This window comes from Anolis sagrei, chromosome 5 (genome assembly GCF_037176765.1).
Source record: "Anolis sagrei isolate rAnoSag1 chromosome 5, rAnoSag1.mat, whole genome shotgun sequence".
Lineage (NCBI taxonomy): Eukaryota > Metazoa > Chordata > Lepidosauria > Squamata > Dactyloidae > Anolis > Anolis sagrei.
The window spans coordinates 178,465,398-178,573,639 of NC_090025.1; the positions used below are offsets into that span (position 1 = coordinate 178,465,398).

Genomic DNA, 108,242 nt, shown 5'->3' on the forward strand with positions numbered 1-108,242 from the left:
TCTTGTCCTTTGCTGAACGAAGCATTTGTTGGATTTTCTTGGTGGGTCTGTAGATAGTTTGTATGTTGTGTTTCCTCATCAGCTTCCCTATGCGGTCAGTGGTTCCCTTGATGTATGGCAAGAACAATTTTTCTCTGGGTGGATCTTTGTCTTTAGTCTTGTGACTTGTTCTCGGTCTTGCAGCTCTTCCGATGTCTGTGGTAGAGTATCCATTGGCCTGCAGAGTCCAGTTTAGGTGGTTCAGTTCATCTTGAAGGAGGTGGGATACACAGATACTTTTTGTACCGTCTCCCAGGGCTTTAATGGTGCTTCTTTGTTCTCCCACCCTGAATATTCCACAAATCCAATTTTCCTAGTTTCCAACAGATCTCACAACCTCTGAGGATGCCTGCCATAGATGCAGGCAAAACATCAGGAGAGAATGCTTCTGGAACATGGACATACAGCCCGAAATACTTACAGCAACCCCCCAAGGCCCCTTCCACGCAGCTGAAAAAAATTCTCACATTATCTGCTTTGAACTGAAATATATGTCAGTGTGGACTCAGATATTCAAAGCAGATATTTTGGAATTTTCGGCCTTGATATTCTGGGTTATATGGCTGTGTGGAAGGGTCCCTAGGGCCCTTCCACACAGCCCTATATTCCAGAATGTTGTTTTTGTTTATTTGTTCAGTCACTTCCGACTCTTCATGACCTCATGGACCAGCCCACGCCAGAGCTCCCTGTCAGCCATGGCCACCCCCAGCTCCTTCAAGGTCAAGCCAGTCACTTCAAGGATACCATCCATCTTGCCCTTGGTCGGCCCCTCTTCCTTTTTCCTTCCATTTTCCCAAGCATCATTGTCTTCTCTAAGCTTTCCTGTCTTCTTATTATGTGGCCAAAGTACTTCATCTTTACCTCTACTATCCTTCCCTCCAATGAGCAGTCGGGCTTTATTTCCTGGAGTATGGACTGGTTGGATCTTCTCGCAGTCCAAGGCACTCTCAGAACTTTCCTCCAACACCACAGCTCAAAAGCATCGATCTTCCTTCGCTCAGCCTTCCCTAAGGTCCAGCTCTCACATCCGTAGGTTACTACAGGGAATACCATGGCTTTGACTAGGCGGATCTTTGTTGCCAGTCTGATGTCTCTACTCTTTACTATTTTATCGAGACTGGACATTGCTCTCCTCCCAAGAAGTAAGCGTCTTCTGATTTCCTGGCCACAGTCTGCATCTGCAGTAATTTTTGCACCTAGAAATACAAAGTCTGTCACGGCCTCCACATTTTCTCCCTCTATTTCCCAGCTGTCAATCATTCTTGTTGCCATAATCTTGGTTTTTTTGACGTTTAGCTGCAACCCGGCTTTTGCGCTTTCTTCTTTCACCTTGATTAGAAGGCTCCTCAGCTCCTCCTCGCTTTCGGCCATCAGAGTGGTGTCATCTGCATATCTGAGGTTGTTAATGTTTCTTCCAGCAATTTTCACCCCAGCTTTGCATTCATCCAGCCCCGCACATCGCATGATGTGTTCTGCATACAAGTTAAAAAGGTTGGGTGAGAGGATGCAGCCTTGCCGTACGCCTTTCCCAATCTTGAACCAGTCTGTTGTTCCGTGGTCAGTTCTGACTGTTGCCACTTGGTCCTTGTACAGATTCCTCAGGAGAGAGACAAGGTGGCTTGGGATGCCCATCCCACCAAGAACTTGCCACAGTTATTATTATTATTATTATTATTATTATTATTATTATTATTATTATTATTATTATTATTATATTATCTCTACCAGGGAAACTACACTTCCCACGGGCCTCTTTCATTATAGCGCCTTTAAGTCCTTGCCGCCCTCGCAATGCACCACGGGACTCGTAGTGTGCACTTCCCTTGCGGCGCCTTCAACTCGGGTGTGTTTTGGACTCCATTTCCCACAACGCACTGCGAAGGGGTGGTATCGACGCAGGCGCGAGAGAGGAAAAAAAGAGGGGGCGTGGCCTTCGAAGCTGCCTCTCTCTCTCTTTGGCTGGCTGTCTGGCTGACTGGAATCGAGTGTGCGTACGCGCGCGCGTGCGTGCGTTCCTGCGTGTGTGTGCGCGCGCGAGCGAGAGGAAGGGGAGTGTTGGTTTCGAGCACACACAAGAGTCGCCATTTAGCGCGGCGCGTTCTCTCGCCTGGGCTGAGGCGGCAGGAAGAGAGAGATTGAGAGAGAGAGACTGAGAGAAAGAGAGGCCCGTCGGCCTGCCTCAGGAGGAAGAAAAGCCGAGCTTCGTCGTCAAGGCGGAGAGCGGCCTCCTTTTTCTCCTTTCCCCTCAGAGTTGGAAAGAGGAGGCGTCGTCGTCGAGAGAGAGAGAAAGAGAGTCCCAGCATCGCTTGGGTTAACGACGGAAGGAAGGAAGCTGAGGGAAAAACGAGAGAGTGTGTGTTTCCCCTCAGAGAGGGAGAGGCCTGCTCACCCTGAGGAGGCGTCGAAGAGAGGCCGGTTTAGTCTCAGCATCGCTTGGGTTAACGACGGAGGAAGGAAGGAGGCAACGGAAGGAAGGAAGCTGAGGGGAAAACGAGAGAGAGTGTTTCTCCTCAGGGAGGAAGAGGCCTGCTCACCCTGGGAAGGAGGCAACGGAAGGAAGGAAGCTGAGGAGGGGAAAACGAGAGAGTGTGTGCTCCCCTCAGGGAGGGAGAGGCCTGCTCACCCTGAGGAGGCGTCGAAGAGAGCCCGGTTTACTGACTCTGAAGGACTTGGCTGAGGGAAAGAGAGAGAGTGGGCCTTTCTCTCAATCTGAGGGGACTTGGCAGGCCTCTTTCCCCCTTCCCTTGCCCGCCAGTCATTCTCAGGACTCGGCCTCCTTCGTGAGTGGTGTGAACGTTGTCGTCTTTCCTCAGCGGCGGGAAACCACTCGCTCAGTGACTGGCTCTGAGGGAACGTGAGGGACTTAGCTGAGGGAAAGAGAGAGAGTGGGCCTTTCTCTCAATCTGAGGGGACTTGGCAGGCCTTTCCCCCTTCCTTTGGCCGCCAGTCATTCTCAGGACTCGGCCTCCTTCGTCAGTTGTGTGAACGTTGTTGTCGTCTTTCCTCAGCGAGGGGAAACCACTCACTCAGTGACTGGCTCTGAGGGAACGCGAGGGAAGAAGGAAGGAGAAGCCCTGCCTGCCTGCCTGCCCACCTCCCCTCTCTCTTCCTCTCTTGCTCCATGTCGGCCTCTCTTCCCGGCTCTTCTCTGCAGCAGGATGATGGATGCGGGCGCTGACCCCCGCGGAGCCCCTTCTCTCCTCCTTCCTCATCTCCTCCTTCCCCTCTTTCTCCTCCAGCAGCAGCCGCCGCCTTTGCTGCTGCTGCCCTTCCTCTCCGCCTTGAGAGGGAAGCCTCCTTTAGAGCCGCCCGCCGAGGCAGCCCATTGAGGCCCCTTCCTTTCCTTTCCCCCTCCTTCCTTCCTCGCTGGTATCATCATGTCGGAGAATGGTTTCTTGGCGCCCCCTCCTCCTCCTCCGCCCAAGAACGGCTCCAGCTCGGACAGCTCCGTTGGGGAGAAGCTCGGGACTGCGGCTGCCACCACTATCACCATCACCATGGCTGTGTCCTCCTCTTCTACAACTACTTCCACCGGGGATCCCGACAGCCCCGAAGGCCGCAGCGAGGAGTACCGCCGCCGTCGCCACACCATGGACAAAGACAGCCGTGGAGCTGCCGCCACCGAGCACCGCTTTTTCCGCCGGAGTGTCATTTGCGACTCCAACGCCACCGCTTTGGAGCTGCCCAGGCTGCAGCCCGCGGCGCCTCCCGTGGCCGCCATCGCCGCCACTTCTGCCTCCTCCTGCTCTTCTTCATCTTCCCGAAGCAGCATCCCTCCAGTGCTGGGCTCTCCCCCAGAGTCTGTCGCCCAGGCCAAGGCTGTTGCCCAGGCCCCCACCGCCCAGCCTCCCGCGCCTCCTCCTTTGCCTCCACCTGGCCAGGAGGAGGAGGAGGCCGTAGTGGCCAAGGAAGTAGTAGCCCCGCTTCTGGCCGCCAAAGAGGAGGGTGCAGAGGAGGCCGCCCCGCTGCCTGCCACCAGCACAGCCGGGAGCCTGACCTCCTCGGCTCGGGACCAGCAGGACGAGAGGAACAAGGAGCAGGAAGACACCGAGGAGCTAGAGACCAAAGCCGTCGCCGTCTCCCCCGACGGGCGCTTCCTCAAGTTCGATATTGAGATTGGCAGGGGCTCCTTCAAGACTGTCTACAAAGGATTGGATACAGAGACCACTGTGGAGGTGGCTTGGTGTGAGCTGCAGGTAATAGCAAAGAGGTCTTTGCAGGCAACCAATTCTATCTGCTGCCTCCAAAGTGCCGAATACTGTTCCCATGTATTGTCCCAAGGCTTTAGTGGCTGGAATCACTGGGTTGCTGTGGTTGCATCGTGGTCAGCGGAGGACGTACTGCTCTTGGTCCCACTCTGTCACAAGGGTGGTTGGTGGGAACGAGGGGGGAGGGCTTCTCCATGATCGCTCCCCATTTCCCCAATCCATCTGCTGCCACCTAAGCACTGAATAATGTTCCCATGTATTGTCCCAAGGCTTTCATGGCTGGAATTATTGTGGTTGCACTGCTCTTGGTCCCACCCTGTCACAAGGGTGGTTGGTGGGAACGAGGGGGGAGGGCTTCTCCATGATCGCTCCCCATCTCCCCAGTCCATCTGCTGCCTCCTAAGCACTGAATACTGTTCCCATGTATTGTCCCAAGGCTTTCATGGCTGGAATTACTGTGGTTGCACTGTGGTCAGCGGAGGACGCACAGCTCTTGGTCCCACCCTGTCACAAGGGCGGTTGGTGGGAACGAGAAGGGGGGGGGCTTCTCCATTATCGCTCCCCTTCTCCCCAATTTGTTTTTTAAAAAAGGAAAAATGAAGGTGGTTAAGAGACAACTAAAACAATTTAAACTTTAAGCATCATTAAAGTCTACAAACTAGCTATCTGAGTATGCCTACAATATTAAGGAATCCCTCCCCAAAGAAATAAAAATGCCCTCGCCCCTTTTCTCTTTCAAAAAACTCTTTTTAAGACACACCTTTGCACTTTGTCATATGGAGAGGAGGAGGACTAGGACACTCTAGATCAGTGGTTCTCAACCTATGGGTCCCCAGGTGTTTTGACCTACAACTCCCAGAACCCCCAGCCAGTTTACCAGCTGTTAGGATTTCTGGGAATTGAAGGCCAAAACATCTGGGAACCCACAGGTTAAGAACCACTGGTTTTACATCAGTGTGTTTAAGGATTTCATGGCCAGAATCACTGGGTTACTGTGAGTTTTCTGGGCTGTATGGCCATGTTCCAGAAGCATTCCCTCCTGACGCTTTGCCCACATTTATGGCAGGCATCCTCAGAGGTTGTGAGGTCTGTTGGAAACAATTTTATTTATTTATTTACTGTATGCCGCCTTTCTCGGCCCACAGGCGACTCAAGGCAAGTGAGGTTTATATATATCTGGAATGTCCAGGATGTGAGAAAAAAACTCTTGTCTGTTTGAGGCAAATGTGAATGCTGCAATTGATTAGCATTGAATAGTCTTGCAGCTTTAAGGCTTGGCTGCTTCCTGCCTGGGAGAATCCTTTGTTGGGAGGCGTTAGCTGGCCCTGATTGTTTCTTGTCTGGAATTCCCCTGTATTTTTAGTATTGGTCTTGATGTCCTGATTTTAAAGTAATTAAATCCTGGTAGCCAGATTTTGTTCATTGTCATTGTTTCCTCCTTTCTGTTGAAGTTGTGGATTTCAGTGGCTTATCTGTGTAGTCTGACCTGGTGGTTGTTGAAGTACAGTTGCCAACTCCTGCTTAGATCTCCAGGAGATTGACAGTAGATTAACTGGAATTCCTGATCCTCAGTGATGTAACAATAGCAACAACTTTTCCACCTTGGATTAATATGACGGAAAAAATATTAGGAATAAAACAGAAACAGACCTCACAACAAAAGATTCCCCCAGGCAGGAAGCAGCCAAGCCTTAAAGCTGCAAAGCTATTCAATGCTAATTAAGGTGGCCAATGGCAACATTCACTCGAGCCTCAAGCAGACAAGTGTGAATGTTGCAATTGGCCACTTTGAATGTCTCACGCCTTGACGATATATAAATCCCACTTGTCTAGTTTCCAACAGACCTCAGAACCTCTGAGGATACTTGCCATAGATGTGGGTGAAACGTCAAGAGAGAATGCTTCTGGAACATGGGCATACAGCCCGGAAAGCTCACAGTAATCCAGTTCCCATGTACCCTGGCTGGTTTTGAGTATCTTTGAAATAACAGCCATTTTATGTTTGTGATAGTTATTCTAGGAATGCTCACTTATATGAGTTCTTAGGGTAGAATCCTTCTCTTCATTGGCAGAATATTTAGAGCATATAGGCCCCATCTAAACTGACTATTCAATGAAGTGTCAAGCTAGTATTGAAGAAAGTGGTTTTGCTGTGCAGATAATTACATAGGGACTCCTGGAACCAGTTTAATGGTGATTACACAACCTATGGCACTGGTGTGCATTAAGGTTTTTCTTTGGCACATTTTGGTGGGAGTTTGTTGTTTGGTTGCAGCAGTTTGAAACTAGCTCTGAACTGCATCAAATGGTCAATGTAGATGGGAACACAGAAAGGTGATTTTTAGCAGCTTGCTCCCCTCCCAGCCTCCCACTTCAGAATCTGTTGGGGTGGGCATGTGTCTCCCAGTCTGGTGGAGAAGATTGAAGGGTGGAATAGAGGATTGTAGTAACAAGGGGATTTCAGAAAATTGGTCACTCTTTGTGTTGCTGAAAGCTTTTGTTAGCCTATGTCATGTAAAGTAATCCCTACTAGAGTAGACCCATTGAGCCTCTTTTTGAATAGCAAGTCAGCATAAAGGTAAATGGTATTGTTTAAGTGACTTTACTAGGTACCAAGTAGGATTCAAGCCTATTGCAAGTTAGATGGAAGTTCCCAAACAGGGTGTAGTGTTGGGACTACTTAACTATACCTGGTCTTAATATTACAAGCTTAATTTCATTTACCTTTTCAAGTAAATATGTATGCCTTTCAGTAAATATGTATGGGAGTTTTTGCTGTTCCCTCATATTATAGCAGTAGTTCCACTGATTTGCTGCAATAAAAGATAATGTATGCAGCATAGATGTATATCGGTAAAATAGGTGATGGCCTTGAACTGTAGGACTCTTGCACATTAGAGAAGCAAACCCATCATATACTATTTACCATGGCAGATACTGAGGTCTAAATCTGATAATAGTTTTACCCAGACCAAATCCAATAAATTCAGTGGGATTTAAGTTACCAATAAGTCTATTTCAGCCTCATTTAATTTTACTGTAGGCAAAACTAAAATTTGAATTAACCAAGGGTGCCTTGTTTGTCTTGTGTGGTGTGAAGTTTCTACAGTAATTTTTTCATTTTAAATTGAATATAGGGTTAGAGTTTCAAGTGCATACATTCAAAGGGATTATGTGAGCCAGATCAGGGTTACATTGTGTCCACTTGTTGGCTGTCTTTTGGCAAATATGTGTAAGATGGTGAATTAGTTACATGATCTTTGTAATTGGGAATATATATATTTTCTTTATTAGGAAGCTAGTATACTGTACCTAGTTTATTGTTTGCCTTCAAGTTGTTTTTGACTTATGGCGACCCTTAGGCAAACATACCACAGGGTTCTCTTGGGAATATTTGTTTGGGGCGGGGTGCCTTTACTTTCCTGAGGCTGATAGAAACCAATTGCTGTATTAGATTTGAAACAGTGAATTTGATACTAAATAATATAAAGTAAAGGAAGTCTTCCACTAGGAGAAACAAAGGAGTGGGGGAATAATTGTCAGGATTTTTAAGACTTTGATAGACAGTTATGTTGCCTGCACCGTTCGTTACTGAAGTAGCACCATATTCTGGACATTTTAGGTATACTAATACAAATAATAAAAGCTTCTTTCAGAGTTCATCTTGTTAAACATGGCGAAGTAAGTAGGGAATTTCTCAATTTGGGTTAGTTTGTTTCCAAGTCAGTGTTTGAGATATTCATAATCCTGATCAGTTTGACTCTCTTACAGCCATCAGAGTGGCCTTCCTGGTAGCCTTGTAGTTTCTCTTCTTATTCTGAAATTTTGACTACAGTTGTGATGATTTCTTGATCTTGTTTCAAGCCACCTTAGACAAATATACCAATTCAGCAGTTACCAGTGACAAGCATGCAGTGTAGATAGCCAGAACACCCGATCTTTTTTTATATAGCAAAGTGTTTGAAATGGAATACAGTTGGCTCTTTCCATGGATTCCACCATCTATGGTTTGAAAATATCTCCCCCCCCCCCCAAAAAAAGAAATATCTAAAGACAAATCTTGATTTTCTCATGTTATATAAGGGACAACATTTTACTATATTGTATTTAATGGGACTTAACAGTTTTTGGTATCCACAGGGATCCTGGAATCATATCCTAGGTCAGTGGTTCTCAACCTGTGGGTCCCAAGGTGTTTTGACCTACAACTCCCAGAAATCCCAGCCAGTTTACCAGCTGTTGGGATTTCTGGGAGTTGAAGGCCAAAACATCTGGAGATCCACAGGTTGAGAACCACTGCCCTAGGAGATATTTCATATTTGAATTTATGCATTCTAAGAAAAAATGGCTATATGCTAAGCTAAACTGTATGATGTTAGGGTTCATCTAACTTGCCTAATGTTATATTTCTGGTTTGGACATAATCAGTGTTGAAGCTTTTTTTAGATTGATGAAAAATGCCCTTTGAAGCAGGAAGCAAGTGTACAGACCAACAGCTGCACTGGAGTAGTAGTTACGTTCATTGATCACAGTACAACTCTGTGGGCTGGCTTGGGGCTCAGAACAGATTGTGAGGATTGGATGTGCAAGGAGTCCTCTGATTTCTGCCAGGATTTGTATGTTCAGGAGGACTGAGTAACTAATAGTAGATCTAGTTCAGCTGAAAAATAGTGATATAGCACTATAATGGCTAGCTAGTTTTTATTCTGGCAGTTATTTTGTGTATCCTGTCCACTTTTAGACAGAATTTGACTGCAATGTTCTAGATTAATTGAATTTTCAAGAGAGATTAATTGTTTTTCAGTTTTCTTTCTAAGAGTGCTCTCAATTTGACTCTGCTACTTCATTTAAATTGGCTGATAGACATTAACCTGCAATTAGAAGTATTGTCTTGCCCCGGAAAGAAATTTAAAGGAAGTGGAAAGAGAAGCCATTGTTTCATTGTTGTTACCCATTAACAACATGAAGTCAATTTAAAATCATGTAACCCTTGATTTATGTCAATTTACGTAGACCTTTGCCTGTTGCGATGAGATGCACCTGGCTTTTCACTGAGAGCTTTAATGAAAGTAGAGCACATGATAAATGATCGTAATGAAATTTCCATCCTATGATTGCTACAAGACTGTGAATGGGCCACACTATGCTGTTCAATGGCCCCTGCTTGGCATCTGTTATTGAGAGAGTGTGCCCAAATAAATGTTAGTTATCTGTAGGTTGTTTAGCATGACCTATTAACTCCAGTTACTTGTTATGAGTAGTGAATTTTCAAATGCAAACCATTTGTTTCTATCACAAGTGGGAGCAACTAAACAAATCATGGCTTTCCATGCATCAATGGTTTGTTTGCTGTGATGTGCAAACCAGCAACTCTGGTTTAGCTCTACTCCAATCAACTTGTTCTTGATTTGCAGGAGAAAAGGCTTCAACTGTTTTTAACAGTTCCCTCTTTCTGGTTCCCTCTTTCTACAAACACTCATTTATGAGGTACAAACTGGACTGCTTTGCTTCAGAATGCCTCGTTTTCAGTGTGTGGTGAATCTTCCTCTTTTTTGGAGCATTCTGGTGGTTGCCAAAAACTAATCAAAAGAGTCATTCATTCATATGATAAATCATAAAATCATGATTATTAGGGTAAGATCAGTGGTGTGATTATTCTGTCAGTTTTTTTTTTAATATGGGAAATGAACTTTTGAAATATTTGGTAGAATGGTGTACTGTATTTTTTTCCTGTGATTTGATAGTTGGATTATTATAATGGCTTGGATTCTTGAGGGTCTTCCTAGCTCACTATTATAATTAATAGGCAAAACTCTGTTTATCTTCTAGTACAGTGGTTCTCAACCTGTGGATCCCCAGGTGTTTTGGCCTACAACTTCCAGAAATCCCAGCCATTTTACCAGCTGTTAGGATTTTTGGGAGTTGAAGGTCAAAACATCTGGGGACCCACAGGTTGAGAACCACTGTTTTAGTACTAGAACTTCTAGTACTTGTAGGTCAGATGAAGTTAAGCATTCAATTGATAAATCATTCATGTAACTTAAAGTGTTGGGTGTTGCTGAGGAACTCCAGGTAAGTTCCTCCACTTCACTGAGTCAGGGTTGGGTGGGAATATAGAATAGCCTTAAAAGTTATATAGTCTGATCCAGTATTTCTTTATTCTTGGGATGGATAAATTACAACAATTTTAATCATTGGCTGTTCCAGCTAGGATTGATGGGAGTACATCTGAAGCATTGTACTTTGCCCTTCCCTGGTTTATATCATAAATAGGAAGTGCCATGGGTATGATTTGTGGCTTTCTATTGAAATGTTTTGCAAACCTTAACTGATCTAAGGCATGTTTGGAAGCTCCTGGACAGAAGTAATACCTCAGTTTGTTTAGTACTGGTATGTAAAATAATTTAAATTTCTTTTTGTTGCAGTCACCCAAGCTCCCAGCTGCTTATCTGAAAAATGCTGTCTGTGAGTCTCTTTCTGATAGCAAAACAGCAGGAGCTTCCGGTGGCGCAGAGTTGTTAAACCCTTGTGCTGGCAGGACTGAAGACCCACAGGTCAAAGTTTCAAATCCGGGGAGAGTGGGTTGAGCTTCCTCTGTCAGCTCCAGCTCCCTGTGTGGGGGACATGAGAGAAGCCTCCCACAAGGGACAAAACATCAAAACATCCAGGCATGCTCTTGGCAACATTCTTGCAGATGGCCAATTCTCTCACACCAGAAGCGTCTTGCAGCTTCTCAAGTAGCTCCTGACACAGAAAAAAAAATCAACAGCAGCCTGAGGATCTGTGGTCCAAGTTTCTTTATGAAATTAAGACAGATCAGTAGCTTTTGGATGATGGTAAAAACCAATAGGTTATCAAAACATACATCCTACTTATACATATCCAGTAAATGAAGGATCTTATTAAGCTTGTCATAGATTACTGTGATTTCTTTGGGAACCACTGAAGGCTGTGTTGCCCCCTTGACCTCATTTTCTTTGCTGTAAAGACAAGAGTCTACATATTTCCTGAAACTACCAGTGCTTTACTTCTTAGTCCAGAACTTGTGTAATATGATTGCTATGATTATGGTTAGCATTCAGGACATCATGTTATTGTAATTTTGACACCAAGTATATAAGGTAGGCCAGGTCTCCCTAGATTTCACCCAGGGATTTCCTGTTTTGTAGACTAGCGACTGTTACACTGGCTTGCAGGATTGTTGTCACAATCTTGTTCCTAGTCAGCTGCCAAGGCTCACTTTGGTTGTGATATAAGACAGATGTGAATTCCATGATGAGAGTACAGAAGTATGTTTGCCCTACTTCATTGTAAGAATAAGCAAAAAATAAAGTTATGTCTGTATTCAGCATGGGTATTCCATTTGTTCCAGCTACATTGTAAACAGTTATCTATTTTTAAATGTATTCCTGTGCCAGACTCCTGTGTAGCTCTAAAGCACATTTACCTGACAAATTCAAAACTTTTCTACTGAAAAGTATTAATATTCTTGTTAGCAAATAATATGTTCTTAATATTAAGTTCACTTATGTTTTAAAAGTATTTGCAAAAGTATGCTATGTTAAAAGCAATGCAACAATTAGCATGGACTTTCCAGTTACTTCTTGCTTCCAGAAGATTGGTGTGAGCTAGCAACTATTTATGAATGCTAATGTTCTTTACCTTTCTCAGAGCTTCTGTGATGAAATCTGTATTATGGAAGTAGTGCAGATTGATTTTTCTAGCTGTACTACTCAAGAGATGATGATACTATAAAGGAGGTTACCCTATTTATGCAGTCTTCAGAATATATTTAAAGAAGATGTCTTTTCCAGGAAGTGTGTGATGGTACATATGTTACTATTATTATTATTATTAATTTATTTTTATTTATACCCCACTTTTCTCCCCATGGGGACCCAAGTCCACACCTTAGTCATAGTTTAAAAGGCACAACACACATTTTTTAAAAAAATGAAAAAATAATAAAATAGCTTTTAAAACTCAAAATAATTCTACCCCTTGAATCTCACCCACACTTCTACAGCAGCATGCCTCCTATTCTTCCTCAAATGCTGGTCTTCAGTAAGCAGACTTCACACATGGCTGTCGGTTATGTGATCATAGCCTCCCTGGCTTGTACAACTCCTCCTGTGATCCAGCTTGAATGTAAAGGGATACTCAGAAACGTTTGCTTTTCAATCTTCAGACTCAATGAATTTGATAGTTCATTGAGTCTGAAGATTGACAAACTGCAGTTAATCTTAACTTTTGTATGTATTAGTAGTGAATCAATTGGAATTTGGGGAATACAGAATACACTCCTTTACTTAATCCATCTGTCATGAAGTCTGGCACTTTCCTTACTGCCTACCACTTTCCCCAGCATTATTGTCTTTTCTGATGAGCTGAATGTCATGATATGACTAAAGTATGATAGCCGGAGTCTAGTTATTTTGGCATCTACTGATAGTTCAGACTTGATTTGTTCTAGGACTCAATTATTTGCCTTTTTGGCTGTCCATGGTATTTCTCTCTTGCACCACATTTCAAATGAGATACTGTGGATGGTTAAAAAAAACTGTCATTTTTAAAAGACAGTGCATCATTAAGTGGCAGATTGCAGTGTCTTCTTTTTTGTCATTTGGAGTTGGGTACTGGAAGAAATAATATTGCATGTGGTGGACCATAGTCCGATCTTGAGAGGCAGTTTCATTTTTACTTTCAGCGTTATAGTTTAAAATGCCTCTCGGTCCTATTTTGAGTTTTTCAGTGCTCATTTTGAACAATTTAGGAAACCTCTGTGTATGAAAGTATTTTAAGGGTTCATTTTTAGGTTTGTAGGTTTAATGTGTAGGATAGTTCATCTTTACAAATGAAACAATCAGCAGTCTTTTCAGTTATAACAATTTTGTTTAAACTCAGGTTTGATACAACTAATTGTTTTGGCGATTGGGAGTCAATTCTGTCTGGGAAAACCATCAAGGCATACCCTGAATCCTTTCAGTTGCAGTGTGAGAGAAATAGCATATAATGAATGCAAAAAATGTAATTGCAATGAAAGTAAGCTTGGTAATGTAACTTGTGTCAGAAGCCGGAATAAATGCAGAATGTTCTTGATAACACTTTTTGTTTTGGGCAACTTTGTCATATTGGAATTGCTCTGATCTGACTTCGTAGTGATGGAAAGTGCTTATCATGGAGCAAAATAGGCAGTTATTTGATAAGCTGTAGGCTTACCAAATTGTAGGGTAGTAAAGCTAATGGATATCAAGCCATATTGACTCATTTCATTACACCATCGTAACTCCTGAAACAGTTTTTCTAATAATTAGACCAGGGATTACTTTGCCTGTTTCTTTCTAGGTCCTTGAATTGTTTGTGGAATTAGATTGTAGCTCTGTTGTGTGTTAGTCTTTCTTTGAAGAAATACATTTTTCATACTAAGATTTTTAGGTGGTGTTTTTAAAAAAAGATTGGAACACTACTTCAAATATCCTAGCAAGTCTTTTTCCATTTAGAAGCATTTCACATAATTTTTACAGTAAGTGAAAATCAAGAGGCGAGTTCCAGGAGAATGGAGTTAATTAATGTGAGAAGACATTAATCCATCATAATTTGCACACAATCAAATTGACCTAATTATTATGCATATCTACATATAGACTAGTTACCTGCAAATTAATCCTGTTGTCCACAAGTCTCTCTAGATACCACTTCTATAGGAAAGTATCCAGGACTTGTAATTAACTTAAATTCATGTTGGGGCATGTTCACTTTGATGAAAACAATATTATGTGAGGCATTGCTGATTTTTCAGTCACTGTTAAACATGGCTGATCTAACTGGATAAGACTTGGTTCTTGAGCATGTTAAAATACATGTAAACCCTTAGGCTAGTTAATGTTGGCTTTTATTCCGTGTGATTCTTTGGATGAATTTCCTTTGCCTGTCCAGGTGTCATATGTGTCATTTCCTCTGCATTCTGTTAGGGGTAACAGTATATTTCCAGTATTACCATTTCGCTTCATTAAACTACCCTTTTAACAACAATAAAATGCTAGTTATTTACCTTTGCAAAACTGATGGCCCACAAATTATAACCCATAAATATTCCTTCTAAAAGTTGAAGCCAAGTTTGATTATTTCAAGAATTAAAACATTCACATGTACTTACATAATGTGCATCTGTTAATAGCAGCTTGTGTGTGTGTGTGTGTGGTTTGGAAGTGATTAGATTAAACTGAACTCAACATTGAAAAATTACAACATGAAAAAATCAACCCCCTTGTGTTTTTATTTATAATTTAGACAATACTGCATTTTTCAGCTTCACTAAGCTTCCAAGCTTAACTTTGGAGTTGATGTTGAAGTACTGTACCAGCATACATATTGGTTCTACAGCCCTGCAAATATACATAAAATTAAATTACTGGTTTAAAAGTGTATTGTTATAAGGATCTTTGTTTTGCTTGTCTTGCATCTTTATATTGGTAAAGAGCCTTGAAAAACTTCTGAAAATGTAGAGGCTCAGAAAGAATTTGGTACTTCTTGAAGCTTATTGTGTGCACTCTGACAATGAAAAGATAGCTTTGACAGAATTAATTCAGCAAATTTTGTATATGCCAGTATCTTGAAACTTCCATATTTATTTCTTAACAGCGCTTTTGTGGTTCTTGATTAGCAAAGTGCTGTGGATTGTATAGCTGTCCTTTGAGGGTGAAGAACTGTTACCCTGTTCATGTATTCTGGCTTAGAGTTTGTATTGTAACTGAAAGCATGCACCAAATTGTTTATTCTTTGGAAGCTGCTGATAATGCATTAAACATTTCTATCTCTGGCACTTCTTATTTGCATGTTGTGTGAATTGACAGTTATTCTGCTGCAAGAAGCGCTATATTTTGACTGCTGTGCAGTTTTTCTTCCTTCCAAGTTAACTGGTGTGACTGCTTTTGACTGTTGTTGTGTACCTTCAAGCAGCCCCTAAGGCAAACCTATCACATTTCTTGGCCAGATTTTTTCAGAGGAGTTTGCCATTGCTTTTCTCTGAGGCTGAGAGAATATGTCATACCTCAAGGTCATCTAATACTACCTTTGAAAAGCAAGCAAGTTTCTTTACTTTGGTACTTGTGAAGTAGCTGATAAGAGTAAATACAAGTTGAAAATCTGTGAACAAATAGTATTTGAAAGTATTACCTTTCATCTTAGACCCGTCGCAAACTAGGCTCCTGCGGGAGCCAACTGAGAGAGTACGCTGGCAATGCTGCCCTAGCAAAGGAAAAACCACTCTGGCACAGAGAAAGAGGCTGAGAAAGGGGCGGGGCGAGAGGCGCAGCCTCATGACGTCAGGGACGTGCTGGCAAGGTTTGCTCCCGCAGGAGCCTAGTTTGCGGCGGCTCTTAGAGTAGCAACAAAAAGGGAGTTGCTCACACCATTTGCTATTAAACCAGAACCCCTTAAGTAGCTGATAAAGAATTTTGCATGAGCCTCAGGTTCTGTTAACACACTGTGGTCATCTGAACTTTTCAGTGCCAAAATTAGGTGTCTGAAAACATGTGGAGTACCTAGCTGCCTCAGTTAACAGCTGCAACTAGGAAATATTGTAGTTTTGTTTCAGCTGTGACTGTTCAAATGGTATAAGTTCCATAGGTGGGTTTTTAAAAATGTTCTCAAAATGGAATTGTCATATCTCAACTTGCTTGCTGATTATGTGCACTTGAATAAATGTGACATTAGAAGCAATGTCTCTTTGACATTGTGATGAATTAGGAATTAGACTAGGGCAAAAGGTATAATATTATACAAGAGTGGCATTTATTTGCCTCTAGGAGAATTTTAAAATGTGTACTTTTGAGCATAGGTACACAAACTATATGTATTAATGGTCACACCTCAAATTTTGCAGGAGTGTTATGGGCACTCTTGCAGAATAGTTGTTACGATGGGTGTGGCCAGTTATAAAATACATATCTACTTTCATGAAGGCAAAAGAGGGTGCTAAAAGAAGTAACTTATAGTGGTCAGAAGTTTAGAACATAAAATAATTTTCAACATACAGTTCTTTTTCTACAATACCATTTTCACAGAACACTCACTGCTGGGGCTTAGGGAATAAAGCTTCACCAAGAAACTGAATAGAAGACAAAGATAATGTGTGATTCTTAAATCAGCCCCACCCACCCCCTCCTGTAAAACAGACAAAATTGTATGGAAGTGATAAAGCTTACCAAAACTTAGACATGAGACATCAGATAAAATATACAGCACAGGCATAATACCTCTCCCTGAATTCCTTGTATATCTTTTTTTGTCCTGGATAGTTATGCACTTATAATTAAAACACTAGATTTTGGTTACTGAATATTTTTTTTCTTCTAAAGAGTGCCTCTTTGGCATACATGAGGTCCAAATGCATTCTTGAAAAGAAGAATATTGAAGGGCAGCACTTTGCTATGCAGTATGCCAGTCTCTTCATTAAAAATAAATGTTATAAAGGAAGCTTAGCATGTAGTCAGGACCTGTCTGTAGGTACCATAATGGAGACTCCCCCTCTAGAATCTTTAAGGTAACACACTATGGTTATTTATATAGCAGTATGCATATAAGCATGTGCTTACAACCTAATATGTAGTTCAGAGGTAGGAAACAAAGGGGAGGGAAATAAAGTAGATCAAATGGATGAAGAGATCTTAGTTATATCACTTGCTTGATATATATGAGTTATACTTGATAATGATCAAGGTCTTCTTTCCATGTTCTACTACAGCTAGAGGAAAGTGCCAAACACTTCTCAGGAAAGGGAAGTTCTATGGAATTAGAAGGAAGCAAGGTAGGTGGGGATCACTGTAAAGCCCTGGAAAAAAACAGGCTGACAGGCACATTTCTTTTTCCAGATGTTCATGCTTTTACTCTTGGGAGGCAAGTCCGAGCATATGTAGCTGCAAGAGAGAAAGTTGTGAGTCAGCTAACTGAATAGGAGTCCTAAGGGTAGTAGTGGTGGAACAAAGATAGGAACTAATTAGTTGAAGCCAAGTAAGTTATTAATTACATTGGAAATTGTCAAATGAAAGGAGCCTCGCAATTGCATTTATTTGAAACTTAATCAATTGACTTAAATGGGAATTGCAGCATTAATAGAATTCCAGAATTAACTTACTGAGTTATAATTAATTAAATAATGAAAATGCTAAAGACGCAACAAATATTGGATTTACCACGTGGTTCTTAACTCAAACTCTGGGTACTTTTTAATGGTTTAGGATTGGGAACCTATAGTGTTTAGACCACAAGATCAAAACTACTTTTTTTAGTTCATAGTTATGATAATTTATTTAGTTCCAGCATTAAATTTTCAGTGCTGGTTAGTATTTGGATGGGAACTTATTTATTTACAGTTTTTTTTAGCTACTCTATGGTGACATTCTTTGGGCACCTTAGAATAAATGTATAAAAGTTTAAATAGAAAATAAAATATAGGCATAACACTAAAAGCATCTGAAAATAGCATAGGAATGGCATGAAGTGATACTCTGGAAATACTGTTGTATAACTTTTATTGTATATTATGAGTTTAATTTGTAATTTCTATGGATTCTTAATAGCTCAGGGTTTTGCTGTCCAGACACAGCTACAAACCACTTTTCCATGTGGAATTGTGTGTCACTTGCTGATTGCTTGGGTTCATTCATAGGTCATTATATGTAGCTAGAGAATTTTCCACTCAATTCATTTGGTATTTAATTGACATTTTATAGGTTTTTCAGAAGCAAATTATTGCTAATCTCCATCCCATCACTCACTGCACTAAAACTTCATACTTATAGGTATAAAATATATATTTGATGCAGTCACATTCTGATTTAATGTTCAAAGAAAGAATAAAAACTGGGAATAAATAGTTATTAGGTATATGTGTATTGTGCTATGACACGGAAACAGATATCACATAGAGTCTGAGAAAAATTTGGTCTCTTCCAAAAATGTTTGTAAACCATTCTTTCTTGTAGTGGCTTATGTTAGACATTCTTGAACCCAAATATAGATATTCAGAATGTTCTCAAACTTTGAATTTTGCATCATTGCTGCCATGGTAAGCAATTCTCTTTGCCGTTCCTTCAAATACAAGAAGTTATAGCCCAATAAAACATACGTATTTGATTGTCAGTAATTTTTCAATTGTCATGTCAGTTATCTTTTTTAAAAAGTTACTAACTTGGCATGACCATAAGAGATGTGACAGAGCTGCCTTCTATGTCCAGCACTGACCTCCAAAGCTAAATCCAAAAGTTGAAAGTAGATCACTATCTAGCTAGCATATTCAAAATACAATATTTACTGTATAAGCTTTATTGGGATATACAGTGTCAATAATTCAATTGTAGAACAATATTCCAATTTAGAGGTTTTAGCTTGAGTCTCAGTATAACATTCCATCTCTCCCTCACAAAATCCAAATTAGAAATACCTGATTCTCATATAATCAGTATTTTATGTTTAATCTGTAATTTATACTTGAATGTCTTAAAAAGTTGGTGCCCACAGCATGTAGTCTTTATAAACAATTCGTAATAGCGAGAATTATATTAAGCTAGTTAAAACCTGCTAAGTGTTTGATTGAGTGAACAGTAGAATGCATTCCAATTCTGTAGACATTAATGACAAATTGTTGTAGTTCTGCATCCAAGGAACTTCTAAATATAAACCTGTCAATCATGATTTTTGAAACCTTTTACTAGTGAAGCATTTGATCATCACCTCTGAGGATGCTTCCCATAGATGCAGGCGAAACGTCAGGAGAAATGCCTCTAGAACATGGCCATATAGCCCGAAAAAACCCACAAGAACCATTTGATCATCCTTATCACTCCACTTTCACTTGAGAGATTGTGCTAGGAATGTGAAAAAACGTGTCCAAGTGTTTGGTAATGGACAAAAATGAGCTTTTACTTTTGTTAAATGTCCAGAGTTTTAGTATTAACCTTTTGCTTTAAAGCAAACATAGCTTCTCAGAATGGATGAAATAGCCGAACAACATTTATATGAATAAAGATTAGGTGAGAAAATTTGAGGCAAAGATTGAAGACGCCTTTGAATTTATGGGTACAGCCTAATGAGGAACATGTTTTAGGGACAGTTACGATGTGCATGAATATTACTTAAATTGTCATCCCTTGATTACTCAATACATGATGGCATGGAGCAAAGTATGCACATCAAGTGATGTGGAAGTGCTGTCTGTTGTGGATTATTTGTGATGACTCAAGTACAAAATCCATGTGAAGTCATGAAGTAATTGAATGTGCATATGTGAATTCTTTGGTCAATGTTTGCTAGATCCTAATATATATTTTTCCCAATGAATACTAAGAGGACAGTTCAATTTCTTTTCTATTTACCTTCTGCTTATTCATCTAGTGCTCCACATTAACTGAGGTTTTGGGTCCAGGCCCACTGTGAAAGTGAAAAACTATAGCAATCATACAATTCTACAGTGTAGATGCACCTCTAGAGAGAATGCATCTATTAAAATCTGTGAATAATGCAATCCACAAATATCAAAATTGTACATGTGGAGGGATGACTGTGCTTTGCCATTCCTAACAGAACCAGTAATTTTATTACCTGTGTCTGGTGGTTTCTTTTGGAAATTAAGTGGCAGCTATCTTATTAAAAATTTAAAAAATAAGGATTGGAGATGAGCTCAGATGCTATGATAGTTACTTTGATACAGATTAGTAAGCTCTGTTAAATTGTTTTTGTTGTTTGCACTTACTACTAATAGCGGTAAAATACTATGGAATATTTTCCATACTTCCAGCCTTTTGTTTATCACTCAGTGATCAAAAGCATGTTTTACATATCTTGGATGAGGAGCAGTTGTTCCTAGGACAAAGTATACAGATTGCAGCTAGGTTTGAGTTCCTTCACCTATAATTTTATTAAATTGCCAGGCTATACAACTGAAAGTCACAATTAATTTATAAATCTTTGAAAAAGTGGTACTCCTTCTCATTTCATGTTAAGAAGGTGGCCTACTAACTTCTACATGCAAATGAACCTATGTTCAGTCATGTACACTTGTTGAAAAGGATGGATTGCTAGAATTTACTGTTGGTTATGCTAATTCATTTTGTTGCATGCACTGTTGAGCATGATGTGAAATTAAAAGTCCCATAAAATGTTAAGTGCCAGGTAACTCTACTGAAAACAGCCTTTAATGGGAGAACAAGCATGGTCATAAATCTGATTGAACTGTTCCTAGAGGCAATTGCACGTTATGTGGTAAATTGGGATTTTTGCTAGTGGATACAGTACTGAAGTGTTAAAAAAAACCCCTTAACACTACAGCTAGGATACTTAAAAAACTTAACACTTACACCTAGGGAGAAATGGCTTTCTTCTGTTTGTTTTTGAAAACATAGAATTTTTCTTTTACTACTAAAATTGAAAAAAAATGAACTGAAGTTCATCTGGAATATTTTCTTTTTATTTACTTTTTTCATGTCAAAAGCATTGTGTAAATAAATTAGTATAAAACTGATAAAATAGAGGGAACACAAGCGGCTAAATGATTTTAGACCAAAAACGGGCAACAGCGACCACATTATCTGTAGCTTTAAACAGTTCTTCCTTCATGTGTGAGGCAAGACATTATGGGCAGATGCTTAGTTGTTTGTTCTGTTCTTCTAGGTAGTTCCAGTTAGCCAGGTTGCCTTTTCATCTGTCAACTTCACTTCTTAGTCTGTTCAGGGACTTCCAAGCATTGCTTTACAACAGTTTAAACACATTTTCTTCTTAGAAACAAATGAATTCAATTACAAGACAAGGGTTTTCTCCTAACTATGTAACATGAACATTTTAGTCTAAAACAGTTTACATATTTAGAGTGAGAATATCCTTACACGATACATTTCAGCTTTTTCACTATTACAGATTTTGTATCTAGACAAAATCTGTGCCGATTTGAAATAAACGTTCTAAATAAACATTCGTTTGAAAAATATGGTTCATTTTTTATTTTATCAGACAATGACTATGAAGTGTGTGCTTATGAGTATGTTTGTACAAGATGAATGTTGTGCAAGGTGATTTCTTTAGCACTAGCTATATTTTTAGTTCTGCTTGTGCAAAACTAAAGGCTCTTCCGGACAGGCCCTATATCCCAAGATCTGATCCCAGATTTTTGGCTTTAAACTGGATTATATGAATCCCCACTGCCAGATAATCTGGGATAAACAGAAAACCTGGAATCAGATCCTGGGATATAGAGCCTGTCTGGAAGGGCCCTAAGGTTGCAATTCTATGTATTTTCATATGGGAAAAAGTCCCACAATATACTCAGAACTTTCCTTTGCATATACTGTACATATATTTGGTTGCATTTTAAGACATTTAAATTTACTTGCAATATTGTAATCTAAGATGCACCTATGTAGGCGACTATAAGGGGTGATAACAAGAAACCTATGCTTGTAACTTTGCAAATGAAGTTTTAATTCTAGTTATGAAATTTTGATTCATTTGTCTAAAATGCATAGGCTATACTTTTCAGTCTACGTTTTGCCTCTTGAATATCATTGTCATGTAATGCTTGAATATGTTCTGTAAGAAGCTGGAGGATCTGAACATGCAGGCAGTGCTGTAGGAATCGACTTGGTAGCAGTTTGACCTTCATATATGAGTCTATTGATACATTTCCTGTATTGAGGAAGATTGGATTTGATGACCTATGGGGCTCTTCCAGCACTATGATTCTGTGATTTTCATGCAGAAGGCTTAGGCTCTTCAGTCTGCTGAACTCTGGAATCTTTCCTCCTTGGGAGTGATATATATTTAATTTAAAATGTATGTTCATATCAATAATATACAACATTCTTCTACAAAAAAGGAAAATAGTTTCTTCTTTGTGGTCTATGTGAGTTATTTATTTATTTATTTATTTACAATATTTATATTCCACCCTTCTCACCCCTAAGGAGACTCAGGGCAGATCACAATGTATACATACATGGTAAACATTCAATACCATTTTAGACAAACAAGACAGACAGATAGAGGTATTTCTGCATTTTGAAACTTTGACACCTGGAGGTTATGCTCAGTTCCGCTCACGGGGGTGCTATCGCTCCATCCATGATTGCAATATTCTGGCCTAAATCCAATTGTTTGTTCCGTCGGAAGTAGACATTGGGATTTACATATCTGTTGATCTACACATCTGTCCATAGGCTATATTCTAGCTGAGACTAGTCATTGGTCTTAACTTGGGAGCTTAGATTTTTTTCTTGATTCTTAGGAGGTCCTGAAAACAAGTCGTTAATTGCAAGCATTTTCATAAATCTTTTATTTATTTATTTACTATATTTCTATCTCACCCTCACCCTGAAGGGGACTCAGAATTGCTTACAAATTATGGCAAACATTTGATGCTGCACCATACACACAACAATAAACATACAATATCAAGTTATAAAACAGTTAAAACATATAAACAGGTAAAACATATAAATACAATAAAACAGATTAAATCTTCCAGTAGTGGAAGCATACACTAACATATACTTCTTTATTCCTTATTGTTGGCTGTGACATATTGATTATACTCTAAGTGTGGATCTTGGAGGGGAAGGTATTGGATAAGGATAGTGGCTCAATTACAAAGGGCCCTTGGACCATGACAACCTACAGAACTGTAGTTTTGAATTCTGAGCAATAGCCTCCAAACTGTTCCTATTAGAGTTACTAAAAAATAAAATGGCGCAAAATCAGAGACAACGTGTCCCATAAAATACAAACTAATGAGAAACATATTTTCTATCAGCTATGGTATGAATAGCAATCATAGGTACCTTGCTCTTTTAAACGTTTAACTTACCTTGCCCATCTTTCCTATTCTACTTTTCCTGATGATTCTTGTTTAATCCAGAGCTAGCATGTTTCTAGAGTAACCAATCTCTTGTGATGATTTTTATAAATCTTTCCTTTCAGATTCTTTTTCACCCTTTCTTCTGGTTCAGAATACATAGCATATGTCATAGCATTTGTACATAAGTCAATATCATATATAGATGAAGGGCAGGTTTTGAGGCAAAAAATATGAATTTTGCTTTCACTTGTGTATAAGTTGAGGGTAAAAGTTTGGGCATGTGATGAAAAACTTTTCCTCTTCTGTTAAAAATACATATAGGAAGCATACTTACAAACAGCTAAATAGAAGGAGATCTGGGAATCTGAGGGGTTACAATTGCATTGCTAATCTTAAAATATTTACAGTTATCCGAGTGCGGTTAGGGAGATCAAGGAACACAACCTACCACTATTAGGGACATAGCACGAAGGCAGTGACAAATGCTCCTACCATATTACTACTCCTTTTCCCAAACCAGGGAAAGGCAACACCCCCCCCCCTTCCTCACCTCCTTCTTCAGCCTAAGCAAGTTCAACAGCAATGTAGGGCAGCTATTTTGAGTGCTTGAGGTTGAGCGGAGTGGTGGCAGCTATGTATGAGAAGGGCATTTTTTTGGCATAAGCTTTTCTGCAGAGAGACTGTGATGACCAAGCTCCACCTCAAGCATCCAAAATGGCCTTACCACGTTGCTGTTGAATTGTGCTTAGCCTGAAAAAGAAGGGAGGGAAGGAGGGCTGCCTTTCTTACTGAGCATGGGCAATGGATGGGCAATGAGGTGAGAGCTTCTTGCTCAGAAGTCATTTCTGATCTATGGCAAATCCTGAAGCAAACCTATCATAGCATTTTTTCTTGACAGAATTTGTTCATGAGTGGTTTGCCCTTGTTTCCTCTAAAGCCGAGAGAGTGTGACTTGTTTAAGGTGATATGTTTCCATGCCTGAATGGAGATTTGAAATTTGGTCTCTCACTGTCCTAGTCTGCCATTGTCCTAGTCTCCCACTCAAACCACTATTCCAGACTGGCTTTCACTATAACTAAAGCTTTTAGAGTTACACAGATTCAAAACCTATTGTATAGGTTCAAAAGAACGAACACTTCTTTGTTAACACCAAATATCCTTTTTCTTTAATTTCCAGATTTAAAGATAAAGCTATTAAAATGCAATTATTATTATTATTATTATTATTATTATTATTATTATTTAGGAATACATAAGAAAATAGTTTTAGTTGTCAGAATTCAAAGCATACTATATCTTTCTGACATGTAATGCGTATTGTAAGTGAAAGATGGCTTGACAAAATATGTTTAGCTGCTTTCAGAGGTTTAGTAAGAAAATTCCAGCTATGTCAGTGCTACAGTGAAAGCTATACTCTGAACACCTGTAAATTCACCAAGAAAAGACTTCAAAATAGGGTCTCTTCGTGTTTTGTTTTCCCTAAAGTGGGGTGGGTGTCCGCGCGCAGTATTGGAAGGAAAAGATTATTGCTTATTTAAATCACTCTGTGCAGTTTGTGCTGTTCACTTGGCATGGTATATAAAGTGCACCCCCACCTCATGTTTTGGTATAAAAAGAGCTTTTGGCATGACCTGAGTCATGATTAGAGAAAAACAGACAGAAAACTGAGATAGGATTATAAGATTGTTATGAAACTGTGAAGTTGAGAATTTTATCAGTGCCTTGTCACTTTACAATGTTGTATCTCTTGGTTAGTACTTGGATGGGAGGTCGCCAATAAATACCAGAGAAAGCGAATGGCAAACCATCTCTGAATATCTCTTGCCTAAGAAAACCCTATCAAATTCAAGGGAATTGACGGGTGACTTTTGCACCTTACGCTGTAAATTAGTTGTGACTTGAAATCATAATGTCTGCTATGTCGGTGATGGATTGCGAATGAGATTAATTGAATATGAACAATAGTGCTTTGGATCTTGATCTTGATTAAGTTCAGGGTTTACATTTGACCTTTAACTTGTCAGAATGTAATCAAGGCTTACAACTAATAGCAAATGCAAGATTAATTGAGGCACTGTTAAATTAGCCAGTAAAATTTATATATTTTAATATAAAAGAAAAAATGTTGATTTGAAATATTTATAGTGCAATTTTAGGAATATATTCTTGTTAGTCATGGAATAGAGAACTAAGTAGGGAAACTTCTGGTGGTTATAAATATTACCCAAGTCTTTTTCTGAAGATGGTATTTTCCTGGGGCAGCAGTTCGCTTTGTAAAGGGGAAATGGAATAGGAACAGAAACTAAATAATGACCTTCTGAAACATCTGATAGGAACAGCATTACACAGTATATTTTAGTCGCATTCTGATTTTAAAAATGCAAAAGTGGGTTGTGATATTTCCCAAAAGCATCATATTTTTTTTCTCACAGATTGAAAGCTTTACTACATCCATTATTTCTGTAATCAAAGAGAAGGTGTATGGAACTGCCCTCCTCAGGCTCTAATCAGTTCATTATGTTTTTAAAACACCATTTTACATGTTGATGTTAGAATTTCCTCTTAGACAACTGTTCTGTACCTGGCAACTTTGTTTGTATATGAACAGTATATTTTAGGTATTAGAAATACAACATTATTTGCCTCTTTACCACCTGTATTGCATTCATTAGTTGATGGCATTGGACATTATTTTTCTTATAGAGAAACTGACTGTTTTGATTATACTGTTATCATCTTGGAATGAAACTCAACAGAATAACTTGTTCCTTTTAATTAGATATCTGGTACAAATAATGCTGGACTTTATAGATGTGGAACACTTCTTAAAATGCTTGTCATTCCTTTTATAACTATTACTTTGGTGTAAACAATAAGCAAGTTCACATAGCTTCGTTTGTTATGTTTTCTTAAATTCCTGAAATTTTTTGAAATGCCTATCCTTTATAAAATATCACCACACTTACCTTGCAGAACTGTAAACTGAGACTCTTACTGCATAATGCATGTGTGTTTGCTCTAAAAAAACTCATACATTTAAAATTTATAAGATCTCAAATGCAGTTTAACACACTTCTGTGAATTAAGATCAACTGGAGAAACTCTGTTTTGTTTCCCATTTTTTTGTATTAGTAATTGGGTTTTTGATGGAATGGCATCTTAATAGAATGCCATCTGCCTCCGAGACAAGGGGTACATCTCTGCTGTAGAATTGACGCAGTTTGACACCACTTTAATGACTCAACTGACCTAGCACAGTGCTATGGAATTCTGAGAGTTGTAGTATTGTCAAGTACCAGCAATCTTTGTCAAAGACCTCAAAAATTACAACTCCCATGATTTCATAGGTGAGTTAAAGTGGTGCCAAACTGCATTAATTCTACAGTGTAGATACACCAACGAAGTACTGCAGTCAGAAGTGATGATGAAGAGCAGTAGAGCTGCTGTTCTGGAGCTGAAGGTATTGCTCTACAGCTTGCTGCTTGACAGGTGCCAAATGGATATTAATGTCTAATTCTTGATCCTGAAAAAAGAATGTATTGAATGCCAAAATGGGTTCTGAGAGACAATCATAGTGATTTATGCATATTGGATCTTGCTAGGAGAACTTCTGGTATATTTCAAGATCCCTCTTCTTTTTTGGGAGGAAACATGTGTGAATGTATTGACAACATGTGACAGTTGGCAGCAGGGAATGGGTGGGAAGAGGGTCTCTACAGGAGGTGTTTCCTTCTCACCCACTTCTTTTTATAGCAAATGTGAATTAAGGATTTTATCTGCATTAATTCTACAGTACACAAACTTAAGAGAGCCAGTAAATTATACTAAAGACTAGAGTTCGAATCCCTTCGTGGCTATGGAAATTCATTGTGACATTGGGCAAGTCATATACTCTCAGCCTAAAGATGAAGGTGGCGCCAGTGGGTAAAGTGCTGAGCTGCTGAACTTGCTGATTGAAAGATCGGTGGTTCAAACCCAGGGAGTGGGGTGAGCTCCCATTGTTAGCCCCAACTTCTGCCAACTTAGCAGTTTGAAAACATGCAAATGTGAATCGGTCAATAGGTACCGCTTTGATGGGAAGGTAACAGTGCTACATTTACTCATGCTGGCCAAATGACCTAGGAGGTGTCTGCGGAGAATGCCGGTTCTTCGGCTTAGAAATGGAGATAAGCACCAACCCACCCCAGAGTCGGACACGACTAGACTTAATGTCAAGGGGAAACCTTTACCTTTATTAAAGACGAAGGAAATGGCAAACCTTATCTGAATAAATATTGCCAAGGAAACTCTGTGATTGGTTCACCTTAGGGTTACAATAAGTAGGAAATGATTGCAAGGTAAGTAGCAGCAAACAGAAACTTAACAGATGTTTTGTTGGTCTCTGCTTGTGAATTAATCAAATAGTGACCACAGTGAGAGCCTTGGAAAATGACTGTTTGCCTTTTTATGAAATGTATAAGGTTGTACTTTCTTTGGTTTGTAGCTGAATGGATGTTACAAGTGAGAGTCCTGCATATACAGAAGTAATATTGACAAAAAAATTAAATTTCATAAAGGCTAACTAATATTTCTACCTCATAAAAAGTGGTAATATGTATTATAAGGAAGGTCGTATCAAAGATAAAGCAATGCTGGATGTATTGGCTCGAGAGCAGTACGTGTGAAAAAGATCTTGGAGTCTTCGTGGACAACAAGTTAAACATGAGCCAACAATGTGATGTGGCAGCAAAAAAAGCCAATGGGATTTTGGCCTGCATCAATAGGAGCATAGTGTCTAGATCTAGGGAAGTAATGCTATTCCTCTATTCCGCTTTGGTTAGACCACACCTGGAATATTGTGTCCAGTTCTGGGCACCACAACTCAAGAGAGATATTGACAAGCTGGAATGTGTCCAGAGGAGGGCGACTAAAATGATCAAGGGTCTGGAGAACAAGCCCTATGAGGAGCGGCTTAAGGAGCTGGGCATGTTTAGCCTGAAGAAGAGAAGGCTGAGAGGAGATATGATAGCCATGTATAAATATGTGAAAGGAAGCCACAGGGAGGAGGGAGCAAGCTTGTTTTCTGCTTCCTTGGAGACTAGGACGCGGAACAGTGGCTTCAAACTACAAGAGAGGAGATTCCATCTGAACACGAGGAACAACTTCCTGACTGTGAGAGCCGTTCAGCAGTGGAACTCTCTGCCCCGGAGTGTGGTGGAGGCTCCTTCTTTGGAAGCTTTTAAACAGAGGCTGGATGGCCATCTGTCAGGGGTGATTTGAATGCAATATTCCTGCTTCTTAGCAGGGAGTTGGACTGGATGGCCCATGAGGTCTCTTACAACTCTTTGATTCTATGATTCTATGATTTAGGTACAAGTTTGTCACTTTTAAAACAATTAGGAGTAATGACAGTCCTGAGGCACATTACATGCAAATGTATTATACCACGAACTTCTGTGGGTTATAGCACGACAAAATTATGTATTATTACTCTTGCTTTAAATTAAAACATGAGTCTGTTCTCCCTCTCTGTAATGTTGCTTGTTCTTTGTGTATATAGTTACACACCATGGAGCTTCTCTAATAGTGAGTGCTCTTTCCATTGTTACAAACCTATAAAATAAAATATGCCAGGAAAGGCCAGTCCTGGTTTGAAGGGCTCTTTTCTTTGCTATCCACATTTGGTGCCCTAGTTCAAGTCTCACGCTGGGTAGTGTTGCATTTCTGTTGAAACAATGTCAAAACAATTTAATGTGGGTGGAAAGGAATGAAGGAAGCTAACATAGTAGGCTTCATTCATCTGCTTCAATTCAGTAAGGAGACAGCACTGTGAGACAGAATATGGTTGGAATTTGCCTCCAAAGCAGCATAGCATTGATCTATATTTTAGACTACTCTTTGGGATTTTAGTTCTGGAAAAACTGTTGAATTATCTGTTTGCAACTTCCCTTAAAATGAAGTCTATATATACACTTTGATCCACTATTACACACTACATAGCAAAAAAAATAATCAAATTTGATAAGCCTTGGTGCATGGTTGAAAACCTATATGCTGCCATTACTCTCTTTTAAATAGCAAATTTTGAAAAACACCTTTTGGAGATCATGACTTTTTAAAGAAATGCATAACCTTTCAGAGAAGAACCAAAAATCCTTTAGAGTAGAATCTTCTCTTGTGGCAATGGTTTCAGTTGTTAGACTGAATAACCTGTTATCTCTGATCTTTTAGGAAAACAGAGATTTTGCCAGTGCATAAAAATACAGCAGAATACTAACATTTGTCTGCCTGTCTTCCCAAGAAATTTGCAGGATTTTTAGAGGCAACACTGATAGAATCGTTCCAGTAGTTGAGTGTGATATCTGTAGACAGTCCACGTTTCGCAGGCGTATAACTGGGTCGGGGTGACAATAGCTTTATTTATCTGGATGGGCAGAAACAGTTCTGGGATTCTGGGAGGATGTCTTCTGAGAAAGGTAGAAACCTGTTTATAAGTATTTTTGCGAGGGAGCTATCTCGATATCTCGGATATTAGAAGAGAGATACCTCGATAGTTTCCACAGTCTCTTTCAGGTATTCTGCCTCACTTTTCCAGTGGTTCCTGGCTGCAGGTAGAAGTCTTGTCCAACTCTTGAATTAAAATCACCCAGAAGGATGATTTTGCCCTCCTTAGGTATCTTTGACAGGTTGGTGTCCAACTGACATTAAAACTTTTCCTTGAGATCTTCATCAGCATCTAGTGTTGTTGTGTAGGAATTTATGATAGTTGCCTGTTGGTTTTTGGCAAGGTTGATTTGGACGGTTGAGAGTTGTTTGTTAATGGCGATGGGTGCTTTGGACAAATGCTTCACCAGGTTGTTTCTGATAGCAAAGCCGACTCCATGTATTCTTTGTTCTTCTTCAGGTAGTCCCTTCCAGAAGAAGGTGTAGCCTCCTTTTTATTCCTTCAGTTGTCTCTTTCCTGCTCCCTGGGTCTTTTGAAGTGCTACTATGTCGATGTTAAAACTGTGCCAGCTCCCTTGTAATAATAGCAGTCCTGTGTTCAGGGCATTCACTGTCTGTGTTGTCCAACAGTGTACAGACATATGGGTTCGATAACAGTCCATGTGAAGAATATCTTGGAGTCTTAGTGAACAAGTTGAACATAGGCCAACAGTGTGATGCAGCACCTAAAAAACCAATGGGATATTGGGCTGCATCAAAAGGAGTATAGTGTCTAGATCGAGTGAAGTCATGGTCCTCTTTATTCTGCTTTGGTTAGACCTCACCTGGAGTACTGTATCTAATTCTGGACACCACAATTTAAGAGAGATATTGACAAGCTGGAAGGTATCCAGAGCAGAGTGACTAAAATGATCAAAGATCTGGAGACCATATCCTATGAGGAGTGGTTTAAAGACCTGGGTATGTTTAGCCTGCAGAAGAGAAGGTTGAAAGGAGACATGATTGCTATGTTTAAATATTTGAAACGCTGTCTTAAGTAAGAGGAAGCAGGCTTGTTTTTTTGCTGCCCTGGAGACTAGAACTTGGAGTAATGGGTTCAAATTACAGGAATAGAGATTCCACCTGAACATTAGGAAGAACGTCCCTACCGTACAAGTTGTTTAACAGTGGAACTCCTGCTTTGGAGGCTTCTAAATGGGCTGTATGAATGGGCATCTGTCAGGAGTTCTTTGATTGTTCTTTTCTTGCATTGCAGGGGGTTGGGCTAGTTGGCCCATATGGTTTCTTCCACCTCTATTATTCTAGTATTGTATTCCAATTTCTCATTGAAAGGCTTTAGAACAGATTTAGCATCAGTCACACCCTGCTGAGAACAGGAAAAGCATGTTAAGTCAAAAATTCCAGGTTAAAATCCAAAAGAAAAAAAAATACTTCCAGTAAGAAACAGATGTTAACTGAGTTTGCTGTCTTCAGTAGTGCAGATTTTAAAGTATAAATGTGTTTTGGTTGCTCATTTTTACCTTTTATCAGGCAGGTCTCAATGAGAAATCTATAGCTTGCACACTAAAAATAAATGATCCATATGCCAACATAGTGTGTGGGTGCAAAATCAGTTTGGGAGTCAGAGAACGTATGTTGACATGAGATAGAATGTGTGTTATGAGAAGCTGTTAACCCCCCCCCCCCCATTCACACACACATATACACATTTGCAAAAACTGTAAGCGACACAAATTCAGTAGATTTGTGTTGAGAAAAATTTGGTCCCAGATTATTTTAGTCTCAACTCCCCCTCCCCAGCAAAAATATTATTATATTTATATTTTTCCTTACTCTTTGGAAATCTAAGTTTGGGCTTATTTTATCTTCCTTGTGGAAGCAGGGATGTGATAAAACTGGGAACTAGGTGAAACTGGCCAGTCATTTCCAGGAGCATGCTCCTGTCCTACCCTGTAGGCAGCTGTTTGTGCTTCCAGGATGTGGGCATTATTGTTTTTTGGGTTTTTAAGGAAAAGATAAGATGATTAAAACATCTTCTATATAATCTTGAGGATTCTATTAGTCTGCATCTATAATTAAAGTTAAGGTATGGTGTGGGTGATGGATTTTCAAAACAGCTCAAACTTCCAGGGAGCCTTTTGACTCCCACTGAGGATGGATTTGGACCACACTTGGCACACATACCCAAAATACTGAAAGGGTTTGAGGAGTATTGACCCTAGTATGTGGGACTTATAGTTCACTCACATCTAGAGAGTATTCTGAACCCAACCAAATGATTGATCTGGATCTGGACCAGACCTGGCATGCATGCTAACATTTCCATTTTTAATATTGGTGGGGTTTGGGGGGCATAGACCTTAGAGGCTAGAAGTTGTAGTTCACATACATCCAGCAAGCACTGAGAGCCTAAATGACAATGAAACTGGACCAAACTTGGCACCATCCTAAAATACCCAAATTTGAATACTGACGGGTTTTAGAGGGAATTTACCTTGAGTTTAAAGAGTTTATACTTCACCTGCATCCAGAGAGCACTGTGAACCCAACCATCAATGAATCTGGACCAAACTTGGCACACTCACCCAACATGCCCAACTTTGAATATTTGTGTGGTTGGAACAATGACAGATGATAATGGTAGATGTAGTTACCCACATTCTTGCACATTTTCTAATGGGTACATTCTTAAAACTGAAAACCCAATCATGAATGCTTTTTATGTTTATTGTTGCAAAACACCTAACCCCGGCATTGCTATGTACCTAAGCTAGTCTAATAGATAAATTAATATTTTAGGAGTTCACATTTTGGGCTCACTTTTGATAAGCAATTTATCATATGATATGGAATTGTGTGGTAAAAGGTTGCTTGCAATCTTATGCAGGGATAGGCTTCTACCTTTTTTGGTTTCAAGTTTGGAACTGGGTTGCTATTCCTGTAATTGATTCTTCATCCCTACCTCTCATCTTCTGCTGGGGAGGTGGTAGGGTAGCATCATTCCTACAATTGCACTGGCTTTGAAGACATTCATAGAGTCTTGGGTTCTAGTACAATATTGTAAACCAGGGGTCCTCAAACTAAGGCCCAGGGGCCGGATGCGTCCCTCGAAGGTCATTTACCCGGCCCTCGCTCAGGGTCTGCCTAAGTCTGAAACGACTTGAAAGCACACAACAACAATCCTATCTCATCAGCAAAAAGGAAGCCAACACTTCCCATTGAAATACTATTAAGTTTATATATGTTAAAATTGTTCCTCATTTTAATTATTGTATTGTTTTTAAGTGTTATTTGCACTACAAATAAGATATGTGCAGTGTGCATTCATTCATGTTTTTTTCAAATTATAATCCGGCCCTCCAACAGTTTGAGGGACTGTGACCTGGCCCTCTGTTTAAGAAGTTTGAGGGCCTCTGTTGTAAACTGTCTTTGTTATCATTGTTATAACCCACTCTATATTAAAACATCGCGAAGTGGCTTCAAAACAAGCTAAACAGTATAAAATATTAAAATAATTAAAATGAACTCAATTATATTAGACTCCATAATGACTTAAACCAGATTTAAAAGATTTAAACTTTATGTCCCAGCATAGGGCATTGATCTCACTGGTGGGAGATAAAGGAGGGTCTATATGGTAGGCCTTATTCCTGGGGCACAGACATATGGGACAAGGCACTCCCTAAAGTATTGAAATGTTAGGGCTTTAAATGTCATTGTCAATCATCATGAATTCAGACTGGAAACATATTGGCAGCCAGTGCAATTCTTTCAAGGCTAGCATTATATCTTGTCTATATAGTTTTCCAGTCAGCAAATGCTGCATATTGCCATAGTTGCAGCTTTTGAGTTTCATTCAAGGACATCTCCTATTTTAGAATGAAGTCATGTAATACCGTATTCCTCACCATTATTCTGTTGTCTTTGGATGACTGTACCTTGGAACTGTGTGGCTATCATTCCTTCTCTAGCCCATTGCCAGCTCATCATTTCCAAGCAAACATTTGCAAATTAAGAAATTACACTTACTTTTGCTTCCTGCTGTGTGCACATATATGTACAAGCTATCAAGAATTATTTTATATAGAAAAAATATTCATTCGTGAAATAAGGTTGGCTTGCTTTCTACTTTTATTATTCACAACACTATGTCCTTGCATCCAGTTGCTGTGTGTATTTATTACGCAGTAGCTGAACTAATCGGTAACTTGAGCTACTTTCCCACTCATCTTATCTCTGTTATCTCATAGATTCCAGGTAGAGGTGGGGAATAAGCCACATGGAAGTCAGTGAGATTAACTGCTGAATAAACAAATATAGGGTCACACTTTTATCTTAGTTAACTGAATGTTTAAGTGGCATTTAAACAAAGACGAATTAAAATGTACATTTTATCCTCATATCCTTTGTTGTGAACACGTGGAAATCTGGTAAAGTTTACAACCATTTTCCTATACTGAATTAGATTTTGAGTAGATATGAAGCATATTCTAAAACTTTCAAGACTCCTTAATCAGTGTCTTAAAGGGACAACTGAGAGTTTAAATGCTTGTGATGAATTATTTGGTATATGATGTTTAATCTCTGCAAGTATTAACCATGTTTACTTGAGGCTGGGACCCTCTTTTTTCAGTGGTGAGAAGTGTGCATTGGATTGTAGCCTGCAATAAATCTAGAAGTAGGTCAATACAATATTTAATTATACCATCAAAACACAATATAGCCATTGTATAAAAGGTAAACAATATAAAAGTATCGATTCAGCAATTATTATTTTTTAAATTAAAACATGATTTTTGTAAGGAATTTCCTAGAAGCAACTATCCATCCAGCAGAAGGAATAGCATTGAATTGAGCTGTAGGTAAGACTGTATAGCATTTAAGGATGGCCAGATTTTCAAGATAATTTCAATCCCTATTTGGTACTAAATGATAGTTTTGGATAAATCGAGGAACAGGTAGTATGTGTGGCAAATAGAGAATATTGCATATCTTTATATTTTATCTGTTGACCAAGAATTCTTTTTGCCTTAGAAAAATCGTACCTAGAAAGGGAGTCGACAGTGAAATCTATCGTTTGCCATTTGTTTCCCATACATGTTGACTATTGGCTAATGTAGTTATCTTCCTGTAAAAGATGCATATAATTTCTTTTCTTGCTTAAGTCTTTGTTGTAAGTTTACTGTTGTTTCTGTGCATTATCTTGTTTTATTTTGAAATTTTTGTATTCATTTGAGGCATTGAATGTTTGCCTTTTGTTTTGTGTCTGTGAATCACCCAGAGTCCCTTTGGGGAGAGAGGGCAGTCTAGAAATAAAGTATTATTATTATTATTATTATTATTATTATCATCATCATCATCATTTTTTAGGAAGGAGGAACCTCAAACCACATGAAGTCATTGGTTGAATGTGTGCTTGGACATACTTGGTTCCGGAGGGCAGAAATTGTTCAACATGGATGACTCTTGGAGTTAAATTACCTATTGTTAGGGGAGACATTTCCTGTCAAAGAGTGATCATGTATTGCATGTTGACATGGAGGTGGAAGGGAGAGCATCAATAACAGCAGCTTTGTCTCTGGTAACTTCTAAGCCTGTGTCAAGTATTTCAAGTTTGTAGGCTAGCCAAAGAGATTTTGCTGCTCAAGTTGATAGATGTAGCAGAAAGAGTCTCTTCCCTGTCAATAAGACCTTTGTAGCAGATTTAAAAACCAGCCTGGGTTGTGATAGGTTTGTGTATCCCCTATGGCTGAACACTTTCAGTCACTTTGCAGCACACTTCAGGAAAATGAAGAAAATGTCAATCATCCATTGTGACAGTGGCTCAGGGAGGGAGATGATGGGAATATCTTTATGAGACTGTGATAACAGTGCCTGTTGACAAAAGAAGAGAGGAAGGGATGTTGCATGAACTGAGCTCAGAGCCTCATGTAGGGGAAGTTCCATGATGAAGTATATATATAAAAAAGAGAGAAATAAAATGTTAAAATGTGGCAAATACTAACCCTAATCTGCTTCAGAAATAAGGTGGTAGTTGTGTGACCGAGGGTTTAGCTCTAACATGCTTTTTAGGAAACTGCCTCCCCAAAGGGTCACCCTGTATGTTTGTATATTCATGCCTGAACTTTCTCTTGGAAGTCCTTGATGCAGGCTTTTTTGCTCTTTGTTTTTAGGATCGGAAGTTGTCGAAATCAGAACGGCAGCGGTTTAAAGAGGAAGCAGAAATGCTGAAAGGACTTCAGCATCCTAACATTGTTCGGTTCTATGATTCCTGGGAATCTACAGTAAAGGGAAAGAAGTGTATTGTTCTGGTTACAGAACTTATGACATCTGGCACACTGAAGACGTGAGTATTGCTTGCTATGCATTAATGAGTCTTACATTAATGATGAACACGGAGTTTAAAGTTAGTGAAAACAGAAGTGAAATATGTTATTAATCCAGCTAAGGCAAACATATGTTACATACTATCTTCAGCTTATTGTTTTTTGAAAAAGAGGTGTAGCATGATAGCTTCTGAAAGTGCTGGGACTATTGTCAATGCAAAGAAGAAATGAAAGAGCTCTTAAGGTCTGAGTTTGGCAAGCTGTATCACGTCTCCCTTACAGCAAATGCCTGGAATTCCAGACAAAATAAGTACCAAGGGAGTCCTCTAGTGGTCATGAAAACATCAACATATTTCCTTGTATTTTGTATGAAGTTCAATGATAGACTGTCATTATGGAATTCTAGTTCCAAATATGTAAACTGTATTTGGGACTAGAGTTCCTTAAGTGGAGTTGTATCTGTCAGCTTTGGGATAATATTAAATGAAGTGTTAAGTTATGCAAAAGGTCTTCTAAAGGTTAGTGGAAATTAGGTATTTTATGGGAAGTTTAACAAATAAATATTGGGAAGAGCCAGTGAAACATAACTTTGACTGTGAAAATTAATATCTTGAAACAGAGACTTCAATTTTCTTTTGCATTTTAAACTTGAGGGGAGAGCACAATTTCCCTCTGAGTCATATAGGTATCCTTGCAAACGTCAGTGATGGTGTTCAGGGCAAGCCAGGAGCCCTTTAAAACTCTATGTCTGCTGCGATGGTGGCAACAAGACCACCAAGGTAGGTGCCACCCCCTTATCCCCACGGTGCAGAGACTGGGGAAAGGGGGATGGTTGTGTGAACAGTGGAGTCAGTTCTGAATTAGAACCAGCCCAACTGTTTACATTACCCCAAAGAGCAGGGCTGCTCTGGAATTTTAGGAAAGTCCCAGCCTTTTCCTGACTTTGTCTAACATGGGGCAATACTGTGTTTTGAGCATGAAGGGCCTGTGTATAATGACCACCAGGCCAGTTCTCAACCACTCCAGGTGAAACTGCCTGTGTATTGTCGAAGGCTTTCACTGCCGAAATCCTGGGGTGACCCTCTGAAGATGCCAGGCAAAACATTGTAGGCAAAATATTAGGAGAAAATGCTGCTAGAACACAGCTAGACAGCCTGGAAACCACACAACATCCCAAAATTTTAAAGGTCTTTGCTTAGCAGTGTAAAGAAGTGAAACACAATCTTTTTAGTATATTACTTTTCCTTGTCTGTCTATGAAAAGCACAAGGATCCAGAGAAGTGTTCTGAGAAAGATCTTAGTGTATAGGCAGATATTTACAGGAAAAAGCTGTCTTTCATGAAAGGAGAATATTTCATGTGCTTGGATAGAGATAATGTATTGCCAAATTGAAAATATATTTGGATAAAATCTTTTCATTTTAAGTCGGTTTTATTTTAAATTGTTTCCCAATTTCAGCAGTAATTATAAAGAAATTAAACAGCCAAAGCTGTGTTACTTAAGTGTCTGTGTTAACAAGCCCAATTCAATTATATTTTTAAACTTTTGTTTTACATAGTACCGCTAGCTCAGTATAGACAGCTGTTGCTTTGCTTACTTCTAGGTTGTGGGTTATTGTTTCTACTAGCTTCAGTAAGATAATTTTGTCTTGTATAATATTGCAGAGAGAATATAAAAGTGGTTTAACTATACCTGTATAGAGTAAATTGCTAAAAATGTAATGTGCTTCATCCGTAAGTAATATATATATATATTCTACTTTTGTCACTTGGCCAAGACGAATAGTCCTCCTAAAGTGGTTCATAGAATAACATTTTTTTCGCAATAAACCAACAAAATACCATTAAGTCATATTAAAGTGAACAGTGTTTAAACCCCCACAACTAAAAGTAAGAAGAGACACACCAAACAACCAGCATATTATAAATTGTTTTAAGAGTAGTCTATTGTTAGTTAGTATTGTTAGTTAGTAACGGCGCTCCATGCAGTCATGCTGGCCACATGACCATGGAGGTGTCTATGGACAACGCTGGCTCTTTGGCTTAGAAATGGAGATGAGCACCACATCCCAGAGTCAGACATGACTGGACTTAATGTCAGGGGACTACCTTTACCTATTGTTAGTAAAAAAAACAAATCAGATAACTGCAATTATCTATCCTAAAGTGATTTGAAATAAAGGAAGTATTTTGAATGCAGGGCCTAAAATATCAGATCCTGTCAGAGCCTCAAAGCTAAACAAGGTTAGCCCTTGAATGAGAGACCGCAAATGAATACAAGATGCTGTAGTTATATTTCAGCAGAAAGAACTATCAAAACCATCTCTTGAGTACTCCTTACCTAAGAAAACCCTATGAAATTCATGTCTGGAAAACGTACACATAAGTCACGAAGGCGTATAAACATACATGATGCCTATAAAAGAACTTCTCAACTATGGTTCTCTAATTGTGGGACATCTTTCCCTTTGAGACTTAATAGATATTAGTATTGATCTTATTTTGGCTCCAAGTTAAAACTCAGCCTTTGGGAACTCAGAGCTCATATCTTAGGTCTGTTGGTGTGTAGATTTTATTTTCTCTTATTTGTTTGCGTTGCTTTTAATATTCTGAATTGTTTCAAAGATTTTTATGTAAGCCCTGAGATTTCCAGATACAAAGTGTTACAGAGATATTTTAATGCAATGATACAAAAAATATAAGAGAGAAGGAGTCAAGCTTATCTCTTAAAAAAGGGAATTCCAGGAAAGTGGAGGAACTGTGCAATGTCAAAGTCTGAATGAAAATACATTTTGGTTTTTTGGAAAAGGAACACAATCATCACTGTAACAACTACTTAGCCACAGTAACTTCAGTCAGAGGAACCCAGCCAGGGCTTATTCAAGTTTTGAATTTGTTTTTGCTTAGATAGATCCAGCAATTAAGATTCCTTGAAGATCTTAATGTTCTTCCGGGATGCTTGCTGATGGCATTGTTTGCATACTAATGATAAGATGGTTAAACCTTCTTTTTAGGGTGGTGAGTTTTGTATGCAGTTCTGTCTCATTATCTCTAGTATGTGAATGTAGTCTCAGTCAGTTCTATCAGAGGTTTCTGAACATTTGGCTTCTGGTTGGAAATCTGGAAGGACGAAAATGCTCTGTCTCTGAATAAACTCATTGTCCACTTACTCTCTAGAGCAGGGGTTCTCAAACTTTTAAAGTCACAGAGCCCTTTTTGAATTGAAAAGATGCTTGTGGAGCCCGAAGAAATTTTGGACACAGGGTCTGCATTGCATTTTAAAATTTGACAGATGGACCAGGCCAGTGGCAGATGGACGGAGACTGTTTGTGTGAACTAACTGAAAAAAGGAACAAATTCCTATGCACACTGAACATATCTTGTTTTTAGTGCAAAAGAAAGAAAAAACAATACAATATTTAAAATGAAGAACAATTTTAACCAACATAAACTTAACAGTATTTCAGTAGAGGACATCAGCAGCCATACAGTCCAACCTCCATCTGTGTTGCAGGGAAAACACAGTCAAAGCACGTCCAACAGATGACCATCCAGCCTTTGCAATAATAATAATTTCCCCACGTGGTCACCGTGATTTGCACATATGGTATTATTCCTGTGCGCAAGCAGCCGTGAGGAACCCTTGTAGGCTGTGTGGTGGCAAAGAGGCCTCATAGGTTGCGGCAGCAGAGAGACCCCGTAGACGGTGCCAGCGGGGCTCCATAAGCCACATGCTTCCTAGACAGTGGGGAGTCCCACAGGGGCCCTGACTTTGCTTCGTGGAGCGCTAAGGGCTCTGCTGAGCATAGTTGAGAACTGCTTCTCTAGACATATCCCCAGTATTTCCCAGCTCCAAGAAAGCATTCTAATTTCTTGATGAAACTCTTTTAGCCTGAAAATACGTCCTATACCAAAATTGCCTCCCCAGACTTGGAACAATGACAGGCCTGGTTGCTTCACAGATTTTTCATATAAAGTTCAAAATATGTCTCCCCTGTCACGATCAGGTGCTTGGAATTCTGCAACTAGTGAATATGAATTTACAATAGATTATTATCATGGTTATTCCACAGCAGTCGCATGCATGTTACTTATCCACTTCATTGTAAGAGCATGTTCTGATAGAATCATTTGGACAGCTGCCAGTTTGGGATGATTGATGCTAATCCCCATTACTCCAATTTCTACAGTTCAAAGGAGGGATTTTGAAATCACATTACAAACATTAATCCTGCTGTGAAAACTGCCTTGTAAAAAACATTTGTTAGATAGTTTCAGAGGGAAATTGGAGCTCAGCTTGGAATAAAAACGAAGAGGGAGAATTGTAGAAAGCCATCATGAATGTGAAGGATGGGGGAGTGTATATGGCACTATTGTTGTGTATATGGCACTATTTGCTTTCTCAATGACTTCAGATACCTCTTGCACATTTGGTGATGATGTCACTGCGTAGTTTTCCATGACAATTCCATAACATGCATCTTACAGAGATAATTTGGCCCAGCTTTGACTTCTTTGCTTATATTCTTAGTACTTAAAAGGTACTCATCAGTAACCACTTTCCTTCAATTAACTGTTTTAGGCAGCACTGTAGTCCTGCCAAGGCTGCTGGTTCCTCAAAAATTATGCTAAACTAGCATCATGTCTGAAGTGTTTTATAAACATAGCATGCAAAAGGAACATAATAGATAAGTTTTAAGCAAAATTATTTGATTTAAATGGCTTAAAGGCCAAAATAGTAGATGATTTTCAAATGGTGTGCTTTAGTATACTACTAGATAATAGAGTCAAATAGCTATGTTTTGGAAAAAAAATGTCTACAAATTGTTTAAAAATTGTTTTCAGCTTTTAAATAAAAGGTTGACTGGAAAAGGTCAATAAATATTGCACCCCATACTGCATTTGTGTACTGTCAAGTTGTTTGTGACCCTAAGGTGAACCTATTAATAGGTCTTCTGGGGCTGAGAGTGTGTGACTTGCACATGTAAACTGAGTGGATATTCATGGTCAGAAGGGAATCAGACCCTTGTCTCTAGAGTTGTAGTCAAAAGCTCAAAACATTACACCATTCTGCCTCTAGTGCCAAATCCAGTTGTTAGCCTCAAATCCGGAATTTTGCTTTTCTTTCCTAGATATTTAAAAAGATTTAAAGTGATGAAAATTAAAGTACTTCGAAGCTGGTGTCGGCAAATACTGAAGGGTTTGCAGTTTTTGCATACACGTACTCCTCCCATTATCCATCGTGACTTGAAATGTGACAACATCTTTATCACGGGCCCCACGGGATCAGTCAAAATAGGAGACTTGGGTTTGGCAACCTTGAAACGAGCTTCTTTTGCCAAGAGTGTGATAGGTAAGTTCTACTTCTCTTCTGGCAACTATGAGTTAAAAACCTTGGTAATTTAGTACAATTCAGATGCTTGCTTCATTGCTGTTTTGATTATTCCCTTATAAAAACCATTGGAGCCATAGACCTTCTTAAATATGGTTTCCTGGTATTTGTATATTGTCTCTAGAACTATCGGTGCACAGACTTATAGGTAGCAGAATGCTGTTGATAAAACAAAGAAACTTGCATTTTAACAAAAAATAATTATTGCAGAATGGTATTAAGGAAAAGCATAGAAATTCAAATTAAAATTATTTTAAATATACCAAAGAAAACGTTGGATTTCACCTAAAGTTTTGGGGGTACTGCAAGTTTTTTGCTGTAGATCTGTTAGCTAGTCTAAGACTATTAACAGATAATCTGTTTTATCAGCTCTGTTCTACTACTGTGTGTATAAAGTATGTGGGCTAAAAGTAGAGAGCTTGCTCCTTCTTAGTCTGCATCTTCCTGTGTGTGTATATTATAAATGCAATCAATCGCCATTTTTGAAGACCCATTTTGCATCTTTTAATACTTGCTTTCAGGGGGTACAGATCCACATTTGCAAATATCTTGGTATTTGTCATAATGAAACATTTCCTGCTTTCCAGCCAGTCTACAAATATTAATCTGTTGGTGGAAAAGGAAGAACACTCAGAGGGAAATGATTAACTTCCTCAACCCAAAATCTCCTTTCCATGTGTTGTGTTTGGCTTTCAATTGGAAAACGGCCATATTCTGATTTTTTAAACAATTGCATTAGTGTGTTTATTTTAAATTGTGGTTTGTACATTATTAAACCACGGGAGAGATTGGAAAACTTACTTGCACCAGATCTAGTCTGCCTGCAGGAAACAATCCTTTCCTTAATATAAATATGCAATATCTGGCTCTAAGTGTCTCTGAATATAGAGTGTAGCTTCTCAACACATGGCAAGGTGCTATGGCTTTTTATATTTGAGGGATAATGCATTTTCTGAGAGTCGTTTCTTAATCAGCGTTTGTTGAATCCCACGCTCCGTGTCTATAACTGAATTTCTCTATATTTCTGAGTATTTTTGCCTGTAGGATGTCCCTCACTATTTCCTGTATCTGCAGTAGACCTATAAAATGTACTGCAGGTGAAATGGTAAGTATGTGAAAAGGGCTCTGGTGAGTGGCCTTTGCAGAAAATTTCTTAAAAATTAATTTTTAAGGAGCCCTTATTCATAGACATCGAGTTTTCCATTGCAAGGCTTTGTTTAAAGTGACACAATTGAAAAGTCAATGGAGTGTTACAAGTCAGACACTAGCTGTGGACTCTTACCAGTACTAATTCTTTACAGCAGATGGCAGGCAGGTATGCTGAAAGGATTGTTGTACCTCCTTGTTCTCAGGGAGGAAAGGTAAGTGTGGCTAACATGTATCTGGTTTGCAACATAGCTAGTCTCTCACTTTTATTTTACTCCATTTCTATGTCACCTGAGGTTTAGCTTTAGTTTGTTCATTACAACTGAAGCCTTCTGTTTTGTTCCTGATTCTTTTCCATTATAATGTACAGTAGTATTCATAAACAGTGAACATATAAATCTTTAAACCAGTTCCTCACTTCTTGCAAAGGCCTTGCAATAGAAAATCCATTGGATATGTTGGTGAAAAAGAATGACTGAGGGTGTCCTCCCTCTTCTTTTTGCCTCCACTTCTTTTCTCACAGGTCTACCCATCTGCACCCTTCAGCGGTGAGTAACGCCAGCAACCTCTGCTCGCTTTGAGACATTTAGAGTCTGAATCGTTCTTTTAATTTAAGGTACCCCAGAGTTCATGGCACCTGAGATGTATGAGGAGAAATACGATGAATCCGTTGATGTGTATGCTTTTGGGATGTGTATGCTTGAGATGGCTACGTCTGAATATCCTTATTCTGAATGTCAAAATGCTGCGCAGATCTACCGTCGAGTGACCAGTGTAAGTCTCCTATGCTCCCTTTAGATTATTTGTAGAGCTCCTGCCACAAATAAAAGATTGCCTCCTTCAGTGATAAAAACGCCTGGCTTCAAATAGTCCAAGAGAGGAACTAAAACAAAGGCACATGGAGGTCTTCTTCTGTAGCACTAGAGGGGATTAAGGATTGAAGTCTGCTTAAAGGAGAAGACACCAGCTAAAATTAACTCACATCGAAACCAGATATTTTAATTCCAGTGTTTACTGGCATGCATTCAGGTGTGGTTGCAAGAAAAAAGGAATGATAACAGACTAAAATATGATACTTGTCAAAATTTGGGATCCTTTTCTGTGTGTGCATACTAATTCAAAAATTGGTTCACATATTGCTACTTACTTTGAACAAATGCTTTGGAGAATGAAATACTTCCTGGTCACTTTGTTTAACCAGAACATGCTTGGTTATACAGGTTTTGTAAGTAACCATGTAATACACCTTGTTCTCTACCATATTTTCTAATGTGAGTATTTACATAATTAATTAGATTACCAGCAGCTGATATTTGGTGGAGGAACAAATCAGTTGACACATTTGCCCATTCTCTTTCTTGATTAGAAAAAACTAATGATTGGAGCGGTCATTCCCAAACTAGGAGCACTGGAAAGTGCCTTCTATCAATTTGTACTGAGGTTTCCTATAAATGAATCTTGTCAACACTGGCTAGTAGAAGCTAGCACTGCTTTTCAAGCAGAATTCTTTATGTATACCTGTTTGAAGTGCCAGAGATTAAATCCAGAACCTTCTGGATCCAAGACATATCTGGATTCAAGGTATATACAGTGGGGGGGAAAAGTATTTAGTCAGATACCAATTATACAAGTTCTCCCACTTAAAAATATGAGAGAGGCCTGTAATTGACATCATGAGAAAACACATCTAGAAATCACACTCTGATTTTTAACAAATTTATTTGCAAATTATGGTGGAAAATAAGTATTTGGTCCATAACAAAAGTTCATCTTATAACCTTTATTCGCATTGACAGAGGTCAAACTTTTCTGTAAGTCCTCATAAGGTTGGCACACATGGTTGCTGGTAGAATCATAGAATCAAAGAGTTGGAAGAGACCTCATGGGCCATCCAGTCCAACCCCCTGCCAAGAAGCAGGAATATTGCTTCTTTTAATTTATGTTGGCCCATTCCTCCATGCAGAACTCCTCAAGAGCAGTGATGTTTTGGGGCTGTCGCTGGGCAACACGGACTTTCAACTCGCTCCAAAGGTTATCTATAGGGTTGAGATCTGGAGACTGGTTAGGCCACTCCGGGACCTTGAAATGCTTCTTACGAAGCCACTCTTTTGTTGCCCTGGCAGTGTGCTTGGGATCATTGTCATGCTGAAAGACCCAGCCACGTTTCATCCTCAGTGCCCTTGCTGATGGAAGGATGTTTGCACTCAAATTCTCACCATACATGGCCCCATTCATTCTTTCATGTATACAGATCAGTCGCCCTGGTCCCTTTGAAGAGAAACAGCCCAAAGCATGATGTTGCCACCCCCGTGCTTCACAGTAGGTATGGTGTTCTTTGAATGCAACTCAGCATTCTTTCTCCTCCAAACATGACCAAGAGTTGTGTTTCTGCCAAACAGTTCTACTTTGGTTTCTTCTGACCATATGACATTCTCCCAATACTCTTCTGGATCATCCAAATGCTCTCTAGCAAACTTCAGTGGCCCTCGGTCATGTACTGGCTTGAGCAGGGGGACACGTCTGGACTGCAGGATCTGAGTCCCTGGCAGCGTAGTGTGTTATTGACGGTAGCCTTTGTTACATTGGTCCCAGCTCTCTGTAGGTCATTCACTAGGTTCCCCAGTGTGGTTCTGGGATTTTTGCTCACCGTTCTTGTGATCATTTTGACCCCACGGGGTGAGATCTTGCATGGAGCCCCAGATTGAGGGAAATTATCAGTGGTCTTGTATCTCTTTCATTTTCTAATTATTGCTCCCATAGTTGATTTCTTCACTCCAAGCTGCTTGCCTATTGCAGATTCAGTCTTCCCAGTTTGGTGCAGGGTGACAATTTTGTTTCTGGTGTCCTTCGACAGCTCTTTGGCCTTCACCATAGTGGAGTTTGAAGTGTGACTGCTTGAGGTTGTGGACTGGTGGCTTTTATACCGATAACAAGTTCATTACTACAGATAATGAGTGGAGGGCAGAGGAGCCTGTCTGTGATCCCCAGAAATCTTGCTTGTTTGTAGGTGACCAAATACTTATTTTCCACCATAATTTGCAAATAAATTCGTTAAAAATCAGACAATGTGATTTTCTGGATGCATTTTCTTATATTGTCTCTCATAGTTGAGGTCTACCTATGATGTCAATAACAGGTCTCTCTCATCTTTTAAAGTGGGAGAACTTGTACAATTGGTATCTGACTAAATACCCTTTCCCCCCTCTGTATCTACAATTATCACCCAAATGTATCAACAGGGAACAAAACAAAATATGTATGTGTTATCTGGTTGCATCTCCTAGGGGTGGTAATGCTGCACCTTGTGTTTTATGTGTGATTTGATAATTGTTTACTTTCTGTAAAGAAATAATGGAACACTCTTTGTGTTACGTAGAAGACGAGTTGTGTATCTGCTTGGATGGCTTCTTTGGGCTTACTTCCATTCTGTATTCTCAGTACTGAGAGTCATTGAGAAAAATAGATGAGGTTCTCTTACTGAAGGCAAGTAATCACCATGCACTTTTGCATGTATGTCTTACCAGATTCAAGTGAGAAGTTCCCCTCTTATTGTTATAGAGGGGGAAATTATTCAAAAGAATATTTGGTGGATCTTGTATGTATAATGGAGACATGGTTGGATGAATCTGGAGGAGTTAATCTCACCCAGTTTTGTCCTCCAGGCTACTCCGTGCAGCATCAGCCGAGATCTGGGGGGTGGGGAGGCAGAGTTGCAGTAGTCTATAAAGATTCCATCTCCCTGATCAGGTGCCCCATCCCGCAGTCAACTCTATTCAAATGTGTCCACCTGAAATTAGGAGACCGGGACAGATTAGGGATTCTGTTAGTGTACCGACCACCCCGCTGCACTACAGTCTCCCTACCTGAGCTAGCAGGGGTGGTTTTGGACCTGGCATTGGAGACCCAGCGGCTTTTAGTGCTGGGGGGACTTCAATGTCCACGCGGAGTCCACCCTTTCAGGAGCGGCTCAGGACTTTATGGCCACCATGGCAACTATGGGGCTGTCCCAACTAGTATCTGGCCCTACCCACTGTGCTAGACACACATTGGACTTGGTTTTCTGCCAGGGATGGGAGAATGATGGTGGTGTGGAGGAGCTTTCGATCGCTCCATTGCCATGGACCGACCACAACCTGATCAGGTTTAGGCTTTCTGCACCTCCTTACCTCCGCTGAGGTGGTTTTTTTGCTGTCAGCCGATCTGAGTCCCTCTACGGAGGTAGAGAAGATCAGGATATAAAAGTTTTAAATAATAAATAAATAAATCTTAATGCCCTGCAAGAATAATTCTGTTTATTTAATATTGGAATAGATGCTAACAGTTTTGAAATTAAAATGCCATTTCTTTCTGTGATCATGTTTCCCCCCATTTTTTGTTATGATCATTAGGTTTTTTGATAGTGTAGACACAAGTAGGCAAGCAGCCCCATTTCTCTTTCCAAACTTGTTTTTTAATGCTTTTGTATCCATTGACAAGGTTATCTTCCATCCGTGCACACATTTTCACATTATTTTTACTTGTTATTTGCTGTTGCTTTTCCCCATAGTCTTTTAAAAATAAATCCTCACATGTTACCCCGTAAAAGCACTATGCACATTGATTTCATTTAAAACATTCCATCAGAGAACAAATACAGAAACAATTGCCTTTTGACTATTGTCTTCTTTCCTTTCACTGGTGCCTATTAGTATGGTAGTTTTCATAGAAAAAGCTACTGTTGGCACCTTGCAATAAAGTTGTCCATGAACTCCCACCAAAAGCAAGTGAACCATGTGTCCATACATTTTGGCAGGTCTTTGTCTTCAATTCAGTTTGTGGTACAAGGAAGCCCATCTCGTTCTTTCTGTGTAATCTTGTGAAAATTTGTTTGGAACCAACACAAAGAGTTACTTGTGCCAAGGGAATATGATTAAATATAAGCCTTTTCTGCTAGCTGATGGACTGACAGAGAAATCTGTTGGCAAAATTGCTCTCTTGGCTAAGATCTGTCAGAAGAGGAGTAAGAGGTGGAGCTTAGGAAGGAGTTAGATGTCTCCAGGGTCACAGCCATGAGTCTGGTTTTACGTTAAGCCTGGGTGAAGGGAGTCCTAAGTAGTTTCTTAGGATTCCGTGCACATTCAGTTAATCCACAGTCTGCTCAGGTAGCCCTTGGCCACCTTCTTCAGTTAAAATTGTTTTATAAATCCAATTTTATTCTAATTGCCTGCTTCCATGTGAGTGCATTTATCTGTGCAGTTTTATTGGTGGGCCACAAGGCCTAAAATAAGGCCTGTGGCCAGGGGTGTGTCCCACCATTGGAGGAGAGAGGAGGAGAGGGAGAGAAGGAAGGAGGCCAACGCCCTTGCCCTTACTCTCTTGCGGCTTCCCTGGCGCCATTGGAGGAGAGTGAGAGAGAGGAGAGTCTCCCGTAGTAGTAGTAGTGGTAGTAGTAGTTGTTGTTACTAGCTCCCATTGCTACACATCAGTTATAATGGGAAAGCAGCCCTTTGTAAGACCCTATTTAGTCCCCCAAAGTTGTTGTTGTTGTTGTTTTTGCTGTTATTATTAGTTCTCATTGTCAAACGCAAGAGTTGTAATGGGAAAGCAGCCCTTTGTAAGACCCTGTTTAGTCCCCCAAAGTAATGATTAGTATTATTTAAGCCGTTAGGGACAATTTCTTGGATTTTGTGCCCCGCTTTTTGTATTTGTTTTCAACCTTTGCCCCCTTCCCTTCTCTTTTTTTAACACGAACGTTAACAACATCCACGGATAATAATACATTAAACACATTTTTTTCTTGGTATCTTTGTCTTTTTCTGGGGTTATTTGGGGTGCTGATTCAGAAAACTGCCTTGGATAGATGACATCAGTTCTAGATTATTAAATATGATTTTCTGTGGGCGAGCAGATGACAACTACTGAATGGCGTATGTTCTGTATCAGAAACTAGAGCTGATGTGGTCCATCCAATGCAGTTTTCTGAATCAGCACCCCAAATAACCAAACCAAATTTAAAGTTGACCAAAAACTGAATCATAACCCTTTTGGTACTAATGTTGGAGAGTGGTCCTGATCAAAAAAAGGTTGGAAACTACTGCTATGGAAATGCCATTTTAACCAAGAACACAAAAAACATAGTTAATTTGATTTCACTCATACAAAATTCCACTATTTAAAGAAATGAGGATTTTGGAACTTGATCCTGAAATTAGAAGAGATGATTTAGCACATCCAAAAAGGAGGTGAAGGTAAACAACTTTTTAAAAAAACCAACAGGAAGTATTTAAGATAAATCAGCTTTGCTATGGGCAAGTGCTGATTATTTTAAGAAGAAAGAGCAAGAGAAGTAGCATTAGCAATTTAGTTGCACAAGTAGAGTGGTGGCGGGGACTCAATACATCATGTGGAGGTGAAATAAACTAAAGATCTAGAAAGAAAAACAAAAAATCAGACCTAGAATGAGTAAAACAATTGCCAAACTATTCCATAAGTATGCAAAAACCCCGGGGCTAAAACTCAGGTATGTGGACGTCCTGTATTTCCATACAAATGTATGCAAAGCATCATGAGTTTATTGCTAACCTCCTGGGGGTACATTGGGTTTGTAACTATGAATCCAGTTCAGCTCTTATTAAAGGACAATCTGTCCTTGAGTATTTTGCTTTATATTTTCTCCCCTTTAAAACTCGCTAGCACAACTTGTCAGTAGTAAGGGACCAAAATTAGATAGGCAAAGCCTCTTGGGGCTACAAAGGTTTTTAGTGCCTCCCTTTTAAATAAAATATAATGATTACTTAGGATTGTTGTTGTTGTATGCCTTCAAGTTGTCTTAGATTTAGGGTGACTCTAAGACATCCCTATCACAGAGATTTCAAGATTTATTCAAATGGGGATCTGCCTATTTTCTTCTGTGACCGAGAAAGTGTGACTTGCCTAACATCACCCAGTGGGTTCAGAGCATAGTCTGAGGTTCAAACCACTACTCCACGCTTTCTGAATTCCTTCCCCCTCTGTTTCCTACCTACCATTATTTCTTCCTTTTCTCCCTCTGTTTCTCTATTTCCCTTCCTTCCTTTTCCCCCCTTCCCTTTTCTCCCTCCCTCCTTCCCTCCCTCCCTCCCTTCCCAAGGATGAATTGTGGTGGCGGGCACAAGCCACAGTAGCTTTTTTTGGGGGGGGGCAGCAGAAGGGGGGACAAACAGCCTGGGGGGGGTGCTTGGTGGGCCACACCAACAGTTTTTGTGGGCCATATGTAGCCCAGGGCCCACATACTGTACAGGTCCATGATAGAAAACCTGTTAACAGGCAAGTAACATTTTTAGATTCAGTTAAATATCACTTGCCTCAGCAGTGATTCTTTTGGTTATCCAGATGATTTGGACTTCATCTCTCAAAAGTATGGGCAGCACACAGTATCTAGGGAAGTCTCAAACGTCTGAAGTACTAAGGGTTGTGAATCACTGCTTTAGACTATACAGTACCTCAGGTTTAGGCCCTGCAGTATGTTTGTTTTCATTTGAGTCGGCCCACTGAATCAATTGATCATACCTGCATGTTGGCTTAAATTGATTCTGGGAGCCATAGACTTCATGGGACAATTCATAGAATCATAGAGCTGAAAGAGACCTGGTGGACCATCTAGTCCAACCCCCTGCCAAGAAGCAGGACAGTTGTGTTCAACAAATGGCCATCCAGCCTCTGGTTAAAAGCCTCCAAAGAAGGAGCCTCCATCACAAGTAATTTGATTGTGTCTCTAATAAATAAATAAATAAATAAATAAGCATAATTAAGAATACTTTTATTACATATATATGAATGTTATAACAAGATTTTATTAGTATATTGATCCAGTAGGATTTCAAATCGATGAGTTATCTCCCCACACCCCTTTTGCTATATAAAGGTTAAGTTTAACAGGGAAGTTGTGGACCAGGAAGGAGGATGTCAAGCATGCAGGCCTCCTGGAATAAATTAATTACCTTGCAAAGTACTGCCTCAAGGTTTGTGGGAGGGTTAACTTTTTTTTCCATTAAAATCATGGGTTCCTCTTAAAATTCCTCTAATAGTAACAGCCTGCATCTAGTTCAGACTAGTACCAAAATTGCCTAGCAGAAAGTAATAGACTTTTCAAAGTACCTTGTTTGTGAAACTGAAGGCTAAAGTTCATTCGCTAACATAATAAATGACAGGCTAAAAATAAATTAAAGTGATTAGAGTAAAATTCCTTTCAGGCTCTATACCTTAAATGTCCTGTTTTGGGGGAAATCCTAAGGACCATATTAACTCTCATTTTTCTAATATTTACATGTAGGAAATACGAATACAGACTATGTGCAAATTTCACAGCTCAATCTAAAATATTCTTGGTATCTTGGTTTTTAGGCCTCCTCCTCTGATTATTTGGGGCACAGATTTCAGAAAATTGTATTGGATAAACCACATAAGCTCTAGTTTCTTACATATGGTGATTGGAAAGTTTGTACCATACATCTTTGCTTCCAGTATGGAATAAGTAGATGTTCATGCAGTATACTTCTTTTAATTTTTACTGTGTTTCCTTCATGCTTAAAAGATATTAATTAAAACTCTACATTTCAATATCCTGATTTTTTATGGGCAAGCAAAGTGAAGAGTGGTATATGGCATATGTTCTGTATCCCAAAAACTAGAGCTGAAAACTGGTTCCATTTTTGGAAGTAGCAGGTCAAAGATACCCAGAAACAGCTTTAACATTTGAGGCAGCAAAGTGTGGGTTGATCAGTGTTATAAGTGTTTCCTCATCAAACACAACTTGTTGGAGTTTATTATTTTGAGCATGTAGAGAAAAAAATTATGTATTTGCAGAAGTTTTCATGTGTGCCGGATGTGATTTGCATGTAGATTCATGCATTTATTGAGTAAACTTCTGTGTTTTAGAAAATTTTCTTACATGAAAGCTTACAAAACGTCTTAATGAATTCCGCATATTAGTTGGGAAGGGGAAATCTGTAAATGGATAATGATGATGATGATGAGGATGCTTGCCATAGATGCAGGCGAAACGTCAGGAGAAATGCCTCTAGAACATGGCTCTATAGCCCGAAAAAACCCACAAGAACCTAATGATAATCTTTTTTTCTATCCCGCCTTATCTCCCAAAAGGTACTCAGGGTGGTTTACAACAAAAATTAAGAAACATTAAATGCCAAAGAAAAACAAAACAAAAATACATCAAATCATGGGTAATCAAATAAACAACATCAGAAATAACAATGAAAAATATGCAAATAGAGCAATTTGGACACATTTCTGTAATGGCTGAATAACATCCCAGTGATACAGTTAATGTAGTGCTATGTATTGTCGAAGGCTTTCATAGCCGGAATCACTGGGTTGTTGTAGGTTTTTTCTAGAACATGGCCATATAGCCCGAAAAAACCTACAACAACCCAATGTAGTGCTACTCATATATAATGAAATAAGTCCAATTATTTGTCTAAACTAGACCCATTGAATAAAAAAAGGATTTATTTACTCAGTTCCTTTGATGTTAACAGGCTTAATCTGATTGAGATTAACAATTGAATTAGGCAATAGAATTTAGAACTAACAAACTGATTAATAGCATTGCAATAACTTATTTGTGTTGTAGAAGATGCAAATTTGCCAGAAATGTGAGAGGAGGCTCTGTGGGAGGGGTCTGAAGCTGAACTTACCTCTTTATTATTGTGCATACTTCCTCCCTCCCACCCTCTCTCTGTCTTTTGGATCCTGGACAGCTCTGAGCTCAGTTCTGGTTTCTGTATGCTATCACACAGTATGAAGGAAATGAGAACTGTAAATAAGGAGACTATGTTTCCTTCAAAGCTTAGTGTCTGTTTTCCTTCTGCTGTGCGCTAAAACTGGAATTTTACCAGTCACATTTTCAAATAGGTGTACTTTTGTACACAAAAGAGTGTGTGTGTGTGTGTGTGTGTCTTCATGGATCTTTCAAAGAAAGATTTCTGTCCAGTTTTTGTCATCATAAATTCACACTGTTGCTGCAATTCCCACAAGGATTATAATAAAGAGGTAAGAATTTTGGTCATACTGACTTAAATGAGATATAATTTTACAGGACTTTCAAAAATGAATTGTCCATTTCTTTTGCTTTCTCAGCAATCCTGGCTTTATATTTTGACTTTCTTAACTTCCGATAGGGTTGTAACAGTTTTGGCATAAATGAATTGCTAGGTAGGCAGCTGAGGGTCATATTTTATATGGGTCTGATTAGCTTAGCTCTTTCAGTTGGAAGGGATTTGGAAATTTCATGTCATGTAATTATGAGTTGTGGGAATCTGTGCTCTACACATGCAAGGTTAAATTTAATAGTAAATTAACCTCACAAGGAAACTGAGTAATTTCAGCTTTTCTCATATGATGCTGTACAAATATGAGCAGTTTCCATTTTAGTGCTCATGCTTTATTTTAGGAATTGATTGAGCACATAAGAACTCAGCTTGGTTCTGTAGAAAATACGTCTTTCAGCATATTGTTATTAGTATGTTGGACTCTCCTTCCGCGTCCTTGGAAGCCCATTGCAAAAGAGGGTGTGGTTCATGTAGGATTTCTTCTGTTCCAGAAGCTCTGGAATGGTAATTTTGAATTTCATCCAGTTTTTCAGACCAGTGAATGTGTAAAATGGAGTATTTATAATTTCTGTAAATTGTTATGCTTTCAGAGTTTCATGTTTTCAGTAATACTTATTTTGAAAGTATGCTTACCTCTATATTGGTAGATCCCTGGCAGGGAAGAGTATTGAAACTAAGAAACTGACTTGCTGTAGGTCACATATTGGTTTAGGGTAGCAGGAAAGTTTGAACTAAACATTTTGTAGTCACAGGATGCATCTACACTTTAGAAAGAATGGAGCTTGATACCACTTTAATTGCTAAGGCTCAGTGTTATGGAATAATGGAAGTTGTATGGGGTGTGTAGTCTTCTCTGCAAAAAAAAAAAAAACATGCTAGTGCCTCACCTAACTGCAAATTCCTGGATTCCATAGCATTGAGCCAAGGTGGTGCCAAACTGCATTAAATCTATAGTAGATTAACCCATATGTGAAATACAGGCAGTCCCCACATTACTGATTGGCTACTGGGTTTCTCTGGACTTTGTTTGTATATCTGTATGTGACATTGAAAAAGGAATAAAGTTTCTACATTAGTTCATATAACAATTAGTATCTATAACAATTGGTTGCTTTCAGAGAAATGACTTAAAAGTAGCTGGAAAAATGTTTCCCCTAACAGCTTAGTGACAACATGAAGGTCCCCTTCTCTTAAGTATTTTCTGTGGATCAGGGGACATTCAGAGGACATTCTACCATTGTAATTTTACTTATGTTTCTCTGGTTCCAGCTCATAGGGCTAAAACCAACCTTTCTTCCTATGGGAAGAATTTGTTAGAGGAAGCCTCTTTTGTATAAAAAGGGGGAAAGCTCTTAAATATCAAGATTGAGTTCAAAAATGCATATGCATGTGGGATCTATGTGCAGAAAGTATGGATTTGTAACCTGAACACATGTACCAAAAAGTGTATTATAATTAGAACTATAATGTTTAATTTTGAAGCTTTTTAGTCAATTAGAAGAATTTGAAGTCAAGTTACACAAGTATTTACGGTTATGGCTTTGAATGAGTGTATGCAATATTTTATATGTTTTAATGTGCTTTTAATTTTAATTGTCTAAAACGTAAGTGTATTCTAACTGTTGTTGTCCAAAGACATTGAATAGTTACCATATGTAAAGCCGCCTTGAGTCCCCTTCGGGGTAGAGAAAGGCGGGATACAAATAGAGTAAATAAATAAATAAACCTAATATCATATTGATACAGTTGGCCCTCCATATCCAACTGTTCACCAGTCGATAAAATACTCATCCCCACCCCCCACCCCATTTTATATAAAGGACATCATTTTATTGCTCCATTGTATATAATGGGAGTTGAGAATCCACTGAATTTGGTATCCACACAGGAGCCCAGAATCAAACCCCAGCTGATAACAAAGGCCCAGTGCAATGGAAAAACAAACACTATATGAGGGTATTGAGGGTGCTAAAATACAGCTCTAGTCCCCATGATTACGCGAATGTAATTCAAACTGCTGAAAAGAAAATTGTTTCTTCAGAAAACAAAATATAATCCCAAACTACACATGCATTTCCTGTATGTGAAGAACAAAAGTGTTGATGTGATTAAAAATAATAGTAAAAATCACCATGTCTGATGGTTTGCTCTGTCAAAGGTGCATGTTTTGTTGTCATCTTTCCCCATTGCTGCTTCTGTGTTTCAGGGAGTCAAGCCAGCCAGCTTTGATAAAGTAGCAATTCCTGAAGTAAAGGAAATAATTGAGGGATGCATCCGTCAAAACAAAGATGAAAGGTAAGTGCTGATTCCTATTGGACTAGACAGAAGGAATGGAGCCATGAAGCAACAATTATTTAAAATTGGTTAGAGATTCCCTAGTGAATGTAAGTACTACAGTGTGTAATCCCTAAATGGTCAGATGCACAAGGCTGGATTTGTTTTGCAGGTGTTATCTCAAAAAGCAAAGTGCATGTTGAGCCTCTTAGTTTGATTTAGAAGTGTGTCCTGTTGAAATTCTAGGTATAAGTGATTCCTAATCCTTTGGTAGAGGCGATATAATCATCTCATGAACCATGCATCTCATTTAAAAAGTATCTTTCTATAGGGGTGGGATCTGTTAAAATGGGGCGGGGGGAGAGATATTTGATGTCTTATCAACTGACTACTGTTTTGTGTTATACTCATTTTACCTTTTCTCTACATTTTAATAAGTAGTACTTGTTAGCAATTTCAAAAGCCTGTCTGTGCCTCTGTTCAGAAAATTTCACCTTACTCTCCATCATTGTGATAATTGGATTTTGAAAAATGTGGCTTGTTGTGGAAACAAGGATTGGTGATAAAGCTTCAGTTAAGATACCTTTTCTCCATGGTAACTCTTTCAGGAGTGAATTTGTCTTTCTAGGGATAGATTTCTCACTTCTTGTTATCTGAGCCCTGTTCTTAACTGTGAATCGTTAATAAGTCAGATGTTTATAACACGGGACTACCTTTATGTCTAATCCATTTGGAAAATGGGGAAATAATTGGGTGTTTTTTTACTTCTCAGTAAAACTTGACATGGCTCCCCTTCCTCAATCTCTCTTGTTCTTTTCTTTCTCCTACATTCAGGTATGCTATCAAGGACCTTCTGAATCATGCATTTTTCCAAGAAGAAACTGGTGTGCGGGTAGAGCTAGCAGAAGAAGATGATGGTGAGAAAATTGCCATTAAGCTCTGGTTACGAATTGAAGACATTAAAAAGCTTAAGGGCAAATACAAGGATAATGAAGCAATAGAATTTTCTTTTGACTTGGAGAGGGATGTTCCAGAGGATGTAGCACAAGAAATGGTAAGTAATATAAAGGTTAGAAGTCTGCATAGTAGAGTAACCCTGATCTTTAGGTGTAGTTTGTCTCATTTGCAGTTTGATTGCTTAGATAACAATGAACATTTAAAAATTATACCCCTAGTTGGAGGCAGTCATAAAAGTCAACGAACAACATTGGGCGTTCTTTCATCCCTGATGCCAACTTTTTTACTTTTGCACTTCCCTACTGAAAAGTTATTTGCATATAATGTGTTGAAATCTTTTAATTTAAAAAGTAGTTGCAGAATGGGTTTGCTGTAGTCCACAGTGTACAGTTCTTTGTACATCGGAACCTATTCAGCATGTGCTCCAAAGTATTAAAAAGTGAATTTTGACTTTATGATATCCCAGAAGAATTGTATGAGTGGATTCAATTTTCAATTTTATGATACTTTAACACTGTCTTTAAAAAAGATTTGATACCTTCGGAGACTTCTAGCACATATGGAAAAATACCTGTATGCTCATGATACAGAATAATTGTTTTTCACTTCCAATGTATAAAGTAACATTTTTAAAGGATTTTGCAAGAGGCTTCTGTTAAAGCAATATAAAGCAGAATTTCTCAAACTGTTCCCCTTGATGTTTTGGACTTCAGCTCCCACAATTCCAGACAGCTGGTAAGCTGGCTGGAATTTTTGGGAGCGGAAGTACAAAACACCTGGAGTAGTATAATTTGAGAAACAGTGATAGAAAGGAACAGGTACTGTTCTGTCTCACTCATAACCTCAATATCTGTAAGGGCTATATAATAATATAATAAAGAAGATGCTAAATGTATTCGATGCAGAAAGGAAGGATGGGGCCCCTATAGAAATTGATTATTAGTGTGTCTTTGAGAGAGCCAGTGTGATGTAGTGGTTTGAGCAGTCCATGCTCAGCAAATGGAAACCCACTGGGTAAGTCACACTCTCTCAGCTTCAGATAATGGCAAAGGCAAAACCAAATCAAAATGACTTGAATGAACACTACAAGTATGACTTTGAGAATAGCATTTACCTCTGATCTTTAATGTTTGGACAGGTGTATGTAGGAGACCCATATTGTACAGTGTTGGACATGTTAAAATTTTATCCAATGGAGGTAGAGAACCAGCACACCAGCAGGATTTTGGATTTGCTGTATTAGTATATATGTACATAATGAAATACATTGAAGATGAGACAAGTCTAACCATGAAATACAATAAATAAAGGAGAGGCAATGACACAATGGAAATGCAGAGTTATGCCAACCCCACTCCCCCAAGAAAGCCCCTTGTTCCCCGAGAGTAGATTCCCACTATCCACTGTTGCAGGAATGGCATGTAGTAACATCTATACATACACCCTTCTGGCTAATTCACTTGTTAAATCAGTTCATTAAATACAAATATATGCTGCAGGATTAGAGATCCCTCATCAAATCTTATGAATGTGGGAAATCAGTGTTAAACTTAGTATACATTTGTACTTTGAAATAAGTGGTTGGTGCTACACATCTTTGCTGCTGCCAATTATCCAGGACAGGCCTACACAATCTGTGGCCCTTCAGGTTAAGCTCCCAAAATACCTAGCCATTGCACAAGCTGGTTAGGGCTTCAGGGTGTTGGAGTCCCAAACACCTGGCAGATCACAGGTTATGCGGACTTGATGTAGTACATTGTGTCCTCCCCCCCCCCCCCCCCATTTTATAGAACAGGTGATAGCTGTTAGCGATGAATACACCTGATATCTGCCCAATAGAGGTGTTGATACAGATGTTCAACTGTGATAGCACATGTGTTACTGATTGTCACATGTAGAGATTTTCTTTGTTTTTTGTATGGATAAGCTCATTCTTAAAAAAAGTCTTAGCAATACTTTTAATTATTTGCATGCATGATCCAACAGTTATTTAAGTTTCATTCACTTAATTTGTTTACATTTCCAATTTTTGTTCAGGTTGAGTCTGGGTATGTCTGTGAAGGGGATCACAAAACAATGGCCAAAGCAATAAAGGACAGAGTGTCCTTGATTAAGAGAAAGAGAGAACAGCGTCAATTGGTGAGGGAAGAGCAGGAAAAAAGAAAACAAGAAGAAATCAATCAGAATCAACAGATAGAACAACAGTTACAAGCAAATGCAGCCCAGCAAGGCACAAAACATGCCACCCCTGTCACTGGAGTTGCAACCATTCCCACTACTTCAACTTCAGTTTCTACACAAGTGGAACCTGAGGAACCAGAGGCAGATCAACACCAACAGCTGCAGTACCAGCAGCCTAGCATTTCTGTTTTATGTAAGTACTAGCATACATCTCCAGTGTTGCCCCAGGTTTGCATTTTCTTGGTGACTCCTTCTTTTCTCCTCTTTTTCCCTCATGCCCTTGTCCTTCTCTCTTTTCTTTCTTTTTTTCTTCTTCCTTTGCTTTTCCTCATATACCTTACCCCTTCCCTTCTTTTTCTTCCCTTACTTTCCTCTTCCTTCTTTCGTGGCACAGACACATACACAAACACACACATTTCCCTTCCAAAATATAAATCTCAATTGAATTTCTTCCTTCCTTATGGGGTTGATGTCCCAACTGTGGCGTTCAGAGCTGTGTTGTAGGCCTCATGGTGTGACCTTTTTGTTTACCAATAGTTAATCCTTTGGACCTAAACTCACATTAAGGCTGGCTACACTCCATTTCAATGGAAGAAACTGACAAAACCTTGGTTAAGAAAACTATGAAATACATGGGAGAAACTGGACTGGAAGGACTTTAGGAGACACACAGGGATACTTTAGGAGACACACAGGGATAATGTTATAAACTTCCTTTGTCCAATTATCTTAGTTGTCACTGAAAATCTTCTTTCTTGCATTGGTTCTTTTCCTAATACTTGGTGTTAGCACATCTGTAGTCTAAACAATAGTCATTTTTTGTTAAACTAACAAAATTTAGCATCATCAACAACACAACCTTATGAAACAATTGATCTTTGTCCATCTGTCTGTAGAGTATGCATCTTCCTCATAAGACAACCACCATCTTCCTTGATAGAAGTGTACCACAGAACTGATAGTGCCAGTGGGCCATGGCATCTGCTTCTAATACAGCCTAGTAAAACTCTAGATATGTGGAGGCACCAAAACATGATCTTGACACTACGTATATTTTCTTTTTTTGCTGTTGTATTACCAATAATCACATTTATTCAGAAGTTTTGTGAATTTCTTGAAGGGCACTATCATTTGCTTTACTTTTCTTCTCTGTCCAAATAGAGCAGCTATTTACTGTAGAATAGTTTTGAGACATCATAGCTAAGTTTGCACTGAGTCATAACACTTGTTAATTAATTATTATTATTTTATTTATTTCTACCCTTCTTTATATCCCCCAAAGGGGGCATAAGTATTTACAGTACTTACAACACCCTTTCAATTAAAGGAAAGAACAAAACATATACAATCAAGACAAATATAATAAAATGTAACACTCTCAAGGATCCCCTGGTGACGCAGTGGGTTAAAGCACTGAGCTGCTGAGCTTGTTGACCGAAAGGCCACAGGTTTGATTCCGGGGAGCGGCATGAGCTTCCGCTGTCAGTCCTAGCTTCTGCCAACCTAGCAGTTCGAAAACATGCAAATGTGAGTAGATCAATAGGTACCGCTCCGGCGAGAAGGTAATGGCGCTCCATGCAGTCATGCCAGCCACATGACCTTGGAGGTGTCTATGGACAATGCTGGCTCTTCAGCTTAGAAATGGAGATGAGCACCACACCCCAGAGTCAGACACGACTGAACTTAATGTCAGGGGACAACCTTTACCTTTAACACTGTCAATATATACTTGATCCAGAGAATCAAAGAGAAAAGTCTTCAACTCCCTTTGTAAATGGTTGAGATCCTCTTCCAGCCAGAGATTCAAAGGGAGACAGTTCCACATATGCAGAACCAGATCTTGAAAGGCTTGCATCCTTCACAGCTGTTCACATTGTTGGAACATACAATTATCCCCTTGCATTTGATTCTTAGGTTCTTACAGGGAGCATACCATTCTATCCAAGGTACCAGGTACTGGGGGAGATTAGAGCGCATAGCTCTAAATACAAGAACAAAAGTTTGGTACAGACCCTGGCCTGAACTGTTATCCAGTGAAGAAATCTACAGTAGAATGAAATTTGAATATTTAGGTAGACTGAAACCAATGTGGACAACACAGTTCTGAAGGAGAAGGGGAAGAAAGCAAGAATGAAAGACTGCAATTAGGCAACAAAACTGCAACCTGAACAACCAGATGGGCAGTGGCTGTCTTGACAATCAATAACCTATAGATCCTCTGTATATGCTCTCAAGTTACCTGTTGGCTCACAGTGACCCCATGAATTTCATAATTAGGTTTTGAGGACTCAGAAGTGGTTTGACCATTTCTTGCATCTGAAACATAGCCTACAGCACCTCACACTCATTAGCTAGCCCTGCTTAGCTATGGATTTTCAAAAGATGGAAATTACATGTCTTTGCTATCACCATAAAGGGGCGCAAAGACAAACTGTCATCCAGCAAGATTCCCAAGGTTCCTGTCAACCAAAAGAGAATCCACTGTGCAACCCTGCAAACAGAGTACAGTGCATGAAAGAGAGGCAATGGGATGGTTATGCTGAAACACCAAGATCTCTTCTTTTTTTTCATATTCAGTTTAAGACGGTGAATTGTCATCTACAAATACATGCTAAACAAGCAGTCCATTACTTACTTACTTACTTACTTACTTACTTACTTAGGCTATCCCTCGTTGGACGAGTAAGATGGTCTTCCATTATGGGTTTCCTTGTGGGTCCGCATGTGGCTGTGGAGCCCTATTCTTGCTCTGCATCTTCCGCAGTGTGGGCATTGGTTTCCAGGTGGAAGGCGGTCCCGGTCGGGGTTGGCTGGACGCGCCTTCCTCCTGGCACGTTTCTCTCTTTCACCCTCCACTCGTGCCTCCTCGAATTCTGCAGCACTGCTGGTCACAGCTGACCTCCAGCAGGAGTGCTCAAGGGCCAGGGGTTCCCAGTTCTCAGTGTCTATGCCAGAGTTTTTAAGATTGGCTTTGAGGCCATCTTTAAATCTCTTTTCCTGTCCACCAACATTCCATTTTCCGTTCTTAAGTTCAGAGTAGAGCAATTGCTTTGGGAGACGGTGGTCAGGCATCCGGACAACGTGGCCAACCCAGCGGAGTTGATGTTGGAGGACCATCGCTTCAATGCTGGTGGTCTTTGCTTCTTCCAGCACACTGGAAGACGTCTGTAGACAGTCCACGTCTCACAGTCATATAGCAGGGTTGGGAGGACAATAGCTTTATAGACAAGCACCTTGGTATCCCTACGGATGTCCCGGCCCTCAAACACTCTCTGCTTCATTCGGGAAAATGCTGCACTTGCAGAGCTCAGGCAGTGTTGTATTTCGGTGTCGATGTTGACTTTGGTGGAGAGGTGGCTGCCAAGGTAGCAGTCCATTATAGACTTCTATTGAAAGGCTTCAATTGATTTTATACTCTGGAAAATGTTTGTGCCATCTATATCAAAGAAATACTTAAAACCCAAATATGAAAAACAATCCAAGAAGGAAAGTATATAATGAAAAAAAGAAAAGGACCCAAAACTGATCCCTGTGGAACCCCTGCTGTCACAGGAGAAACTTTTGAAGTTGATTCCTGAAATGAGACAGAGAAGGTGTGCTGTCTAACGTAATAATAGCTTAGAATCAAGGCGCTAATACTGCAGTTTTTGTTTTGAGGAAAGAGTATATAGACTACTGTTACTACTGATCGTGATTTCTTCTTACTAAAGTGAAAGTAAAGTAACTTGTAAGCAGTTTGGGAACTTGTGACTGGGGTGCAGTCTAAAACTCTCTTTTTTTTTGTCATCTGTACAGCTGATGGCACGGTTGACAGTGGCCAAGGATCATCTCTCTTTACTGAATCCTGTGTGAGTAGCCAGCAGACTATTTCGTATGGTTCCCAGCATGACCAGTCTATTCCAGCCTCGGGATATGCAGCTGGCCAACCACAATCCCAACAACCTGGAGGATATCAGTCATCTGCCGTGGTAAGTATAAGGTTGAAATATTGGAGCAAATACTTCTCATGCAACCTTGTTCCATATTCTTGGGTTTGTGTAGTTATTTAAGCAGCTGTGATCTGAGTTTAGAATGCAAAACTCAGATCAGTGCTTGCATATGCAGGTGTAGGATGTGCAAAATACCTTGGCCTGACATTGGATCTGTTGGTCAAGTGTTGCTAGATCCTTGTTGGAACACCACACTAGCAAAGTTGCTGTATATATGCAGTCCCTTGTGCGACCAGCCATTCTACAAGTACACCCACAGAGCTCTGTTTCACTTTTGACTTGGGAGGTGAGAACAAATCAACTTGCCCAAGGGGTCAGCTGAAAAGTGTGATGGCTGTTGCTCAGATGAGAAATCTAGTGATTATGCTGGCATATCATTATTCTGTATTAAAGTGGTGAGGATTTTAGCTAACACTGTCATGTGAATATATGAGAACTAATATCTTGGGGTAGATTTCCATTTAGTTTATGATATCTAAAATAGGCAAGTGTCAAGTGTTGTAGAGCTGCAGATACAGTTAATACTGTGTGAGGAAAGTAATAATGAGGTTTACAAAATAGTTGAGTATAGTAAAAAATATATATGTTTTGTAAAAGTTGTACAAGTTTTCAGTTACAGCTAGAGAAGGTAAGGATTTCTAACCATTATAGAATGCTGCATGCAAACACTGCGATTTGAAATGAACCCACTTTTGTGTTTCCATTTAATTACAGCTTGCATTTAATTGCTCATGGGCACAATTACCTTTCCCACTTCATGTGTTCATTTGTGTTACCCTTTATTTGGTACCCTTTTGTGGTATGTTTTCAGAGCTGATTTTGGGAGTCTTCCAGAAAACCTGCTGCCCTACTCTTAAACTCTTTTTACAAAATTTGATGTTTATGGAGTCTAGAGAGGCAAAAATATAATTACTACGCAAATCATTTGTTCATGTCCAGTGGATGCAGAATATCTTATTCAGCAATCTCCATTATTGCTATTACTATACATTATTGTAAACCACATTGGGAAGATTTTTTTTAGAGAACATAATTCTTCATGAAGGAAGAATTGTTTCAGTCTTTGTAAGCAATTCACCATTTTGTTTTTATCAAATGCACCTATGAAGTTTTGTGCCCTTTTAAAACATTGCAAAATGAGACCTTTTAGATGACTTTTTTGTTTTTAGTTTGATTCATTATTTTGATTTTTATGCTTCAGCTCAGTTCCATAGCTTAAATTTATAACCCATTAAGCAGTCTTCACAGACCTTGCTTCAAGGTTGAATAATCATGGCTAACACTTAAGGGGATATGCTAATGGTTCTTCTGAGCAGACCCAGTTTGGATGACACATCAAAGGATTCCAGAAAAACTTCCACCTGAACTTCTCTGGATGTTCAGTTCTGAGTTCAATGTCTTTGGAAGAGAAGTTTTAAACAAGGATATTAGTTTTTAAAACTGCTCTAGAAACATGTTTGGGGAAAAAGCACATGTCTGCTTGAGGAACCTTTGCATTAAAAAGTAATCTAGGAAATAATTGTTCAATCAGAAAAATAAACAGTAACCTGCGGTTGTAGGCAAAGTGCAGCAACTATCTTCTCTAACAAACTCCTTTCCAGAATACTGTCTAATTGAGGCAATTATCTTTTAAATTAAAGTCTTATGTTCCACAGTTTATGATGTAGCTGATTCTTGATGTCTTGTAATCCTTGTCTAAATAAAGAACTATCTGTTTCTAGTCACATCCTTTATTTTAGGAAGAAAATCTGTTTTCGAATAAATATATGGTATTTCACCAAAGACAAAAAGCAGTTATACGAAAGGAACATTTTTCTGAACATAGCACTTTCCCTATTCTAAACCAGTGTGAGCTTCTAATTGCCTCCTTAAGATGCCTGAGGCCCATCTGATGCCAGATTCTTTGGTGTTGGAGACTTTTTGGCACATTCTGATGGATTTGAGTTCTGAGAGCAAATGTCTTTTCCTACATGTATGTAAACTTTGTGGGATGAGAATAAAATGATCTAGTGAATGTGATATTTGAAGAAAACTTTGCAGACCTCTGAGGTGCACATAATACTCATTTTTGTTTATGATGTCAAGTTTATTTGTGTCCGGTATGTTACAGTCACTATTGGCCCTTTGTCATGAATGTGTTTCTCTCAGTTCCAGCTCATTAGTCATGTGATTTGTATTCACTTCTTTTTGTTTTCTTCCTTAGCCTCCACGTGGCTGTAGCATGCCAGTTTGTCCTTCCCCTCTTTCTTTCCCCCCTCTATACCAAATCCTTCCCAGTGCTCCTTCCACCCCGCCATCGGTGTTGTCTGCACCTCTTTCTCCTTCTTGCCTTCGGACTGCCCCTGATGAAACCTTTGGTGAAAAGCTTTCCAAAGCCCTGGAGAGTGTGCTGCCCATGCACACTGCCTCTCCACGCCAGCACCGGCGCTCCAGCTTGCCTGCCCTCTTTGTCAACCCTGTATGTCACTGTATGCCTCCTAGTGCATTGAAGATAAGTCACCATTAAATACATCCTGGCGTCATTGTTGGAATTATTTAAGGAAGGGAAGAGGAACTATGCTCGCCCTGTGCTAGTTGAAAGCTGATTCTTTTTCTATCAAAAGTTGGGAACTAATATATTTGAAACTTCTGGAAAAGCCTTAAGTTATAATGAATTGTTAAAGGAACAGGCCACAGATTGAGTTGTGGTTTTATGTATTTTGATAATATGTTATTCACTTTGAGTGAATACATTCTCTACCTGCAGAGAAGGGATAATCTATATTTATTTATATCGCATGTTTTCCCAATCTAGGGCCTCAAGATGACTTACAAGAGTTAAAACCATGTAATTAATTAAATTATAAATAAACAACACATAATATTATGAACTGCCCATTCTCCTGAGTAATCAGCCCTCAAAGTCCTGCTGAAACACCTGCCTAGAAAAGGATAGCAAAGATGCCTCCAGTGTAACCTTTCTAAAAAGAGAGTTCCAGAGCCTGGGAATAGTCAGTGAAATGGTCTTCTCCTTTGTTCCCAGAAAATGGGAAAGAGGGAGTTTTGGGATAGAAAAAATGCCAGTTAAAACTTTTAAACATGCCAGTGTTATTAATGATCTGTGTGGGAATGCTAGCTGCTATTTCAAGTGGAGGACCTCTTTCTAGCCCTGAGCATTAGGAAGAAAGCTCCCTCAGAGCAGGTAGTTTAGTCAAAAGATTGAAATTACTGGAAGGCCCAATTCCTGTTCTAGTGTTTTCCTCCCACACTTCAGAGTTCGCCTCCTTCCTTCTTGCTTGTACTTTATGCAAATAAACTCTATATGCTCTGAGCCCAAATGTTGACTGTTCTGTAGTATTATCTGCTTGCAGAGTGAGGTCTTAGATAGATTTTTTTCATCCATTTTGGCACATGAATTTTTGTTTAGTTACAACAGCTTAACATATAAAACTAGTAGCAGTTGATTTATTGGTTGGTTCTGGATTTATCTTCATAACCTTAGTTGGTTCTGAATTTATCTTCAAACGTTAGAATATATATAATTGTCCTACTTTCACAAAAAAAGAGTATAATGTATTTCCTATTAATTTCTGCCTGTTTTGAGATACCGTTGAAGCAGGAGAAAAAGAATCATTTTTCTACAGCTCAGGAAAGCACCATTCACACTCTCAGTTCTTACTGTGTCATTTAAGAATTTGCTGCTGCTTTTCTAGAGTATAAACGGAGTCTTGTATACAGTAAATGAAAATAATAGTTACATCACAGAGGAAAATGAGCATTTTAATGCTTTATATACAGGGACACTATCAAACATTTGATAGAGAGCTTTGTATATGATGTAAGTGAATGGAAATCTACTCTGTGATACATTAGTGTATGGTTCTCCATAGATGGTATCCAGTTATAGGGATTCTTTTTCAACCTTAATAAAAAGTTAATAGGTTTCTGAAGAAAATTAGACCCTTCCTTCAAATACAAAGCAGAAACTCATATTTTACAGCGAAATAATTTCCATCGACTAGGTTGCAGAAATAAAATATTGATGAATGTAACCATATTATTAAAGAACAGCATTCAGCAAAATTGCTTAATTAATGAGTGAATGAAAAAGCAGCTTCTAACAAAGCAAATACTCTTATAGGCACTGATATTTGCCATGGATGTATTTAATGGATATGTGTAACACTTCAAAGCATTTTGTGTGTTGACCATGAACTAGGCGTAGCCATTCTATAAGGTTACTAAAAAGACCTGCCTACTAAGCTAAACATGCTTACATGTTACAATAATATGTGAATTACTTGTCTTGTTCATGTCAATACAGCCTCAGTCCATGGTGCATCCGTGTGGGGGAACCCCAACATTCCCAGATTCCCAGATATTTTTTCCAACCGTTCATGAACGGCCAGTGTCTTTCTCGCCACCTCCCATTCCGTCGAGGATGGCCATTTCTCAGCGGCGCAAGAGTACTTCCGTCCTTGAAGCCCAAACGTGCCACTTCCAGCCCTTGCTGAAGACTGGTCAGAGTTTGCTTCTCCCAGGTGGTAGTCCAACAGCTTGGACACCAGAAGCACTGGTGACAGTGAGCACTACAGCTCATAGATCTACAGCAGAGCATACACAGGCTGACCCTACATTTGAGTCGTCCCAAGTGCTTGGTGATTATAGACCTGGACACGCACCTTCAAAAGATGCAGCAAACATGTTGACTCAAGAAGCAGTATATTTAGTGGGCATGCCATACCAGTCTCAGTTGCCAGAACATTATGATGCTGTATCCCATGATTCTCATGGGACTGAGCAACTGTTGCACCAAGCTCTTGAACAGAGAAGTTTACAAGGTGGTTCTCTTCAGAATTCGTTTGAGTATCAGACGGGGCAGACTTTTCTGGCAAGACAAATTCAGAACTTGAGGTTGGATTCTGGAATGAATCCACTTTTGCCATTGTCTAGTGTATCTGCTCCAATGAGTGCAGATCCAACACAGATGAATGTTCACCCATTATTTGTTCCACATTCTGCACCTGCTGTGCTCACTCATAGTGGGGATGGCCGAACAAGTTGTGTGTTCGAGTTTCATGTTCAGGCTCCCACTGCGACTGGAGGAGAAGGTGCTCTCCTATCCCAGCGTATTTATAGAAATCGTCGAGGGTCTGCTGATTTTAATCCAGATGAATCCCTTCAACCAACATTACAACCTGGTCGCCTTCAGCCTGTAACAGAAGAGCAGTTCAACTACTTGGGTGCTGAGTTTATGTTACCTAGAGGCAGTTCTGTTCTACAGAGTTGGCCAGAAGGTAGTCCAGGATATTCCAGTGACTCATCACAACTGACTTCCTCAGACACTAGTGATTTTCTGTCTCCCCCTCCCAGTGGAGCATCTTTGTCATATGGTTCAGGCTTGCCTCTGCCTGCTCCTCAGCTGTCTCAGAAGGTCTTTCCAGATCCACACGTCTTCATCCACTTTCCACAAGGAACTTCATCTCAACAGGCATTTTCAACACTGGTTTCATCGGGACCATCTGCACACTTTACTCAGGTTATAGGAACAAATACTTAGATTTTAGTTTCCCCTGACACCCTTGTGCAAAACTCCTTATCTTCCTTACTTTGTTCAGACCCTTTCCTGATTTCTCCCTCAACTTATTCCAATATTACATATTGGAATTTGGCATTCCTAGAAATGTGTTAGGTGAAGTCAGTATGATCCTAGCTTTTTAGGAGCACCACTCAGTGTGCTCTCTATATGTGTAATCTGTTTTTGTTTTTCGTGTTAGTTAAAACCTTGACACATGTAGGATTGTTCAATACAGTATTTTAACAGTGTTAAAAACTTTCTTTTTACTTATCTGATCCTCTTAGGATGCTCAGGTAAGTGAAATTCAGATATAGTTTTCACAGTCTAAAAATGCACAGACTGGATAAATAGTAGCAGTCATTACATGCTGTTCAAAACAATAATGAGTTTACACGCATATACAAACTGTATATACACAATGTGGAAAGTAATATTATTTAAATATATACCTTATCTTTTTGTGTGTGGGAACTTTTTATTGTGTACAGAGAATGAGAACTGAGGTTGATGTAACAGCTCTCTACTTTTTGAACACAGTTGGGAATCAGTGGATCAAATCATTATCACAGTTGATTATGTATGCTGCTCAGCCTAAGAAGGGATTTTTTTCCTTCTAAGGACACATTTCAATTTTTCAGGTTGAAAAGGCTGTACTTAGGCAATGCGCATCCTCATTCAGAACCCTACATCTGCAATATAAATATTTGCCTACTGTTTAGGACTATCATAATGATTAATATTAAAACAGCATTTTAGTAATAGGAAAAACAAGAGGCTTGTGAGTTTTCTTCCATTGGTTACTCTGTATTGCTGACTTCTTCCTTGTTGATTTTGGTGGGTCCGTATACAGGGAACACTGCATTTATCAAAAGTTTATCAAAATGCCTTTGTGGCATTTATAAATACAAGAGAATAATAAAAGTGGAGAACGATTATAGAGTGAAACATATCTAACTTGAGGTGCTTTAAGGAGTTTTGAGTCCCCCTAGGGGTGAGAAAAGCGGTATAGAAATACTGTAAATAATACTTTGTCATGGTGTACTCACTTTGGAAGTAATAATTGCCAGGATGACCCCACAGATTTGCTTCCTAATTCCTCTTCACTGTGATGATGAATAAATAAGAATAATTCTGCAACAATCTTATATTTTCGTCCCTATATTTTCTACTCAGATAAAGGTATCCACTGTTGCCATGCTACGTTTTTTCAGAATCCTTCTATTTGTTTGTAAAAATGTTATCATACTTTATTCAACCTTGTCACTGTAGAACTACAAGGCTTAACTGTTTTTCCCCTATCTGTAATGTTCATTTTCCATGATATGCTGAGATAAAAACCTATTTTACTGTGATGGGAATGACTCTGCAAAGATTATCATTGCCATTCTAATTTTAATTTTAAACATTCATTCATAGACTTTTTTTGCTTTGCTTAAGTATTCAAAATACTTGAATACTGCAAACCATTTTGGCTTCGGATGGTTTTTTTTTCTGAACTTTCTGGTTGTAACCATGAGATATTCCTATGGTTTGATGTTTTGAGACTTTTCTTGAGTTTGTCACTTACAAAGTAGAATTAGTATTGAGTACAGGTATTTAATGTGGCTGCTGTTTGTTCTTCCTTTTAATGCGTGGCTTTGGTAGATCTGACTACAGCTTGTAGCTTAATGTGGAAACTACCCTGGATATATAGATTAGCTTTGTGTAGAAATGGCAGGATGGATAAGGCTTGCCTCATGAAAAAAAATTGGACATAACTATATCTATAGTACATCTCTAGTACTTTGGAATTGTTTTTGAAAATTTCCCCAGACATACTGCAGTGTAGAATTACTTAGTAAGAATATTAATATAATTACTCAGGTCCTTCTTGTTCAGTTCCCACATTTTCTCTATGATCTGATTGTTTGTTTCTACTTCCTTTACACACAGATGCAAGGGCAGCCAGCTTCAAGTGTCTCATCAGCAAGTACATCATCCCAGCTTATGCAGCAAAGCCAACAGGTAATAGTGACAATAATTTTATAATTATTTGGGATATTCAATACAGTTTTCTTTGTAGTTCTCTGGACCCTTGGTATTTGGTGAGATTTGGTTCCAGGACACCCCTCCCCTTGCTTTGGATACCAAAAACTGTGGATGCTGAAGTCCCCCTCTATACAATGACATAGTAAAATGGTGACTCATATATAAAATGGCAAAATCGAGGTTTGCTTTGGGGAGGTGATATTTTCAAGATGTGAATGGTTGAATCCAAGGATACAGAATCCATGCTTATGGAGGGCTTACTGTGCTTTGAATATTTATCTTACAAGCAAGTTAGATAAATGATTCATGAAAAGAGTAATGCATGTTGAAATGATTTTGGCAGTTATGTTGTAATTACACAGTGTTGTTTTCATTCTTCGTATGTGTTTTCTTTTTTGGTTAAATGCTTTTTTATGCACTAGATTCAGGTGAGCCTAAGACTTCCAACCTAATTTAATTTATGATATATATAAACTCTGCCTATGTGTAATGTATTCAGAATATTTAACTATAGCAATCCTTGCATGAGAAGATGATATGCAGTATTTGATATTTTTATGCGATTGTTTTCCAAGAGCTTTATTATTCATTCTGCCTTTGCTATTTGGCTATTGTTCAAGGAACTCCACTGGCTGCCGTTTATTTTCCGAGCCCAATTTAAGGTGCAGGTGCCTAAAAAAGCCCTGAACGGTTTGGGACCATCCTACTTGCGTGACCGCATCTCCGTCTACGAACCCACGCGTTCACTTCGGTCATCTGGAGAGGCCCTGCTCGTGATCCCGCCTGCGTCGCAAGCGCGTTTGGTGGGGACACGAGACAGGGCCTTTTCTGTGGTGGCCCCCTGACTGTGGAACACCCTCCCCAAAGATCTTAGACAGGCCCCTACATTGGCAGTCTTCAGAAAGAACTTGAAGACCTGGCTGTTCCGATGTGCCTTCCCAGATTAGGAAATCTCCAATACCAAGTCCCATAAGCACTTTATTAGAACTAAGATTTCTGCACATCGCACTCTGCACTTGCCCTATAAGCCTTATACACCACCTGTCACATCAGCACTTTAATCCTGTACCCATTACTCTGGTCCGGCCCAGTTCTATTGTGTCTTAGTGTATTGTTTATTGCTTGTTGTTTATATTGCTTTAATTGTTTTTAATTTGCCTTATGTTTTGTATTGTTATATTGTGTGTTGAGGCCTTGGCCTTTGTAAGCCGCATCGAGTCCTTCGGGAGATGCTAGCGGGGTACAAATAAAATTTAATAATAATAATTAATAATAATAATATTGGAGCAAGAACAAATAATGAATTTGAGCTTTTCCCCCATGCATGCCTGGGTTCACAGCAGACTTACGGATTCCAGTCCACAGTGTCTTGTGGTTTCTGAACCAAGAAAATATAGTTTATTTGCACTATAAACTTGGAATGCACACCATAGTTTTGAAGTCATGTTTTAAGAAATCGGGATGTCATTTCTGAAGCAAGCCTCAGTAGGTGAAAGGATGGAAGGCAGTTCTTGAGCTTATCACATATTGCTGTTTCAACAAATCATGGAAATGTGGGATGCCTGAGGCTGGCTTTATCAGACTAGTAGTTGGTAATTTTGTCCCATGAGCATGGTCAATGAACCTGAACCTCTCCAGTTGCTGCAATACAATTCAAATCATCCCTGCCTATTGGTCCATGGGAGTATAGTCCAAAGACTTCAGGTGGGTTACAGGTTGCCTGCCTCAATGCAGTACTAGTTCAGTATATATCATCCCTTCTTCCAAGTAGAATTGGTAGTTACAATAGACTATGCCTATGATAATTTATTTTCTAGGAAGTATCACAGTTGGTATTACATGTACTTTAGTATTTTCGAACAATCTGAAAACAAAAAGAGTGAAGTTGGAATACATACTATGCTGCAAATATTCTGAAATACTCCAAACAGTGGCAAATACCTCTGGATACAACGTGATTTTGTCTACAGGAAATAATTTGCTTTATATTTTCTCTAATAGAGTACCCAGCAGCCAGCCTCATCCCAACAAAGTGGGCAGTACCAGGCTCCTCAACCATCAATTTCAAGTGGAACTGCCCCTTTGCAGACAGTTACACAGCAAGCTCAAGTAATACCTGTGCCTCAGGTGCCAGCTGGGACACAGGTAAACATGATTTCTGCAGGTCTTCAGTTTGGACATCACAAAGTTTGGACAGCTTAAAACTTCCATTTTGATGACATAAATAAGTGTGTGTGTGTGTGTGTGTGTGTGTGCATGCATCGTTTGGAAGAATGTGTAGATATTAATTTAAGGAAAATCAATACACAAAGACATGCCCACTTTTGATTTTATCAGAATATAAAATGTTGTGATAGGTCTGTTTTGGGAGGCAGGAAGAGCCCCTTGGTGTAATGTCAATGGCTCGGAGTTCCTCAATATGTTCTTGCTCTTTTTCTACAGCTTCTTTCCTCGTTTACTTCTTAATCTAGAGCCTTTGTATTGACTTCAAATTGAACCTGTGTATTTGGCATAGTGAGACTAGGAATATTTCATTTTTATGGGAGTGTTGTTTCTTCTACGTGATCTTGGTTCAATTGTACATATGGGTCTTGTGTGTAGGCTCAGGACAGCTCAGAATTATCTAGACCAGTGGTTCTCAACCTCTGGGTCCCCAGGTGTTTTTGCATACAGCTCCCAGAAATCCTAGTCAGTTTACCAGCTGTTAGGATTTCTGGGAGTTGAAGGTCAAAACATCTGGGGACCCAGAGATTGAGAACCACTGCTCTAGATGCTTTAAGAAGCCTTTTGGTGGTAGCCCCACCTACCCTCCCCTGAAGGATTTATAGTCAGCAGGTGGGGCTAGCACCTCAGTTCCTTTAATCCCCAGCATTAGCAGCAAGGAATATCTCTTAGATAAATTACCTCATTAAGTTTGACTACGGACTGGCTTGACTAGTCTCCTGTCTACTCCTGCAGTTTCCTTTTCGTGTTGACCTTCAGTTTGTTTGACTTCTCTTTGGTTACTGCTACATGGTGTTCTTCCTGTGTTTAACTCAGACTAATTTGACTATTCTTTGACTACCCTACCAGTACTTTTAGTATTGACATTGGACAGGACTAATTACTCTTAACTATTGCAAATCCTGCGAGTACACTAAGTTTGGGACTTGCTCTTTCCCTGCACTTCTCTTACTCACTTGCTTCTATCATGGCATCTACTTTTTAAGGAAATGTATGGTGTTTGGGAAAGGCTTCCAGATACCAATGGTCACTCAATGTGTCTGCTTGCTTGGGGAAGGCTCATGAGGTAAAAACTAATCCAGTTTGCCAAACTTTCACCCCTCAAGCACTAAAGAACTGGGTGCACCTTAAAACACTCCTTTATGAGCTGGAGCTTACAGCCTCGCCCTCCCAGCCAAAGAAATGGGCTTTCAGAAGTGCTGGCATTGTATCCTGGCTCATTGGATTGTGGCGCAGTACTTGCGACTCTTGCGAAGGAAAGTCGCGTGACTGGCCCCACACTGAAGAAAGTGTGTCGATCCCCCTTGGCATTGGAGCGGTGTGCAATACCTCAAAACAGGGAAAAGAGGCAAGAGGAGAGTCAGCGGCTCAAGCGTCTTCTTCCGGTGTGCCAACACCACCCCAGCTGGCATAGCAATGGCAACAAGCCCCACCTGCACCTGCCCTGCTATCTTGTGGGAACATGGTCACTGCTATGCTTGACTCCCAGGCATTGCCTCCCTCACAGTTTCTTGCATGATGCTCCCCCCCTCTACTATGGAGAGGCAAAAGCGCAACCATACGAGCAGCTCACAGCCAGAGGTCCAGCTGCCTTCGGAGGAGAGGTGCCATCTCCTCCGAAGGCAGAGGTATTGGGACAGGCCCTGTTACAGGAACATCTCCATACCTGAATCATGGCTTGTGTCACTCCCCTTCAAGATCGCATGGTCTGTCCATAGTCATTCCCTTAGCATTTCTCAGGCATCATCTTAGGACTCCCCTTGCAGGCTTTTTATAGCATGGATCTTCTGTATATTATTCTTTTATAGTCCTCAAGGGGAAATCTGTTACCCTCAGCCTCCTGCTACCCATGGGCACCACTTAAGGCATTCCCATTATGAGGGTTCACCTCGCTTCCAACATTATAAACTCTGCTTATTCCTGCCTGTGTCGTCCTGGCTATCACAGGATCTTGGGATCAGGAGTTTCTTGACATATGCTATTCTACACCATTGTGCCAGTTCCCACAGGTCTCTTCAGTAATGCCTAGGCTGCAGGCTGTTGTTCCTTCAGCAAGGCATGAAATGTCATCACGCTTCTCAACCCCTCTAGAGGAGGTGAGCATTGAGCATAGATCTGCAGTATCAGAGGAACCAAAACTAGGGCTGCCTATGGGTGACTCTGGAGGATTCAGATCTTTTCCTCCAGAAGACTTTCATAACTTCTCGGCCCTCATGCTGTGTCTTGAATTTGCCAACTTCTCAACCACTACTTCCAGTGGATGGTCTTATCTTTTCTTTTACCCAGCAGCAGGTGCCAGTGTCAACAGTGCTGCCACTTTTGCCCTTCTTGGTTCAGTTGATTAAAGACCCAGGTCTGCCTCCGGCCTCAGTACCAGCAACGTCAAGGCAGATAGACTACCTGTACTTCATTGACCCCTCAACATCCCATGCTCGGTTCCATAGTAGTGGATGTCTCACAGTCTCGGGCTTCACAAAAGATTATGCCACTCCAACTGATAGAAAAGGATAGAAATTGGATGATATGGGGTATCAGGTTTATTCCTCATCAGGCCTTTTTGTGAGACTAGCCCATTATGGTGCATATATGGGGGCATATCAGACTTGGACCATCTACCAGCAGAAGAACTCAAGCTGGTAAGAGCTTTCAAGCGGGTGGCACTTATTCTTGCAGGCCTACAAAAGGACCTTTTTAAGCATTCAGCCAGTTCAGCAGGAAAGTTGTTTATAGCAGAAGTAGTCCTCTGCCGCCCTGCCTGGCTATGCTCATTGAGGCTGTCTTCCTTGTCACAAGGTGTTACCGAGGACCTCCTGATTCATGAGTCGGGGCTGTTCAATCCAGGTGTAGACTTGCAGCCAGAGCATACTCATAAGATGTGACAGACTTTGCATAGGTTTGGATTCCTGCCTTCGTTGTGCTCCTCCATCTAGAGTAAGAGGACCAAGCTATCCCACTTACTGTAGGAGGAGCTATAGCTCCAGAGGGGTGCTATTCTCAACCACTGCTTCCAGGGGATGGCCCTATCTTTTCTTTTCAGTCCATCAGAATATCCTAGATTTTTTTCCCCATTACTTTTTGGTCCTGAAAAAAGATGGTGGCCTTCATCTGATCCTGGATTTCCGTGAGGTTAACTGTAATATTAAACCGTGCAGGTTCAGAATAGTGACATTGCCTATCATTCTGCCGTTGCTCAAGGAGAGGGCTTTCTTTGCAATGGTAGATCTGAAGGACACTTGCTTCCTTTTTCTATTAAGACTTTGGCACCTCAGTCTTTTGGTGGAATATCAAGATTATTCATTTAATGTTCTCCTATTAGGCCTCTGAACAGAAACATGTTTTTTTTAAACTAAATATATGGCTGTCGTAACAGCTCATCTCAACCTTCAGAGCCTAACAGTGTTTCCTTATATTGATGATTGGCTTTTTGTGGCTCACTCTAGATCTCAGCTTCAGGCTTACCTTGCATCAATCTTGTTTCTTCTCCTGAAACTCGGCATGGTTGTCAACCTCGAGAAGTCCTTTCTCATGCTGACTCAGTGGATCCACTTTATAGGAACCATGTTGGATTCCATTAAGGAAAGGGCCTACCTTCTGGAGGACCATTTATGGGCCCTACAATCCACAATCTTGCAAGCATCAGCAGCTTGCCATGTGCCTGCCTGAAGCATATTTTGGGCCACATGGCATCGACCACTCCTTTCACCCCCTGCACGAAGCTCCGCATACTGCTACTATAGACATGGTTATTGGGAGCATTCAATGTTCTGCACGACAGACTGGACACAATTCTCTCTCCCTCAATTGGTGGTTGCACCGTGCCAACTTTTGCAGTAGAGTGCCTTTTCAGCATGTACAGCCCTCTTGAAGGCTGATGACAGACTCCTCCCCATATGGATGAAGAGTGCATACAGGCCACTGGATGGTCCAGGGATTGTGGTCACCGCAGGCACAATGATGCCACATTAATTATCTTGAGCTCCTTGCAGTGCAGAAGGCACTCAGAGCATTCGAGTATTCCCTTATGGGCCATGTGGTTCAGTTGAGGGCAGACAACACAAGCACCACATTCTACATCAAGACACAGGGAGGGACGCATTCTCTCAGTTTACTCAACCTCACTATGTAGATCTGGACTTGGTGTATCCCACAATGAATTCAACTAATCACACTCTATCTCCCTGGAGAGGAGAATGTATTGGCAGATTCCTTGAGCAGGGCTCTAGCCTCCTCCCATGAGTGGTAACAGCACCCATGGGAGGCTTGGCTCAGCTCATCTTTCACCACTGGGAGATTCTGTAACACTACTGTCTCCTGTTCTGTGCTTGCCACCGCCTGCAGATAAATCATGGATGTTAGGGTGATATCTTCTTCACATGGCTGCCGGGACTCTATGCTTTTCCTCCTACTCTGTTATAGTAGCAAGAACTTTGGTAAAAGTCCTGAGGGGCAGAGCAGATGGCATCCTCATCACTCCATGGTGACCCCGGCAACCTTGGTTTTCCCCTCTGTTACAAGCTCCCAGGGGCACGTTCCACCACTTCAGGTTCAGATGGGGCCTTCTTACTTGCCAGGCCAGACAGGTCTATGGCACAGATGTCTACCTTTGTACTCCTTGATTTTTTACTCTCTCTATCAAAACAAAGGTTCTCCTTCTCCTTCTTGAAATGTTGCCTGGCTGCCATTTCATGGTACAGGTGGATAGTGGGGAAATTATCCTGTTTTCAGGACCCCCTCATTCAACTTTTCCTGAAGGGCTCAAAGAACATTAACCTACTGGTGCATCCTCCAACCTCAGCATGGAGTTTGGTGCTCATCTTGTCCCAACTATCAGAGTCCCCTTTCAAAGCCATGGCATCGACAGAGCTCTCCTATCTGTCCAGGAAAACATCAGCATGTCACATCAACATGATGCATCAGCACATCGCTGTCTCATCAGCATGACACGCCAGTGAATTTTGTGCTCTCTGTGCAGATCAGCCTTTTGTTCATTCTCATAAGGATAAGATGGTTCTCCGAACTGACATTGCCTTCTTACCTAAGGTGGCTTCCTGGGTTCATATGTGTCAGAACATTGTTTTATCAGCTTTTCCCCCAGAATCCCACATCTCTAGAATGCTGCCTACATACTTTGGATTTACAGCGTGCTCTTGCCTTTTTTATTGACTCCAGGCATTCCTACAGGAAGCCTCCCAGACTTTTTCTGAAGCATTGCCAGAATGCCCTGGGTGGTCAAGTCTCTTCTCAATGCCTTTCCCCTTGGATCACTTCAACGATCCAACTTGCCTACCAACTTTTGGACAGACCCTTTCCATCCCAAGTCAGGTCACTCAGCGAAACCCATTGCTACCTCTCAGGCCTTCCTGCATGGAGTTTCACTTGACAACATATGCCGTGCAGCAAGGAGGTCAAATCTGCTCACCTTCGTGTCCCACTACAAGCTGGACAAGGGATGCTGCCATTGGCAGAACTGTGCTTTTTTCTGTGTGGCATGACTCCCTCCAAGGTGAGGAGCTGGCTAATCATCCATATGTGAGATTTCACAGAGACCACAAAGAAGAAAAATGGGTTTCTTACCTGTAACCATGTTTCTTTGAATGGTCATCTGTGAAAACTGCCCATCCTCCTTGCTACTCATCATGCCTCATTTTCTGTAAGCTGCTGTCATATCAGCCGAGGAACAAGGTGCTAGCCCCACCTGCTGGCTATATATCATCCACGGGAGGATGAGGAAGGCTACCACCAAAAGGTTTCTTAAAGCTTCTAAAGAATTCCGAGCTGTCCTTTACCTGCGCACAAGACCCATATGTGCATATTTCACAGATGATCACTCAAAGAAACATGGTTACAGGTAAGCAACCCTTTCTTCTAAATCTTCCTAATGAATTTCTTTCTCTGCTTTGTAGCACTCACAAAACCCTATCCTCTCTAATGGCTGCAAGTGGCTTTTTATTACGTTTCATCAGGCTCTTGTCCCTAGAGAGACAATATATGACTGCACAAGAAGCAATCACCCAAAATTTCTTTTGGAATAAAATGATACTATATCGGTGTTTTGACCTGGTTATTCTGTCATGGCATTTTTAATAACAACGATTTCCAAATTTTAAAAATAACATTAAAATTATAATATTTCCAATCACTCTGTCAAAGATATTCTTTGACCACTTCTGTTATGTGTTAAAATAAACGATTTTTTTTTCTTGGACTCAAGGAATGGAAACATGATTTCCAGGTGCTTTGGACTATAATTGTCAGAACCCCTGACTGCTGGCTGTATTATTTGGGGCTTATGGAAGTTGTCATCCCATAGCCTAATGCCTAGAGGACAAAATATTGCCTACTGCTGGACTAATGCATTAAAAGCCTGCTTTCTGCAACCTTGCTTCTTAAATGTCTATCTCTATTTTTCTTTACCTTCCCAGCTTCCTGTTTCCCAACCAGTGCCGATCATCCAAGGTGAACCACAGTTACCTATGGCTGCACCTTCCCTTCCTCAGCCTTCAGTTGCCCCAGTCATGCCCATTGGCTCTCACTTTCTTCCAGTGGGACAGCCCTTACCAGCTTCCATTCTTCCACAGTTCTCAGTCTCCCAGATGCCCATAACAGCCCCTCATGTGTCGGTGGCTCAGCCTTGCTTCCCGTCTCTACCCATCTCTATGGCAGCTGGAATTAACCAGCCATTACTTACCCTAGCCACATCTGCTACTGTAACTACTATTCCTGTGGGCTCAGCTGGTCTCCCTAGCCAGCATCCAGCCCTCCATCAGCCTGTGACTCAGCTGAACAGCCAGGTGCTCCCACAGCTTCTGCAGCCAGCTGTTCAGTCTATGGGATTGCCAGCCACTCTGGGACAAACTGCTGAAGTACAACTTCCAGCTACAGATGCTGTGTATCAGGTATTATGGTAGTCAAGGAACATTCCCTCTGGGAAGTCTTATCTGTTCTTTGGTGTGTAAGACTGTGATAAGAGTCCCAATCAAAGCTATTTTCAGGCTCTGGAAGGAGAGCAGATCAGTCAGATGGGGTTTTTGAATGTATGATTCAAGTTTCGATTAGCTCTTGAAAAGAAATAGTGTCTTTTCTTCAAAGACCTCACATCTAACATATAATTATCTACATGAGCAGTGCAAAAACCAATGTGAGATCTTGAAATATTAGCTCATGTTTGAATTTAAGGGAGAAGTAACTTGCAACCGAACCGTTGCTTTAGCTTCCAATAGCTAGGTTTTGTACATTATCAGTTTTTAACCACTGAAAGGTAAATTTTCAGCTGGTGCACAATACCATTTGAAGAATGGGAAGTAGAGGCTTCGGAAGGTGAGCATGCGCATCTTCTGTGTGAGCTGGAGCATACAAAATATTTTTGTTTGCTTTGTTTCAGCTCTGGGAAGATATATGGCTGGGGGCTTTCATGGTTTGAATGTAGAGTCATGCAGATTTGTCAGTGTAGAAGCTCAAGGGTGGCACACATAATACGTGATGAGTTGTAGGTTACAGTTGGCCCCAAGGTACTCTGAAGTAAAAATACTGAAATAGCCCTCTATATAGGTCACTCTGGAGGGAATTCTTTACAGCTCAGCTTGCAGTTTTCTCTTTCCCATCTATTTTATAATATTTTCTCCGATAACTATTAATATCTGCTAATACGGCTTCCTCATTTGTTGTAGGGCTTTCCACCTCGGCTACCAACGCAATACACCGGGGACTCAAATATTGCTTCCTCTTCTGTGGCTTCTGCTTGCCTCCCTTCTGCAGTGCTATCCCCTCCCTTAACAACAGATGCAATTGCTCAGCCAGCCTATCTTGCTGCAGTGGTGCAGCCTTATGTGGAGCAGAATGTTTTAGTTCCTATGAGCAGTCTAGGAGGACAGGCTCAAGTACCACAATCTTCTCCTTGTGTAGCACAGCAGGTCTCATCTGCATCCTCACAGCAGACAGCATTAGAGGTAAATGAACTAGTGCATGTTGCTGTGTGTGTATGTATATCTTTGTATGTGTGTTTCAAAATTTGAAATTTAGGACATGAATTCTGAATTCACTCCTATTTTTGGAATCAATCTTACAATCAAATGCTAATCCTTAACATAAATTTATCTTACAGCAGAATGTGATGCCAATGTGGAGACCTTGTTGCCCCTGGCTATGCTGTTGGGAAGTGAGTGGGCCTCCCAGATGCAAAACACTCTCAAGCACTTCTCTTATGGCTAGTAATGCCAGCCCTTGTGTTGGAGACATGCCACTCTCAGTAGTCACTGGAAACATCTCTCCTCAAACCTGTTCCCTGGAGCATTGCTGTTTCTGGGAGAGATTTGAATTTGTCTTTGCACTCTGCATTGGCTTCTCTATTGCACATTCTGCTAGTAAGACCTTTGGTTGCATGGCAGGCTGTAGTGCCACATTTATCTAGCAGATAACATTCTTGATGTTTCAAATTTGCACGAGAACCCCTTCAGGTTCAAAAATTTGAACTGATTAGATGCTTTTAAATAATCTAGAGAGAAATTGCTTTTCAGCTTCTAGTTATATAAGTGGATGGGCTGTTCAGTAACATTGCAAAAAGAAATCTTTAATTAGATGCTTTAAGGAAAAACTTTATCTTTGCAGATTGCTTCTGGAGTGACTCAGGCTGCATCTCTAGAAACCCAACCACCTGTACAGCAACAGCCTTCACAATCCACCCCCTTAGTTTCCTCAATAGACAGGTAAAAGATACATTATTGTATTTGACTTTTAAAATTTTCAGTAATAGACACATTGGCTTTTCTTCGCATACATGAAATTGTTCTTTAGTTGTCTGTACATGTAAAATGATATGAAATATTTTTCTCATGAAAGCTAATACAAAGCATATATGAGATTGTTATGTATAAAATGGGCCATGTCTTTTTTGTTTGTTGTTCAAGAGGCAGGTCTGCCTTAACGCAATATTTTAAAATTGGATTTGGTGTTAGAAGGGTTTCATAATCTGTTCACTCGTGATTCTTCACTTGTTTGATGTAACTTGAAGTGCAGGTGTTGTTAATGACCAGTACAGGAAATACTGTTCACTTTAGCCATTGGTGTGTGTGGTTTTTTTTTTAGTGCACATTCAGATGTTGCGTCAGGCTTAAGTGACGGTAATGAGAGTGTTCCAACATCTAGTGGCAGACATGAAGGGAGGACTACTAAACGGCATTATCGGAGATCAGTGCGCAGCCGCTCTCGCCATGAGAAGACTACACGTCCAAAACTGAGGATTCTTAACGTGAGTCACCCTGATTTGTTGCTGTTTTTAAAACAGAGCCTAATACTCAGCTGTGCATTTCAAGTGTAATGCTAAATATTTTAATGTTTTCAAGAACCACATTCTATTTTCTCTTTTACAAGGACATATTTGTAGAAGTTTTCACTTCTGCTCAGGATAAAACATTTTAGAGCAGGGTGCACAACCTTCTTGGTACCATGGCTGCATCAATTGTTAGTTGACAGTGCAGGGAGTGCACATATGTGAGCATACCTATATACACACATTACAGTTTATAGGGACAGAAATGTTTAAATCTACTTTTACAGCGGAGCACAGAGCACCTCTTACTAGGCACTCAGCTGCAAGCCCTGCCAGTCACGGGCGCTTTGGGCTGCAGGCCACACACACTCTTAAAAGAGAGTCTCCAAGTTACTGTGTGTTGAAAAATCTAGGGGAGTCTTGCTACCCATTTAAAAAGATAATGGAGCCTGAAAAAGAGCCAAGGGCTGCAAAAGCAGCATCAATGAGCCACAGACTTCATTTTGCCTATCTGGATGGGGAGAACCTGAGGATCATTGAAATGGTGGGACCTGTAACTCTAAAACTGAGGGGAAGGGAGACCACCCATTGCCACCAATGAGACAAAAATTAGACGACCAAACAGTTACCGTTCCCACTTTCCTTTTGTTTCATTGATATTTCTGTATTGGGGGTGTACTCTTTCATGCCATCCGAATGGACGGTAGGGAATGAAAACGTAAAATAAACATGACACAAATACTAGACCCATGACTAGTGTTAATGTTTACCATATTGTAACAACAACTTAATGTGTTGACCGCATATGATTGTAATTCATTCTAATTATAATTATAATGAGTAGAAACAAACCAACTTCATAAACTATGTTTGAAATGTCATTCAGGGAAAAGGGGTTATTTTAGCATCCAGAATCATGTTTTGGAGCAGAAGTATATGTATGTGGTAGGATTTTATACCATTGTCATTTGAATATTTGTAATGTTCCTGATTTACAGCGACTTGATAGGTAAAGCTTTTTAATAGACAAAAATATTGCTGACATAGAAATTGTATTAAGTATTGTTTTGGTGTAAATTTAGGGTTGACAGGTACTCAGAACAAACATTTTATTAATCAATGTGAACATGCACTTTCTGACTCTGGGTGCTTGGGTTTTTGAAATTCTATATTCTCCACACTTACTTAGAAGTGGAGTTTTATTACATTTGCTTCTCGTTGGTTGAACATATTCCAAATTAAGTGGAAATGTTCTGTGTGTCTTCCTTCCTTTCCATGGTGCTTTTATCCCTCTATTGCTGTTGCCCCCTTTTTACCTTGAAGATTAAAATTCTGTGTTTTAGGTATCAAACAAGGGAGATCGGGTTGTGGAATGTCAGCTGGAGACACACAACAGAAAAATGGTTACTTTTAAGTTTGACTTGGATGGTGACAATCCAGAGGAAATAGCTACTATCATGGTAAGTGGTTCAAACAGAAACTTTATGTGTAGTAGTAGTAGTAGTAGTAGTAGTAACAACATCATGTAGTGATGTTGACAGACTTTACCTGCCCAGAAAATCAGGAGACAAAGGGCTTCTGCAAATGAAATAAATGGTAGAAGAAGAGAAACATGTACTGGCAGATTATGTGAAAGAAAGTCAGGAACCAACATGGATGGAAGTCAATAGTAGAAAAATTCTTGGAAAGTGCAAAAGACAAAGAATGAATACTGTAAAAATACAATGCAGAGCAGAAGAGCAAACTGACAAAAGAAGACCTCTCAGTGGGCAGTTCCTGGGAAAAACTAAGCAAAATTGACAAGGAAAAAACATTGATGTGGCTCACAAATGGAACTTTGAAAAAGGAGACTGAGCTCCTGATTCTTGCAGCCCAAAAACAAGCAATTAGAACAAATGCTTTCAAAGCCAGAATTGAAAAGTCAACAACAGATTCCAAGTCTAGACTCTGCAAGGAAGCAGACAAAATGTCAAACTACTCTAGGACTTCCGAATTCAGACTGACAGAGTTTTGGAGCACAATACTCCTGATCTACGAATTGTGGGAAAAAACAAAGTATGGATCGTTGATGTTGGAATCCCAGGTGACAACAGAATTGATGTGAAGCAACTAGAAAAACTTACACAATATGAGGATTTAAAGATCGAACTGCAAAGACTCTGGCACAAGCCAATAAAGGTGGTCCCAGTGGTGATAGGCACACTGGGTGCAGTGCCTAAAGACCTTGGCCTGCAATTAAAAACAATTGTCACTGACAACATTACTATCTGTCAGTTGCAAAAAGCCACCCTATTCAGATTTGCACATATTATTCGCCAATACATCACATAGGCCTAGACACTTGGGAAGTGTCCGACGTGTGATCCAAGACAGCAAAGTGATCTTGTTTGCTGTGTCCTACTCTTGTGGTGTATCAAATAATAATAATAATAATAATAACAACAACAACAACTTTATTTGTATTCTGCCCTATCTCCCTAGGGTGACACAGTATTTACTATAATAGCAAGCAGTATTATAATAGTCTGCCTCATTCAGTTTCTCTTTGCAAAAATGTACTCTTGACATTTTTTGTTTGTTTGCCTGAGCTTATCACAGTTTACAAAGTAGACATATCTAAAGTTGTTGAGGATAGGCTGTACTTGTTTAAATTAAGTGTTTAAAATTTCTTGGAAAGTTTCCCTGAAGCTAGACATCAATTTTGACGTAAGAATTTTCATTTATTCAAGTGAACAGTCTTCTGCACACTCAAATATTATAACCTAGAAAAGACAAATTAATGGAATTCATATTCTTTGAGCCTCTTTAAGTTTGGTGATAAATATCCTCTTCCCCCCAACTCCTATAGCTAAGATGTGCTTGGGTTTACCAGTAAAAACAGTGGAAGAGTCTTCAAATTCCATAACAAATGAGAATAGAGATGCCTACCACCTCCTCAGATTGCTCCTCACTTTCTTACTACACCTGCTTTACAGTTAGTCACCATTGTGGATGATGGAGTGTGGTGTCCCAAGGCCAAACATAGATCATGTCTTAATTTGCCATATTCTTGAGTTCACCTAGAATCAAAGTTCAATTATTTTTTTAAGCAAAAAGGTTTGTTAGATATATAACTGGCATAATGCTGCAGCAGTTCATGTTTTGGTATTTTTTGTTGTTAAACAAGCCTGTAGTGATTAATTAATATTTTTGTACAGGTGCAAAATGAATTCATCTTGGCCACAGAAAGAGATTCTTTCGTTGAACAGGTGCGAGACATTATTGAAAAGGCAGATGAAATGCTAGGTGAAGATGCCAGTGGGGAACCAGAAGGTGATCAAAGTATCGGCAGTATGCAAAACCAGGTAAAAAGTCTATCGGGCAAGGCATTCTCTGTTTGTTCCCCCCACCCCCTCTTTGGTGTCAGGAGCGACTTGAGAAACTGCAAGTTGCTTCTGGAGCCCCCGGTGGTGCAATGGGTTAAACTAGGGGTCCTCAAACGTTTTAAATAGAGGGCCAGGTCACAGTCCCTCAAACTGTTGGAGGGCTGGATTATAATTTGAAAAAAAGCATGAATGAATTCCTATCCACACTGCAAATATCTTATTTGTAGTGCAAAAAACACTTAAAAACAATACAATAATTAAAATGAATAACAATTTTAACAAATATAAACGTATTAGTATTTCAATGGGAGGTGTGGGTTTGCTTTTGGCAGATGAGATAGGATTGTTGTTGCTATGTGCTTTCAAGTTGTTTCAGACTTAGGTTGACCCTGAGCGAGGGCCGGGTAAATTATCTTGGAGGGCTGTATCCAGCCCTCGGGCCTTAGTTTGAGGACCCCTGGGTTAAATCCTTGTCCCCTGGGTTAAACCCTTGTTTTGTTTTGTTTAAAACTACCTGCGACAATTAGGTGAGGAAAGGGAAAAAATCATTTTGGGACCCAAAACCAAGGGGTGCATCAATTATGCAGTGGTGACTGTCACGTGGTGAGATACAGTATTTTATGTCAAATGTTTGTATTGTTTGCAATAACTGAAGGCATTTATATAGCTAGCATTTTTAGGATGGGATATCAGAAAGTTAGCATGGCCATTCTTTTAGGTCTTGCCGAGTAACTGTCATTCTTGTCTTATAAATGGCGAAGACCCTCAGTGTGGCCTTATTTCATAGATAGGTGGTCTTATATTGGCAGAAGTTTTTACTCGATCCATCAAGGAATTTGAAGGCAACCTTACGTAGGGTTTGAAAACTCATGGGTAGTTAGTAACGTGTACATCATAATGATTGTAGGACCAGGTCCTCTATACATGTGCGTGCCATGTGAGCAAACCTATTGTAATCAACCAGTATAGGAAAAGTAGTGATTTGCTATTTGAAAACAGTCTTCAGTCGCTGGAAGAAAATAATCCAATACTGTGACCCATTACAGCTTGTTGGTGGGAGATAAGCCATCTCAGAAGTTCTGGCCAGTGTCTCTACTTCTTGATGTTCATACTCATACTGTGGCAGGTCTTCATGCTCATTAACATCTTCATCTTCAGGATGGTGAAAAGTTTTTAAATTGCTATTTTCATTTCTTGCAGAAATTGGATGAAGACTTTAAACAGCCAGATCCTGTGTCTTCCATTCCACAAAGAATAGGTAAAATTTTTGTTTATTTTTATTATTTTTTTCATTTGGATTATTATTACCCTGAGTCCTAGATCATTACTGTTTAGTTTACCAGCAGAATGTTTGATACTTATAGCATGTTGTACATAAGTCAATAATTACGTGTCTTTCTCTGACTTGTTGAAGGTGTCCCTCCTAATTCATTGACTCAAGTTGTCCATTCTGCTGGAAGGAGATTTATTGTCAGCCCTGTACCAGAAAGCAGGTTGCGAGAACAGAAATTTTTCACCTCTATTCCATCAGAAAATGAGCTTCTTGATGTAGGTGAGTTAACCAACATTTCCAGCGTAGTCTAGTGCCAGCACTACCAGAATGTGAGTGTGTAGGCTTCTGAGAGACTTGGTTTTACAGGGATTTTTTCTGTAAGGGACTGATTTGCTGTATGAACAGTCATTTGCCTGAAACACTAACTTTCTGCTCATATGCCTTATGTAGCTGTTCAGATTATCTTTAAAGACACTTCTCTAACTGACCTTGAAAGTGTGCCTTCACTAAAACCACTGGATCCATATGAAAACAGAAGTGGTGGATTCTTGTAACACTTTTTCTTAAACATGCAGTAGTCTGGTTTTTGTTTTTGTTTGTTTGTTTTTTAGAGGAAAAAGCAACCTGTTTTTCTTTGAGCTAATTTTATTTCCACTATGGAGAGAAAGGAAGAATATAAAATCAAATAAATAAATTCCTTGAGTTGTCTTAACTCCAGGGCCTTTAGTATTCTTCAGTAAGTTATTCTGAAAAAAATATTTTACCTCTTTCTTTCAGTTGCTGCTTCCTCATCTCATGGTCCTGGAATGAATCTGTCTCACTCGGCATCATCCCTCAGCCTACAGGGAGCTTTTTCAGAGCTCAAACATGTACAAATGACAGAAGGTCCCAACACAGCTCCTCCAGTTTTTAATCAGGACATGCCACCTTTCCCACCTATAGCTACAAGTGGAAATGGTGGGTTGCCCTCAACATCAGTGACTGCTCCTTCAATGCCCCTTCCTTCCTCCACTGGTGCTTCTTTACCAACTACACAGGTAGTGGAAAAGGTGACCACAGGGGTTTCACTGAATGAAGAATTGCCAGGCTCCAGCTCTCTTCCACCAGTGTTGCAGTCAGGGTCAGATTTAATTAGTGGTGTGGCTTCCAGCATCAGTGCACCTTCTTCTTTGTCTACAACTGCATCTCAGGCAGGTTCTGTTGCAGGAGAAATTGTTCCTAGCAGTAGCACCCCAGCTTCTTTAACTTTGCCACAAATTGGAGTGACCGGGCCTAGTGTTACAATATCAGGAGCTATGGCACCCCCTGTGACATCTCAGGAGGTTGGCAGTGCCAGTGTTGTTCCGTCACAATGCCAAACAACTGTCCCTGTTTCTTTGGCACAGAGCATGGTTTCACAGTCTACTCAGTTGGACACTAGCAGTTCTGTCCCCAGCCTAGCAGAAATGGTGGTGGTTAGTGTGCTGCAACCAAGATCAGAAAGCGAGCAGCAGCCAGAAAAGCCACATCTAGGCATCACTGGTGGAGTATCCTTGCCTCTTTCTGTACCTATATCCTCTACAGTACCATCTAGTATGCCTGGCTCCATCTTGCAGCCACCTGGAGTACTTCCACTACCCATCCCACCCATAGTTACCTCATCCACTTTAGCCCCAGTAGCAGGCATAGTTTCTACTCCGGCATTACCCCAGGTTCCTTTACCTGGCATTCTGCCACTGGCACAACCAGTAACTAATGTGCCTGTTGTCCAGCAAACTTTGATACATGGTCATCCTCAGTCAGCTCCATTGCCCAATCTACCACATACTCATTCTTTGGAAGTGGATGTTGACACTCAGCCCAAAGCACCAGGCATAGATGACATAAAAACCCTGGAAGAAAAATTGCGATCTCTCTTCAGTGAACATGGTGGTGTTGGGGCAGCTCATCCATCTGTATCCTTGGAGACGTCTCTTGTGGTGGAGACCACAGTCATGCCTGCCTTACCAACTACTGCTGTTGCACCCACGAAACCTGTGGCACCTATTGCAAGTACCAGTATACCACCAGCCAGTTTGACACTTGGTCCAGCAGGTTTACCTGTCGTAACAGCAGTTGCTACACCTGGGCAGGCAGGCACCCCCATCAACAGTGTTCCAGCAACATGTACTGCATCAGCAACCACTAAACCGGGGACCCCTCCTTCAAAGCCTCCTCTTAGCAGAGTACCGGTAAGGAATCAAATGTTCTTATGAATTTGCTCTAAAACATGTTAGCTGAGGAAATTTTCAAATAAATGAGATTGAAAATGTTAGCCATGACTTCCTTGGTTCAATTTTTGTTCATACCTTGTTTATAGTTCAGCTCCTCCTCCTCTCCATTGTATTAATATATTTTTAAAGTTTTGAAACATTCTGTTTAAACCTCTGGTAGTTTAACAGAAGGGTCATAACAGTCTGCTTCCTTGGTAGAAATCCTAGTATTAGTGCTGCTTGAAGCATAGGGCACGCAGGATATTCTCCATGGAATTTTCGATGTTCTATAAGGGAACTGGTGTTAGGTGTAACAAGTTGTTTAAGGCCTGTCCTTTATGTTCGATTTTATATTGTGTTAATTTGCTTTATTTATGTTATTTTGCTACTGTACGTATTTTATCCTGATGTAATTTTTGTTGTTTGCAGTCTGTATTTTATTTTGTTGTATTGTACCTTTGGGCTTGGCCTCATGTTAGCCGCCCCGAGTCCCCTTTGGGGAGATGGTGGCGGGGAAGAAATAAAGTTTATTATTATTTATTAATGTATAAAAGAACAAGTTGATTATTTTTGTGTCTATAGTGTCAATTTGGGGTGTACACTTAGTAATTATGAGGAAAGATAATGGTATAACTGGCTAAACATGCAATAGACTTTATCGTGTGAAGGCATAGTTTCACAATGTTTATTAAATTTGAAAGATAAACATGGACTGTATCACTAATATAGATGTGAGGGAAAGATATAGATTCGAGGGAAAAAGAGGTGACTTGGGTATTCGATATTGTTTTGTATGAGACTTTATATAGCAGGGATGACATGGGGCTCCAGCTTCTCCCAGCTCACAGCCAAGATAGAATTGATTACCTTCTTCTTTTCTACAGAGAGTTCAAAGTGTATATGGCTGCCTTCCAGAGTTCAAAATTTATCAAAATTGTCAAATCTGAAAATAGATAGTCATGAGATTTACCAAAATTTTATTTTAGTTAGGATTCCAAACTGACCCCAACCCCCCCCCCCCCCCCCCCGGGTGGGGGTATTGCTTCATAGAATGACAAGGTATTGTAGGGTGAGAAAAATGTTCAGCTATCTTACATTTTTAGTTTAGAGACTTTTTATTTTTTTTAAAAAGATGAAAATAGTTGGAATGTGCTGTCTCACCTGCCTGTCAAACTGATCTGCCTCATTCTATTGCCTGGTCTAACAATGTTTGAACTGTTTACCCTCCCCTCTCCTTAAGTTTGCACGTCTCAGCTTCTTTTTGTAGGGAAACCAGCACACTGATAGTTTTTTTGAAGTCACTTTAAATGAATGCAGACATTCACATCTTCCTTCAGTTTACTTCTAACTTAAAGGGAGTTACTTATCCAGATAGTATCTTATTATACATAAAATGTGTAACATAGCATTTAAATAACAATTATTCAAGGAAACTAGAAATAAAGGGAGATGGGAAAAACTCGAAATTATACTGGGAGCATATACTTAGGTGATCCCTTGTAGCCCAAGGATGACAGTCCTCCAAGCGTAGTGTCTTGGCAGTGAGCCCGTAGGTGGCTGTGGAGTCCTATTCTTGATCCGCATGTTCTCTCACAGTGAGGACATCGGTTTCCAGGTGGAAGGTGGACCCGGTCAGGGTTGGCTTGACGCTCCTTCCTCTTGGCACATTTCTCTCTTATGCCCTCCATTCATGCCTCATCAAATACTGCAGCACTGCTGGTCCCAGATGACCTCCCATTAGAGTGCTCAAAGGCCAGGGCCTCCCAGTTCTTGCTGTCTATGCCACAGTTTTTGAGGTTGGCTTTAAACCCATCTTTAAATCTCTTTTCCTGTCCTCCAACATTATGTTTCCCATTCTTGAGTTTGGAGTATAGAAACTGCTTTGGAAGATGGTGATCTGGCATTCAGACAATGTGGCCAGCCAGTGGTGTTGATGGTGTAGTAGCATCCTTTCAGTGCTAGTGGTCTTTGCTTCTTCCACCACTCTGACATTTGTCCACCTGTCTTCCCAAGAAATTTGCAGGAGCATACATGAGTATATAAACCATCCTCATATATAGGTCAAGGGCAGGTTTTGGTGCAAAATTATGGATTTTGATAATTTGAAGGACATTCCATAGTAAGAGGAAAGAGTTCGCACTGCCTGAGGGCCAGCTGCCCCGGCTGCTGCCACTCCGATTTCCCCACCAAGGTATCCAAAAAGGCCAGGCGCAATCCCATGGGGGAGAGAGTAGAGGGGATTGGTGCTTCTTTTAGGTTTTCCCAAAATGGACTAAGCTTTTGCCTTTTGCCCTTCTAGGCAAAAGGATGGTTCCTTTTTTTGGTAATAGCTAAGAGTCTGTAATCACTGTGGACAAATGATTTTTGGGGGGTTTTTAAAACTAAAGTTTCTAGACTTACACTTGAGTATATAGAGTTGGATTTCACTTCCTCCAGGGAAAAGAAGTACTAAAAATGCAACAAAATATGCATTCCATTTATAGTTATTGGTTGAATCAAAGCATGTTGTATCACAAACATTTCCATTTTGAGTATCATTTTAGGGTTTTGCTCCTTTTGTAACTTTTAGAAAATGGTTGTTTTAACACACAAAGAAGAACCCATGTTAATAATACTCCTTACATACTGAAACCTTTACAAGGTGAATATGTCTACTCTATAACTGGATGATCTTTCTCTTCTGAGACTGAACTTCAATTTCATATCTATTCATAGGGACTACCAGTAGTTTCTGAACCTCCAGCTGGCACTCCATCCAGTGAGCAGTTGCCACCCTTTCCAGGACCTACACTAACTCAGGTGCTTTACAGCTATCCACTTCTTCTTTTTTCCCTTTTCAAAGAGCATGCTGAAATTAAACTCTGTTGCATGAAACTTCATTACTTTACTCCCATTACCTTATTCTTGTATATCTTAGTAAACGTGGAATTGCTCCTAATTTAGATGTTTATCTTTGGCGATTGCAGTGCTGTAGTATTAAAATATCCAAAGAAATAAATGATACTCAACTGCTTTGTGTACTGGTTTAGAGCTGCTGTGCTTTTTTGGAACTTGTGTTTTTATGATTTTTTTTCAGATGTACGGTAGATGATTATTTTTTAAGTTAATATATCTTTAAAGTTGATAATGTGCTCAATGTGAGGCATTCCATGCTTGATGGAAGATTCTTTGCTTCCTTTGTCAATTGGTGGAAGTACAGAACATACACTGTCCCATCAAATTATGTTTACGCAAATTTTGGTGTTCTGTACTTTAGGAGTTTTACCCAGAGAATGGAAAAGCCAGTGAGGGTGCTTCACAGTATCTGAAGCAAGTGATGGAGCAATTTGGTTGCTATGTAAATGGTGATATGGAAAATATGAGGTGGTTGGGCAAATGTGCACCAGCTAATGGCAGCTTACCTGAGCGTTGGAAGGATTTGATGGTAGAAGTTTTACCAAGTTTCCTGTCCAATATATCAGTATACTTTCAGAGATTTGTGGTTCAAAGGAACTTGGTTTATATAAGCTACTGCTAATGATGAAAGAATGTGCATTAAAATAGAGGCTGCTCGGGTCTCTTGTCTTAACATGCTGTAGTTTTCTGAATGTGTTTTGATATTTTGCCCTTTTACTTACCAGCCTATTCATTGCCCAAAGTATAGTTGTTGAATAGAAATAATTCTTTTCCAGAACTTCCTGTACCTTTCAACAAGGCCAGTATAATTCATTAACACCAACCCAACTTCTCCTTTTACTTTGTACAACCTGAAATAGGGTATTGGCTTGTGCTTATGTCACAATAAAATAGTCTGTGAGGGACAATATAGAGAATTGTTTTGAAAGTCGATCTATATGTTTGTGTTTGTGGCCCTCCTGATACTGAACAACAACTTGGATTGAACTTGAGGTCAGTAGTAAGCAATGATGATATCCGTCTTCTGCAACATTTGGAGGGCCACAATTAGACTATCCTGTTTGTAAAGGGCAACAGCTATAATAGTTGCCTTTTGTTCCAGTCCCAGCAACCTCTAGAAGACCTGGATGCTCAGTTAAGAAGAGCCCTGAGTCCAGAAACAGTCCCAACATCTACTCCTGCCTGTGTAAGTGTTTGCTGTTCATCAGCCCCAGCTTCATGTGAGCTGATATGAGTTCTCATATGATGAGACCAAAGATTTGCAGTGTTCAGAAATTGCATGGTCTGCACCCTCTCCTCCCCCCTCCAAGACTGGGAGGGATGGAAAACAGTTAGATCTGTTAATTTTACTATTGCTTCTCGGCCTTTTGGCTAAGATCAAGTGTGTAGTACTATGGAAAAAGGGTAATGTTTGTGAGAGGGTGTATCAGAGAAGGTGGATACTCTTCTTAGGGAGACATTTCACTAGTAATTCCACTGCTTAGGAAGACATTTCACATCATGGCATATGTGTTTTGGATTCTAGGGCCATCAGCTTACTGTTTTTTTCTATAGTAATATGATTGTAAACTAACATTAATGCTTTTAAGTGGAAGGGCAGAGCATAATACAGTAATCATATAACAGACCCGCAGCCTCCATGTGCACATGCCATTGTATTCAAAGCCTTAGAAAATGAGAAAAGCAAGTGTTGATTTGGAGTTTTTGCTGACAGTGGTTTTCTATGTTTTAAGTTTTTTTTGTGTATGATGGAATACACAGGCACATGAGCTTGGACCTACAATGAGGTGTGAAGAAGTTCATATAGAGGATTGCTGGCCCAGTAAGAATGAACCCTTCTGGAATGAATCCAACTCTTGAAACAAATTTACCTTCCTTATAAGTACAACTGTAAGCAAAGAGGCCTTGATTGCCACCTGTGTAGCAAGCCGCAGTGCCACTTGGATGGATGTTACTTTGAATTGAGATATTTGTTCAAGTTACATCAACTATGGTGCAGATTCCTTTGGATTGTTTTTATATGTCAGTGCTGGAATTAGTTGGGAGGCTTAGTGAGTGGATTTGACTTGTTACTCTGATAGTCTTCTGTGTATTTTGCTTTGGTTTCTGAGGCTTAACAAAACCATTGAGTCCCTTTCAGTTATCCCAGTCCTATTATTATCCTGGATTAGAAAATAAAAAATAAAAGGAGAGAGAGTAAGCTATGCTGATGCCAACATAACTTTGTTTTCTTTTCATAGCCTGTGCCATCTGTAGCTTCTACAGCAGTTACTGGAATGGTTCCTGCACCAGAACAGCCTTCAAATACTGGTAAAATCTTTTTGATGGGTAATAATGAAAAGTAAAATGTATTGCCTGCTACTGCTAAAACTAATGAACAAAATCCAGATTATGATAGGATTATAATCACAGAAGATGTGTTTTCGGAACTTTTACCTCAGCAAAAAATTGTCCTATTGGAGCATGAGCATGTGCTCTGCAGCAGCCAAGGTGTAAGGACAAATAATGAATGTATACATCTGCTGAAATGGCCTGCAACAATCAATTGTTTTTCAGAGTAATATATTTTGTTAGGTTCAGTATTTTTGGTGGGAAGCGAATTCCTCATTTACTCTTACAATGCTTGATTATGATAAGGCCCAGCATGCATCGCAAATCTGTCATTTTGATGGTGTAACTTATTGGAAAGATGCATTCTCTCTTTTGTAATGCTAGATTATTCACAAATCCCAATAGTTAATAAGATAACAATATTTTTAAGCAACTTTTGCATACACTAAATCCTAAGATCCACACAACTACTGGAAACAGGTTCTTGGCATCCTTTGTAATGGATAGTGTGAGAATTGCTGTTTCTTTGGAATGTATTGGAATGAACAATATTTTTCATCATTTCTTCTTAACTCCTTTTGCTATTTTCTGTTTCAGATTCTCAGGAGGCAGAAAGGTGTGCCACAACTACAACTGCAGGAGTTGCAGTTCTTAAGATGGGTCGTTTTCAGGTATTAGAATACTTTAGCACTTTTTGTCATAGTTGCATTGTGGTTTTGGTTACTCCTATTTTATATATGGTGAAACTGAGTATGGAATAATACTGTGCTTGATGGGCATCAAAGTTCCAAAATACTACCACCTAAATTCTACGTAGACATTTTAAAAAGATTTGACCTACAAAATTATAGAAATCAAAGCCTCATTTTGATAGATAATTGGTTGGCATTTTCATTTTGCAATATCAGGTAATCTATAGATAGCCATTGATAGTGGCTTCCTACATAAATGTTTTCATTACCCTTTAAATCTGTCTAAAATTGCAATTATTGTTACAGTTTATGGTAATGACTTTTGCATTAACTAGGTACTTTATATTATGTTTGATTTGTGTTCATCAGAACATGAGTCGCTGCTGAACATCCTACAGTAACCCAACCCAGCACAAGGAGCTGAAGCAAACACATACCGTTTCCATGTTTATTCTGTTTCCATCCTTATTTCCTCCTGTTTTGAATAAGACCCCCTGCATTGACTCTTGTAAAATTTAACTCACACTGATAGGTGTCTGTGTGCATATAAATAATAATGTGTATATTATATCTAGGTTTCAGTGGCAGTAGATGACCAAAAAGAGAGTGGAAGTCAGCCCAAGCATTTTGACACAACCACCTCGGAATCCTCATCTTTGTCTAGCAGCAGCCCAGAGAGTACTTTGATAAAGACAACCTCCAGTGGAACAGCTGAGGTCGTTGCTGGTACCTCAGTAGATGCAGTAGATGGAGTCTTTTCACACACTTCCAGCATGCAGTTACAGCCAACCAAGGTTGGGCGTTTCCAGGTGACAACAACAGCAGACCAAGTGGGTCGCTTTTCTGTGTCTAGAACTCAAGATGAAGTGACCTGTGTAGAAAGTGAGATCCCTGCAATAGTCCCTCTGTCTGAGCATGTTTCTTCTCCACACACAACTCCTAAATCACAAGTGGCAGAAAGGCGATCTTCTCTGCATCTGAATGGGCCTTCTTCTGAGTTGGAAGCTGCCTTCTTGAGTGGTGCCACTAAGGAGCTGGATGATGGTGCAGGCAGTCCAGACTCTGTTCATCCGCCTGGGTCAAAAATCAGTCTTCCAGTCCAAAGCCTTAGTAACTCATTCAACTCCTCCTACATGAGCAGTGATAATGAGTCAGACATAGAAGATGAAGATTTGAAGTGTGAGCTACGGCAATTGCGGGAGAAGTAAGTTGGGTTTTTTTGTGGACTAATTTGTGAAAAGTCTTGGCTGAAAACTTTCCCCGTCTGTGTAATTTGTGTATATGATTAAAATAATGAAAATAGTGAAAAATCAAGTTCAAAATCAAAAGTAAACATATAGAAACACAGCTTACAAGAAATTTTATACTATCAAAAGCAACAAGTAATAACTGATGTAAAATATCTGGTGATAACAATATGTAACAGGATTTTTGTTCCTGGGTTATAAATGTCATTTCCTAATTGGTTCTATCATAAAAATATGGAAAAAGTTAAACTGCAAAAAATTTGTTTTGCAGAACATCTTGCAGCACATTTTTCTATAGTTATTTAATGAACATCTCATCGAGTCTCAACCAATTCAGCATAGTTTGTGGTAGCCACAAAAATTAAATTTCTGGAGTATAACAACTATCTTTAAACCAGGAACAGATTTTTTTTTCAAAATTTTGTTACATAGTGTAATTAAAGAGAACTTTGGAAAACAATTGGGGATACAAAAACATATTAATTGCTGCATATCCACAGATCAGTTCCAATTTATAGTAATCCTATCACAAGGTTTTCTTGATAACTTATTCTGGGGAAGTTTGCCAATCAGTTTCTATGGCTGATCAAGAATTTGAACACTGGTCTCTTGGATCCCCAATCCAATCTGAAACCAGTGCACAATCCTGGGTTCACAAAAATATACAGCACTTTTTGATACATTTTTCTACTCAGAGTTTATAAATTGCTATACAAAAACTTACAGCAAGTTATAAAACTCAAGATAGAAAAAGGTCACCTAAGAAAGTGCAGTGTGCACATTTCTTATGTCCTTGTTACAACTGGGATCCTGAGGAATCTCACCAAGGGCTTCCCTGATAATTTCTTAGCAAGATGTGAGCATATTGCTTTTGGCAATACAGAAAAAAAGGTGTGAAAGTTAAATAGACTTTCTGTTGAGGAAGATCAGGATGTGGGATACAGTGAAATTGCCTGCTAGGTCTCCTTGTAGTTTGTAGTGTTCTAGTTTGTGGACGTGAGTGAATGGTGAATGCAACTGTCCTCTTTGTATGTTTCAGAAAACAAATGTGAAAAGTATGTTTGCCCACATTGTAAAACTGTATCTTCTCTTCACCCACTCAGATTATATTGTTACAAAATCTTCTACTTGAGTTTGGAGCCCCAAATACAATTAGTTCTGTTTATGATTGGGAATAAATTTTACTATTGTATTGCAGATCCCATATGTATACCATATTGCCCAAGGACCCTCCCGATTAATATTCTAATTAATATTCTCTGCTTACCAGTTCAAGTTTGAAGTAACTTGGCATTATGATAGGAAGCAACACATGCCATTTTTCTATTCCCTAGACACCTTAAGGAGATCCAAGAGCTTCAGAGTCGGCAAAAGCTGGAGATAGAACTGCTCTATACAAAACTGGGCAAGATACCTCCAGCTGTCATCATCCCTCCGGCTGCTCCTCTCTCAGGCAGGCGAAGAAGACCTACGAAAGGAAGAAGCAGCAGATCTAGTCGCAGCAGCTCCCAGGGTAATAAGAGCCCCCAGATTTTGGGTAAGGCAACATGGAGATTGTGATAGACACGTCCCTGGTCTAGTAGTCTGTTAAGATTTTTGTTTTGGCAGGCTGTTTAATCTGGACTTGCTATTGTGATTTATTTATTTTTAAATAATATCTAAAAGTACTTGTTTTCTTCTATATGCTACTGTTGAAGTTTTTTTTTTTAAATCTTACCAAAGTGTACACCAAAAACACACAGTCCTAGATATTGTTGAACTTGCTGTTGTAATCAGCCTTGGCCAGTGTAGCCCGTGGTGTGGGATAATGAGAGTTGCAGTCCAAGCAATGGTTTCTATCTCTGGTGGTCATCCCTATTTATTCTGTGATTCAGGTTAACCTGAAAGATATTGTTTGTCCAGTGAACCTGAAGGTTGAGTGAAGAGATAAAACTCATGTCACTTAAGTCCAAATCTGACATTTATTATTCACCTTCTATGCCTTCAAGCTTCCTATAACACCAAAGCTACATTCCTAAGCGGCTCAATAACTTGCTCCACATTTTTCAATTGCAATTTAAAAAACCCACAATGATGGGTTGCACACAATGAAGAAAAAAGAAAGAAAAAGGCTTACTATAGTGTATTCCTGTAGGGCATTTACAGTTGATACATGTATTTGGTGTGTTCGTTGTTAGCTATCTTGTGGGGGAAATGTTTTTTAAAAAATGGGATATAAATATGTAAATAAATAAAGTAATTCTCCCTTACCCGGCGAAGTAGAATAGCAGGTACACACAGAAAGCCCCACTGGATGCCTATAGCCTTCCCTGCATGTTCTCTTTTGTCATGCGCATATTTATCAGTTGCTTTTCCCCCTCATAATATTGATCCCACTGAAGGGTTCCTTCATAGCTAGTGTTTTGGCACCGTTTAGTCTCCTCTGGGATGAGGTAACTGGGTGTCCATCATATTGCCATTCTAATGATTTGCTCTCCTAAACCTCCCCCCGCCCCACGTTACAGGAAATTTGTCTGCTCAGAGCGCACCTTCAGTCTTGCCCCAACAGCAGACCCTCCATCCTCCTGGCAGTGTCCCAGAGACAGGACAGAACCATCTGTTACAGCCCCTGAAACCTTCTCCTTCTAGTGAGAACCTCTACTCTGCCTTTACTAGTGATGGTGCCATTTCCATACCAAGCCTTTCTGCGCCAGGCCAAGGTAAATATTGTGGATGATAGAGACAGACTTCATTGAGAGTTGAGGTGTGAGATTCACTGCCTTCCTACATTTTAAACTTCTTCATATGATGAATCTGGACAGGCCTGGAACACTCCAGAAAGTAAAATTAGGGATATTACAGTGAATGTTCCAGTGTCCTCCGTATTCTGCCATATGGAGATGATGGAAGGGAATGCTTAAAGCAGCTGTTGCAAGACTACACTTATCCTAGAGGTATTGTGGCCTTATCCAAGTTAAAAGTTTCTGGCCTCTTGATGACTCTTCTTTATGTTAGAAACCTTCCTTTATATATACATTGGACCTTTAGAAGTGATGGCTTTCTAATTTTTCCCCCTCACTGATAATGTATGTAGTATTTGTCTTTGAATTCAGACATGGCTAAGAGTTGCAGTGTGTGAATTTCAAGGGGAAAGCTGACTAAAAATAGAATAAGAAAATATATACCACTCTTAGGCAGAAGATAATTTCTGGTTGTTTCTCTGGATCACATGAGCCCTACTAATCTGAACTGTTCATGTCTACAAATAGTATCATGTACTATGTCAATATGTGCCTCTCTTATGACTTACATTGCTTGTGGCATGCAGCCCTCTTTCTTCTGGGTTAACTATTAGAAGACAGCAGTATGAGTCTTGATAGTTATGCAGGTGGGGGCAGAGCACTTTATGTCTTGCATATGCTCTACTGATTTAAGCTCTTTTTCTTGTGTCTTGCTAGTGCATTTCACCACTCCAGTCTAGAGTTTTCTAACATCTTGTAGTTGTGTTCTGTCTCTTTTCTTCTCCTTGTTTTCCCCCTTTTTGTTTTACCACAGGCTGTGTGAAGTTTAACTGTGCATCTGAGCGGGTGACATTCAAGCCTGGTGGCAGGAGGACCCGATTTCTGAGTACGCCCTGCTTGGCTCTTTGTGTGTAACACCTTTACTCCTTCCTCGTCTTTTTGTTTTCTGCTACTTGGATCTGTTGTCACATGCCGTCCATTCACATCTGCCTTCTTGTATCTCTCCAACTCCAGGGCTTGGCTGAGTTGCTCTTAAATATTATCTTGCAGAAAGCATCCTACTGAAATTGTTATTTGGTTGCTCAGCCAAAAGGCTGTGTTGGTGACAGTTCTCTTCATATTTTAAATAGAGCTTCAGGTATCAAGAAGTCCTTTTTATGACTCCTTGCCTTAGGTGTATAGGCTTCCCTATGGGGAATAGAAATAGATGCTGTAAAAGCCATGTCCACAGATGCAGACCCCTTCCTGATAGTTCACTTAGAAGCTGTGCTGCAAACTACGTGGTTAAATCACACAGCTCTGAGAGGCAGGGCATATCATTCTGGGCTGATCATTATTAGATTGAGTTCAATTGTGTACGTGGTAGGATATTCCCACTACTTCACATGAACTCAACAGCAGTTTTGTTAGGTTGAGGAATTTGTGTGCTGTGAGAGTCGTTGTTATGCCAGAAATACAACACCCCATTTTCCATAGGTGCACTTTAAATCAGGATGGTAATCAGCCCAGAAAGGGATATGGCTAATGCCTTTTTGGACTTTGTACATTTTACTGTATTTGTTAATTTTAAAGCAGAAAATGGGTAGCTTTGCTCGTGTGTTCCTCCCACATTTCATTTTCTATTCCTCCCCTGAGGAGGAGTTATTTATGTTAACTCATGAGTTGCATAAATATGTTCAGGAGCAGATGTTCCATGTTGTAGTGTTTGCCATAGGAGTGATTTATGAGACCATGAATTAGAAGATAGTATTGGTAGTGTGGGTCTTTTCCACTTCTGTGATTTGGAAGGGAGATTCAATAATAAATGTGACTAAGATCTTTTCAGTATAAATATTTCTCTTGCAGCATCTCATGTGCTGCTTGGCACACCATTTTGCAGCACATTACACAGGTTTTGCTTTCTAGAGCTATATATCTCATGCTTCAAGAACTATCACACATTTAAGTAAACATTCAAACCAAATACACATATTAAAATAATCAGCGTTCTAAAAATATGAATTGGATTCTAAAATCAGTTGTTGTTTTACACATAGTTGATAGAATCGGTGTGCAAACTACTTCTCAAATTAGGCAGAATGATGACATGTGAGGGAATAAAGGGGGTTTATTTATGTGACAGATTTTAAGTACTCCCCTGCACTGAGTACAATTGTTTTTCCTGGGGGTGATTCCAGGTTTTATTCCTCCTCCCATACTTTCAATATAAACAAAGTCCCCTGTTGATTAAAGAATTGTCCATACATACTGAGCACCAGCTCCTACAGGCTAGGAATATTCTGGGTTTGCAGCCAGTAAAGCAGCAATTTCTGACAGACTGTTCCATGGTAGCTGCAGTGGGAATCATGAGATGATCACATTTGATTTCAGAGAATTGTTTTGTTTTGTTTTTTAACAAAATTAGGAGGTGAATTTTACACTACTTCATTTTCACTGGATTTATTTTTCGGTTGCTTGAAGCAATGATAATACTACACGATACATTTACTGCCTTATTAATTTAATGTATCAAACATACTATGACTATCAGTCCATATAGATCTGCAAAACAAAGCAAAAACAATCAAAATCCTATCCAAATCATAATCTGAAAACGGTGCAACTCCTCCCCATCTCAGGCTTGTTAATAGTAATGCAGTTGAAGGTCCAGGCAGAAAATTACGAAGGCAATAGAGATTCATTCAGGGCTAAGGAAATGCTAAATCACTGTTAGAAAATATCAGATTATAATAAATCAAGAGAGAACAAGTAAGCCTTCATTTAAATCTTGAAGGATTTTCAGTGGGTGGCAAGGATATAACTAATTCACACTGTGCATTTGTTCTAGTTTTAAAAATTGACTCCTCATGACATTATGAGAAGTTACCTTTATGGACTAAGCATCATGAGGAAGAAAACATAAAGTAGTATTTGGTTGCCTCATGGTAATGGCAAATGAAGTAGGATAAACCTCACGGTCTTATTCTGTAAAGTTAGATCTCTTGAAAGTGACAGGACTTATTAGTCACAACTAACACAAGTCCCATCTATTTGGGTGGTCTCCCCAACTATTGGATTTAGGCTAGTGCCATCTACCCTTGCCTATCAATTTTTTTGCAGCTGTCTTGTGAATGTAGGTGATGCTAATAAAAGGCATGGCTTGGCTTGATCCTCAATTTGTGTACAGTGTTAAAAATTTATCTCAGTCTTTGACTTAACCTCCTATCATCCATTCTGAAATGAAGAAGAGGAAAGATCTTTGTTAGAAGTTAAGAAGCTAGACAAAGAACTAAATGATTTGTCTGTGTAGTTGGAGAAAAAGTGGGAAAGATTCAGTAGGTTTGTACCTGTCTCTGGTGGCACTGACATTCCAGGAAATAGAGTGGTGCTCTGAAGGATGTCATCTTTTCAACGATTGTAATATAAACTGAATTTATTTCATGACACCAAAATAACCTTTTAGGGTTTGTTTTGAGGGGGTTTTGTGCCATTCCTTTTGTATTTAAAAATAGTTATCAGATTAATAGGAGAAAAAAATAAGTATTTAGTCCAGTGTTCAGGTTTGCTTTGACTTTTAGTCCCAGTTTGCAGATTTCAAAATTGGAGGTGTTCGAGAGACCTAACCCAAACTGATTCATTTACCTATTTGTTATTTGTCAAATAACAAAACCACAATTCTAGTCTGTTGACATTTTTAGAAGCTGTAGGAATTCTGCAACTAAATGTGATTAACACACTTCCACTTGTTAAAAGTCACCTTTGTGTGTAATTTGCATTGTGGAAGACCTCTCTAAAGAGTTGAGCAGTGTCACCAAGTGACAGTGTGCTCTTGTATTCTCCTCTTTTTCTCGCCAGGCTTTTTGTGCTCTTTGCTTGACACTAAATGTTTCTCACTGTTTAACAAATTGCTTTCTCTTTGTGCTTCAGGGAAGATGGTGAAAAAAGTCTGCCCTTGCAACCAGCTCTGTAGTAATTATTGCATTTTGGTTATTTCTAAACTCTGACTGCCAAGCTGCAATGTTTGAGTTTCCCTCTGATCCCTGAAGTTTAACCTCCCTGAATCTCTCTTGAGCACAGCATCTGTCTTGCGTGTTTTGTCTGCCCTTTCTAATTGGTTTTTCTGGACTAATCTGGCAAGAGACTTGGCCACCTCATGACTACTGTTCCTCACTGGAAGGGCTTACCTTAACCTTCAGCCACACTGTGTACACCTTGGCTATGATCAGTGATGCTGAAGGGTGTATAAATTAGCATCGGTAATTGCAACATCTTTGATTGGAATGCAAAAATATTTTCTCATGCTTTCTTTGCACTGACCATGTTGAAAGGGGTGTAACTGAAGCACTGGTCCATTTGTAGAGAACCTCCATATCTTACAAGCAGAGCAAATACCCCAGTGCCCTTACAGTGTGCCAGCAGTGTGAGGAGGGGTGGGTGGTGGGGGGAGCCATTTATGTGGATACAAGAAAAATGGAGTGAACTGAATTCACAAGTGAAAGAGGTAGGATGCTCAGGAAATTTGATGCAATTATATGGTCTGCAGGCTGAGGGAGGAGCCTCTTCTTTTGTTCATTATTATGAATAGCCAAAATAAGATTCTGTAATGTTTGCTGTGACTGAGCAAGATTGGAGGGAGGTTATTTTCCATTGTCACTGATATAAGTGTGTGTCAGTCTCTTCTTGATGGCTGGTTCAATATCTTGAATGTCTGAAATCTGGCTTCTTACAAGCCCAGAAGTAGAAGCTTTTCGGTAGTCTCATATTTAATATCACAATCCTTCTTAACTTAATAGCATGAAAAGATACTGAGAAAATATGATGTATTACAAACACCTAGCAAAACAAAGTTGAGTATTGCATTGTGAGATCCTAGCTCACATTTAAGGATTCATTCCCTTCCACATTTTGAGCTATAGTAATAACAAGTTGTGTTTAAAATGCTCACTGTCTGGGCACTATATTGAGGAGCGGTCATGTAGATTCTGGCCATCAGGAAAGGACTGAAGGGTATGTGCTGAATCCCTGCATGAGACTGTTGACAGCAAAATATACTGAACACACCTGTTGGTACATTGTGTCAAGCTATTTCTTCTTTCCCTCACTATTACCTACTATTTGTACTGGTTATTCCTCTGGCTGCTCCTTTATCAGTAGGCACATGTCTGTGTTCTAGTCCCTCTCGTGCCACATGGGTGAATCCTTTTGCATTGAAAATAGAGTTTCCTTTGCACATGATGTGTAATTATAGTATTACTACTGTTTCACTCTGCATTCCTCCCCTTTACCTGGACAGGGCCACTCTTCCTCCTTCACCTCCCCTGCATGTGGATATGCATCAATTCCCTCTTTTCAGTTCAGTTTTGGACAGAAAGCTGCCTCTTTCAACACCTTAGCTAGCATTATCTGCTTGTAAGTCTTTTCACAGTGCAATCTCACCTTGCTCAGTTGCTGGAACTAAGAAAGATGTTTTGTATTCATGCCTAATTTGGCTTGGATTTAGGGAGGCCAATTCTTCCCTCAGAAGCAGGGTCCAAAGTTCAGTTGCAAGTACCAGCGGCTTTTCTTATAATTACAAGACCCTAAATGGTAAGGAGGAATTGCCAGGACTTACAAATTTAAACTTGTGCAAGGAGTAATTATTGGCCCCTTCCTGTAACTCTTCTGTAAGATTTGACACTGTTATGCTTTCTGTCCCAGTCTTGGGGAAGTAGTTAGGTAAAGTTAATGTGCTGTTTAACTGGATGCCTTAAGTTGCTCTTGTTGTGGATACACATATCTTTTCTCCCTTTGTACTGAAAGGGGTAGTTTTTCACTGGATTCAGGTTTATTCTTCTTCAATATAGTATTTGAACTGTACTTCAGACATTTGCCTGGCTAGAATTTCTGTATAGCCAGCTGATTTCACTTCATTTTCTGGAAATGTGAGGTGAAGTTGTCATGGTGCTCAAGATTTGTTTTGTGATTATCAGCACTCTTAAACGTTTGTATTTAGGTTGCTGCTTCATGAGTAATCAATGATGGAAAGCAAATCCTGCTTTCCACATCATTCCGTTATTGATTTGCCACTGAATAGTTATCAGACCAGAATATTGATTATATTGTGCTTTCTTTCATTCTTACTATTTGATTCCACCAAGCGCTGTACGTATACTATTCATGGAATGGAAGCATTTCTCAAAAATTAGGTACAGATGTGCAGGTTTCCCAGGAAGCCACCACCTGAGTTTGATTCATTAAGGATTGGTTGCCAGTCATCTTTGGCTGTCCTTATGTTTGGGTATTAGGCCGACAGGTTCTTGGTGCATCCTTCCAGATAGTTGCTGATAGTAGTATGAATACCCATTTCCAATAATGAGTTCGTCCACTTTATATATTCCATCTACAGAACAGAGCTGCAGTCCATATGGTTACTGTATGTTATTTGAGTCGGCAGGGTTAGTAGTGGTGTAAATTCAGTATAATAGGCACATGTTGACTGTACAGAGGGAACTATCGTGGCCTAGTCATTAATGCCAAAATCTAATTCACCCTCTAGTAGAAAAGGGCAAATTTGTGAACTACCCACTGATCTGGAAAAAATAACATGCGGTTATGTAATTAACCTAATAGCAGAGAAATTGCTAGCTGAGCCCTAGAACCCTTCCTCTTCATTATGTCCTAGTGCTGATTTGTAGAACTCATGTGCATGGCTCTTAAAACTCTTGCTCTTTCTTGTTTTCCATTGTAGCTATAGCTTTGGTGGCCCTTATGAAATTATAACCCATCAAGTTAAATGGCAGTCATTCCTTTGCTTTTTTAGGGACCAGCAGTACAAATACAGTTGGAGGTACAGTGAACAGCCAGGCGCCTCAATCTCAGCCTCCTGCCTCTAGCCGGAAAGGGACCTTTACTGACGACCTGCACAAGTTGGTGGATAACTGGGCCCGTGATGCCATGAACCTCTCTGGCAAGAAAGCAGGCAAAGGACATGGCAACTATGAGGTAGGTTTTTGGTCTGGGTGAATGCTCTGATAGTATTATTTGACTTTCAGTGAAGCAATGTAATGTTAATTTGAGTAATCTGCCAAGGTTGTGAGGGAGAATGTTAACTAGATAATACTGTTGAAAATGTAGAAATATTTCTCAAATAATTTACCCTTGGGTTGGGTTTCTGTTTTAGGGCCCAGGCATGGCAAGAAAGTTTTCTGCACCAAGCCAGCTCTGCATCTCGATGACGTCCTCCCTTGGTGCTACACCAATCTCTGCAGCATCTGCTACCTCTTTAGGTCACTTCACAAAGGCTATGTGCCCCCCTCAGCCGTACGGTTACCCAACAGTGCCCTTTGTACCTCCCTGGAGTGGGACAGGTGGTCCAGCACAGCCACCTTTAGGCCAATTCCAGCCTGTAGCAGCTGCCTCATTGCAAAACTTCAACATCAGCAATTTGCAGAAATCTATTAGTAACCCCCCCGGATCTAATCTGCGGACCACTTAATGAGACCCAGATACACTGCTGGGTAGACCTTGGGGGGGAGGGGAGGAGATGGGGCCTTGAATCAATTACTAGGCTGCAGTGAAGAGACTCCTGATGCCCAGAGGGGGTGAATTTCCCCCTCTTAACGGTTGCTCTGTGCTCTCAGCAAGGAAAAGCCCTCTATTCTGAAGATGGGGAGAAGGGTGATCAGGATCTTCCATGATGGGACGTGCTTCCTTTCATTCTTTTGTGTGGCAGAATGTGTAGAAATGGAAATCACCATGCAAGCCAATGGCTTTGTGCTGTAAAATTAATTTGGCTGCAGAGGCCAAATACCCACGGGTTGAGATGGGAGAATTATTGTTCATTCCAGCATGAATCTTTAGTTTGATGTTTTGTTTTTTTAACTCTGAGAAATTGAACCATTTTGTCTGCCCTTTCCTTCAAGCCATCACGTCGAAGATCCTGAGCTGACGGGGCACAGCCCATGCTTTGAGATAGGTCATTACCGCTTTAAGTAAAAGATATTAACAGCTTTGACTGCAGCATTAGAGCAATTTAAATTGTTTAGAAGATAAATTTTTAAAAGTTCCCTGCGGACATGTACTTACCATCAGTTTTGATGTGGAAACACTGTGATATATAAATGTTGTTGGACAACAGTAGTTTAAAAAAATGAGTGGATTATAGAGGGTTAAACAGTTAAAAAGGAAAAAAAATGGGGAAAAAGCTAGCTATATCCTGATACGTATTGGAGACACTTTAACTTTTTTCCTTTTTATTTTCATTGTATTAGATAAATGTGAATGTATAATTGTATAAATTAATGTACTTGAATACTTGTCTGTTCTCCCAGTATGCTTGCTGGATATTTTAGTGCCTTGGACTTTTATTGCTTCTGCAGTTAGCATCACCTTCCCAGCAGACTTTAGACAGGCAGAGGGAAAGGCAGAAGAGAAAGGGAAGTTATTTGAACATAGTCACTGGAATGCCAAAGGCGTAACAACACATTGGATGTTTATTACTGTAATAGTGTCTAGAGCTGGAGTTGGAGGGGGAGCTTCTGCAGTTGTATGTTGAAAAAAGCAAAGCTATAGATTCTTGGGGGGAACCAGTGCTATTGACACAGCAGCAAGGATGGATTAGTGTGAAGTTGCTGAAATGAGTAAATACAATGAGCAGAGTAAGAGCTGGGCTGTGTAGGAACAGAGGAAATGAGGAGGAAGAGAAATCTTTGGAAGGGTAGCTCCTATGGGTGGACTGACTTTAAAGTGATAAAGGTTTTTTGTAAGGGCAGTTTGTTAAGGGCTTAGAGCTATCACTCTAGCGAGGGATTGTGTCTGCTGGGATCTGTTCCCCCCCTGATTTAATCCAGAAAGGCCAGGAGCAAATCTTCCTGGCACAGCATCAATTGCCAAGGATGGATACACTTGAAACAGCCACTATCAAAAACCAACTTGTTTTTGTTCTATGTGTAAAGAACTTAAAACTGGTACCATGACTGTAACTAACTGTTGCCTTCTGGTAGGTGTACTATATCTCCTACTTTCCGCTCGCCTTCCTCTTTCTACCTTAAAATACTAATTCCTTGTTCAAATGAAATACTGCAACCAACTAGTATTATCTGTATTGCTGCAGCAGGCTGTGAAGGGTCAAAGTACTTCTGCTTTGTATTTGGGAACAGCTCTACTGCTGGTCTAGAGACTTGTATACTAAGGAGAGGTGTCTCTCCCCCCCCCCTTTACCCCGCCCTTGAAGTTTCTCTAAAGTTAGCAGGGAGTTTGTTCTTTCTATACTTGGTTTCACTCTTCCCTCAAACATATGCACAGGTCTTTCTTTCCATCCATTCACCTCAAGTTGAAGCTTACAGTGGCTTTGTTAGGAAGATAGATTGGACATGGGGGCTGAATAACTGAGGTGCTGGGTTTCAACAAGTTACCAGACTTAAAGAAAAGGGAAAAAGTGTGCACAATTAGGATGGGCAAATATGAGCCTAAGGCTTCCTGCAGGGGGAAAAAAATCTGAAAAGTTGTGCTTTCTATTCTGCAGCTAAGGATCCTAAAGGCAACAACAGGAGTTGAGGCTAATGTGCAGGAAGTGCAAAAGAGCAGAGATGAGAAAGATGCCACTTTGTGATAGAGGAACTAGTCAACTGAGTGTTGCACAAGGGTGGTATTTTGGTTTAATATGTTTGAGGTCAGGATTTCACTGAAAAGTGCTGGTTTTATTTAACGTTGATTTCCCTCCTGTGGATGAAATAACTGAAGTCTAGAAGAATGAACTAATGCTACTGAACTGTTAAATTATTTTGTGTTAATATTACACTTTTGAGTACCTTTTTCCACAAGATCTGTTCTGAATTACAGATGTTTTCTTTACATTATTTAACAATGTACACTGTAAAAACAAATAAATAAAAAGAATTCAAACCTTGGGCTTCCCTGGCCGTAGTTAATGGTATGTTTTGCACTAAATCCAGGCATTGCGCTTCCTGTATGATTGCGCTTTGTGCTGCCGTTTGTTACCTTCTTTGTAGATATTTAATGAAATCATTCAAATAAACCAAACCTGCTTTTGTTGAGCTGTGGTTTCTCATTTTCAGTTGGCTTTTCTTCCTTCTATGCCCTGAAGCTTTACTATCAAGAAGTGGCTGCCACTAACAGTGGCTGCAGAAGAAAGTCATTTGAGCTCGCTGAAGACTGCAGGTGCCTCCAGACAATAAACAATATTATTGGAGAGTTTAGGCACACCTTTGATTTTTGAAACTTCAGCAGGGTCTGAACCTCAAATAATAGAATGATAATGGCTGGAAAATGGCTATTTGAAATGGCAATGGTAAGAGAATCAGAAAAAAAGTCTAAATACTAGATCCTGTCTAAATACTAGAGCCTATATTTTGGAATTATACACAAACTACCTGTGTCTTTTATTTGAAGGTCCAAATAGATAGATCATAATTCTAAAGGTCGGTGCACAAAGCATATAAAAGCCAGGAATTGAACTGAGCCATGGCAGTCCAACTGTGGCAGTCTTTTTGATTCAATTGATGCACAGAAAGGAGGATTTTGTTTAAATAAAATCCTTCTCCATGCAGGCCATCTCCTATTTTGTTCCAGG

At 39.8% G+C, this 108,242-nt stretch overlaps 1 protein-coding gene across 1 annotated transcript; it reads left to right on the forward strand.

Annotated features, from left to right (window-relative positions):
• Nucleotides 1-2,001: 2,001 nt before the first annotated feature.
• On the forward strand, nt 2,002-107,706 carry WNK1 (WNK lysine deficient protein kinase 1). The gene is given in 35 exon segments (XM_060776740.2): nt 2,002-4,235; nt 35,688-35,860; nt 40,972-41,192; nt 42,994-43,151; nt 54,672-54,760; nt 55,574-55,793; nt 57,734-58,070; nt 61,673-61,845; nt 64,070-64,099; nt 64,101-64,148; nt 64,150-64,206; nt 64,208-64,324; nt 66,170-67,384; nt 69,356-69,427; nt 71,453-71,596; nt 78,097-78,570; nt 79,342-79,620; nt 80,279-80,376; nt 80,756-80,918; nt 82,283-82,399; nt 84,137-84,283; nt 85,505-85,562; nt 85,719-85,856; nt 86,355-87,787; nt 90,524-90,607; nt 91,806-91,889; nt 92,944-93,013; nt 93,632-93,705; nt 94,302-94,930; nt 96,308-96,510; nt 97,478-97,672; nt 98,508-98,600; nt 101,600-101,641; nt 104,472-104,653; nt 104,832-107,706. Coding segments are annotated over 35 exon segments (8,751 nt in total). The 5' UTR covers nt 2,002-3,416; the 3' UTR covers nt 105,147-107,706.
• The last annotated feature ends 536 nt before the right edge of the window (nt 107,707-108,242 follow it).